The following is a 144179-nucleotide window of genomic DNA, read 5'->3' as shown; positions in this document are numbered from 1 at the left end:
AGGTCCTCAAGTTGTATTTCATTATGTCTCTTTAATCTAGGAAGGTCCTCTCATCTGTTTTCCCACATGATATTGATATTTTAACGAGACCAGATCAATTGTCTTATAAATGTTCCACATCCTGGATTTGTTTAATTGCTTCCCCAGGGTGTAATTTAATTTGATCCTCCATCCCCTATATTTTCTGTAAAACTGGAATTTAGGTCTAAAGGAATAAATAGCTTTAGATTAAATATTTTTGGTAAGAGTACTTCATAGGTGATGCTGGTATTTAGTATTGTACAGCACATCAAGACACACACACACATTGGTTTGTGTTTTATTAACGAAGCTATGTTTGATCATTTGATGAAGTGACCTTTCCTTTATAAAGGTACGTTTTTCCTTTGCAGTTACGACTTGTTTTGTAATTTTTACTTATGCCCCTGATGCATCTTCAGTGTGGAAAGACCAGGAGTATCTACTCCATAGAGACCCCACATCTTTTATCCTTGGAGAGACAAAAGAAAAACATGGATTACTTGAGAGCAGTGATTGTCCTTCTAGGTTCACCCTTCTGATGCTTTTCTGTCCTGTAAGCATCAAAATAAGAGCAACCACCTTCTACCAAGAGCACAGTGAGGGCCAGAAGAGGGGTAGCAGCTGTCTCCAAATCTTGCACTTTTAATCACTGTGCTTTATTTCCCTAATATTGAGTCCTGAGGGACTTTGCATATGGTCACACAGGTTCAGGTTGTACACTGTTCAACTCCAAGGAACATCATTCACACTGTAGTCCAAGTAACTGGCATGTCCTAGAGTTGTGCTATGGAGAACTTGCATGACCATATGCAGCTGTCTTGTGTGTCTCTTCTCTTTGATAAAAAAAATGAGGGAATATATTTGGCCCTTGGATATATGAGATCTGACTGAGGATGTGCTCAAATTACTCTTGCCTTATGAATCTTGATTTCCTCATATAAAAAGCAATGGGCTCAACTAAATGCTTCCCAACGTGTGGCATGGGTTCTAGAGGTGACATTGGATATGATTATAGTGGCTACCATGATCATTTTTTTACAAGTTAGAAATTTATTTTATGCTTATCTTTTGATGATGGAATATTGCTGCTTCTCCACTTAAAAAAGTGCTATAGTTTCCTTTTAAAATGAATTTCTGCAAGTAAAAAAATAGTTGATTTAAATAAAATATTTTGTATACAGTTGCATACCTAGTAGTTTTTAAATTATACTTTAAGTTCTTGGGTGCATGTGCAGAATGTACAGTTTTGTTACATAGGTATACATGTGCCATGGTGGTTTGCTTCACCCATCAACCTATCATCTACATTAGGTATTTCTCCTAATTTTATCCCTCCCCTAGCCCCCACCCCCTGACAGGCCCCAGTGTGTGATGTTCCCCTCCCTGTGTCCATGTGTTCTCATTGTTCAGTTCCCACTTATGAGTGAGAACGGTGTTTGGTTTTCTGTTGTTGTGTTAGTTTGCTGAGAATGATGTTTTCCAGCTTCATCCATGTCCCTGCAAAGGACATGAAATCATCTTTTTTATGGCTGCATAGTAGTCCATGGTGTATATGTGCCACATTTTCTTCATCCAGTCTATCATTGATGGACATTTGGGTTGATTCCAAGTCTTTGCTATTGTGAATAGTGTTGAAAAAAAAAAAACCTTCTGCATGCGTCTTTATAGTAGAATGATTTATAATCCTTTGGGTATATACCCAGTAATGGGATTGCTGGGTCAACTGGTATTTCTGGTTCTAGATCCTTAAGGAATCGCCACACTGTTTTCCACAACGGTTGAACTAACTTACACTCCCACCAACAGCGTAAAAGCGTTACTATTTCTCTACATCCTCTCCAGCATCTGTTGTTTCCTGACTTTTTAATGATCACCATTCTAACTGGTGTGAGATGGTATCTCATTGTGGTTTTGATTTGCATTCTCTAATGACCAGAGATGATGAGCTTTTTTTCATATGTTTGTTGACCACATAAATGTCTTCTTTTGAGAAGCGTCTGTTCATATCCTTTACTCACTTTTTGATGGGGTTGTTTTTCTCTTGTAAATTAGTTTGTTATTTGTAGATTTTGGATATCAGCCCTTTGTTAGATGGACAGATTGCAAAAATTTTCTCCCATTCTGTAGGTTGCCTGTTCACCCTCATGATAGTTTCTTTTGCTATGAAGACAGTCTTTAGTTTAATTAGATTCCATTTGTCAATTTTGGCTTTTGTTGCCATTGCTTTTGGTGTTTTACTCATGAAGTCTTTGCCCATGCCTATGTCTTGAATGGTATTGCCTGGGTTTTCTTCTAGGGTTTTTATGGTTTTAGGTCTTATGTTTAAGTCTTTAATCCATCTTGAGCTAATTTTTGTATAAGGTGTAAGGAAGGGATCCAGTTTCAGTTTTCTGCATATGGCTAGCCAGTTTTCCCAACACCATATATTAAATAGGGAATCCTTTTCCCATTGCTTGTTTTTGTCAGGTTTGTCAAAGATCAGATGATTGTAGATGTGTGGTATTATTTCTGTGGCGTCTGTTCTGTTCCATTGGTCTATATCTCTGTTTTGGTACCAGTACCATGCTGTTTTGGTTATTGTAGCCTTGTAGTATAGTTTGAAGTCAGGTAGCGTGATGCCTCCAGCTTTGCTCTTTTTGCTTAGGATTTTCTTGGATATGCAGGCTCTTTTTTGTTTCCATATGAAATTTAAAGTTCTTTTTTCTAATTCTGTGATGAAAGTCAATGGTAGCTTGATGGGGATAGCATTGACTCTATAAATTACTTTGGGCAGTATGTCCATTTACACGATATTGATTCCTCCTATCCATGAGCATGGAATGTTTTTCCATTTATTTGTGTCCTCTCTTATTTCCTTGAGCAGTGGTTTGTAGTTCTCCTTAAAGAGGTCCTTCACATCCCTTGTAAGTTGGATTCCTAGGTATTTTGTTCTCTTTTAAGCAATTTTTAATGGGAGTTCACTCAAGATTTTGTTCTCTATTATTAGTGTATAGGAACGCTTGTGATTTTTGCACATTGATTTTGTATCTTGAGACTTTGCTGAAGTTGCTTATCAGCTTAAGGAGATTTTGGGCTGAGACCATGGGGTTTTCTAAATATACAATCTTGTCATCTGCAAACAGAGACAATTTGACTTTTTCTATTCCTATTTGAATACCCTTTATTTCTTTCTCTTGTCTGATTTCCCTGGCCAGAACTTCCAATACAATGTTGAATAAGAGTGGTGAGAGAGGGCATCTTTGTCTTGTGTCAGTTTTCAAAGGGAATGCTTCCAGTTTTTTCCTATTCAGTATGATATTGGCTGTGGGTTTGTCATAAATAGCTCTTGTTATTTTGAGATACGTTCCCTTGATACCTAGTTTATTGAGAGTTTTTAGCATGAAGAGCTGTTGAATTTTATTGAAGACCTTTCTGCATCTATTGAGATAATCATGTGGTTTTTGTTGTTGGTTCTGTTGATGTGATGGATTACGTTTATTGTTTTGTTATGTTGAACCAAGCTTGCGTCCCAGGGTTGAAGCCTACTTGATCGTGGTGGATAAGCTTTTTGATGTGCTGCTGGATTTGGTTTGCCAGTATTTTATTGAGGATTTTATCAGGAATATTGGTCTGAAATTTTCTTTTTTTGTGTGTGTCTCTGCCAGGTTTTGTTATCAGGATGATGTTGCCTCATAAAATGAGTTAGGAAGGAATCCCTCTTTTTCTATTGTTTGGAATAGTTTCAGAAAAAAAATGGCACCAGCTCCTCTTTGTACCTTTGTTAGAATTTGGCTGTGAATCCGTCTGGTCCTGGACTTTTTTTGCTTGGTAGGCTATTAATTACTGCCTCAATTTTAGAACTTGTTATTGGTTTATTCGGGGATTTGACTTCTTCCTGGTTTAGGCTTGGCAGGGTGTATGTATCCAGGAATTTATCCATTTTTTTCTAGATTTTCTAGTTTATTTGCATAGAAAAATTTTATAGTATTCTCTGATGGTAGTTTGTATTTCTGTGGGATCTGTGGTTATATCTTTTTTTATCTTTTTTTATTGCATCTATTTGATTCCTCTCTCTTTTCTTCTTTATTATTCTGGCTAGCAGTCTATCTATTTGTTAATCTTTTCAAAAAACCAGCTCCTGGATTCATGGATTTTTTGAAGGGTTTTTTTGCGTCTCTATCTCCTTCATTTCTTCTCTGATCTTAGTTATTTCTTGTCTTCTGCTAGCTTTTGAATGTGTTTGCTCTTGCTTCTCTAGTTCTTTTAATTTTAATGTTAGCTTGTTGATTTTAGATCTTTCCTGCTTTCTCTTGTGGGCATTTAGTGCTGTAAATTCTTCTCTAAACACTGCATTAAATGTGTTCCAGAGATTCTGGTATGTTGTGTCTTTGTTCTCATTGGTTTCAAAGAACATCTTTATTTCTGCCTTAATTTCATTATTTACCCATTAGTCATTCAGGAGCAGGTTGTTCAGTTTGCAAGTAGTTGTGTGGTTTTGAGTAAGTTTCTTAATCCTGAGTTCTAATTTGATTGCACTGTTGTCTGAGAGACTGTTATGGTTTTTGTTCTTTTGCATTTGCTGAGAAGTTTTTTACCTCCAATTATGTGGTCAATTTTAGCATAAGTGCAATGAGGTTCTGAGAAGTAGGTATATTCTGTTGATTTGGGGTGGAGAGTTTTGTATTTTCCTATTAGGTTCACTTGGTCTAGAGCTGAGTTCAAGACCTGAATATCCTTGTTAATTTTATGTCTCATTGATCTGTCTAATACTGACAGTGGGGTGCTAAATTCTCCCACTGTTCTTGTGTGGGAGTCTAAGTCTCTTTGTAGGTCTCTAAGAAATTGCTTTATGAATCTGGGTGCTCCTGTATTGGGTGAATATATATTTAGGATACTTAACTCTTCTTGTTGCATTGATCTCTTTACCGTTATATAATGATCTTCTTTGTCTCTATTGATCTTTGTTGGTTTAAAGACAGTTTTATCAGAGACTATGATTGCAACCCCTGCTTTTTTTTTTTTGGCTTTCCATTTGCTTGGTAAATATTCTTCCATCCCTTTATTTTGAGCATATGTGTGACTTTAAATGTAAGATGGGTCTCTTGAATACAGCACACCAATGGGTCTTGACTCTTTATCCAACTTGCCAACCTGTGTCTTTTGATTGTGGCATTTAGCCCATTTACATTTAAGTTTAATATTGCTTTTGTATAAAATTAATCCTGTCATTGTGATGCTAGCTGGTTATTTTGTCCATTAGTTGATGCAGTTTCTTCATAGTGTTGATGGTCTTTACAATTTCATATGTTTTTGCAGTGGCTGGTACCAGTTGTTCCTTTTTATGTTTAGTGCTTCTTTCAGGAGCTCTTGTAAGGCAATCCTGGTTTTGAGAAAATCTCTCAGTATTTGTGTCTGTAAAGGATTTTATTTCTCCTTTGCTTATGAAACTTAGTTTGGCTGGATATGAAATTCTGGGTTGAAAATTCTTTTCTTTAAGAATGTTGAATATTGGCCCCCACTCTCTTCTGGCTTGTAGAGTTTCTGCAGAGAGATCTGCTGTTAGTCTGATGGGCTTCCCTTTGTGGGTAACCCGACCTTTCTCTCTGGCTGCCCTTAACATTTTTTCCTTCATTTCTACCTTGGTGAATCTGATGATTATGTGTTTTGGGGTTGCTCTTCTTGAGGAGAATCTTTGTTGTGTTCTCTCTATTTCCTGAATTTGAATGTTAGCCTGTCTTTCTAGGTTGGAAAAGTTCTCCTGGATAATATCCTGAAGAGTGTTTTCCAACTTGGTTCCATTCTCCTCATCACTTTTAGGTACACCAATCAAATGTAGGCTTGGTCTTTTCACATAGACCCACATTGTTTGGAGGCTTTGTTCATTCCTTTTCATTCTTTATTCTCTAATCTTGTCTTCTCTCTATTTCATTAAGTGAATCTTCAATCTCTGATATCCTTTCTTCTTCTTGATTTATTCAGCTATTGATACTTGTGTATACTTCACGAAGTTCTTGTGCTGTGTTTTTCACTTCCATCAGGTCTTTTAAGTTCTTCTCTAAACTGGTTATTCTAGTAAGCAATTAGTCTAACCATTTTTCAAGGTTTTTAGCTTCTTTCCATTGGATTAGAACATGCTCCTTTAGCTCAGAGAAGTTTGTTATTACCCACCTTCTGAAGCCTACTTCTGTCTATTCATCAAACTCATTCTCCATCCAGTTTTGTTCCCTTGCAGGCAAGGTGTTGTGATCCTTTGCAGGAAAAGAATCATTCTGGTTTTTGGAATTTTCAGCCTTTTTGTGCTGGTTTCTCCACAACTTCATGGATTTTTCTACCTTTGGTCTTTGATGTTGGTGACTTTTGGATGGGGTCTCTGAGTGGATGTCCTTTTTGTTGATGTTGATGCTATCCCATTCTGTTGGTTAGTTTTCCTTCTAAGAGTCAGGCCCCTCTGCTGCAGGTCTGCTGGTGTTTGCTGCAGGTGCAATCCAGACCCTGGTTCATTCCTTCCTCTGGAAGATTCATCCCAGAGGGGCACCCACCAGATGCCAGACAGAGCTCTCTGTATGAGGTGACTGTCAGCCCCCACTGGGAGTGTTCTCCAAGTTAGGATACACGGGGGTCAGGGATCCATTTGTCTGTCCCTTAGCAGAGCTTGAATGCTGTGCTGGGAGATCCACTCCTCTCGTCAAAGCCATCAGGTAGGGACGTTTAAGTCTGCTGAAGCTGCACCCACAGTTGCCCCTTCCCCCAGGTGCTCTGTCCCAGTGAGATGGGCATTTTATCTATAAGCCCCTAACTGAGGCTGCTGTCTTTTTTTCAGAGATTCCTTGCCCAGAGAGGAGGAATCTAGAGAGGCCTTGCTGAGCTGTGGCAGGCTGTGCCCAGTTTGAACTTCCCAGCAGCTTTGTTTACACTGTGAGGGTAAAACCGTGTACTCAAGCCTCAGCAAAGGCAGACACCCCTCCCATCACCAAGTTTGAGTGTCCCAGGCGGACCTCATACTGCTGTGCTGGCAGCAAGAATTTCAAGCCAGTGGATCTTAGCTTGCTGGGCTCTGTGGGGGTGGGACCCACCAAACCAGACCACTTTGCTCCCTGGCTTCAGCCCCCTTTTCAGGGGAGTGAAGAGTTCTGTCTTGCTGGAATTCCAGGCACCATTGGGATATGGAAAAATAAACTCCTGCAGCTAGCACGGTGTCTGCCCAAATGGCCACCCTGTTTTGTGCTTGATACCCAGGGCTCTGGTGGCATAGGCACTGGAGGGAATCTCCTGGTCTGAGGTATGTGAAGACCATGGGAAAAGCATAGTATCTGGGCCAGAGTGCACCATTCCTCATGGCCTCCCTTGGGTAGGGGAGAGAATTCCTCAACCCCTTGCACTTCCTGGGTGAGGCAAAGCCCCATCCTGCTTCAACTCACCCTCTGTGGGCTGCACCCACTGTCCAACCAGTCCCAAAGAGATGAACTGGGTACCTCAGCTGGAATGCAGAAAACACCTGCCTTCTGTGTTGAAATCTCTAGGAGCTGCAGACCAGAGCTGTTCCTATTCAGCCATCTTTCCAGCTTCCCCATAGCTATTACTTTGAATGTTTATTTTTTTATTCATTCTTATCAACCAGAATATAAACTTGAGAGCAGGACTTTTGTCTATCTTACTCACTGCTGTATTTCTTGTTCCTACATCAATGCTTGACATGTAGTATCTGCTCAATGAATCCTGAATTAATTTTTAAAAGAATAAATGGACTTCCAGGTTCAGGTCTTCCATGTAAGAAGCTCAGATGTTGTCACTTCCATCTTCAGTAAGAAAAAAAACTGAGCAAATCAAAAGTCAATATCTCTTCTTAGATCCATACAATAATTCAGATCATAGAGCAAAATGCTGGCCACAAAATTGAAGAGATAGATTTGCAAATACAGAGAATCATAGCTAACCAGAACAGAAGCCCAGGAGCAAAAATCTCCATTGGTGAAGATGGCCGAATACAAACAGATCCAGTATACAGCTCCCAGCATGAGCGATGCAGAAGACAGGTGATTTCTGCATTTCCAACTGAGGTACCAGGTTCATCTCACTAGGGAGTGTCAGAAACTGGGTTCAGAACAGTGGGTGCAGTGCACTGAGCATGAGACGAAGCAGGGCAAGGCATTGCCTCACCCGGGAAGTGCAAGGGGTCAGGGAATTCCTTTCCCAGTCAAAGAAAGGGGTGACAGATGGCATCTGGAAAATCAGGTCACTCCCACCCTAATACTGTGCTTTTCCAATGGTCTTAGCAAACGGCACACCAGGAGATTGTATCCCGTGCCTGGCTCAGAGGGTTCTATGGCCATGGAGCCTTGCTCAGTGCTAGCACAGCAGTCTGAGATCAAACTACAAGGTGGCAGCCAGGCTGGGGGAGGGGAGCCCACCATTGCCGAGGCTTGAGTAGGTAAACAAAGCAGCCAGGAAGCGCGAACTGGGTGAAGCCCACCACAGCTCAAGGAGGCCTGCCTGCCTCTGTAGACTCCACCTCTGGGGGCAGGGAACAGCCAAACAAAAGGCAGCAGAATCCTCTGCAGACTTAAATGTCCCTGTCTGACAGCTTTGAAGAGACTAGTGGTTCTCTCAGCACGCAACTGGAGATCCGAGAATGGACAGACTGCCTCCTCAAGTGGGTACCTGACCCCAGAGTAGCCTAACTGGGAGGCACCTCCCAGTAGCGGCAGAAGGACACCTCACACAGCTGGGTACTCCTCTGAGACAAAACTTACAGAGGAACGATCAGGCAGCAACATTTGCTGCTCACCAATATCCGCTGTTCTGCAGCCTCCACTGCTGATACCCAGGCAAACAGGGTCTGGAGTGGACCTCCAGCAAACTCCAACAGACTTGCAGCTGAGGGTCCTGACTGTTAGAAGGAAAACTAACAAACAGAAAGGATATCCACATCAAAACCCCATCTGTACGTCACCATCATCAAAGACCAAAGGGAGATAAAACCACAAAGATGGAGAAAAAACAGAGCAGAAAAAATGGAAACTCTAAAAATCAGAGTGCCTCTCCTCCACCAAAGGAATGCAGCTCCTCACCACCAATGGAACAAAGCTGGATGGAGAATGACTTTGATGAGTTGAGAGAAGAAGGCTTCAGATGATCAAACTACTACGAGCTAAAGGAGGAAGTTCAAATCCATGTCAAAGAAGTTAAAAACCTTGAAAAAAATTAGATGAATGGCTAATTCGAATAACCAATGCAGAGAAGTCCTTAAAGGACCTGATGGAGCAGAAAACCAAGGCACGAGAACTATGTGACAAATGCACAAGCCTCTGTAGCCGATTCAATCAACTGGAAGAAAGGGTATCAGTGATGGAAGATGAAATGAATGAAATGAAGTGAGAAGAGAAGTTTAGAGAAAAAAGAATAAAAAGAAATGAACAAAGCCTCCAAGAAATCTGGGACTATGTGAAAAGACCAAATCTACATCTGATTGGTGTACCTGAAAGTGATGGGGAGAATGGCACCAAGCTGGAAAACACTCTGCAGGATATTATCCAGGAGAACTTCCCCAATTTAGCAAGGCAGGCCAACATTCAAATTCAGGAAATACAGAGAATGCTACAAAGATACTCCTCGAGAAGAGCAACTCCAAGACACATAATTATCAGATTCACCAAAGTTGAAATAAAGGAAAAAATTTTAAGGGCAGCCAGAGAGAAAGGTCGGGTTACCCTCAAAAGGAAGCCCATCAGACTAACAGCCAATCTCTCGGCAGAAACTCTACAAGCCAGAAGAGAGTGGGGGCCAATATTCAACATTCGTAATGAAAAGAAATTTCAACCCAGAATTTCATATCCAGCCAAACTAAGCTTCATAAGTGAAGGAGAAATAAAATCCTTTACAGACAAGCAAATGCTGAGAGATTTTGTCACCACCAGGCCTGCCCTAAAAGAGCTCCGGAAGGAAGCACTAAACATGGAAAGGAACAACCGTTACCAGCCACTGTGAAAACATGCCAAAGTGTAAATACCATCAAGGCTAGGAAGAAACTGCATCAACTAACGAAAAAAATAACCAGCTAACATCATAACAACAGGACCAAATTCACACATAACAGTATTAACCTTAAATGTAAATGGGCTAAATGCTCCATATAAAAGACACAGAATGACAAATTGGATAAAGAGTCAAGACCCATCAGTGTGCTGTATTGAGGAAACCCATCTCACATGCAGAGACACACATAGGCTCAAAATAAAGGGATGGAGGAAGATCTACCAAGCAAATGGAAAACAAAAAAAGGCAGGGGTTGCAATCCTAGTCTCTGATAAAACAGACTTTAAATCAACAAAGATCAAAAGAGACAAGGCCATTACATAATGGTAAAGGGATCAATTCAACAAGAAGAGCTAACTATCCTAAATATACATGCACGCAATACAGGAGCACCCAGATCCATAAAGTAAGTCCTTAGAGACCTACAAAGAGACTTAGACCCCCACACAATAATAATGGGAGATTTTAATACCTCACTGTCAACATGAGACAGATCAACGAGACGGAAAGTTAACAAGGATATCCAGGAATTGAACTCGGCTCTGCATGAAGCAGACCAAATAGACATCTAAAGAACTCTCCACCCAAAATCAACAGAATATACATTCTTCTCAGCACCACACTGCACTTATTCCAAAATTGACCACATAGTTGGAAGTAAAGCTCTCCTCAGCAAATGTAAAACAACAGAAATTATAACAAATTTTGTCTCTCAGACCACAGTGCAATCAAACTAGAACTCAGGATAAAGAAACTCACTCAAAACCACTCAACTATATGGAAACTGAACAACCTGACTGTGAATGATTACTGGGTACATAACAAAATGAAGGCAGAAATAAAGATGTTGTTTGAAACCAACGAGAACAAATACACAACATACCAGAATCTCTGGGACACATTCAAAGCAGTGTAGAGGGAAATTTATAGCACTGAATGCCGACAAGAGAAAGCAGGAAAGATCTAAAACTGACACCCTAACATCACAATTAAAAGAACTAGAGAAGCAAGAGCAAACACACTCAAAAGCTAGCAGAGGCAAGAAATAACTAAGATCAGAGCAGAACTGAAGGAAATAGCGACACAAAACACCCTTCAAAAAATCAATGAATCCAGGAGCTGGTTTTGAGAAAAGATCAACAAAATTGATAGACTACTAGCAAGACTAATAAAAAAGAAAAGAGAGAAGAATCAAATGCATGCAATAAAAAATGATAAAGGGGATATCACCACTGATCCCACAGAAATACAAACTACCATCAAAGAATACTATAAACACCTCTACGCAAATAAACTAGAAAATCTAGCAGGAATGGATAAATTCCTCGACACATACACCCTCCCAAGACTGAACCAGGAAGAAGTTGAATCCCTGAATAGACCAATAACAGGCTCTGAAATTGAGGCAATAATTAATAGCTTACCAACTAAAAAAGGGTCAAGGACCAGATGGATTCACAGCCGATTTCTACCAGAAGTACAAGGAGGAACTGGTGCCATTCCTTCTGAAACTATTCCAATCAATAGAAAAAGAGGGAACCCTCCCTAACTCATTTTATGAGGTCAGCATCATCCTGATACCAAAGCCTGGCAGAGACACAACAAAAAAAGAGTATTTTAGACCAATATCCTTGATGAACATTGATGCAAAAATCCTCAATAAAATACTGGGCAACTGAATCCAGCAGCACATCAAAAAGCTTATCCACCATGATCAAGTGGGCTTCATCCCTGGGATGCAAGGCTGGTTCAGCATATGCAATTGAATAAACATAATCCAGCATATAAACAGAACCAACAACAAAAACCACATGATTATCTCAATAGATGCAGAAAAGGCCTTTGAAAAAATTCAACAACCCTTCATGCTAAAAACTCTCAATAAATTAGGTATTGATGGGATGTATCTCAAAATAATAAGAGCTATCTATGACAAACCCACAGCCAATATCTTACTGAATGGGCAAAAACTGGAAGCATTCCCTTTGAAAACTGGCACAAAATAGGGATGCCCTCTCTCACCACTCTTATTCAACATAGTGTTGGAAGTTCTGGCCAGGGAAATCAGGCAGGAGAAGGAAATATAGGGTATTCAATTTGGGAAAGAGGAAGTCAAATTGTCCCTGTTTGCAGATGACATGATTGTATACCTAGAAAACCCCATTGTCTCAGCCGAAAATCTCCTTAAGCAGATAGGCAACTTCAGCAAAGTCTCAGGATACAAAATCAATGTACAAAAATCACAAGCATTCTTATACACCAATAACAGACAAACAGAGAGCCAAATCATGAGTGAACTCCCATTCACAATTGCTTCAAAGAGAATAAAATACCTAGGAATCCAACTTACAAGGGACGTGAAGGACCTCTTCAAGAGAACTATAAACCACTGCTCAATGACATAAAAGAGGACACAAAGAAATGAAAAAACATTCCATGCTCATGGGTAGGAAGAATCAATATCGTGAGAATGGCCATACTGTCCAAGGTAATTTATACATTCAATGCCGTTCCCATCAAGCTACCAATGACTTTCTTCACAGAATTGGAAAAACCTACTTTAAAGTTCATATGGAACCAAAAAAGAGCCTGCGTCGCCAAGTCAATCCTAAGCCAAAAGAACAAAGCTGGAGGCATCACGCTACCTGACTTCAAACTATACTACAAGGCTACAGTAACCATAACAGCATGGTACTGCTACCAAAACAGAGATATAGACCAATGGAACAGAACAGAGCCCTCAGAAATAATGCCACATACCTACAACCATCTGATCTTTGACAAACCTGAGAAAAACAAGCAATGGGGAAAGGATTCCCTATTTAATAAATGGTGCTGGGAAAACTGGCTAGCCATATGGAGAAAGCTGAAACTGGATCCCTTCCTTACACCTTATACAAAAATTAATTCAAGATGGATTAAAGACTTAAACATTTGACCTAAAACCATAAAAACCCTAGAAGAAAACCTAGGCAATACCATTCAGGACTTGGGCATGGGCAAGGACTTCATGTCTAAAACACCAAAAGCAATGGCAACAAAAGACTAAATTGACAAATGGGATCTAATTTAACTAAAGAGCTTCTGCACAGCAAAAGAAACTACCATCAGAGTGAACAGGCAACCTACAGAATGGGAGAAAATTTTTGCAATCTACTCATCTGACAAAGGGCTAATATGCAGAATCTACAGTGAACTCAAACAAATTTACAAGAAAAACACAAAAAACCCCATCAAAAAGTGGGTGAAGGATATGAACAGACACTTCTCAAAAGAGGACATTTATGCAGCCAACAGACCCATGAAAAAATGCTCATCATCACTGGCCATCAGAGAATTGCAAATCAAAACCACAAGGAGATACCATCTCACACCAGTTAGAATGGTAATCATTAAAAAGTCAGGAAACAACAGGCACTGGAGAGGATGTGGAGGAATAGGAACACTTTTACACTGTTGGTGGGACTGTAAACTAGTTCAACCCTTGTGGAAGTCAGTGTGGCGATTCCTCAGGGATCTAGAACTAGAAATACCATTTGACCCATCCATCCCATTACTGGGTATATACCCAAAGGATTATAAATCATGCTGCTATAAAGACACATGCACACGTATGTTTATTGTGGCACTATTCACAATAGCAAAGACTTGAAACCAAGCCAAATGTCCAACAATGATAGACTGGATTAAGAAAATGTGGCACATATACGGCATGGAATACTATGCAGCCGTAAAAAATGATGAGTTCATGTCCTTCGTAGGGACGTGAATGAAGCTGGAAGCCATCATTCTCAGCAAACTACCCCAAGGACAAGAAACCAGACACTGCATGTTGTCATTCATAGGTGGGATTTGAACAATGAGAATATATGGACACCAGAAGGGGAACATCGCACACTGGGGCCTGTTGTGCGGTGGGGGGAGGGTGGAGGGATAGCACTTGGAGATATACCTAATGTTAAATGACGAGTTACTGGGTGCAGCACACCAACATGGCACATGTATACACATGTAACTAACCTGCACGTTGTTTATATGTACCCTAAAACCTAAAGTATAATAAAAAAAAGAAAAAAAAATCTCCATTGGTAACAGTATAGGAGTAGAAAAAAGTTAACTCAAGAGTTATGAATTGCTGAAGGCTCTGCGTAGAAAAGCTGGGGACATACACATTTGTGTGAGTTTTACCCCTCTGAGTCCAGAGGTTCTCACAGAGAAAATCTGAGAATAATCTCCTACTAATTCCAGCTGGTGAGTGGGAAATATGCCCAGAGTTCTGCAATAGGCCCAGAGTTTTCTGTTTTTCTAAACAATACCTGCCTTCAAGTGAAACTGTTTCATCAGATCTTAATTGACTTAATTTTTCTAAAGCTTAACTAACCTGGGCTAAGAGAAATAACCAACTCCATCCCTCTCTGTCCCTTCTGTCTCACAACAGATGGGGACAAAAACTGAGAAGCACTTGTAGAAGTTATAGCCCAAGGTCACAGGCTCACTAACAGAGTGAGACCTAATTATAAGAATATAGAATGCTTCTCCTCCCTCAACACCTTCGTACCACATAAACCGGTGTCCTGGACAATGACAGGGAAATACAATGAAAGAATTACATGTCTCCAAACATAATGAGGAAGAAATATCTAAAAAAATCCAGAGACAACGATGAAGACAATAATGAGGACATTAGAAGAAATTTTAGCCTCTGACCTCTACAGCTACAGCAAACAATAAACACAGACTAACTCCTAGCCAGTAGGAAAGAGGGAAATTTATAGCACTAAATGTCCACAGCAAAAAGTTACAAAGTTAACAACTTAACATAATAACTAAATGAACTAGAGAAACAACAGAAAACAAATCCAAAGCTAGCAGAAGACAAGATATAACCAAAATCAGAGCTGAAATGAAGGGGATTCACACACACACACACACACACACCAACACACACACACACACAAACACACACACACAAATTCAAAAGGTCAATGAATTCAGGAGCTGATTTTTTGAAAAAAAGATATAAAATAGTTAGACTGCTAGCTAAACTAAAAAAAAAAACAAGAAAAGAGAGAAGATTCAAATAAACAAAATCAGAAATGACAAAGGGGATATTACCATTAACCCTACGAAAATAAAAACAAACATCAGAGAATATTATAAACACCTTTATGCACATAAACTAGAAAATGTAGAAGAAATGATAAATTCCTAGACACATACACCTTCCCAAGACTGAACCAGGAAGAAATTGAATTCCTGAACAAACCAATAACAAGATCTGAAATTGAGGCAGTAATAACCTGCAAAACAACAACAACAAAAACCCAGGAACCGACAGGTTCATGGCTGAATTCTACCTGATGTACAAAGAAGAGTTGGTACCATTTCTACTAAAACTATTCCAAAAAAAAAAATGGAAAAAGAGGGACTTCTCTTTAACTCATTCTGTGGGGCTAGCATCACCCTGATACCAAAACCTGGCAAAGACACAACAGCAACAACAAAAAACAAAACATCAGGCCAATATCCTTAATGACCATCTATGCAAAAATCCTCAACAAAATACTGGCAAACGGAATCCAGCAGAACATCAAAAAACTTATCAGACATGACCAAGTAAGCTTTATTCCTGGGATGCAAGGTTGGTTCAACATATGCAAATAAATAAATGTGATTCATCACATAAACAGAACTAAAGAAAAAAGCCACATCATTATCTCAGTAGGTGCAGAAAAGGGTTTTGATAAAATTCAACATACCTTCAAGTTGAAAACTCTCAATAAACAAATATTGAAGAAACATACTTCAAAACAATAAGAACCATACATGACAAACTTGCAGCAAACATTATACTGAATGGGCAAAAGCTGGAAGCATTCCCATTGAAAACTGGCACTAGACAAGGATGCCCTCTCTTATCACTCCTATTCAACATAGTATTGGAAGTTCTGGCCAGGGCAATCAGGCAAGAAAAAGAAATAAAGCGCTTTCAAATAGAAAGAGAGGAAGTCAAACTATCCCTGTTTGCAGATGACATGATCCTATATCTAGAAAAACCCATATTCTCAGCCAAAAAGCATCATAAGTTGATAAGCAACTTCAGCGAAGTCTCAGGATACAAAATCAAAGTGCAAAAATTTTTAGTATTCCTATATACCAACAACAGTCAAGATGAGTGCCAAATCAGAAAGGTAATTCCATTCACAACTGCCACAAAAAAAGCAAATACCTAAGAATGTAGCTAACTAGGGAGGTGAAAGATCTCTACAAGGAGAACTAAAAACCACTGCTCAAAGAAATCAGAGATGACACAAACCAATAAAAATGCATTCCAGGGTCATGGACCAGAAGAATCAATATCATTAAAATGGCCATACTGCCCAAAACAATTTATAGATTCAATACTATTCCCATTAGACTACCATTGGGATTCTTCACAGAACTAGAAAAAAATATTTACAAATCCATATGGAACAACAACACCAAAAATCCCAGATAGCCAAGGCAATCCTAAGCAAAAAGAACAAAGCTGGAGGCATCACACTACCCAACTTCAAACCATGCTACAAGGATACAGTAACCAAAACAGCATGATACTGGTACAAGAACAGGCACATGGATAAATGGAACAGAAGAGAGAACCCAGAAATAAGACTGCACACCTACAAGTATCTCATCTTCTACCTGACTAAAACGAGCACTGGGGAAAGAATTCCCTATTCAATAAATGATGCTGAGATAACTGGCTAGCCAAAATCAGAAGATTGAAACTGGACCCCCTTCCTTACACCATATACAAAAATTAACTCATGATGGATTAAAGACTTAAATGTAAAATCCAAAATGATGAAAACTCTGGAAGATAACCTAAGCAAAATCATTTAGGACATAGACACAGGCAAAGATTTCATGACAAAGTCACCAAAAACAGTTAAAGTTGCAAAAAAGCAAATTTGACAAATTGATCTAATCAGACTAAGGAACTTCTGCACAGCAAGAGTATCAACAGAGTAAACAGACAACCTACATAATGGGAGAAAATTTGTGCAAACTGGATCTGACAAAGGTCTAATATCCAGCTCCTATAAGGAACTTAAACAAATTTACAAGAAACAAACAACCCCATTAAAAAGGGGGCAAAGGACAGGAACAGATGCTTCTCAAAAAAAAAAAAAATACATGTGGCCAATAATCACATAAAAAAAAAGCTCAACATCACTGATTGTTGGGAGCAAGCCCCCCAAAATCTGGCCATAATCTGGCCCCAAAACTGGTCATAAACAAAATCTCTGCAGCACTGTGACATGTTCATCATGGCACTAACACCCAAGCTGGAAGGTTGTGGGTTTACAGGAATGAGGGCAAGGAAAACCTGGCCCACCCAGGGCAGAAAACCGCTTAAAGGCATTCTTAAGCCACAAACAATAGCATGAGCGATCTGTGTCTTAACAGCATGTTCCTGCTGCAGTTAACTAGCCCAACCTATCCCTCTAATTTGGCCCATCCCTTCATTTCCCATAAGGGATACTTTTAGTTAATTTAATATCTATAGAAACAATGCTTAATGACTGGTTTGCTGTTAATAAATATGTGGGTAAATCTCTGTTCGGGGCTCTCAGTTCTGAAGGCTGTGAGACCCCTGATTTCCCACTTCACACCTCTATATTTCTGTTGGTGTGTCTTTAATTCCTCTAGCGCCACTGTGTTAGGGTCTCCCCGACCGAGCTGGTCTTGGCAACTGATCACTGGAGAAATGCAAATCAAAACCACAATGAGATACCATCTCACATGAGCCAGAATGGCTATTATTAAAAAGGCAAAAAATAACAGATCCTGGTGAGGTTGTGGAGAAAAAGAAACATTTATGCACTGTTGATGGGATAGTAAATTAGTTTAACCATTGTGGAGGGCAGTGTGGCAATTTCTCAAAGACCTAAAGACAGAAACACCATTTGACCCAGAAATCCCATAATTGGGTATATATCCAAAGGAATACAAATCATTCTATTACAAAGCCACATGCACACACATGTTTATTGCAGCAGTATTCACAATAGCAAAGACATGCAGTCAACCTAAATGCCCATTAATGATAGACTAGATAAAGAAAATGTGGTACATATACACTATGGAATACTATGCAACCACATAAAAGAATGAGATCGTGTCTTCTGCAGGGACATGGATGGAGCTGGAGGCCATTATCCTTAGAAAACTGACACGGGAATAAAAAACCAAATACTACATTTTCTCACTTATAAGTGGGAGATAAATGAGGATAACACTTGGGCACGTAGAGAGGAGCAACACACACTGGGGTCTATCAAAGGGTGGAAGGTGGGAGGAGAGAGGATTTTTCAGCTCTATCAGGTTGGTTACATATTTTCCTATCCTGGCTATTTTGTCTGTCAGCTCCTGCAATGTTTTATCATAAGTTTTAGCTTTATTGAATTGGATTACAACATGCTCTTTTAGCAAGTTCATTTTTATCCATATTTCAAATTCTATCTCTGTCATTTCAGCCATTTCAGCCATTTCAACCTCAGCCCAGTTTTGAACGCCTGCTGAAGAAGTGATGTGGTCATTTGGAGAAACGAGGGCACTCTGACTTTTTTGAGTTTTCAGTGTTTTTGTGCTTTATCTTTCTCATCTTTGTGGGCTTATCTACCTCCAGTCTTTGAAGTTGATGACCGTTGGATGGAGTTTTCTGTTTTTTATTGTGTTCTTTTCTTTTAACAGACTTGCCACCTTTCCTTAGGCCTGCTGCTGTTTTCTGGGAGCCCACTCCAGTCCCTAGTCACTTCAGATTTTCCAGTACCTGGGGGTATCACCAGTGATGGCTGCAAAACAGCAAAGATAGCAGCCTGCCCCTTCCTCTGGGAGCTTTGTCTCAGGGAAGCACAAACATGTTGCCAACCAAAATACACCTGTAGGAGGTGACTGGAGACCCCAGTTGGAAGGTCTCACCCAGTCAGGAGGAACAAGATTGGGGACCCACTTAAAGAAGCTGTTTGGCCATGCTTTCATAAAGCAGCTGTGCTGTGCTGGGGTACTTCTTCTGCCCTCAGCCAGCTGGGACTTTCCAAAGCCTGGAGGATGGAATGGTTAAATTGCCCAAACAGCAAAGGTGGTGACCTGCCTCTCCCTCTGGTAACTCTTTCCCAGGAAGTTTTCAAATGTCTGTCAGCCAGTGAACACCAGCAGGAGTGGCTGGAGGCCCTGGTCAGGAGGTCCTGCCCAAACAAAGGAGGAGGAACAAATGGGGGACCCACTCGAAACAGCCTGGCCACGTTTTGGTAGAGGAGTTGTGCTGTCCTGGGGGTTCCCTTCTGTTCTCAGACGATTTGGACTTTCCAAAGCCCTCAGGCTGGAAGGGCTGAGTCACCCAAAGAGCACAGGTGGCAGCTCGCTTGTTCTCCTGGGAACTCCATCCCAGGGAGAATCTAATAATTTAGAAAAATAATTATACACTGGGGCCAAGAGGGATTTCTTCAAGTATGTAAGACTGATTCAACATTTGAAAATTAATTAATGTAGTTTATCTATCAACAGGCTAAAAAAAAGTATATGATTCTAATCAATAGATGTAGGAAAAGCATTTGACAAAATCCAACCCCATATTCAGGATAAAAACTCCCAGCAAACTATGAATAAAGGGGAACTTCGTCAATTTGATAAAGGATATCTGTCAAAAAAAAAACAAAACAAAACAAACCCTACAACTAATATCATACTTAATATTGAGAAACAGAATGATTTCTCCTTAAGAGCAGGGATAAGGGAACAATGACCACTCTCTCTACTCTTATTCAACATCATAGTGGATGTCCTAGCTGATGGAGTAAGACAAGTAAAGAAAATGTATACACATTTGGAAGTAAGAAATAAAACTGTCTTTATTCACAGATAACATGATTATATTATATTAGAAAATACCAAAGATCAACAAGGAATTCCTGAAACTAATAAGTAAGTATAATAAGTTTGCAGGATGCAAAGTAAAGCTATAAAATTCAATTGCCTTTTTATATACCAGCAATAAACAATTAGAATTTGGAATTAAAAACACAACACCAGGTGGAGCCAAGATGTCTGAATAGGAACAGCTCCAGTCTACAGCTCCCAGCGTGAGTGATGCAGAAGACAGGTGATTTCTGCATTTCCAACTGAGCAAATGGCACAACAGGAGATTATATCCCACGAATGACTCTGGAGGGACCTACGCCCATGGAGCCTCGCTGATTGCTAGCACAGCAGTCTGAGATCAACCTGCAAGGCCGCAGTGAGGCTGGGGGAGGGGCGCCCACCATTGCCAAGGCTTGAGTAGGTAAACAAAGCAGCCAGGAAGCTCGAACTGGGTGGAGCCCACCACAGCTCAAGGAGGCCTGCCTGCCTCTGTAGAATCCACTTCTGGGGGCAGGGCATTGCCAAACAAAAGGCAGCAGAATCCTCTGCAGACTTAAATGTCCCTGTCTGACAGCTTTGAAGAGACTAGTGGTTCTCACAGCACGCAGCTGGAGATCTGAGAACTGACAGACTGCCTCCTCAAGTGGGTCCCTGACCCCAGAGTAGCCTAACTGGGAGGCACCCCCCAGTAGGGGCAGACTGACACCTCACATGGCCAGGTACTCCTCTGAGACAAAACTTACAGAGGAAAGATCAGGCAGCAACATTTGCTGCTCACCAATATCCGCTGTTCTGCAGCCTCCGTTGCTGATACCCAGGCAAACAGCGTCTGGAGTGGACCTCCAGCAAACTCCAACAGACCTGCAGTTGAGGGTCCTGTCTGTTAGAAGGAAAACTAACAAACAGTAAAGACATACACACCAAAACCCCACCTGTACGTCACCATCATCAAAGACCAAAGGGAGATAAAATCACAAAGATGGGGAAAAAACAGAGCAGAAAAAATGGAAACTCTAAAAATCAGAGTGCCTCTCCTCCTTCAAAGGAACGCAGCTCCTCACCAGCAATGGAACAAAGCTGGATGGAGAATGACTTTGATGAGTCGAGAGAAGGCTTCAGATGATCAAACTACTACAAGCTAAAGGAGGAAGTTCGAACCCATGGCAAAGAAGTTAAAAACCTTGAAAAAAATTAGACAAATGGCTAACTAGAATAACCAATGCAGAGAAGTCCTTAAAGGACCTGATGGAGCTGAAAACCAAGGCATGAGAACTATGTGACAAATGCACAAGCCTCAGTAGCCGATTCAATCAACTGGAAGAAAGGGTATCAGTGATGGAAGATGAAATGAATGAAATAAAGCGAGAAGAGAAGTTTAGAGAAAAAAGAATAAAAAGAAATGAACAAAGCCTCCAAGAACTCTGGGACTATGTGAAAAGACCAAATCTACATCTGATTGGTGTACGTGAAAGTGATGGGGAGAATGGCACCAAGTTGGAAAACACTCTGCAAGATATAATCCAGGAGAACTTCCCCAATCTAGCAAAGTAGGCCAATATTCAAATTCAGGAAATACAGAGAACGCCACAAAGATATTCCTCGAGAAGAGCAACTCCAAGGCACATAATTGTCAGTTTTACCAAAGTTGAAATGAAGGAAAAAATGTTAAGGGCAGCCAGAGAGAAAGGTCGGGTTACCAACAAAGGGAAGCCCATCAGACTAACAGCTGATTTCTTGGCAGAAACTCTACAAACCAGAAGAGAGTGGGGGCCAATATTCAACAATCTTAAAGAAAAGAATTTTCAACCCAGAATTTCATATGCAGCCAAACTAAGCTTCATAAGTGAAGGAGAAATAAAGTCCTTAACAGACAAGCAAATGCTGAGATATTTTTTCACCACCAGGCCTGCCCTAAAAGAGCTCCTGAAGGAAGCACTAAACATGGACAGGAACAACTGGTACCAGCCACTGCGAAAACATGCCAAATTGTAAAGACCATCAAGGCTAGGAAGAAACTGCATCAACTAACGAGCAAAATAACCAGCTAACATCATAATGACAGGATCAAATTCACACATAATAGTATTAACCTTAAATGTAAATGGGCTAAATGCTCCAATTAAAAGACACAGGCTGGCAAATTGGATAAAGAGTCAAGAGCCATCAGTGTGCTATATTCAGGAAACCCATCTCATGTGCAGAGACACACATAGGCTCAAAATAAAGGGATGGAGGAAGATCTACCAAGCAAATGGAAAACAAAAAAAGGCAGTGGTTGCAATCCTAGTCTCTGATAAAACAGACTTTAAACCAACAAAGATCAAAAGAGACAATGAAGGCCATTACATAATGGTAAAGGGATCAATTCAACAAGAAGAGCTAACTATCCTAAATGTATATGCACCTAATACAGGAGCACCCAGATTCATACAGCAAGTCCTTAGAGACCTACAAAGAGACTTAGACTCCCACACAATAATAATGGGAGACTTTGACACCCCACTGTTAACATTAGACAGACCAACAAGACAGAAAGTTAACAAGGATATCCAGGAACTGAACTCAGCTCTGCACCAAGCAGACCTAATAGACATCTACAGAACCCTCCACCCCAAATCAACTGAATATACATTCTCAGCACCACACCGCACTTATTCCAAAATTGACCACATAGTTGGAAGTAAAGCACTCCTCAGCAAATGTAAAACAACAGAAATTATAACAAACTATCTCTAAGACCACAGTGCAATCAAACTAGAACTCAGGATTAAGAAACTCACTCAAAACCACTCAACTATATGGAAACTGAACAACCTGCTCCTGAATGACTACTGGGTACATAACGAAATGAAGGCAAAAATAAAGACGTTCTTTGAAACCAACAGGAACAAAGACACAACATACCAGAATCTCTGGAACACATTCAAAGCAGTGTGTAGAGGGAAATTTTTAGCACTAAATGCCCACAAGAGAAAACAGGAAAGATCCAAAACTGACACCCTAACATCACAATTAAAAGAACGAGAGAAGCAAGAGCAAACACACTCAAAAGCTAGCAGAAGGCAAGAAATAACTAAGATCAGAGCAGAACTGAAGGAAATAGCGACACAAAAGACCCTTCAAAAAATCAATGAAACCAGGAGCTGGTTTTGAGAAAAGATCAACAAAATTGACAGACTGCTAGCAAGAAGAAGGAAAGAGAGAGGAATCAAATAGATGCAATAAAAAATGATAAATGGGATATCACCACCGATCCCACAGAAATACAAACTACCATCAGAGAATACTATAAACACCTCTAAGCAAATAAACTAGAAAATCTAGAAGAAATTGATAAATTCCTCCACACATACACCCTCCCCAGACTAAACCAGGAAGAAGTTGAATCTCTGAATAGGCCAAAAACAGGCTCTGAAGTTCAGACAATAATTGATAGCTTACCAACCAAAAAAAGTCCAGGACCAGATGGATTCACAGCCGAATTCTACCAGAGGTACAAGGAGGAGCTGGTACCATTCCTTCTGAAACTATTCCAAACACAGAAACAGAGGGAATCCTCCCTAACTCATTTTATGAGGCCAGCATCATCCTGATACCAAAGCCTGGCAGAGAGACAACAAAAAAAGATAATTTAAGACCAATATCCCTGATGAACATCGATGCAAAAATCCTCAATAAAATACTGGCAAACGGAATCCAGCAGCACATCAAAAAGCTTATCCACCATGATCAAGTGGGCTTCATCCCTGGGATGCGAGGCTGGTTCAACATACGAAAATCAATAAACATAATCCAGCATATACAGAACCAACAACAAAAACCATATGATTATCTCAATAGATGCAGAAAAAGTCTTTGACAAAATTCCACAATGCTTCATGCTAATAACTCTCAATAAATTAGCTATTGATGGGATATATGTCAAAATAATAAGAGCTATCTATGGCAAACCCAGAGCCAATATCATACTGAATGGGCAAAAACTGGAAGCATTCCCCTTGAAATCTGGCACAAGACAGGAATGCCCTCTCTCACCACTCCTATTCAACATACTGTTGGAAGTTCTGGCCAGGGCAATCAGGCAGGAGAAGGAAATAAAGGGTATTCAATTAGGGAAAGTGGAAGTCAAATTGTCCCTGTTTGCAGATGACATGATTGTATATCTAGAAAACCCCATTGTATCAGCACAAAATCTCCTTAAGCTGATAGGCAACTTCAGCAAAGTCTCAGGATACAAAATCAATGTTCAAAAATCACAAGCATTCTTATACACCAATAACAGACAAACAGAGAGCCAAATCATGAGTGAACTCCCATTCACAATTGCTTCAAAGAGAATAAAATACCTAGGAATCCAACTTACAAGGGACGTGAAGGACCTCTTCAAGGAGAGCTACAAATCACTGCTCAATGAAATAAAAGAGGATACAAAGAAATGGAAGAACATTCCATGCTCATGGGTAGGAAGAATCAATATAGTGAAAATGGCCATACTGCCCAAGGTAATTTATAGATTCAATGCCATCCCCATCAAGCCACCAATGACTTTCTTCACAGAATTGGAAAAAACTACTTTAAAGTTCATATGGAACCACAAATAGAGCCCGCATCACCAAGTCAATCCTAAGCCAAAAGAACAAAGCTGGAGGTATCACGCTACCTGACTTCAAACTATACTACAAGGCCACCCTAACCAAAACAGCATGGTACTGCTACCAAAACAGAGATATAGATCAATGGAACAGAACAGAGCCCTCAGAAATAATGCCACATATCTACAACCATCTGATCTTTGACAAATCTGACAAAAACAAGCAATGGGGAAAGGATTTCCTATTTAATAAATGATGCCGGGAAAACTGGCTAGCCATATGTAGAAAGCTGAAACTGGATCCCTTCCTTACACCTTATACAAAAATTAATTCAAGATGTATTAAAGACTTAAGTGGTAGACCTAAAACCATAAAAACCCTAGAAGAAAACCTAGGCAATACCATTCAGGACATAGGCATGGGCAAGGACTTCATGTCTAAAACACCAAAAGCAATGGCAACAAACGCTGAAATTGACAAATGGGATCTAATTAAACTAAAGAGCTTCTGCACAGCAAAAGAAACTACCATCAGAGTGAACAGGCAACCTACAGAATGGGAAAAAATTTTTGCAATCTACTCATCTGACAAAAGGCTAATATCCAGAATCTACAATGAACTCAAACAAATTTACAAGAAAAAAACAACCCCATCAACAAGTGGGTGAAGGATATGAACAGACACTTCTCAAAAGAAGACATTTATGCAGCCAAAAGACACATGAAAAAATGCTCATCATCACTGGCCATCAGGGAAATGGAAATCAAAACCACAGTGAGATACCATCTCACACCAGTTAGAATGGCGATCATTAAAAAGTCAGGAAACAACAGGTGCTGGAGAGGATGTGGAGAAATAGGAACACGTTTACACTGTTGGTGGGACTGTAAACTAGTTCAACCATTGTGGAAGTCTGTGTGACAATTCCTCAGGGATCTAGAACTAGAAATACCATTTGACCCAGCAATCCCATTACTGGGTATATACCCAAAGGATTATAAATCATGCTGCTATACAGACACATGCAGACATATGTTTATTGTGGCACTATTCACAATAGCAAAGACTTGAAACCAAGCCAAATGTCCAACAATGATAGACTGGATTAAGAAAATGTGGCACACATACACCATGCAATACTATGCAGCCATAAAAAAGGATGAGTTCATATCCTTTTTAGGGACATGAATGAAGCTGGAAACCATCCTTCTCAGCAAACTATCGCAAGGATAAAAAAACCAAACTCCGTATGTTCTCACTCATAGGTGGGAATTGAACAATGAGAACACATGGACCCTGGAAGGGAACATCACACACCAGGGCCCGTTTTGGGGTGGGGGGAAGGGGGAGGGATAGCATTAGGAGATATACCTAATGTTAAATGACTAGTGAATGGGTGCAGCACACCAACATGACACATGTATACATATGTAACTAACCTGCATGTTGTGCACATGTACCCTAAAACTTAAAGTATAATTAAAAATAAATAAAGAGTGGATATATGCTCTGTGGAGCCTGAAAGATATACAATTGTGGGGCTCTAAAATTAAGTAATAAATTCAATATCTATTTAGGGTAAATAAACTTATGTAATAAAGAATTAAATGATGTCATAAAGTCAATATTTAAAATGAGAAAAAAGGAAATAAATATTTTTGAGTGAATGAATATATTAAAAAGAATTTAGCAATACAAAAATAACAAAACAAACAAAACACAACACCATTTACATGAGCACCAAAAAATATATGATATAAATCTAATGAATATGCACAAAAAGTGAGGAAAACTATTCAATTCTGATTAAAAAAATCAAAAATTTAAATAAGTGAGTAAATATTTCAAGCGCATGGATTGGGATACTCAATATTATCAAGATGCCAGTTCTTCCCTATTTGATCTAGAGAACCAATACAATCCCAATTAAAATGCCTTCAAGTTTTTCGTGGATATTGATAAACTGCTTCTAATGTTTATGTGAAAAGGCAAAAGACCCAGAATAGCCAACACAGTACAGAAGGAGAAGAACGAAGTTGGAGGAGTGAAACTACATGACCTGAAGACTTACTATAAAGCAGCAATAATCAAGATAGTGTGGTATCTTATAAAGCTCCTGGAAGATAGCATAAGAGGAAATCTAGGTAATCTTGGGTTTGGCAAAAATTTTTAGATAAATACTAAAAGCATGATCCATGACACGAAAAATGGGTAAGTTGGATTTTATTAAAATTAAATATTTATGCTGTTAAAGACATTGTTAAGAGAATATAAAGGCAAGCCACACACCAGAGGAAAATCTTTGCAAAACACATCTGATATTACTGGTATCCAAAATATACAAAGAACACTCAAAACTCAATAAGAAAAACAAAAACTCAATTTAAAGAATGATAAATAGATCTGAACATATATCTTACCAAATAAAATATAGATAGTATATGAAAAGATGCTCAACATTATATATCATCAGGGAATTGCAAATTGCAACAACAGTGAAATATCACTATACGCCTGTTAGAATGGCTAAAATCTCAAACCCTGATAACACAAAATGCTGATGAGAATGTGTAGCAACAGGAACTCATTCATTGCTGGTGAAAATAAAAAATGTTACAGCCGCTTTGAAGACAGTTTGGCAGTTTCTTATGAAACCAAACATAATCTTACCATACAATCCAGTAATTGCACTTCTTGGTATTTACCCCAAAAAGTCACAAATGTATATGTACACAAATACCTGGATATGAATGTGTGTAACAATTTTATGCATAAGCAAACAAGATATCCTTCAAGAGGTGAAGAGATCAACAAACTTTGCTACATCTATACAATGAAATATTATTCAGCAATAAAATGATATCAGCTATCAAGCCACAAAGACATGGAGGAACCTTACCTACACGCTACTGAATGAAAGAAGCTAATCTGAAAATATGGTATACTGTAAAATTCCAGCTGTATGACATCTTGGAAAAGGCAAAACTACGGATAGAGTAAAAAGATCAGTGGTTTCTAGAGGTTCTTCCAGCGAAGTGAGGGAGGGATGAATAGGTGGATCACAAGGTATATTTAGGGCAGTGAAATTATTATTTATGATATTGTAATTGAAAGCTCTGTTCACCCATTAACTTATTGGGAAAGCCTATACCAGCACTTTCTCCATTATAGCACCAACTACATTATAATGGAGTTAGTTGCTTGCCTTTAGAATCCTCCACTGAGCTGGAAGATCCTCATGGTCTAGACACAACTCTTCTTTATGTCCCCAGCACCTAGAGAATTCACACTGTGTAATATGGGGTGCAAAAGTGCTTGCTGAATAGACAGATGAATTTAAAAATGAGTGAATGAGCTGGGATAGTGAGAATATAATCAAGTGACTGTGGTTTTAAGAACTTAAGGGGTCCTAAAAAATATAAGGCAGCTTATGTAGTAGAAGGAGACCTTTGAAGGCAGGAAGACCTGGCTTTAAATCCTAGCTTTGTTAATATTTGTGTAACCTTGGCCAAATCACTTCACAGCTTTGTGCCCCAGTTTCTGTATCAGTAGCATGGGCTAATAATGACTTCTAGGAGTATTGTGAGTAGTAAGGGAAACAGCACTCACAAAAGCAGCCTAGTGTATCATCATATGAATGAAGATAGCCCACATAAACTTCCATCCTCTCCCTACTGTGTTGACTTGTCGTCCTGGTGTGTTTCCAAGCACTTTCTCCCCTCACCTCCATAAACTCTCCTTTTCTCCTGTGCTCTGTCAACTCTCGAGATGTCTCAGTCCCTTTCCTCCCAGCTTCTGAGAAAGCTTGGGTCCTCTCCACAGGACAGAATTCTGACTTGGGGTTTCTGTTTCACCCTATGCAGAAGTGCTGTTATCCTGGGTCATCAGACTGACCCAGGGCCCTTTTCTTGTTAGTGCTTGACTATTCTGGAGCCAATGGCTGTTGCTTTTTAATTGTTTTTCCTGGATTTAAAATCCCACAGAGGATTTGTGCTCTCTGCCACACCTCTGCCCCCAACCTCCAATCTGCCAGTGGGGCTGTCATGCCCTCTCCTCTAAGGGAAGGAGAAATTGGTACTGACTTAGACAGCCTTGTCTCTCTCCTCTCCTGAGAGACTTGCTGTTCTAGGCTCCTGGGAGCCAAGCAATGGAAACAACCCAGAGATTATAGCCTTGCAGACTCCTGCCAGCCTGCATTCCTTTGGACGCTTAGGCCTTATTTTTGTGTGTTTATTTTATATCTATTTTTGGGTCAAGAATACATTGGTGTTGTGGGGAGGGACTGGAAATAGGCAAGTTTCCCATGCCCCGGGGAAATGAAAGGATCAGTACCTTTTACCTTTTACCTTTTTTAAAAATTTGTGAGACAGAGTCTTGCTGTATCACCCAGACTTTAGTGCATTGGTGGGATCTCGGCTCACTGCAACTTCTGCCTCCCAGGCTCAGGTGATCCACCTTCCTCAACCCCTCAAGTAACTGGGACTACAGGCACATGACACCATGCCCAGCTGATTTTTGTATTTTTAGTAGAGATGGGGTTTTATCATGTTGGCCAGGCTGATCTTGAACTCCTGACCTCAAGTGATCCTCCTGCCTCGGCCTCCCAAAGTGCTGGGATTATGGGAGTGAGCCACTGTGCCCAGTCCCTTTTACCTCTTTCATAAGTATCTCTCCACCCTCGAGCCCTACTGGAGTCCTACAGCCTTCACATAGGGACAGCCAGTCTCAGAACTGAAAGGGATCTTCACCATCTTCTTGGCCCATTCTCTCATCTTGCAGGTGGGAAATAAAAATCCAAAGAGGCAAATGAGATTTGCCCAAGGTTACCCAGTGAGTTATCTCTTCTGTGAGTCTTTAGACTGCCCTAGAGAATCAGGTGGCTCAGCTTTTCTGAGTAGCTATACCACTCCCTGGGATCCCTAAATTTGTCACAGCTCAGACACTCTACTCCAGGTAACTGAGATAAAAAGAGGTATCCTAAACAAGATTTTTTCCATCCCCAGGCAAACCAACCTAGGTATGTCTCAGAGCACCTCATTGAAGTTTCCAAAATCTTTGTTGCCATGCTGGGTTTCATTCCAAGTTTAACCATTAGCCAATAATCCTGGAAAGTAGGAATAATTCCAAAGGCAGGAGATAGAAAAATGCCTCATTTCTCCAAAAAAAAAAAAAAAAGGAAGGTAACAGATATTGAAAACCAGAGACCAAACAGCTTAACTTTGTTTTTAGGCAAGATTCTGGAACAGATCATGGGAAGAATAATGTGTGGGAATGTAGAAAAGGAAGCAGTAGTCAGTACAGCTATCATAGGCTTACCTTGAAAACAAATTACTTGTCAGATGAATCAGCTGCATTGCCTTTATTGTAACTAGCCTAATAAATTGGGGGAAATGAAATATGTGATTATCTGGCCTATGGTAGGCAAATTACCACATCTTTTTTGAATGTCTCTTGGTCAAAACGGACAAATAGAGATTGGCTAAATGATCATACCCAATATATGGGTACTGCTGCTGCTACTACTATTGCCACTCTTTTTGCTGTTGCTACTGCTATAATTTTGTTTTCATTTTATTGTTTAAATAAATTTTATTGTACATATTTAAAGTGTACAACATGATGTTTGGAATAAATAATACAGATGGCAAAAAAGTTACTATAGTGAAGCAGACTAATATATCTACCATCTCACATAGTTACCCATTTTTTTGTTATTGTGGCTAGAGCAACTAAAATCTACTCATTTAGCATGAATCCCATATATGGTACAATTTTATTTCTTATAATCCTCAAGTTGTACATTAGATCTCTGGATTTGTTCATCCTACATATTTTCTACTTTGTATCATGTAACATATTTTTTTTGCTCTCTATTTCTATATTCGAATTTTTAAATATTCCACATATAAATGAGATCATGCAGTATTTTTTTCTTTCTGTATTTGGCTTACTTCACTTAGCATAACATCCTTCAGACTCATCCATGTTCTGGCAAATGGAAAATCTTGTTCTTTTTTTAATGGATGAACAATATTCCATTGTGTATATGTACCAGACACTGTTTCTTTATTCATTTTTCCATCAATTAACACTTATTTGCTTCCTTACCTTGACTACCATGAATAATACTACAATGAACAAGGAGGTGCAGATAACTTTATGAGGTGGTTATTTCACTTCCTTTGGGTATATGTGCCTAGAAGAGGGATTGGTGGGTCACATGGTACAACTATTTTTAAGATTTCTTTGGAAACCTTCATATTGTTTTCCGTAATGGCTGTATCAGTCTACATTCCTACCAACAGTGTATAAGAGTTCTCTTTTCTCCAACTCCTCGTTAACATTTATCTTTTGACTTCCTGATAATAGTCATCCTAATGGGTGTGAGGTGTTATCTCACAGTGATTTTGATTTCCATTTCCCTGATGAATAATTATATTGAGCACCTTTTCATACACCTGTTAGCCAATTTTGTATTTTCTTTAGAGAAATATCAATCATGTCTTTGGCCATTTTTAAATTGGGTTATTTGTTTTCCCACTACTGAGTTGTATAAGTTCTTTATAATTTTTTGTTGTTAACTCCTTATCAAATATATGGCTTGCAAATAATTTTGTTTCCATCTATAGGCTGCCATTTCATTTTGTTGATTGTTTCCTTGATGTGAAGAAGGTTTTTTGTGTGTGATTTAGTCCCACGTATTTTTGCTTTTGTGGTCTGAACTTTTGCAGTGATATTTTAAAAAAATATTGTCAAAGCCAAAGTCCAGGAGATTTTCCTCTATTTTCCCTTCTAGGAGTTTTATAGGTTCTTGTCCTATATGGGTCTTTTATCCTGTTTGAGTTGAGTTTGTGTATGATGTAAGACAGAGGTAAAATTTTTATTATTTTGCATGTGGAAATCCAGTTTTCCAAGCACCATTTATTGAAGAGAGTATTTTTTCTTCATTGTGTACTCTTGATGCCCTTGTCAAAAATTAAGTTACCATAAATTTTTGTATTTATGTCTTCTGTATTATGTTCCACTATGTACCTGGTTTTAATGCCAGTACCATACTGTTTTGGTTACTATAGCTTTGTAATACAATTTTAAATCAGGAAGTTTGATGTCTCCAACTTTATTCTTCTTTCACAGAATTCTTTTGGCTATTTGGGTCTTTTATGGTTTCACACAAATTTTAGGCTTTTAAAAAATTTCTTGAAGAATGCCACTGGGATTTTGATACAAATTCCATTGAATCTGTACATTGCTTTGGGTAGTACGAAAATTTATTCTTCCAACCCATGAGCATTTGTTTATGTCTTCCATATCTTTCCATTTGTTTATGTCTTCTTCAATTTCTTTCATCTGTGTTTTACAGTTTTTAGTATACAGATATTTCACTTCCTTGGTTAAATTTATTCCTAGGTGTTTTCAAAATCCTATGTGTAATAAGATTGTTTTCTTTTTTAAGATTATTTAAGTATAAACATTCTACTAAATTTTTTATGTTGATTTTATATTCTGCAACTTTACTAAATTTATTAGTTTTAACAATTTTTTTTGTAAAATCTTTGGAGATTTTACATGTAGGATCATCTCATCTGCAATAGAGATTATTTTACTTCCTTTTGGATTTAGAGGCCATTTATTTCTTTTTCTTGTCTGACGGTTCTTGCTAGTACTTCCAGTACTACATTGAATAGAACTGTGATAGTGGGCTTCCTTGCCTTGTACTCAATCTTACTGGAAAAGGTTTTAGTTTTTCTCCATTGATTATAATGTTAGCTGTGAGTTTTTCATAAATGGCTTTTATTATGTTGAGGAACTTCCTTCTATACCTAAACTGTTAAGAGATTTTAACAAGAAAGTATTTAGGAATTTGTCAACTGCTTTTGTGCCTCGATTGGGATGATGATATGGTTTTTATCTTTCACTCTTTTAATGTGGTGTATCACATTGATTGATTTGCATATGTTGAACAGACCCACATGCCACAGGTAAATCCCACTTGGTCATGATGTACAATCTTTTTGACATATTATTGTATCTGGATTACTAATATCTAATTGAGAATTTTTGCATCAATATTTATCAGGTTGTAAGTTTTTTTCTTGTGATGTCTTTTTCTGCCATAGGTATCAAGGTGATGCTGGCCTCATAAAATGTATTTGTAAGTATTCACTCTAGCTTTATTTTTTGGAAGAGTTAAAGAAGTGTTGGTATTAATTCTTCTTTGAATGTTTGATAGAATTCAGCTCTGAAGCCATCTGATCCTGGGCTTTTCTTTGTTGGGAGATTTTTTGTTACTTCCTTAATAACTTTATTTGTTATTGATCGAATCAAGCTTTATATTTCTGAGTCAATATTGCTAGGTTGTATTCTTCTAGGAATTTATACATTTCCTCTAGGTTACTCAACTTATTGGTATAAAATTATTCTTACGACTACCTTATGATCCTTTTTGTTTCTGAGGCATTTGTTATAATTTCTACTTTCATTTTAAATTTTGAATCTTCCAACTATTTTTATTATACTATCTGTTTATCAATTTTGTTAATTAATTTATTTATTTTGGATAGATTTTCCTTTTTATCCCTTCAACCTTTATTTTAAGCTTCATGGTACATGTGCAGGATGTTCAGGTTTGTCATATAGGCAAACGTGTGCCATGGTGGTTTGCTGCACAGATAAACTCATCACCTGGGTATTAAGCCCAACATCCATTAGCTATTCTTCCTGATGTTCTCCCTCCACCCAATCCCCCTAGCAGATCCCAGTGTGGGTTGTTCCTTCCCATGTGTCCATATGTTCTAATTGTTCAGCTCCTACTTATAAGCGAGAACATGTGGGATTTGGTTTCCATTTCCTGCATTAGTTTGTTGAGGATAATGGCTTCCAGTCTCATCCATGTCCCTGCAAAGGACATGATCGTGTTCCTTTTTATGGCTGCATAGTATTCCATGATGTATATGTACCACATTTCCTGCATCTACTCTACCATTGATGGGCATTTGGGTTGATTCCATGTCTTGCTATTGTGAATAGTGCTGCAATAAACATAGTCATGCATGTATATTTATAATAGAATAATTTATATTCCTTTGAGTATATACCTAGTAATGGGATTAATGGGTCAAATGGTATTTCTGGTTCTAGGTCTTTGAAGAATTGCCACACTGTCTTCCACAATAGTTGAACTAATTTACATTCCCACAAAAAGTGTAGAAACGTTCTCATTTTTCCAACGACCCACCAGCATCTGTTGTTTCTTGACTTTTTGATGATAGCCATTCTGGCTGGTGTGAGATGGTTCTTATTCTGGTTTCAATTTGTATTTCTCTAATGATCAGTCACATTGAGCTTTTTTTCATAAATGTATAATGTCTTCTTTTGAGATGTGTCTGTTCATGTCCTTTGCCCACTATTTAATGGGGTTGTTTGTTTGTTATAAATTTGTTTAAGTTCCTTGTAGATTCTGGATATTAGACCTTTGACAGATTGATAGATTGCAAAAATTTTCTCCCATTCTGTATGTCCTTCACTCTGAAGATATTTTCTTTTATTGTGCAGAAACTCTTTAGTTTAATTAGATCCAAATTTGTCAATTTTTGGTTTTGTTGCTATTGCTTTTGATGTTTTTGTCATGAAATCTTTGCCCATACATAAGTCCTGAATGGTATTGCCTAGATTTTCTTCTATGGTTTCTAGAGTTTTGGGTTTTTGAGTCTTTAATGTATGTTGAATTAATTTTAGTATAAGGTGTAAGGAAGGGATCCAGTTTCAATTTTCTGCATATGGCTAGCCAGATCTTCCAGTACCATTTATTAAATAGGGAATCTTTTCCCCATTGCTTGTTTTGTCAGGTTTGGCAAAGACCAGATGGTTGTAGATGTGTAGTCTTATTTCTGAGTTTTGTGTTCTGTTCCATTGTTCTTTGTGTCTGTTTTTGTACCTGTACCATGCTGTGTTGGTTACTGTAGCCTTATAGTAAAGTTTGAAGTCGGGTAGTGTGATGCCTCCAGCTTTGTTCTTTTTGCCTTGGATTGTCTTGGCTATACAAGCTCTTTTTGGTTTGAGGTTAGAACATACTCCTTTAGCTCAATGAATTTTTTTATTACCCACCTTCTGAAGCCTACTTCTGTCAGTTCATCCATCTCAGCCTCAGCCAACTTCTGTGCCCTTCCTGGAGAGGTGTTGCAATCATTTAGAGGAAAAGAGGCACTCTGGCTTTTTGAGTTTTCAGTATTTTTGTGTTGATTCTTTCTTATCCTCATGATCTTATTATCTACCTTCAATTTTTGAAGTTGCTGACCTGTGAATGGGGTCTTGTGGGTTTTTTTTTTTTGATGTTATTGTTGTTGATTTTTGTTTGTTTGTTTGTTTGTCTTTTAACAGTCAGGTCACTCTTATGTAAAGCTGCTGTGGTTTGCTGGGGGATTGCTCCAGACCCTAGTTGCCTCAGATTTTTCTTTACCTGGAGGTATCACCAGTGCTTGCTGTGTAAAAGCACAGATGGCAGCCTGCTTCCTCCTCTGGAAGCTCCATCCCATGTGGGTACTGACCCGATGCTAGCCTGGAGACTCCTGTAGGAGGTGTCTGGAGACCTCTGTTTGAGAGTTCTCATCCAGTCAGGAGGAAAAGAATCAAGGACCTGCTTTAAAAAGAAGCTTGGCTACTTTTTGATTGAGAAGGTGTGCTGCATTGGGGGGACCCTTCCTTATCCAGAGTACCTAGGCTCTCCAGAGTCAGCAGGCTAGAATGGCTGAGTTAACTAAACTACAGAGACATTGGCCACCCCTTCCCTCTGGTCTTCATCCAAGGGAGAGATCAGAGTTCTTTCCATATAACCCTGGCTGGAGTTGCTGAAATTCCCACTGGGAACCCCTGCCCAATGAGGAGGGATGGATCGGGGTTCCACTTAAAGAAGAAGTCTGACCACAACCTAACACAGCAGGTACGCTGTGTTGTGGGGGCTCCTCCTTCTCCAGGCCACCTAGAATTTCCAGAGCCAGCAGGCTAAAATGGCTGAGTGGATTAAACTGCAGAGACTGTGGCCACCCCTTCCCCTGGGGGCTCTGCCTGAAGGAAAGATCAGAAATCTGTCTGTATAACCCTGGCTGGAGTTGCTGAAATTCCCATTGGGAGGCCCCACCCAGTGAGGAGGGATGGATCGGGGTCCCACTTAAGCAATCTGGCCATGATCTGGTACAGCAGCTGTGCTATGTTGTGGGGTGCTCCTTCTCATCAGGAACACCTGGATCTCCCAGAGCCAGCAGGCTAGAATGTCTGAGTCAACCTAACTGCAGAAATGGTGGCTGCCCCTCCCCACAGGAACTCATTCATCTCAGGCAGTCTCCAGCTGGTTGTGCTAGATGGCTGGAATTCCAAGGCAGTGGGTTTTAACTTGTGAGGTGCCATGGAAGTGGGACCTACAGAATGATGCTGCTTAGCTCTCTGGTTTCAGTCCTCTTTCTAGAGGAATGTACAGATGGATCTCCCACCTTGCCAGGATTCCTGGGGCCAGAGTCTGTAAAACTCCTGGATCTTTGTGTGAGCCTAAGCAACCGCTCTGCTGAGACTCCAAACAGCTATGTGTATCAAACCCAAGGCCCTGGTGGTGTGGGCTTATGAGGGGATCTCCTGATCCATGGGTTGCAAAGATCCATGGGAGAAGCATGGTTTCTTAGGTGGGGTCATGCAATCACTCACTGCTTCCCTTAGCAAGGGGTGGGGGTTCTTTTGGCTTCATGTCACTTCTGGGTTGTGTATTCTGTTCCTTTGGTCTATGTGTCTGTTCTTATGCCAGTATCATGTGGTTTTGATTACTATAGCTCTGTAGTATAATTTGAAGTCACATAATGAGATTCCTCCAGTTTGGTTCCTTTTGCTCAGGGTCGGTTGTTGCCCCACCCTTCTTTCCCTCATTCTCCGTGGGTCCAATTGTCTGCCTAATCAGTCCCAGTGTGAGAACATGAATATTTCAATTGAAGGCGCTGAATTCACTCTCTATTTCCATTCCTCTTAATGAGAGCTGAAGAACACAGCTGCTTCTAATTGGCCATCTTGGCCCCTACCCCATTTTTATCTTTTTTTTTTTTTAATATATATACTGATATAGAATGTCAGTATTTAATGATAAAGATGTCAATTCATTAAGAAGATTTATATACATATATCTTGCAATAGTTTATGACTTGAAGCCTATTTTACTAGTCACAAGTATAGCCACCTTTGCAATCTTTTGGTTATGATTTGCATGGAATATCTTCTTTTATCTTTCATATTCAGCCTATGTGTGTCCTTAAAGCATAAATACATCTCTTGTAGGCAACATATAGTTAGTTCTTATATTTTTAATTTTTGTTGGTATATAGTAGGTGTGTATATTTAGGGGATACATAAGATACTTTGATACAGGCATGCAATGCAAGATAATCGCATTAGGATAAATGGGATATCCATGCCTTGAAGCATTTATCCTTTATGCTACAAATAATCCAATTATACTCTTTTAGTTATTTTAAAATATACAATTAAATTATTTTTACTGTAGCCATCCTGTTCTGCTAACAAATAATAGATCTTATTCATTCTTTCTAGCTATTTTTTTGTATCCATTACCAAGCCTCACTACCTGCCTCAAATACACCCACTATGATTCCCAGCCCCTGGGAACCATTGTTCCATTCTCTCTCTCCATTTCAATTGTTTTAATTTTTAGCTCCCACAAATAAGTGAGAGCATGAGAAGTGTCTTTCTGTTCCTGGCTTATTTCACTTAATATAATGGCCTCCACTTCCATCCATGTTATTAAAAATGACAAAATCTCATTCTTTTTTGTGGCTGAATAGTACTCCATTGTGTATATGTAGCACATTTAAAAAATCATTTCATCTGTCGATGGACAGTTTGTCTGCTTCCAAATCTTGGCCATTGTGAACCGCTCTGGAACAAACATGGTTGTGCAGATATCCCTTTGATATGTTGATTTATCTTCTTTCGGGTATATACCCAGCAGTGGGATATCTGGACGTATGGTGGGTCTAGTTACAGTTTTTCGAGAAACCTTCAAAGTGTTCTCCATAGTGACTGTATTAATTTACATGTCCACAAAAAGTGTATAAAGATTCCCTTTTCTCCAAATCCTCATCAGAATTTGTTATTGCCTGGCTTCTGGATAAAAGCCATTTTAACTGGAGTGAGATATCTCATTGGAGTTTTGATTTGCATTTCTCTGATGATCAATAATATTGAGCATCTTTTCATATGCCTGTTTGCCGTTTGCATTTCTTCTTTTGAGAAATGCTTATTTCTCATTTTGTCAAGATAGCATGTTATCTTTCGAGAAACGTTTTGCCTATTTTTTAATACAAAAGGATTTATTAAAACACCAGTAAGACACTACTACATCATGACACTGTCACACTAGCACACTAGGCTTTTAACACAAGACTTGCTCTACAATACTGGGAGGAAGGGCATAAAACACAAATTGATTCTGAAACATAGCAATTAAGAAATAAAACAAAGAAAACAAATTTCTTTTAATGGGAACTCAGAATTAAACTTCAGAGGGACCCAAAATCATACTTCCATTCAGGGACTTGATACAAAAATTTAGTTTGAACTGCTATTAGCAGGTGGCAGGAGCCACCTTCAAGTGAATTTTCAAATTGGAAAATACTGCTTCACCACTTGTTGGGGATAAGCTGCAAATGGAATAATTTAGTATGTTTTTTAGCTATTTTGATGATCATCTCCCCTGGATACCTTCCCATAACCACTCTGCTGCTATAATCACAATATCCATAGTAGTTGTTGTAACTAGTGTAGACATATCCTCCATAACCACCATAACCTTGGGTGTTATATCCATAGTTGCCATAGCCTTGATTCCAATAGTTACTATATCGCTGGTTCTAGTTTTGACTGGGGCCACCACCTCTTCCACGAGCTCTTCCTGCAAATCCTCCTCTAGATCCCCACTATTGCTGTTGCTGATATTATTCCTTTGACATGGCTACTTTTAATTCACATTTACCAAGACCAACATTGTAGTATTTCCTTTTCATTATCTTCTTCACTTGTTCTTCTTCCTTAAAGATAATAAAGCTGAATCCAAGCCTCTTATTGGTCTTGTTGTCCATGGGGAGCTCTATGGATTCCACCTCACTGAAACCATCATAGTACTCCCTTATTTTCTCTTCAGGTGTATCTGGAGAAAGGTCTCCAACAAAAATTTTTTTAGATGGCTCTTTTGTTTTCATGACTTTGGCCCTTTTAGGATCAATCACATTCCCATTCAATTTATGTTCTTTTTGATCCATGACCTTATCTGCACTCTCTGATTCTTTAAAAAGCACAAAGCCAAAACTCCTTGATCGCCCTGTGATTGGGTGCACTCTACAGCTTTATCAAAATGGAAAAGTAGTCCTTCAGATCTTTCCTTGTAGTGTCCTATAAACATCTTCCCTTCTTCCCGCCGTGCCGTCGTTGCTTCAGAGTGTCATGGGTAGGAGTTTGAATGGCCTTCATCCTCCTAGTTCTTACTGGCGCCTATCTTCGCCCCCTCCGACTCGGCGCTGTCCCTTTTGGTGCCTCCAGACTCGGTTCAGCCCCCGATCGCGGCTCCGCTTCCCGCCACTGCTGCTGCCTCCTGTGCCGCCGCCACCATAGTTCCCTCCGGCTCGCCCACCAAGCCGCCTACCGCCGCGGTTGCTGCCGCCGCCGCCCTGTCCCAGCTGAACTCCTCCTCCGACATAGTGCTACCGTCTCCGTCACCACCGAGACTACACCCGCGGCATGCTGCAAACCGAAACTAGCAGCAAAGTAATCCCCACCGCTGCTGTGAGCCCGCTCTACCTGGCGAAGCACACAAGACAAGGAAGGCGCGCACATGGCCGCAAAGGCTCCTGTGCCTCTCCCTGGCCTTCCCCCTTCGCCTCCCACTCTCGAGCGGCTCACACTCCGCCTCTCTCCGGCTGCACTGAAAAAGAGTAAGCAGGCTGGGCGCGGTGGCTCACGCCTGTAATCCCAACACTTTGGGAGGCCAAGGCGGGCGGATCATAAGGTCGGGAGATCGAGACCATGCTGGCCAACATGGTGAAACTCTGTCTCTACCCAAAATACAAAAATTAGCTGGGCGTGGTGACGCGTGCCTGTAATCCCAGCTACTCTGGAGGCTAAGGCAGGAGAATCGCTTGAACCAGGGAGTCAGAGGTTGCAGTGAGCTGAGATCACGCCACAGCACTCCAGCCTGGTGACAGAGCGAGACTCCGTCTCAAAATAAAAAATAAAAATAAAAAAATAAGCAGCAGTGGCAACAGTTCTTGCCTCCTCCTCACTTTGATGGCGCCCCCACAGGCCACCTAAAATGCAGTTTTGCCCATTTTTTATTTTATTTTATTTTATTTCTGTTTGGGACAGAGTCTTGCTCTGTGGTCCCGGCAGTGGCGTGATCTTGGCTCACTGCAACCTCTGCCTCCCGGGTTCAAGCCATTTTCCTGCCTCAGCCTCCCGAGTAGCTGGGATTACAGGTGCCCACCACTACGCCTAGCTATTTTTTTGTATTTTTAGTAGAGATGGAGTTTTACCATGTTGGCCAGGCTGGTCTCGAACTCCTGACCTCGTGATTCGCCCACCTCAGCCTCCCATAGTACTGGGATTACAGGCGTGAGCCTCCACGCCTGGCTGTTTAGCCTATTTTTAAATCAGATTGTTCAATTTATTCTTAAGGAGTTGTTTGAGCTCTTTTTGATTTTTCCAAATGTAAGATTATATCATCTGCAAGTAAGAATAATAAGAAGTCTTTCTTTTCGATTTAGATGCCCTTTATTTCTTTCTGATTGCTTTAGTGAGGGCTTCTAGTACTGTGTTGAATAACAGTGGTGAAAGTGGGCATCCTTGTCATGTTTCAGATTTTAGAGGAAAGACTTTCAGTTCTTCTCCATTCAGTATAATACTAGCTGTGGGTCTGTCATACATGGCTCTTATTATGTTTAGGTATGTTTCTTTTATACCCAGTTTTTTAATAGTGGTTAACATGAAGAAGTGTTGAACTTTATCAAATGCTTTTTCAAAATAAATTGAGATGATCATATGGATTTTGCATTTCCTTTTGTTGATATGATGTATTACAATGATTGATTTGTGTATATTGACAAATCCTTGCATCCCTGGGATAAATCTGACTTGGTCATGTTAAATGATTTTTTAATGTATTATTGAATTGGTTTTGCTAGTATTTTCTTGAGCATATTTGCATCAATATTCATTAGGGATATTGGCCCGTAGGTTTTTGTTCGTTTGTTTGTTTATTTGTTTGTTTGTTTGATATGGAGTTTTGCTCTTGTCCCAGGCTGGAGTGCAATGTCATGATCTCAGCTCATTGCACCTTCCGCCTCCTGGGTTCAAGCAATTCTTCTGCCTCAGCCTCCCGAGTAGATGGGATTACAGGCACCCGCCACCACGCATGGCTAATTTTTATATTTTTAGTAGAGACAGGGTCTCACCATGTTGGCCAAGCTGGTCTTGAACTCCTAACCTCACGTGATCTGCTCACCTCGGCCTCCCAAAGCGCTGGGATTACAGGCACGCGCCACTGCCCCTGGCCTTCTTTTTGATATGTCTTTGTCTGGTTTTGGTATCAGAATAAAACTACCCTCATAAAAGGAGTTGGAAAGTATTTCTTCCTCCTCTATTTTTCAGATTAGTTTTGTTAGTATTTGTATTAGTTCTTTATGTTTTGTAGAATTTGGCAGTGAAGCCATCAAGTCCTGGGTTTTGCTTTATTGGGAGACTTTTTACTGTGGCTTCCATTTTATTACTTGTCATTTTTCTGTTCTGGTTTTGGATTTATTCATGGCTCAATCTTGGTAGGTTGTATGTGTCTAGAAATTTATCCATTTCTTCTGGATTTTCCAATTTATTGGCATATAGTTGTTTATAGTAGCCACCATCAATTCTTTGAATTTTTAAATCTCTGCTTATATTTATTTTGATTTCCTCTTTTTTTCTTAGTTAGCCTGGCTAACAGTTTGTCCATTTGATTTATCTTTTAAAAAGACTAACTTTTCATATTATTTATTTTTGTATCATTTTTCTTTTCAATTTTATTTCTTTCTTCTCTGATCTTTATTATTTATGTGTTTCTACTAATTTCGGGTTTTGTTTGCTGTTGCTTTTCTAGTTCTTTAAGATGTATTATTAAGTTACTTATTTGAAGTTTTGCTTCATTTTAATATAGGCACTTATAGCTATATTTTCCTCTAAGTAATGCTTTCACTGTGTTCCATAGTATTTGGTATGTTGTGTTTTCTTTATCATTTGTTTCAAGAAATTTTTAAATTTTCTTCTTAATTTGTTCATTGACACACAGGTCATTCATGAGAATCTTGTTTAATTGCAATGTATTTGTATAATTTGCAAAATTCTTCTTGTTATTTATTTCTAGTTTTATTTCATTGTGGTCAGAGAAGATTCTTGATATTTCACTTTTTTGAATGTTTTAAGACTTGTTTTGTGACCTAATGTATGGTCTATCCTTGAGAATAATTTATGTGCTGAGGAGAAGAATGTGGGTTGTGCAGGCCTTCAATGAAATGTTCTATAAATATCTTTTAGGTCTATTTGTTCCACAGTGCAGATTAAGTTAGATATTTCTTTGTTGATTTTTTTTTGTCTAGAGGATCTGTCCAATGCTGCAAATGCGATGTTGAACTCTCCAGCTATTATTGTATTGAAATCTATCTCTCTCTGTTTAATAATATTTGCTTTATATATCTGGTATTCCAGAGTTTGGTGCATATATATTTACAATTGTTGTATCCTGTCTATGAATTGATTCCTTTATCATATAATGACCTTTGTTTCTTATAGGTTTTTATGGAAATTTTTTCTGTCTGATATAAGTATAGCTTCTTCTGCTCTGCTTAAGTTTCCATTGTCATGGAATATCTTTTTACATATCCTTATTTTTAGTCTATATGTATCTTAATAGGTGGTGTATTTCTTGTAGGCAATGGATCATTGGGTCTTGTATTTTTTTTTAATCCTTTCAGCCACTGTATGTATTTTAATTAGAGTTTAGTTTATTTACATTCAGTGTTATTATTGATAAGTGGGAAATTACTCCTGCCCATTTCTTATTTGTTTTTTGGTTGTTTTGTGGTCTTCTCTTCCTTTTCTTCTTTCCTATCTTTTTTACAGTGAAGGAGATTTTCTCTAGTTATATGATTGAATTTCTTGCATCTTAGTTTTTGGTGTATCTGTTGTATGTTTTTTATTTGAAGTTACCATGAGGCTTTCTAATGCTGTCTTATAACCCATTATTGTAAATGATGACAACTTAACACTGATTGCATAAACAAACACACACAAGGAAAACAAATAAAAACTCCACACTTTCATTGCATCTTACTTTTTTTATCTTTTTATTGTTTCTCTTTATGTCTTCTTGTACTTTCTATGTATTGAAATGTTGTAGTTATTATTTTTGATTTAGTCTTTCTACTTATAAGTGTAGTTTACTCACCACAAATACAGTGTTATATTAGCCTGTGTTTTTCTGGGTGCTTTCTATTACCAGTGACTTTTGCATCTTAAGATGATTTCTTGTTGCTCATTAAAATGCTTTACTTCCAGACTGAATGACTCCCTTTAACATTTATTGTAAGATAGGTCTCATGTTAATGAAATTCCTCAGCTTTTGTTTGGGAAAGTCTTTATTTCTCCTTCACACATGGAGGATATTTTAACTGAATATATTATTCTAAGGTAAAAGTATTTTTTTTTTCCTTTAGCACTTTCAACATGTCATGCCACTCTAGCCTGGCCTGTAAAGCTTTTACTGAAACATCTGCTGCCAGATGCATTGGAGCTCCATTGTATGTTATCTATTTTTTTTTCTTTTTTTCTCGTGTTGCTTTTAGGATCCTTTATTTATCCTTGTTATTTGGGATTGATTATTAAATGCCTTGAGGTAATCTTCTTTGGATTAAATCTGCTTGGTGTTTTATAACCTTCTTATACTTGAATGTTGATATATTTCTCTAGGTTTGGGAAATTCTCTGATATACCCCTTTGAATAAACTTTCTACCCCTATGCCTTTGTCTACCTACTCTTTAAAGGCAGCACCCCTTAGATTTGACCTTTTGAGATTATTTTGTAGATCTTATTGGTGTTGCTTTATTGCTTGTAGTCTTTTTATTGTTTCCTCAGTGTATTATCACATAACCTGTCTTCAGTCTCATTCTTTATTCTGCTTGATCTAGTCTGCTAATAAGTGACTCTGATGCATTCTTCAGTATGAGGCTTGCAGTTTTTAACTCTAGAATTTATACTTGTCTTTTAAATTATTTCAATCTCTTCATTAAATTTATCTGACAGAATTTTAAATTCTTTCTCTGTGTTATCTTCAGTTTATTTGAAGTTCCTCAAAGCAGCTATTATGAATTCTTTCTGAAAGATCCCATATCTCTGTTCCTTCAGGATTGGTCCCTGGTGACTTATTTAGTTCATTTGGTGAGGTCATGTTTTCTGGAATGGTCTTGAAGCTTGGGGATGTTCACTGGTGTTTGGGCATTGAAGAGTTACGTATTTATTGCAGTCTTCACAGTCTGGACTTGCTTGTGCCCATCTTTCTTGAAAAGATTTTCTAGATATTCAAAGTGACTTGTGCCTCAAGCCCAGTGACGCTGTGGTTCTTGCAGTCTCTTAGAGGTACCACTTTGGTAGTCTTGGATAAGATCTGAAAGAATTCTCTGGATTTCCAAGAAGAGACTCTTGTTCTCTTCCTTTACTTTCTCCCAAACAAACTGAGCCACTCTCTCTATGTTGACTCACCTGGAGCTGTGGATGGAGTGATGCAGGCACCACTTTGGCCACCACCAATGGGACTGCAATGGGTCAGAACTTAAGCAGTATAACACTTGGTCTCACACAAGGCCTGCTGTAACCACTACCTGGCTACCACCTATGTTCATTCAAGTCCCTCGCTCTGTACAATCAGCAGATGGTGAAGCCAACCATGTTTGTGTTCTTCCCTTCAGAGCACCAAGTTCCGCCAGGCCTCTGGTGGATCTAGAGATCTTGTCTGAGAGCCAGGGATTGGAATCACAAACCTTAGAAATCTACTTCCTGGTCTATTCTACTGAAGCTAAGCTTGAAGCTCAAATTACAAGTCAACGTCCTTATTGTTTTTCTTTCCCTTTTCTAAAGGCTGAGAAGTATCTCCCAGTGGCCACTACCATCATTGCTTCCTGGGGAATTCTGCCTGACCACCTCCAATGTCCACTTAAAGCCCAAGGACTCTTCAGTCAGTTTGTGGTGAATGCTGCCAGGCCTGAGACTCACCTTCAGGGCACTGGGCTCCCCTCTGACCCAGGACAGGTCCAGAAATGCTGTCCAAAAGCCTAGGCCTGAAGCTGGGGACCCCAAGAGCTTGCTTGGTGCTCTACCTCACTGTGGCTGAGCTGATACCGAAGGTGCCAAAGTCCCCTTTACTTTTACCTCTGCTTTTCTCAAGCAGAAGGAGTCTCTCACTGTAGCCACCACTGCTGGGAATGTTCTGGGTCTCACCTGAAGCCAACACATCTCAGAGTCTCACCCATGGCCCATGACATGTGACCTGGGTATTGCTGTTATCTATTCAGGGCCCAGAGACCCATTAATCAGCAGGTGATAAATTCTATCAGGACTGGCATCATCCCTTAAAAGGAACTATGTTCTCTTCTGGCCCAGGATGTGTCAAGAAATGTTGTTCAGGAGCTAGGCTGTCACAGTTCTGCCTGGGGCCCTATCTTATTATGGCTGAGCTAGTATCCAAGATGCAGCAAGAAGTCCTCTTACTTTTCCCACTTCTCTCCTCAAGTAGAAGGAAGGTGTTACTTTTGTTGCTGTGAGCTACGCTGCCTGGGATTGAGGGAGAGGTGGTAAAAACACTTTCTTAGCTGCTCTGCCTGTGTCTCCCTAAGTTATGTGCTGCTTTAGTCCTTTGTTTCTAAGCCCAGTCCAGCAATAGGACTTGCTTTGGAATTGCAGTTCTTTTCTCCTAGACTGCCTTTCACGTTTACCTAGTATCCCAGAGCATCTCGATGCCAACTGCTGGGATGGATGATTTCTCTCTGTCATGGGCTGGTTCAAATGCTACCCCCATGAGTGGGCACCTGCTGAGCCCAGCACTGCTTTCTCTCTACTTTACAGGGCAGCACAGAGTTCAATTCCAAGTTCCTCTGTTGCTGTGCTCTCCTTCCCCCGCATGGAGAGATTCTCTCTGGGCCACATGGCTGCTCCTGGGGGGTGGCAGATGGTGACATTAGTGATTCAAGACTATCTCTTCTACCCTCTTCAGTGCCTCTTTCAGTCATGTAAACTTAAAACCAGGTACTGCAATTGGTCACCTGATTTTTGGTACTTATGGCGGTGCTTTTTTGTGTGTAGCTAGTTGTAAAGATTGGTTTTCCTGCTGCAGGGGACAATTAGTGGAGGCTTCTATTTGGCCATCTTGCTCTGCCCTTAGATCCTATTTATTTTTAACCCATTCAGCCAGTCTGTCTTTTGCTTGGACAATCTAATCTATTTACATTCAAAGTCATCATCAATAGTTAAGAACTTATTACTGCAGTTTTTGGTTTTCTGGCTGTTTTATGCCTCCTTTTTTTCTTCCTTTCTTGTTGTCTGCTGTTGTGATTTAATCATTTTCTGTATTTCTAAGCTTTGATCCCTTTCTCTTCATTATTTGTATATCTGCTGTATTTTTTGTTTTATGGTTACCATGGGGTTTACATAAAACATCATATAATTTATTTTAATCTAATAACTTCTGTCACATACAAAAACTCTAGACGTTTACCATCCTTCCCCAAATTTACATTATTGATGTACAATTTTCATCTTTTTCTATTGTTTATCCCTTAACAACTTATTATGGCCTTATTTATTTTGACCATTTTGACTTTTAACATTCATACTAGAGATATATATGATTTACATACCACCATTACAGTATTTGTGTATTCTGGGTTTGACTACATATTTACCTCCACCAGTGAGTCTTATATGTTCATATTTATTTATGATAGTAATTATTGAGCTTTTGTTTCTACTTGAAGAATTCTCTTAAACATTTTTTTGCAAGGCAGGTCTGGTGGTAACAAATTATCTCAGCTTCTGCTTGTCTATGAAAGACTTTATTTTTCCTTCATTTCGGAAGGACAGCTTTGCTGGAAAAAGTATCCTTCGATGCACTTTTAATCTTTCATCACATTATATATATCATCCCATTCTCTCCTTGTCTACAAGGTTTCTGTGAAGAATATCCCAATGGTCTAATGGACATTTCCTTATATGTGATTTGATACTTTTCTCTTGCTACTTTTTAAGATTTTCTTTCTTTTTTTTTTTTTTTTTTTGACATAGTATTACTGTGTCACCCAGGCTGTAGTGCAGTGGCACAATCATGGCTCACTGCAGCCTCAACATCCTAGGCTCAAGTGATCCTCCTACCTCAGCCTTCTGAATAGCTGGGACTACACAAGTGTTCTGCCATGCCCAACTTTTTTTTTTTTTTTTGTATTTTTTTGTAAAGATGGGATTTCACCATGTTTCCAAGGCTAGTCCTGAACTCCTGGACTCAAGCGATTTTCCAGTCTCAGCCTCTCAAAGTACTGGAATTATAGGCACAAGCTACTATGCCTAGCCTTGTCTTTGAGTTTAAAAAAAAAACTTATTTTAGGTTCAGGGGTACATGTACTGGTTTGTCATATAGGTAAATCGCATGTCATGGGTGTTTGGTGTATAGATTATTTCATCACCCAGGTAATGGTGATGGTAAGTATAGTACCCAATAGGCAGTTTTTCAATCCTTTCCCTCCTCCCACCGTCCAGCCTCTGATAGGCCTCAGTGTGTGTTGTTCCCTTCTTTGTGCCCATGTGTACTCAATATTTTAGCTCCTACTTATAAGTAAACACATGCAGTATTTGGTTTTCTGTTCTTGCATTAGTTCACTTAGGATAATGGCCTCCAACTCCATCTGTGTTATTGCAAAGGACATAATCTCACTCTTTTTGATGGTTGCATAGTATTCCATGGTATGTATGTACCACATTTTCTTTATCCAGCCTGCCACTGATAAGCATTTAGGTTGATTTTATGTCTTTGCTATTGTGAATAGTGCTGCAATAAAGTATGTGTGTGTGTGTCTTTATGGTAGAATGATTTCTATTCCTTTGGGTATATACCCAATAATTGGATTGTGGGGCTGAATGGTAATTGTGTTTTAAGTTCTTTGAGAAATCGCCATACTGCTTTCTACAATGACTGAACTAATTTACATTCCCACCATCAGTGTATAAGCATTTCCTTTTCTTCACAGCCTCACCAGCATCTGTTATGTTCTTAATTTTTAATAATAGCCATTCTGACTGGTGTGAGATGGTATCTCACTGTGATTTTGATTTGTATTTCTCTAATGATTAGTGATGTCTTTGAATTTTGATAATTTGATTATAATGTGACTTGGAGAGAACCTCATTGAGGTGAATCTATTGTGGGAGTTTTGAGCTTCCTGATTCTGGACGTCCATATCTCTCCCAAGACTTAGGACGTTTTCAGGAATTATTTTATTGAACGAGCTGTTTGTCCCTTTCTCTGTCTTCTTTCCTTATGGAAATACCATAATGCAAATATTTGTTCACTTAATAGTGTGTCATAAGTCCTATAGCCTGTCTTTAATATTTTTTTCTTTCTTTTTTCCTTCTGAGTCATTTAAAAAGACCTATATTAAAATTTCACCAATTCTTTCTTCTTGACCTAGTCTATGTTGAAGCTTTCAATAATTTTTTTTATTTAGTTGATTGAATTTTTAGCTCCAAGATTTCTGTTTGGTTCTTTTTTATGATATTTTCTTTGTTAAATTTATTATTCAGATTATGAGTTATTTTCTTGAATTCATTGAATTGTCTATTTGTATTTTCTTTTATCTTGCTTTCTTAAGATTATTAATTTGAATTCTTTTTCAGGCAATTTATAATTTTTGGTTTATTAGGGATCATTTACTGAATAATTATTGTATTCTTTTGGTGATATTACGTTTCCTTGCTTTTTCATATTTTTTGTGTCCCTGTGTTGATGTCTGTGTTTCTGATGATGCAGTTACATCTTTCAAACTTTAGAGTGGCATTCATAGGAGAAGGCTTTTAACTGTAGATGGGCCTGAAGGTGCCAGTTGAGCGAGGTGTGCTGGCTCTGGTTTCATGTGAGCAGTGGTGTGGTGTCCATGTAGCTTCTTCAGTTTTAGTCATCAGCAATGACTGTGGGTGCCTCAGTGGTCTAGGCTTCAGGAGTTTGGAGCTCTGATGGTGGCTGTTTAAGTTATTAAGTAAGGGCTCTAGGGTCCTTCTGTTCTTGTCTTCCTCACAGTGCAGAGTTTTAGCTGTGGGAATCTCTCTTGGGGTTGAGTTTGGCATGGCTTACAAGCAGCCACAACAGAACAGAGATTCAGGACTCAAGTGCTTGGAATGGCTGGGGAGCCAGGTCCCTGGGCTCAGAGTCATGCAAAACTACTATACCACCTGGGATTTGAGATGCAGGTTTATTCATTAAGGCATATCCAGTTGTGGTTCTCTCACTAACTTGTGGTCTATTGTTGAGGCACATCCCAGCAGCTCAGTCCCAGAGGACTGGATATAGTTGTGTTTCTGGCCCTGGTATTGATCTCTAGAAGAAGGAGTACTCCAGCAGGACACAGCTGCAATTTGGGACCTAGAACCAACAGGGCACAGTGGTAGCTCAGGCTCCTGGGTGACTCTAAATTCTAGGATGGTGGAACATGAAAGTAGGCTAGAATCTGTGAGGCCAGGTACAGCAGCAAGAAGGATCCAGGAATGGCAAGATGCCACTGTGGCTTGGGCCTCAGTGGGAGGGGGAACAGTGCAGTGATGACTCTACTTCTTGGAGAGAAAGGGTAACAGAGGCTCAGACCACGGGGTGCTGCTTGAATTCCAGGTGGGTGAAATGCTCTGGATGTATGGCCTGGAGGGCAGGGTGGCTCAACTCAGCCAAGGTTCTGATTTAATGGGATTTAAGCCGCTTTGTCTGCTCAGCCTCAGAAAGTGGCTACATAGGTCAATGTAGCCTTCGGATCACTAAGGGTGGGGCATTGTATCAGCTGTCGTGCTGAGAGGTACAACTGCTCCAGTGTGCTGGAGGCCTGATGTCCTTGGGTGGAGAGCATGGGACTCCTTCAGCTGTAGGGTCAAAGAATGTGACTGCTCAGTGTGCATGAGGTGTGAGGTCCTCTGGGAGCAGTGCACTGTCTCAGTTGTGGTTCTAGAGGGAGTAATTACTCTGGTGTACAGGAAGCCTGAGGTCTCTGGTGGGGTGCTGCATCTGCTCTGGGGCTAGGGGCACCACTGCTTTGGTGCACAGAAGGCCTGAGGTCCCTTGGAGGCAGGGTGATATCTCAGGTGTAGTGCCAAGGGAGCATGACTGTTCCAGTGTGCAGGCAGCCTGAGGGACCTGAGGCATAGGGTGCTACATCAGCTGTGGCATTTAGAGGGCATGATTTCTATGGTCCATCTAGATTTTGGGTCCTGGGGCATAGGGAGCCACTTCAGCTCAGCCCTAAGAGAAGGTTTACCAGCAACTGGGATGAGGGGGATGGAACAGCTTTCCAGTAGCTTGGCTCTAGTGGGTAGGGCATAGCAGCAGCTCCGCTCAATGACAGCACACTACTGGGTGGGCTGGGTGGGCATGGTGCAGAAGTGGCTGAGCTTCAGGAATAAAGAGAAGCAATAGCTGTTCGCTCCATGGAGTCACTCTAGTAGTGGCTCCAGCTCCAAGATAGTGCAGAGTAGTAGCAGCATGGGCCATGGGGTGGGAGTTGAGGCATAGCATCGGCTTTTCCTCTGGGATTAGCTCAGTATGTAGACTTTGGGGAGCTTCCTCAGATGTGATCAAGCCTGTGATGACTGCAGGAGGCTTCAGTAACAAAGACTGCATGTTCTGCTCTGGTGATAGGGGCTCCTGGGGTCCTCTTGCTTACCTCTTCCATGCAGTCTCTCCTGGTTCTGAGATAATCCCAACTGGAGGAATAGAGTGGTGGAGGCAAGGCACTTTCTTCCATTCTCCATTCAGCCATACTGGGTTTCTGTGCTCTATAGAATTTCTTTGCTTTTATGCTGTTCTGTCATGCTGTTTTTTGGTTATTTTATCCAAAAAGTACTTGTTTATTCATTGCTTTTGTTTACATTTTTTAAATTTTTGTTTTGTTGTTTATTGTTAGGAGCTTCCAGTCACCCATCTTGCTCTCACCATTTGCTGCTATATTATTAAAATTAATAGTATAAACTGCATCAGGTTAAATACAAAAATATTTTGACTAGTAACAATAAATAGAGCAGTAATCTGTAGTCCATTGATTTGTGATAAGGATGACAAGAACATTCCATGAGGAAAGAATAGTCTTTCTAATAAATGTCTGGAAAAACTAGATTCACATGACAAATAATAAGTTTGGGCCCCCACCGCACACCATATACTAAAAATAACTCAAAATGGATCAAAGACCTAAATGTAAGTACTTCAATGACAAACATAGTTACACATTTTCATGTCTTTGAATTAGGCAATAGTTTTTAAAGGTATGGCACCAAAAGCTTAACCACCACAAGAAAAAACAGATAAACTTTATCAAAATTAAAAAGTTGACACTTCAAAGAATATAATCAAGAAAGTTATAAGACAACCCACTGAATGGGAGAAAATATTTGTAAATCGTTTCTCTCAGTGTCTGGTATATAGAACATCTAAATAACTCTTAAAAGTCAACAATATAAGACAAGTAATACAATTTAAAAATGCATAAGGATACAAGTAGACATTTCTCCAAAGAAGATATACAAATGTCTGATAAACACATTAAAAGTTGCTCAACATCATTAATCATTAGGAAAATGGAAATTAAAATCACAATGAAATGCCACTTCATATCTCTTTTGATGTCTATAATAAAAAATAAAAATTAACAACAGTTGGTGAGGATATGGAGAAACTGGAACCTTTATAAATTACTGGTGGAAATGCAGAATGGTATAACCCCTGTGGAAAACAGTCTGTCATTCTTGAAAGAGTTAAACATACAGTAATTACATGACCTTGCATTCCCACTCCTAGATATATAATCCAGAGAAATGAAAACTTATGTCCACACAAAAACTTGTAAACAATTTTTATGGCAGTACAATTTATAATAGCCAAAGAAGTGAAAACAATCCAAATCTCCATCAATTAAAGAATGAATAGGCAAAATATGGTTTATCTGTACAGTGGAATATTATTCAACATCATTAAAAGCAAAGAAATACACATGACATCAGGAAAGATGCAAGAATGCAGATTAAGAAGCATCAGAAATCTGTCTCTCCACCTAGACAAGAACTATAGGATCAAAACTTATGAAGTGTCTATTTTGGAACTCTGGATTCTATCCAAACAATTTCAGCATCAAGGGAAAAGCTGGATGATAAATTGTAATCAGTTTCAATCAATTTCAGCCGTTAATGCAGTATCAGCAGTATCAACTACCCATTCCCCAACTCAGCCTCATGATAGGCAGCCATGTCCTTATTATGGAAAGGGTTTTGCAGACAGACAGAGTCAGCAATATGGGCTTTATCCTGCAAATATCAGGAATCTGTGCTCTAATAGATGGTTGCTGCTTCTGATCACATTGGTGCAGACACAGAGGCAGGCTGCTATTGTTTAATCCCCCACATGTATTGGTTCATCCCTCTTGAGCTGAAGAAGCTTCCAAAAGACTTAAATTGACAGCTCCTTTTTTGTTGCTTTTGTTTGGTGATTATTTTTTGGTTTTGTTGTTTGTGTCTTCTACTTTTCCAATTTTCACCTTTTTTGGGAGAAAGACATTTAAGGACTAGAATATTCAAAGCAACTTAATATACAGGAGGGATTTACAAAACCGCTGCATATGCCCAGGGAAAGACACAGATTCAGAAAATACCTCAGAAGACTTTATTTTTTCACCTCAGGCTGATCCCTGGCAAAGAAAAATTCTACAATAAATAATAATAAACAGCAAACTCTCAAAAAAGGGGGAATCTAGTTTCCAGATTTACCACATTATAACGATGCAAATGTCCAATTTTTAACAAAAAAAGTCACTGGGCATATGAAGAAACAGGAAACTATGTATGACTCAATTAAAGAAACAAAATAAGTGAGCAGAAACCTCTCCTGAAGAAAAGTAGCTGGGAGATTACCAGACTAAGACCTTAAAACAACTGTCTTAAAGATGCCTAAAGAGCTAAAGGAAGACATGGACAAATACAGGAAAATAATGTATGAACCAAACGAGACTATCAATAAAGAGAAAATATAAAAAGGAACTAAAAGGAAATTCTGGAGCTAAGAACTGTAATAACTGAAATGAAAAAGAAACTAGATGCTTCAGAAAAGATTTAATCTGGCAGACAAAGAATTATCAAATATGAAATAGGACAATTGAAATACTCAAGTCTGGGGAAGAGGAAGAAAAAAGATAGAAGAAAAGTAAACAGAGTCTAGGGAACATGTGGGACACCATGAAACTGACCAACATATTTATTGTGTCAATCCCAGAAGAAGAAGGGAGAGGGGAATAAAACAGTAAGAATATTTGAAGAAATAATGGCTGAACACTTTCCAAATCTAATGAAAGACATGACTGTAAATGTCCAAGAGGCTCAATGAAATCCAAATAAAATGAACTGAAAGAGACCCACACTGAGACACATTATAATCACACTGTTGAAAGTCAAGACAGAACCTTGGAATCAGAAAGAGAAAAGCATCTTGTTACAAATAAGGAATCCTCAATAAGATTATCAGCAGATTTATCGCCAGAAATGTTAGAAACCAGAAGGCACTGAGTTGATACATTACAAAAGCTGAAAGAAAAAAATCCTGTCAATTGAGAGTTCTATACTCAACAAATTGTCTTTCAAAAATGAGGGAGAAACTATGACATTCTCAGATAAATAAAAGATAAGGGAGCATATTACCATTAAACTTACCCTGCAAGAAATGCTGAAGGATGATCTTCAGGTTGCCATGAAAGGATACTAGATAGTAAATCAAAGCCATATGAAAAAATAAAGGTTCTCAATAAAGGTAAATGCATGGACAGCTATAAAAGCTAGAATTATTATAATTTTGGTTTTTAACTCCACTTTTTATTTTCTGTGTGATTTAAAAGACATGCATAAAAGCAATTATTAACCTATGTTATTGGGCATACAGTGTACAGATGTAATTTGTGATACAAGTAATTCAAAAAGGTGTTTGAAGCTGATTAGGAGTAAAATTTTTATATGCTGTTGAAGTTAAGTTGGTATACATTTAAATTAAATTACTATTACCTTAGCATGTTAATTGTAATCCCAATGGTAGCCATAACAAAAAATATCTATAGAATATACACAAAAGAAAATGAGAGGGGAATCAAAACACTTCACTACAAAAATTTGACAAACCACACAAGAAAGCACTAATGAAGAAAATGAGGAACAATGTTATATGAGACATACAGAAAACAACTAGCAAAATGGCAGAACTAAGTCCTTTCTCATCAGTAATTGCTTTAAATGTGAATGGATTAAGTAGTTTATTCAAAAGGCAAAGATAAGCAAAATGGATTTTTTAAATGACCCAATTATATGCTGTCTATAAGAGATTCACTTTAGATCTAAAGACACAAATAGATTGAAAATGAAGAGATGGAAAAAGATATTCCATACAAATAATAACCAAAAGATAGCTAGTGGCTATAATACTATCAGACAAAACAGACTTTACATCTAACAAGCCTATGAGAGAAAAAAAAGAACCTTATATTTTAATTACAAGTTTGATATACGAAGAATACATAAATATTATAAAAATTTACAAGCCTAATATCCAACCTTCAAAATATATGAAGCAAACATTGTCATAATCGAAGGGAGTGATGGACAACTCTACAATGAGGTGGACATTTCAATACCCCCACTTTCAATAATGGATAGAACAATCAGACAAAAGCTAAGTAAGGAACTAGAGGGCTCGAACAACACAATAAACTAACTATACTTAACATATAGATACAGAACACTAATCCAATAACAGCAGAACACCCAGTATTCTCAAGTGCACATGGGGCATTCTCCAGGATAGATCGCACATCTCACCAGAAATTAAACAACATTCTTTTGAACATCCAATGAATCAAAGAATAAATTACGAAAGAAATTAGAAAACACTTAAAGACAAATGAAAATAAATGCACAACATACCAAAACTCATGGGATGCAGTAAAAGTGGTGCTCAGAAGGAAAATTTATAGCTGCAAATACCTTCATTAAAAAAGGGAAGATTTCAAATAAATTATCTAACTTTAAACCTTAAGGAAAAGGAAGAGCAAAATGAACCCAAAACTTGCAGAAGAAAAAATATTTGCAGAGATGACCTATGTAGAGAATGTAGATAATAGGATAGGACAATGTAGAAAATAGAAAAATAACAGAAAATTAATAATACCAAAAATTGGTTCTTTAAAAAGATTAACAAAATTGACAAACCTTTAGCTAGACTGAAGAAGATACAGATAACTAAAATCAGAAATGAAAGTGAGGACATTACTACCAACCTTACAGAGACACAAAAGGATTATAGATTATAAGATAATACTATGAGCAATTATATGCAAACAAATTAGATAACACGAAATGAACAAATTTACTTATTAATTTATTTATTATTATTTTTTAGTTAGGGTCTATTTTTTTTAATAGAGGGTCTTGCTCTATTGCCTAGGCTGGAGTTCAGTGGCACAATAATAGCTCACTGCAACCTTGAAGTCCTGGACTCAAGCAACCCTGCTGCCTCAGCTGCCCAAGCATCTAGGAATACAGGCATGCACCACACCTGGCTTAAAAAAATATAGAGAAATGAGGTCTCACTATGTTGCCCAACCTGGTCCTGAAAAACAGATTTTTCAAAACACACAACCTAAACTAACTCAAGAAGAAACAGTAAATATCAATAGACTTATAACAAGTTAAAAAGTTGATCAAACACCTTCTCAAAACTAAAAGTTCTGGCTTGACTATTCGAGTCTACCAAACATTTACAGAATTAGTAATACCAGTTCTTCTAAAATGCTTCCAAAAACATTGAAAAGGAGAAAATACTTTCTAACTCATTTTATAAGGCCAGTGTTACCCTGATACCAAGGCCAAGTAAAGACATCACAAGTAAAGAAAATTACAGAACAATATCCCTTATGAGTATGATGCAAAAATCTTCAACAAAATATTAGCAAATAGAATCTAACAGCACATTGAAAGAATTATTCACCATGGCTAAGCAGAATTTTTCTTAAAAATCCAAGGGTAGTACGACATTAGAAAAATCAATGTAATGGCCGGGCGAGGTGGCTCATGCCTGTAATCCCAGCACTTTGGGAGCCCGAGGTGGGCTGATCCTGAGGTCAGGAAGCCGAGACCAGCCTGGCCAACATGGTGAAACACCGTCTCTACTAAAAATACAAAAATTTCCCGGCATGGTGGTGCATGCCTGTAATCCCAGCTACCTGGGAGGCTGAGGCAGGAGAATCACTTGAACCCGGGAGGTGGAGGTTGCAGTGAGCCAAAATGATGCCATTGCACTCCAGCCTGGACGACAGAGCAAGACTCCGTCTCAAAAACAAAAACAGCAGCAACAACAACAACAAAAAAAGAAAATCAATGTAATACATTCACAATAATAAAATAAAGAAAAAAACCCAAATGATTATCTCAATTAACACAGAAAGGGCAATTGAATAAAAATCAACTATCTTTCATGATAAAAGCACTCAGACAGCAAATGATAGAAAGTTCCTCAACATGAAAAATGGTATTTATAAAAAATCCACAACTTACTTCATATTCAATGGTGAATAAAGAAAAGCTTTCACCTAAGAACAAGACAAGGATGCCCACTTTCACCCCTGCTATTCAACACTGCATTGGAAGTTCTAGCCAGAGCTATTAGAAAAGAAAAAGAAATAAAAGCTATCCAAATTGAAAAGGAAGAAGTAAAACTATCCCTATTCACAGAGAACATGATTCTATATATACAAAAATCCCAAAGCCTCCACAAGAAAGCTACTAGAGCTAAAAAACAAATTGAGCAGTTATAGGCTACAAGATCAACACACAAAAATCCATTGTGTTACTATATACCAAGAATGAACAACCCAAACAGGAATTTAAGAAACTAACTCTATTACCAGAGTATCTAAATAATTAAATACTTAGAAATAAATGTAACTAAGGATAATGATTTGTATGCTAAAAACTACAAAACAATGTGAAAAGAAATTAAAGATATAAATAAATGAATGACATGAATAGGAATAGGAAGCCTTAGCATTGTTTAGACTTTAGTACTACCCAAAGTAATCTATAGATTCATCAGCATTCCTAAAAAAATGTCAACAGGTTTTTTTCACAGAACTGGAAAAGCCATTCCTCCAATTCTTGTGCAGTTGTAAGGGGCACGAAGTGGCCAAAATAATCTTGAAAAAGAAAACTAAAGTTGGAAGACCCAGACTTCCTTACTTCAAAACTTACTGCAAAGGTACAGCAATTGAACAATATGTTTTTTGGAATAAGGACATATATGTAGACCTACTGAATAAAATAGAGGAGTCCAGAAAAAAAAAAAAACACATGTATGGTCAATTGATTTTTGATAAGGTTATCAAGACCATTAAATAAAGAAAGGACAGTCTTTTTAACAAATCATGCTGGGAGAATTGGATAACCACATGCAAAAGTATGAAATTGAATTATTACCTACCACCTTATAAAAATTAACCAAAAAATGGATAAACTAGCTAATGGTCTATCAATTTTATCTTTTCAAAGAACCAAACTTTCATTTCATTAATTTTTTGTACTGTTTTCTTTTTGTTTGTTTCAATTTCATTTCGTTCTGCTCTGATCTTTATTTTTTATTTTCTTCTGCTAGCTTTGGGTTTGGTTTGTTCTTGTTTCTCTAGTTCCTTGAGGTGACATTAGGTTGTCAATTTGTGATCTTTCAGGCTTTTCAATATAGGCATTTCATGCTATAAGCTGTCCTCTTTGGCACTGCTTTTGCTGTATCTCAGAGGTTTTGATAACTTGTGTCATTGCTATCATTTACTTGGAAGAATTTTTAAATTTCCATCTTGATTTTATTGTTAACCCCAAATTCATTTAGGAGTGGATTGTTTAATTTTGAAGTATTTATATAATTTTGAGGGTTCCTTCTGGAATGGATTTCTAGTTTTATTCCACTGTGGTCTGAGAAGGTACTTAATATGATTTTGATTCTTAAAAAATGTATTGAGACTTGTTTTGCGGCTTGTCATATGGTCTATTTTGGAGAACATTCCATGTGCTAATGAGAATATATATCCTGCAGAATATATAAGAATTTAGTATAAGAGCTAAAACTATAAAACTTTTAGGAAAAAATGTAGGGAAAATCTTTATAGCATTGGACTTTGCCAAAAGTACAGAAAACAAACAAAACAAAAAATAGGTATATTGGAGTTCATCAATATTAAGAACTTTAGTGCATCAAAGAACAATATCAAGGTGAAAAGGCAATCCACAAAACAGAAGAAAACGTTTACAAAATATATATCTGGCAGGCTATTAACATCCATAATATATAAAGAAATTCTACAAATCCACAACAAAATGACACACAACCCAATTGAAAATTAACAAAATATTTGAATGAACATTTCTCCAAAAAAGATATACAAATGGCCACAAAACACATGAAAAGGTGCTCAACATCATTAGACATTAGGGAAATGCAAATCAAAATCACAATGCCATACTCCACATCCACTAGGATGGCTAGAAACAAAATGAAATAAAACACAACAGAAAATAACAAGTGTTGCTGAAGATGTGGAGAAATTGAAACTCTCATGCATTGCTGGTTGGAATACAAAATGGTATGGCTGCTTTGAAAAACAATTTGGTGGTTCCTCAAAAAGTTAGAAATAGACCCAGCAATTCCACTTCTAGGTATACACCCAAAAGTATTGAAATCAGGGACTAAAACAGATACTTGTACACCAATGTTTATAGCAGCAATATTCACAATAGCTAAAAGGTGGAAACAACCACCTGTGTCAACAGATGAATGGATCAACAAATATGGTATAACCAAAAAATATTATTCAACCTTAAAAGGGAATGAAATTCTGCTACATGCAACAATGTTATGATAATTACCACAAGCCAAGCACAACATGATACATATCATATGATTCTACTTATATGAGGTACCTCAAATAGGCAAATTCATAGAGACAGAAAATAGAATAGAAGTAACTGGGGGCTGAGGGAAGATGGGTAGGAAGGTAAAGGATTGTTTAATGGGTACGTAGTTTACGTCGGGAATGATGAAAAGGTTTTGGGCACAGATACTAGTGATGGTTATAAAACATTGTGGTTGTAATTAATGTCACTGAATTGTACACTTACAAATGATTAAGATGATAAATACTGTATACATTTTCCCACAATAAAAATTTTAAAGCAATGAGATAATGATATATTCTATAACATGTGTGAAACTTGAGAACATGTTAAGTGAAATAAGCAAGACACAGATGGCTACCTACTGTATGATTTCACCCATATTAAATGTCCATAATGAGAAAATTCATAGACAGAGAAGGTACATTAGTGGCTTCTAGAAGGTGATAGGAAGGGAAAATGTGGTGCAGGTCCTAAAAGTGTTTCTTTATGGGGTGATGAAAATGTTCTGGAATTAGATAGTGGTAATGGTTGTACAACTTGGTGAATATACTAAAAATGCTGAATTGTAACAATAATTTAAAATATCTACTAAGTCAAGGTCAGGCTGAGAAAAGTGTGGTTTAGCATTGGCAGATTCAGGGATAGTAGTTAATAGTTATATTCATAGTGAGTCAACAGTGTGGCTTGGCTTTTAAAAAAGCTAATGTGATCTGAGGCTACACATATAGAAGTATGTGCTCTATAAGAAGGAAAGCAGTCATCTTGTTCTTTCCTGGCTGCCCAGGCCATAACTGAAGGACTGCATTTAGTTCTGGCCCTACCCTTTAAGAAAGCATTTAATTATCTGAAACATGGCTAAAGGAGAGTGCTCAGGGTATACATAGACTTGAAGTCGATTCAAGAAAAGGATTGGCCTAGAGGATTTAAAGATCCTCTAGGAGGCAACATAGTTGAGAAAAAGCTTAGTTACATAAATTTCAGTTCCAGTTTCTTTGCTTATTAGGTTGATAAAGATGAACATGTCGTTTACTCTATTAGTCCATTATTTTCATTGCAAGTGACAGAGATTACAACTAAAATTGGATTAAGCAGAAAAACGAATGTATGAGCCCATATAACTGAAAAGTTCAGGGGTAGATGGAGCTTGATCCAGGGGCTCCAAGTCTGTCACTTGTATCTAGCCTCTGTCTCTGTCTTTGTCTCTCTATCTCTTTCTCTCTCTCTTGGTCCTGTTTCATTGGTTGGCTACACACATAGGAAGGTTCTCCTTTCAGGATGGCAAGATATCTGCCAGCAGTTCCATGCTACATAATTCCAAGTGTGTGTGTGTGGGGCGGGGGGGGGGGGTGCACACCCCTGCATGCACGTGTGCACACGTGCATGTCTGTGTGTGTTGGAGAAGGGATGCTTCCTGGAAATTCCCATGCAAGTATAGAATTCACTCTAATCTGACCACTTCAGATCATATGCAGTTCTCTGTGGCTGCATGTATAGTTCATGGTGGCTGGGAATCAGTGTGATGATTGGCTATGGCTGGGCCACATGCTCGACTCTTGGAACTGTGCCTGAAGCACATGTACTGAGAACAGAGGGGAGCTTGTGTCCTTAAAATACAACCAGAGGTATTTTATCGAGAGGAGGGGAAATGCATATTTGGCAGCCAAAATACATATCACCCTCTCTGTGCCTCATTTTGCTTATCGGTAGGACTGAAATAATCATGCCCACTACATAGAATTGTTATGAGGATTGATGAGATAACATGTAGGGTGTCTAGCACAGTGTGTCCTATGGCAGATGTTGTGTAAATGTTAGTTTTCTTTTCCTAAAATATACCAAAATCCCTGTCTCCTTGTTTCCGGTCTTCAGGCCACTGTGACTGGGCTTTATGCATATATCATTCCACTATGGTTCAGTTTTCTTTATTTCCAGAACCTTGGTCGCTGGAGTTCAGGATGGAAGCATATAAAACTCTAGATGCCTCCAGCCTTTCCTATCTAGTACATTAAATAATATGTATCTGGTCATCTCATCTCCTCTAGAGTTTAGATGACAAAATTCTGTATATTGTTATTTCTACCTTATTACAGGAGAAATTTCAAAGACTCTCTTTCTTCAAAAATTTTCTTACTTAAAGAGCTAAATCATTTTTTCCTTCTGGATATTTTGAGCATGCTTTGAAGATGACAATAGCAACTTTTAAACAGTCTTTCCTAAGAGATTAAGGTGACTCTTGGTGGAAAGAACACTTCTGACTCTTGCAGGAGGATGAAGATGGTCTCTGGAGGATCATGTTTAGAAGACTATGGAAAAGCAAGCAAAGGGCATTTTCAGTTACCCTTCAGAATGAGTCTGGAGCATTTCTCAGTCTTCTTCTAAGCTTCACCTGGACAGAGCCATCCCTAAGCTCCAGGAAAGAGATCAGGTGCTAAAAACTGGGATGAAAGCTAGACCTGAGACTTTTTTATACAGTTAGTGTCAAGACACAGACATTCCAGTATACTTTTATTCCATCTCTGGATGGGCTAAAGTTACCCATTTGTCTTGCTTTCCCAAACACCTCTGATGAGAAACACAGCTGATACTGGGCCTCATGCAATATATATATGTGTGTATGTGTGTGTGTGTGTGTAGTGTGTGTGTGTGTGTGTGTGTTTATGTGTCCTCCTCTGCCAATGACGCTAATGGCGGATGGTTGTCTTTACCTGGGGCTTCTATTCTGGATATAAAGACAGATGACAGAAAGATGCCAAGAGAACCATAGGGACAGGCCAGTCAGGTGTCAGTGGAGAAAGGAACATTCTTTAATGCATGTGGTTTCATGAATGATGGCTTAGTCTGTTCAGGCTACTATAAGAAATTACCATTAACCGTGGTGGCACATAAACAACAGAAATAGTTCTGGAGATTGGTAAGTCCAAGATCAAGACACCAGCGGATTTGGTGTCTGGTGGGGGCTCACTATCTAGTTCATTAACAGTACCTTCTCACTGTGTTCTCACATGATGAAAAGTGCAAGAGGTCTCTCTGGGGCCTCTTTTATGAGTACTAATCCATTCATGAGTGTTCTGCCCTCACAATCTAATCACTTCCCAAAGACCACAGCTCTGAACACCAACAAACTGATGACTTGATTTCAACATGTGAACTTTGGAGGAATACAAACATTCAGACCTGAAAGGGCTTCCCATTTCTGTTAATGAGTTTCTAGAGGAGTGGGTTATGATCCTTTTTCTGTTTTTCAGAAGAAAAAACTTAAATGTGAGTTCTCAGGAGGATTGCAACCCCACTTCAAAGTCTTTTTCCAGATATGAAAGAGGCTCCTCCAGCACAGAAAGGGACCACAACCCACTATGGGTGTGTATTAAGACCTACAACAGTCAAAGAAGCTACAGTCCCAGGACACGGGGTATATATTACTCAAGGTTCTCCAGAGAAACAGACATGTGATATATATGAATTGGCTTACAGGATTATAAAGGCTGAGAAGTTCCAAGATCTGCCATTTGCAAGCTGGAGATTCAGGAAAGTCAGTGGTGTAATTTAGTTTGTGTCTAAAAGCCTGAGAGCCAGGGAAGCCAACTGTGTAAATCCCAGTCCAAGGGGGAGATGACATGAGATGAGATGAGATGAGATGTTGATGAGATGAGATGATGAGATGAGATGAGATGAGATGAGGTGAGATATTCGAGCTCAATCATTGAAGCAGGAAGAATCCCAACAAATTCCTCCTTCCTCTGCCTTTTGTTTTACTTGAGCTCTCAACAGATTGGTGATGCCTCCTTACAACGGGAAAGAAAATCTACTTTCCTGAGTCCACCAATTCAAATGCTAATCTCATCTGGATACACTCTCACAGACATGCCCAGAAATGGTGTTTAATTTGGACACCCCTGGACCCAATGAAGGTGACACATAAAATTAACAATCACAGGGTATGAAAGCAGGCCAAGATCCCTGAAATAAAAACTAGCAAACATCAACTCTTACTAGATGAGGCTAGCTGACTACAAAAGTGACCCAGCCAAAAACTGAGGAGGGCATGTGCAAATGGCTGGTGACAGGATCCCTGTGTTTCTCAATTCAGTCAGGTAGATAAGTTGATCCTCAAAAAAGTATCTTACTTTGGAGAGAGAAGTTCTCATGGAGATTGAGAACCCTAGAGTTTGGATACTAGCTTTGCTCTTAATTTACCACATGATGTTCAGAAAATCCTGCTTTTTCAGTGGAGATCGGTTTCCTTATTTCTAAAATGAAGAGATAAGACCAGGGGATATCTAAGTACCTCCTAGCTAAAATACTTGATGACTCCACTCAAATGTATTGTAACTTGTCTGAGGTCGTTGTTGTGTTGTCTTAACAGAGTGTGTGTGTCAGGGGATATGTAGAGGCTGGAAAAGGGGGAGTAGTGTAGTTTTACAATTTCTAAGAAGGAGTCAGTTTGGCTCTGATACTCAGAGGAAAATTTGAACCACAGTCTCCTTAAATCAAGAGAAACATCCTTGAGGAATGTTAAACCTCCTTTGTCCTAATTCTCTTATGACCAAGAAGCTTCCTGTGGATACATTCAGCTTCTCAAGCCAAATGACCTACCAGGAAAAAAGGCTACTGAGTGAATTGTGGTTGTGGGTAACTTGATAAGCTCTGTCCCCAGGGGAAATTAGCAAGATGACAGAAGATATTTCTTATATCAAGCTCTGAAAACTTCAGTTAAGGGGATTTGTTTTCCTCAGCTGGCGTATCTCAACATAGGGCAGTAAAATTCTACTTCTGGCCCTACAAAACTGAGGCCCAATCCCCACTTCCATGGCAAGCCCTCCAAGGCCCTGACCCTCTACTGAGTCCAGTTCCCCTACCTGCCAGTAGCCAGAACTTCCTTCTTTTTGCTATCTCTGGAGCAGCACCAAACTCTTTTTCTCAGCCAGACTACAGGGTGAAAGAACGTGACCCAATGTGTGCTGCATGTGTCTCCCTTCACATAGTGTGACCTGACAAGTCTTTAGTCACTGTAGTAAGATGCATGGATTCCTAGCTTACCTAAGCACAACCATGAAATGGCAGATGGTTATAGGTCATGCAAACCCAGGCAGAGGAGAAAGCATTAACCTAGGGACTGAAGGCCTGCGTACTTGAACTTTCACTGCCCTAGATTCTTTTTATTTTTTTTAACCTCTGGGGTACATGTGCAGGGTGTGCAGGTTTGTTACATAGGTAAGCGTGTGCCATGGTGGTTTGCTGCACCTATCAACCCATAATCTAGGTATTAAGCCCAACATGCATTAGCTATTTTTTCTGATACTCTCCCTCCCCCACCCTCCCCAACAGGCCACCATGTGTATTGTTCCCCTCCCTGTCTCCATGTTTTCATTGCATGTGGTGTTTGGTTTTCTGTTCCTGCATTAGTTTGCTGAGGATAATGGATTCCGGCTCTATCCATTTCCCTGCAAAGGACATGAACTCATTTATTTTTATGGCTGCATAATATTCCAGAGTGCGTATGTACCACATTTTCTTTATACAGCCTATCATTGATGGACATTTAGGTCGATTGCATGTCTTTGCTAGTGTGGATAGTGCTGCAATGAATATATGCATGCATGCATCTTTATAATAGAATTATTTTATACCTTTGGTTATATAACCTATAATGAGATTGCTGGGTCATATAGTATTTCTGGTTCTAGGTCTTTGAGGAATTGCCACACTGTCTTCCACAATGGTTGAACTAATTTACATTCCCACCTACAGTGTAAAAGCATTCCTATCTCTCCACAGCTTTGCCAGCATCTGTTGTCTCTTGACTTTAGTAATCGCCGTTCTCACTGGAGTGAGATGGTATCTCATCGTGGTTTCAATTTGCATTTCTCTAATGATCAGTGATGTTAAGCTTTTTTTCATATGTTTGTTGGCTGCATAAATGTTTTCTTTTGAGAAGTGTCTGTTCATATCATTTGCCTACTTTTTAATGGGGTTGTTTGCTTTTTTCTTGTAAATTTGTTTAAATTCCTTCTAGACTCTAGATATTAGACCTTTGTCTTATGGATAGGTTGCAAAACTTTTCTCCCATTCTGTAGGTTGTCTGTTCACTACGGCGATAGTTTCTTTTGCTCTGCAGAAGCTCTTTAGTTTAATAGGATCCCATTTTTCAACTTTCACCTTTGTTGCTATTGCCCATGCCTATGTCCTGAATGGTATTGCCTAAGTTTTTTTCTAGGTTGTTTATAGGTTTGGGTTTCACATTTAAGTCTTTAATCCATCTTGAGTCAGTTTTTGTATAAGGTATAATGAAGGGATTCACTTTCAATTTTCTGCATATGGTTAGCCAGTTCTCCCAGCACCATTTATTAACTAGGGGATCTTTTCCCCATTGCTGGTTTTTGTCAAGTTTGTCAAATCAGATGGTTGTAAATGGTATTATTTCTGAGTGGTATTATTTCTGAGTTCTCTATTCTGTTTCATTGGTCTATGTGTCTGTTTTTGTACCAGTACCATGCTGTTTTGGTTACTGTAGCCTTGTAGTATAGTTTGAAGTCAGGTAGCATGATGCCTCCAGCTTTGTTTTTTTTGCTGAGGATTATCTTGGCTACCTGGGCTTTTTTTTTTTTGTTTCATATGAATTATAAAATTGTTTTATCTAATTCTGTGAAGAATATCAAGACTATCAATGGTAGCTTGATGGGAATAATATTGAATCTATAAATTACTTTGGGCAGTATGGCCATTTTCACGATATTTATTCTTCCCGTCCATGAGCAGGGAATGTTTTTTACATTTGTTTGTGTCCTCTTTGATTTCTTTGAGCAGTGGTTTGTAGTTCTCCTTGAAGATTTCCTTCATTACCCTTGTTAGCTGTATTCCTAAGTATTGTATTCTTTTTGTAGCAATTGTGAATGGAAGTTCAGTCATGATTTGGCTCTCAGCTTGTCTGTTGTTGGTGTATAGGAATGCTTATGATTTTTGCACATCGATTTTGTATCCTGAGACTTTGAAGTTTCTTATCAGCTTAGGAAGCTTTTGCGCTGAGACAATGGGGCTTTCTAGAAATAGGATCATGTCATCTGCAAACAAAGACAGTTTGACTCCTTGTCTTTTTTTCGATTACCCTTTATTTCTTCCTCTTGCTAGATTGCCCTGGCCAGAACTTCCAACACTATGTTGAATAGGAGTGGTGAGAGAGGTCTAGATTTTTTTCTGTGACCTTCGACATGTCCTTTTCTCTCCCTATCCTTCCATTTTCTCATTTGGGAAAAGATGGCATTCAGATTAGTCCAAGGGTGCATACACAAATGAGCCCCAAATCATTAACATGGGTAAATAAATGGAGGATGTTTAATGCAATACAACAAAGAGTAGTGAGAATTTTGGCACACTGAAGACTACACACTCTGACTAAAGAGAGCAACTGGACCTCAGCTCCAACTGATTAGGATCATGGGCAAATATGTAAGAAAGAGTTGAAATCTGAATTTTTAAATGTGAAATCTCCTTATTTGTAACTATTGGATGCTAATTTAACTTTTTAAAATACTGTGCAGCCCCCCTCCCTTATGTCTGCAGATTGCCATGTGTATTAAAAGGTTAATAATGAGCCTTGAATTTAGGGCAGCAGCATAATGGACAGAAAAGAACAGTGAGGTAGGGTTGAGGGATCCAGCTACAATCCCACCTTGAACTTAAGGGATGCAAAGTCCTGCTCCAGGGCCCAGTTCACTCACTTGTAACCTGGAAATAGTAATCTTTGCCTTGCCTACCTGACTTATTGTTATTTTGTCTTGAGAAGCCAGAGATAAGTACCTGATGGTTGTGTTGTGAAGCCAAAGAGATCAGTGCTTTAAGAATAATAAATGTAATTTGAAAATACTTTGAGAATGATATCACTTATAGAAATGGTCATTCCAATATTTATTACCTGTTGTGTGCCAGATATGTAATAGGAGGACATAAAAAGGCAAATTAAACAAAGTTGTGGCTTTTTAAAAGTTCCTATTTAGTTGAAAAGATAAACATAAGTGCTATACACTTATAAAGATAGATGTGGTGCTTAATGCTGTAGGAAAAACTACTCAACAGAGAAGTTGGTATCTGAGTTGGTAATTGAAGGATGAAAAAGATTTTTCTGAATGAAAAATAATTGTGATGAGAATGAGGATACAATTCCCAAAAAATGGAACAGCTCCATTATATTTGAAGTTCCATGAGGCAGGGATGACGTTTGTCTTGTTTGTTCTTTTTATCCAGTGTTAAGCACACAGTAAGTTCAAGTCATGATAGACCATATTAATAATAATCACTAATCACTAATCAATAAATAATAGACTGCATGTACAATGGTGGTTCCTGTAAAATAACCCCACAGGTTCTTCAGGGGGTTTTCCTGAGGAAGGCATTGTTATTACAGTATGTGAAAGCTCCATGCATGCTATTGCTCCCAAAGACCTCCTAGTGTGATAAGATGTGGAGGTGGAAAACAGTGATACTGTTGATCCTGACTCTGTGTAGGCTTAGAATAATATGTATGTTTGTGTCTTTGTTTTAACAGAAAAGTTTAAAAAGTAAAAAATAAAAATAAAAAATAAAAAAATGGGAAAAAGCTTATAAAATAAGGATGTAAAGAAAGAAAATATTTTTGTAAAACTGTACAACGTGTTTGCGTTTTAAGCTAAGTGTTAGTACAAAACTGTCCAAAAGTTAAAAAAATAAAAAGTTTATGAAGTAAAAAGTTACAGTAAGCTAAAGTCAATTTATTATTGAAGAAAGACAAAGGTTTTTATATCAATTTAGCATAGCCTAAGTGTATAGTGCTTATATAATCTGCAGTAGTGTACAGTAATGTCTTAAGCCTTCACATTCGGTCACTACTTACTCACTGAGTCACCTGCAGCAACTTTCAGTCCTTCAAGCTCCATTCAGAATAAGTAGCCTATATAGTGTGTACCATTTAAAAAATCTTTTATACCATTTTTACTGTACCTTTTCTATGTTTATATATGTTTAGATACACAAATATTTGCCATTGTGTTACAAGTGACTACAGTATTCAGTATAGTAACATGTAGTGCAGATTTGTAGCTTAAGAAAAATAGGCTATAACATGTAGCTTAATTTAAGTGTGTAGTAGGCTATGCAGTCTAGGTTTGTGTAAGTACTCTGATATTCATACAATAAGGAAATCACCTAACAACATATTTCTCTGAAAATATCCCTGTCATTAAGCAATGTATGACTATACCTAATGGATATATGTTGGTTGAGTAAATGAATATGTAAAGTATGCATAAAGAGACTAGTGGTAAAGGATACGTTTTATACATTGAGAAGATAGTGAGTAGTCTGATATGGCTGGAAGTAGACTCACTTGAAGGTTCGGAGGTAGGGATCTCATATGTTTTTCATAGTCAAAAATATCAAGGACTTCCTTATTTAAATTTATTCCTAAATAATTTATTTTTCTAGCTATTGTAAATGGGATTGCTCTTTCGATTTCTTTTTCAGATAGTTCATTGATGGTGTATAGAAACTACTGATTTTTGTGTGTTTATTTGTTTATTTTTTAATTTTTTTATTTTTTTATTTTTTTAGTACAAAATTTAATTTTTATATATTTAACTCAGTGTTACTAATTACGTCTTCCAGATTATTTTTCTTTTTTTTTTTTTTTTTTTTTTTAATTATACTTTAAGTTTTAGGGTACATGTGCCCTGAAAACTATAAATGTTAATGAAAGATCTGAAGAAAGTACAATTAAGTAGAAAGATTATCTTGTGTTCTTGGGTTAGAAAAAGTAATATTTTAAAATTTCTGTACTACATAAAGCTAACTACAGATTCAATGTAATTTCTATCAAAATATCGAAGTTAATTTTTTGACAAATAGAAAAAACAATTCCAAATTTCATATGGAACCACATAGACCTCAAATAGCCAATGCAATTATGAGCAAAAATAACAAAGCTGGAGGCATCACACTGCATGATTTCAAATTATACTACAAAGCAGTAGTAATTAAAAGACCATGGCACTAGCATGAAAACAGACTCATCAACCAATGGAACAGAATAGAAGTGAAAAGATTATGGTCAAAGAGTACAAAATCTCAGACAGGAAGAATAATTTTTTCTTCAATATTGTACAGTGTAGTGAATATAGTAAAGAATAATGTATTGTTCATTTCAAAATTGGTAGGAGAATAAATTTTATATGTTCTAACCATAAAATTAATAAATATTGGAGATGATGAATATATTATCTTGGTTCAACTTTTTCATGTTGTATTCATAAATAGTAACATTACCTTGCATTCTACAGGTATGTACAACCATAATTTGTCAACTTACAATTAAAAATAAAATTAAAAAATAAACCTAAAAAAAAAAAAAAAATATCAAGGACAGAAAGCCCACATCACTAGGCCATTTCTTTATCCAAGTCTCAAAGCTAAACCATGGGGCAAAATCTCTTTAGAGTTTTACCTCTGTGGTATAAAGGTATAAGAGCATGGAAAAGGAGATCCAGAGGTCTTAACATCTTATTCCCCATGCAAAATTGGCAGAAGAAAAGTGGACTTATTATAGGCTAGCTGCCCCACTAGGTTATGTGATGTCTAAAAGGTTTGAGAGAACCACTTTGGTGAGAAATATAATATGAAGTTGCAGTTATCCCTTCTTCTAAGTAAACCAACTTTACGTAACTAATAATTTAACAAATGTTCCTGAAGCCCACCATTGAATTAGAGATTGCTGAGCTGGAGGTCCTTTAAGAAAAAGCTAGCCAGGCCTGTGGTTTTCAGCCCATGATGTCTAGAACTTTAAGAATTCACCAAAGGTGCCTTGATGGTACACTGGCTGGGGACTATACTTGGAATTTGAGTGGGTGGCTCTGAGCTCCAGTCTGAACTTCAACTAGAGCATCCCCACTGAGCATCTGCATTGTGTTTCATTAGAAGAAAGGGTTCCATGGCAAAAACAAAATAAAGACTTGGAAAACAATTGCTTACATTAAACCCTGCCATTTTACAGGACCTGAAATGGAAGCTGAGGACACACAGCCAGCCAATGATAGAGTCAGGACTCAGGGATGTCCTACCACGCAACTCTGGAGGGTACAATTCCCATGTTATCTATCCATAGTAATGCAGCATGGCAGCCTTACACTAGAATTTTTCAGTCCTGATACAGAGCTGTGCTATTTTTCACACTGTTGTGTATACATAAGATTAATAAAGGAGGTGCTCAAAATAAATGAAATGCAACCTTTGGAAAAAATTATTTATGCTCTTCACTTGAGTAGGAAAACTCATGAATTTCAAAAATCAATTGTTGCATTAGAATGTACACATTTATATCTAAATATATTGATTGAGCACCTACAATGTGTCACATATTGCAGTTGGTGTTGAGAAAGCATATAAGAACAAGGGATAGTTTTATCACCAAGTGGCTTATAGTCTAGTGGAGGAGATCCAATACCCTTGGACATAAAATACCAGCCTTACCTTTCAGCTGCTCCTCAAATCTTTTGAGAATTGAAACAGGCTCTGTTAAGTGATGTCTTGGTAAATGTTTAACAATCGACTCTCAGCCAGGTGCAGTGGCTCACGCCTATAATCCCAGCACTCTGGGAAGCTGAGGTGGGTGAATCATGAGGCCAGAAGTTCAAGACCAGCCTGGCCAAGATGGTGAAACCCCGTCTCTACTAAAAATACAAAAAAGTTAGCTGAGCATGGTGTTGGGCACCTGTAATGCCAGCTACTCAGGAGACTAAGGCAGAGAATTGCTTGAACCCTGGAGGTAGAGGTTACAGTGAGCCGAGATCGCGCCACTGCACTCCAGCCTTGGCAACAGAGTGAGACTCCATCTCAAAAAAAAACAAAATCGACTCTCCAGAAAAAACAGCGACAACAACGTGATTTTTATTCATTGGCAATTTCCATAGCGTAAATACTCAAACCATAGACAATTCCAAGCTACTGACATGATGTTACTTAATGTGTAGGTGGAAAGAAGGCACAATAGCTTTTCTCACCAGCTTGTGCAGGTCAGCTCCAGCACACTAATGGAAGAAACCCTTTCCATTAAACTCCCTCCCAATCTTTTTATGCCTAGCTGTGGTCTGTATGCATGGAGAATTTTGCATCCCACTTTTTAATTATCCTTATTTTGTAAACACATACATCAACAGGGACTTCACACTTATCATTTTTGATTGAGTTTTTATTTTCCTCTGCCACAGCTTGCCTTCTCTGAAGAGCACCTGCAAGACAATTGGTAATCAGAATTTTAGTGCCCTAGCCCCTCTTTTTTTAAACTAATTTCCCCTTCCTACAGCCAGTCAATCTATTCTTCTCCATTCTTTGCATTTACAACCAGACAGTTCTGTGAGAGCAGCATGACAGGTCTCTCAATCAGAAGATGGATGTATAGCAGGGCTAGGAAAGCTGGCATTTAGGGAAGTATAAAACTGGTAGAGGGAAACTTGACACAACCTAGAAAGAGCTGTGCCTTTTTGCTAAGGCCTATCATGTTCCCTGCCTCATTGCTGACACCCGCTTTTTTGATGTCACAACTCTTTCACCACCCAGATGAAGGGGTCTATGATATGAAGGATCCCTCAAGATACCCATTGGAAAGGTTCATTGGCTGTCCTGCTCTCCCCCTCAGGAGCTCTAAGTCAAGATGCACATCTATGCATAGGCCACATTCCCAAGGTCAGTGATGTGTGGGCTAGGGCTTGTTTTAGAGACTGTGACACCTGGAATTACTCAAGATGGCCTGATGCCAGGGTGCTATGGTTTGGCTGTGTTCCCACCCAAATCTCATCTGGAATTTTATTTCCCATAATCCACGCATGTGGTGGGAGGGACCCAGTGGGAGGCAATTTAATCATGGTGGGTGGCTTCACTCATCCTGTTCATGTGACAGTGAGTTAGTTCTCACAAAATCCGATGTTTTTATAAGGGGCTTCCCCCTTAGGTGGGCTTTTATTCTTCTCCTTCCTGCCACCATGTGGAAAAGGACGTATTTACTTTCCTCTCCACCATGATTGTAAGTTTCCTGAGGCCTCCTCAGTCTTGTGGAACTGAGTCAATTAAACCTCTTTCATTTATAAATTACCCAGTCTCGAGTATGTCCTTATAGCAACTGAAAATGGACTAATATAATAAATAGGTACAACAGAGAGTGGGGGAGAGTGGGGTGCTGCTGTAAAGATAACCAAAAATCTGGAAGTGACTTTGGAAATGGGTTATAGGCAGACGTTGGGACAGTTTGGAGGGCTCAGAAAAAGGGCAACAAAATGTGAGAAAGTTTGGAACTTCCTAGAGACTTGTTGAATGGCTTTGACCATTTGACACGGACAATGAAGTCCAGGCTAAGGTGGTCTCAGATGGAGATAAGGAACCTGATAGGAATTGGAATAAAGGTGACTCTTGCTGTGTTTTAGCAAAGAGACTGGCAGCATTTTGCCCCTGCCTTAGAGATCTATGGAACTTTGAACATGAGAGAGATGATTTAGGGTGCCTGGCAGAAGAAATTTCTAAGCAGCAAAGCATTCAAGAGGTGACTTGGGTGCTGTTAAAAGCATTCAATTTTATATGTTCATGAAGATATTGTTTGGAATTGCAACTTATGTTTAAAAGTGAAGCAGAGCATAGAAGTTTAGAAAATTTGCAGCCTGATGATGTTATAGAAAAGAAAAACCCATTTTCTGAGAAGAAATTGAAACTGACTGCAGAAATTTGCATAAGTAATGAGGAGCCAAATGTTAATCACAAAGACAATGGGGAAAATGTCTCCAGGGCATGTCAGAAGTCTTCATGGAAACCCCTCCCATCACAGGCCCAGAGGCCTAGGAGGAAAATTGATTTTGTGGGCCAGGCCCGGGGCCTTGCTGCTTAGTGCAGTCTCGGGACTTGGTGCTTTGCATCCCAGCCATGGCTAAAAGGGGCAAATGTAGAGCACAGGGCATTGCTTCAGAGGATGCAAGCCCCAAGCTTTGGTGGCTTCCATGTGGTGCTGAGCCTGTGGGTGCACAGAAGTTGAGAACTGAGGTTTGGGAATCACCACCTAGGTTTCAGAGGATGTATGTAAATGCCTGGATGCCCAGACAGAAGTTTTGCTGCAGGGGCAGAACCCTCATAGAGAACTTATGCTAGGTCAGTGTAATAGGGAAATGTGGGGTTGAAGCCCCTACACAGAATCCACACTGGGACACTGCCTAGAGGATCTGTGAGAAGAGGGTCACTATCCTCCGGACCCCAGAATTGTAGCTCCACCAACAGCTTGCACTGTGCACCTGGAAAAGCTGCAGACACTCAATGCCAGCCCATGAAAGCAGCTGAGAGGGGAGTTGTACCCTGCAAAGCCACAGGGATAGAGCTGTCCAAGGTGATAGGAACCTACCTCTTGCATCAGTGTGCCCTGGATGTGAGACATGGAGTCAAAAGAGACCATTTTGAAACTTGAAGGTTTAATGACTGCCCTATTTGATTTTGGACTTGCATGGGGCCTGTAGCCTCTTTCTTTTGGCCAATTTCTCCCATTTGGAATAGGTGTATTTACCCAATGCCTGTAGCCCCATTGTATCTAGGAAGTAACTAACTTGCTTTTGATTTTACAGGTTCCTAGGTGGAAGGTACTTGCTTTGTCTCAGATAAGACTTTGGACTTGGACTTTTGTGTTAATGCTGGAATGATTTAAGATTTTAGGGGACTGTTGGAAGGGCACAATTGTGTTGTGAAATGTGAGGACATGGGATTTGGGAGAGGCCAGTGATGAAATGATACGGTTTGGTTGTGGACCCACCTAAAAGTCATTTTGAATTTTAGTTCCTATAATCCCCCACATGCTGTGGGAAGGACCATGTGGGAAGCAATATAATCATGGGGGTGGTTTCCCCCATCCTGTTCTTGTAATAGTGAGTTAGTTCTGACAAGATATGATGGTTTTATAAGGGTCTTCCCACTTCACTGGGCTTTTGTTCTTCTCTTCCCTGCTGCCATGTGAAGAAGGACATGACTGCTTCCCCTTCTGCCATAATTGTAAGTTTCCTGAGGCCTCTCCAACTCTGCAGAACTGTGAGTCAATTAAACCCATTTTCCTTATAAATTATCCAGTCTCAGGTATGTCTTTATAGTAGCATGAGAACAGGCTAATACAGAGGATTTCCTGTTAGTGTAACCACAAGAAGCAGGTACAGTTTGAACTCAATGTTTTGTGTGACCTATAGGTTACTTTCAAGTCAATGAGACTCCATTACAGACTTCATTACCTTTTTTATTCCTTAATTGTACCCATGATCATATACACAAAACTTGAAGCAAGCAGCTTTTGTCCTGTGGAACTCAATTGATCTTTCTGATTTAGAAAAATCCTCTTTTTTGGCTCCAGATTACAGGTACATTTCTCTCCTGGTGTTGGGGGAAAGGGGGAAACTTCTTTTTTTTTCTAATTTTTATTTTAGATTCAGGGGTACATGTCCAATTTGTTACTTGGGTATATTTTGTGATGCTGAGGTTTGTGGTATGAACGATCCTGTTACTGAGATACTATGCATAGTAACCAATCGTTAGTTTTTTAACCCTTGTCCCCTTCCCTTTCTCCCCTTTCTGGTAGTCCCCAGTGTCTATTGTTGCCATCTTTATGTCCATGAGTACCCAATGTTTAGCTCCCACTTACAAGTGAAAGCATGTGGTATTTTATTTTTGGAAACCATTCTTAAATATATAAAATTAATTAAATCATTGCCCTGTTTAATTGATTCAAATAGTAAAGTTTTAGAACTCTTTATACAGGGAATAAAAATAATTTATGGAATTCTATTGCTTTTTTTTTTTTTTTTTTTTTTGAGATGCAGTCTCGCTCTGTCACCGAGGCTGGAGTGGAGTGGCGCGATCTCAGCTCATTGCAAGCTTTGCCTCCCAGGTTCACGCCATTCTCCCACCTCAGCCTTCTGAGTAGCTGGGACTACAGTGCCCACCACCACACCTGGTGAGTTTTGTTTTTGTTTTTTTTTAGAGACGGGGTTTCACCATGTTAGCCAGGATGGTCTCAATCTCCTGACCTCGTCATCCACCTGCCTCAGCCTCCCAAAGTGCTGGGATTACAGGCGTGAGCCACCGCGCCCAGCCCTGGAAGTCTATTGCTTTTAAGATCTCTGGTAGATTACTATAAATATTTAAATAATAAGCTTCGGATAAGTCTCTAAGTTCCAGTTATGACATTACCTTTATGGGAACATCAGATTCGGCTTACATTTGATTTGCCTAGATGTGCTTTTTCTAGAAAAGTATTTTTTCCAAAGTCTGAGGGCTGCTTGCATTTTGAATGTGAGGTGAGGATCCCTAAAGTGGGAAATGATGGCCACCCTATCTAAATTTTCATGAGAATGAAACACTCTCCAGTCATTTGAGGGTCATGTTTTCTGTAGGTGATGGGCAGAAGGTACAAGGGTCAACAGGGATACTTCCCTGAGTGGGCCAGATGCCAGACCACAGAGAGGGGGTAGTCCTAGGGGTCTAGTCACTTTTAGTCCCTCTCTGGGAAAAGTCACACCAAACATCACTCCTTTTTAGGCTGCAGCATACATAGATGCCCTTTCCTCTTTGGACCCTTTCATTTTGCAAGCAACTGTTAAGAATGAGCATGTTTACTGGTCTGAAAGGGAGGGTTCTATTTTCATATCTTGATAGCTTTTCTATTGAATATCCTGGTATATGTTCCCCTTTCTGACCTATGGGAGGGAAGAAACAAGTGTTGGACAAAGGAGGTTCGTTTTGAGGATAGTGTGCATGGGGGGCATCTGACTTCCAGGATTGTGAGGCCAAAGCCACTTTCTTTTAGGGGGTTGAAAGGAGGGTGCTTGGTTACCAAAGTAGTCATTTATTTGCTCCTTCCCTAGTTCTCCTTCAACCTCTCTGACTACTCTGTGGACCTAGAGGCAGTACACCCTGGGTTAGGATCCTGGCACTGTTACTCATGAGTTCTATAGCTTTACATAAGTGGCTTTACATTTTTTTCTACTTTAAACCCTCCAGTGGCTTTCCAATCCACACAGAATAAAATCAAAAGTCCTGATAATGGCCCACAGAATCCCTACATGACCTTATTCTCTCTGGCCTCATCTTGTACTCTGCTCGTCTTGCTCACTCCACTCCAACTACACTGACTTTCTTGTTTCTTTAAACACACAGGTGCCTTCCTGCCTTGGGGCCTTTGAACCTACTTTCCCCCATTGCTTGCCTTGGACTGCTCTGCTCTCAGATATTGAGTGGCTTACTCCATCACTTCTTTCAGGGTATTACTCAAATGTCACTTTGTCAGAGAGGCCCTCCCTGACCACCTGTTGGAGTCCTGCCAAGCTGGTAGGAGAAATATTAGAGATAGTTATAGAAATAGACACAAATCTTGGAAGGCCGAGAAGCTTGTATAACTTTGGTAATAGATCTGGCCAAAGGCAGCCTGATCCCTTTACCTTTAGTTAAACAAATTAAAATAGTAATAAGAAAGGACTCATATAATCTTAAGAGTAACCTTTGATGTACCGCAATTGCTTAAGTGCTTTTTACTCAAGAAGTCCACAATGTCAGTTACCCTCTAATGGTGTTGACTCAAGCTTTTGTTCATTAATCTTACTGAATAAGTGCGAGTATGACTAGCTGATCAGGGTGGAGTTGCAACTGTTTGCAGAACTCAGCAGGAAGTCTGTAAGCGGTTCGGACAACCTCAGCTGGACTGGCAGAGCAGAATATCTGTGTGTCAGTGTAATTTATTCATCCATCACTGGGTCAGGGGTCTGCAAGGAACAGACTCCCCATAGCTGGTGCCCACTCGAAAGGAGCACTGCTGCAACCACCCATTTTAAACAGCACCCCTTGTTTCTCTCAATCTCCTAACCCTGGTTTATTTTATTTCATATTATTTATCCTTGCCTGACTAATCTTTTCTCATTTGTTTATTATCTAATTTCCCTTTTAGAGAATATTGTTTACAGAATAGGTGTTCAAATATGTATTGAATGAACATATGAATGAATTAATGAATGGAATCTGCAAGAGCTATTATGAGAATTCCATGGGGTAATATATATGTCAGTGATTTGCAGACAGTAATGTATGGACTGCTGCATTGTGTTTTGGCTTCCTGCATTGGATCTTCGTTATCTATATGTCCCTTTATCCATGCAGATACTCCAGTCTTTATCCTGTGAACTAATTCAGAAAATTCATTGCCTTGTGTAATTTCATATCTCTACTCAATCTGCATCTTAAATTCCTGTCTCATTACCTGGAGGATATGTGTACTTGTACACTCTTCCATCATCTCAAATACAGCTTATCTGAAATAAAGTACGATTACAGGAAAGCGGTCCAAATCCAGACCCCAAGAGAGGGTTCTTGGATCTCGTGCAAGAAAGAATTCAGGGCGCATTCACAGTACAAAGCAAAGCAAGTTTATTAAGAAAGTAAAGTGGTGAAAAGACAGCTGCTCCACAGAGTAGGATGTTCCCGAAAGTAAGAGGAGGAATGCATCCATCCTAGGTACAATGCTTGTATACATGGAAAGATGTATTCTGCTACAAGGGTTTGTGATAAAGGATTAATTTTCTTAATTACTATATTTTGCAAGAATCGATGTTATTATCTTTAAAGCAAAATTAGGAATGCCTTTTTTCTCCAGTTATTGGGCTATCTGGACACTCCCAAGTTAGGGTCTGTTTAGTAAACATTATTAATTTGTTCCCTTAACTGTAAATATCTAGAGGTTAGGAACACCTAACTTTCTGAGAATGCAGCCCAGCAAGTCCCAGCTTCATTTTCCTAGCCCTCACTGAAAATTGAGTCACTCTGGTTCAAATGCCTCTGACAGTACTTTTACTTTTCCCTGTCACCTTCCACAGCAATCGCACCACTATGCCTTTGTCAAGGATATCCTTGTATATTCCCACCCCATCCTGGATACAAACCTTGCAATTTCTCTTTCATCTTGTCTTGTAGCATCAATCAATATGACCTATCAAGTGTTTGCTTTGTCAGTTTCCTTCTCTTCCTTTCTGTTTCCATGGTCAAGGCTTTTCTACTCTCTAGCTTGGGTTACTGAAACAATATTCCATCAAGTTCCCCTGTCTCCAGTCCTTCCAGCCCATGCTGTGAGATTTAATCTTCCTAATAGCCTGTATTTCAGATGTCCAGAACCCCTGGCTTCTTTCTTGTGAGGAGCAGTCTGTCATCAAAAGCGCAGGAGTTTGACAAGTAGGTGGTCTGGGTTTTATTTCTGACTCTCAGAAGTGGGCACCATGACCAAAAGACAAAGTACTTTAGACTGGATCATTACACTAAGGCCCAACAATTCAAGAAATGCCAATTCCCTGCTGTGGCCCAAGCATCAGGCCTTAGCTTTTCCATCTGTAAAATGAAAGAATTGGGCCAGGCGTTGTGGCTGATGCCTGTAATCCTAGCACTTCGGGAGGCCAAGGAGAGAGGATGGCTTGAGCCCAGGAGTTCAAGACCACCCTGGGCAACATGGCAAAACCCCGACTCTACAAAAAAAAAATAAATATTTGCCAGGTGTGGTGGTGCAAGACTGTGGTCCTAGCTAGTTGGGAGTTGAGGTGGGAGAATCGTTTGAGCCTGAGAGGTTGAGGCTGCAGTGAGCTGCAATCACACAACTCCAGGTTGGGCAACAAAGTGAGACCCTGTAAAAAAAAAAAAAAGAAAGAAAGAAAGAAAGAAAGAGAAAAGAAAAGAAATTGAACCAGGTTGGTGGTTTGTGTTGATTTTTTTTAATTGCAGTGGTATCCTATGTTCAAAGAAAATCTGACCAAACATACAAAATAAGTTTTAAAATAATCTTTTGATATCTCTTTCTTTAGTAAGTTTTCTCTGATCTGTTCTGCCCCAGGATTGATCTCCCCCATTTCCGAATTCCTGTAACACTTAGTCTGTAGAATACAAATTTGGATTTGATTATTTCCTACCTTGGTTTATTATTCAGTTTCACTTATATCTTTCACATCCTCTACTGAATTGTAAACTTTTCAAGGGTAGGTAGTTTATAGTGCTCAAAAGACTGGGCACCTCATAATAATATGATGTTTTATAGTCTAAAAATCACTTCATTCTCTATCATTTTAGTTGAACCTCAAGAAAATCCTGTGAATGTGACATGACAAATGTCTTATCCATTTAACAAAAGAGAATATTTAGGTTTAGAGAGGAGAAGAGACTTGGTCAAGGTCGCAGGACAGAGAAGAAATTCAAATCCATTTCTCCTAACACTCAGTTTGCTGTAGTTTTTACTCACCCATACTGAACATAGAAGGGCCCCAATCGTGGTGGGATTTTTTAAGGAATCAGAGACACCAATGGGGTTCAGGAGGATATTTATTTTTTAGGTGCACTGGCCCAGTCCGATTAACATCCAAAGGACTGAGCCCTGAACAAAGAGTTAAGTTACCTCTTAAGCGTTTTTTGGGGCGTGGGGAGATCTGTGCAGGGGGAAGCATATTACAGAAGTGAGAAACAAAGACAGTTATTCAATTAATTGAGACATACATTACATCATTTCTTACTTTTCAAGGAAAAACATGTTTTACGACGTGAGTTTATCTGTCTAGTGACCTTACAGCTGCACAGCTAGAGAAACAGGGTCTTCACAATGCCTGAGAAAGGAGGAGAGATAAGGCTCACTAGCCACAGAAAAACAGGCAGTTAATTTTTAAAGGACTCCAGCTCTTTCTCTTTCTCAGGGGGAATTGGGTTTTCTTACATACAACTGAGTTTCTGCTTACACATTCTTTAATTTATTTTAATTCCTGTTCCACAACGAATGCCTGGTGACATGATTGAAAATAAGAAAAGTTAGCAGGAAGCAACAGCTTACTTAGCCTTAATGGCAGCCTGATCCCAAGACTGTCTAAGGCATAGGGCACACACTTGATCCTGTTAAATATATTTTCATTCATTTACGTCCATAGGAAATAGGCAAATTTCTATCATAGAAATCTCTGCACATCAATTTTACCTGACACCTGAAGCATTAAAATCCCCACTTATCAATTTTATTTGAAACCTAAATCATTGAAATCTTGCCCATCAATTTCATCTAAAATCTAAATCATAAAAATCCCCACTCATCAATTTCACCTACAAGTGGGATCATTGAAATCTGCACACATCAATCTTTCCAAACACCTGGATAATTGAAATCCTGGGGTCTTTACCAACACTAGCACAGTGCAGAATGTCCCCAATTACAGTGCCAAAGAGCAGCAGGGGCAGCAGGTCGCTCTAAAAATGGAATCCAATTTCTTCATTTTAGAAATAAAGAATCCAAGGCAGAGAGAAGAGAAGGGATTTGTTCAAGGTCACACAGCAAAATTCTGTATTCTTTTCCTAATAACAATAATCTGACTTTTATGTATATTACATCATTATCCTGTGTTGTCAGTTTCACATACAGATGCTCCTCAACTTAAAATGGGGTTACATCTGGATAAACTTTGCATAAATTGAAAATACTTACAATATTTTTATCATATAATTATATTGATAATTATTTGCCTATTGCTTTCACACCATTGTAAAATAAAAAAATATATATAAGTTGAACCAAAACAAGTAGGGGATCATCTGTATATATATGATTTCTCCAACTAGAGTATTTTTTTTTATCTTTATCATTATTTTTCTTTTTTCTACCCCAGCTCAGTGTCTCTTTTACCACTATTTCTCAGTGGAATCAAACCTCAAGGTTCCCAATTGTCCTAATTGTAAGGAAATGTGTCCTTAGTCGACATAAAAACAAGTCTTTTTCTATGGTGGGAAAATCAAAAGAAGAAATCAGAGTTTCACTAATAAGACGCTTTGTGGAATTATCATTGGGTTATTTATTCCTTTGAGATGTGTGTGTGTGTGTGTGTGCGTGTGTGTGCACTTTGACATAAAAGTCTATGGTGTTGGCTGGGCGTGGTGGCTCACGCTGGTAATCGCAAGCACCTTGGGAGGCCGAGGTAGGTGGATCACATAGGGCCAGGAGTTCGAGACCAGCATGGCCAACATAGTGAAACCCTGTTTCTACTAAAAACACAAAGATTAGCTGGGAATGCTGGGGCATGCCTGTAATCCAAGGTACTCAGGAGGCTAAGGAAAGAAAATTGTTTGAACCCGGGAAGCAGAGGTTGCAGTAAGCCATCATGCCACTGCATTCCAGCCTAGGTGACACAGTGAGACTCAGACTCAAAAAAAAAAAAACTCCATGTTGCTTATCTTTAATGTTAGGAGGCCTAAATTTCTCTAATAGCATTAGTTTTCTATAAAGCTATGTCATCAGTTATAGGGCTGGATCACCAGAATGACAATTTCCTCACCATTTCAGTGCACTTGTCTACAGTCTGACTTATTCTGGTTATTGTTTTAGTCTGGTTATTGCCTTGATTGTGTTTGCCAACCTTAGATATTTTGATCTGACTGTTGGCATTTACACTTTTTTTTCCTTTGGGGGTTTGGTTTATTATCTAGGTGCTTGTATTAGTCCATTTCACACTGCTGATAAGACATACCTGAGACTAGGCAATTTACAAAAGAAAGAGGTTTAATTGACTTACAGTTCCACATGGCTGGGGAGGCCTCACAATAATGGAAGAAGGTAAAAGGCACGTCTCACATGGTGGCAGACAAGAAAAGAGAGAGAGCCTGTGCAGGGAACCTCCAGTTTTTAAATCTATCATATCTCATGAGACTCATTCACTATAATGAGAACAGCAAAGGAAGGATCCACCCCCATAATTCAGTCACCTTCCACTGGGTTCCTCCCGTGACACATGGGAATTGTGGGAGTTACAATTCAAGATGAGTTTTGGGTGGGGACACAGCCAAACCATATCATTCCACCCCTGGCCCTTCCCAATCTCATGTCCTCACATTTCAAAACCAGTCATGCCTTCTCAACAGTCCCCCAAAATCTTAACTCATTTCAGCATTAACTCAAAAGTCCACAGTCCAATGTCTCATCTGAGACAAGGCAAGTCCCTTCCACCTATGAGCCTGTAAAATCAAAAGCAAGTTAGTTACTTCCTAGATACAATGGGGGTACAGAAATTGGGTAAGTACAGCTGTTCCAAATGGGAGAATTTGACCAAAACAAAGGGGCTACAGGGTCCATGCAAGTCCAAAATCCAATGGGGCAGTCAAATCTTAAAGCTCCAAAATGATCTCCTTTGATTCCATGCCTCACATCCAAGGCACACTGATGCAAGAGGTGGATCTCATGGTCTTGGGCAGCTCCGCCCCTGTGGCTTTGCAGGGTATAACCCTTTTCCAAGCTGCTTTCATGGGCTGGCATTGAGTGTCTGAGGCTTTTCCAGATGCACAGTGCAAGCTGTTGGTGAGTCTTTCATTCTGGGGTCTGGAAAACAGTGGCCTTCTTTTCACAGCTCCACAAGGCAGTGTCCCAGTGGGGACTCTGTGTGGGGGCTCTGACCCCATATTTCCCTTCCACACTGCCCTAGCAGAGGTTCTACATGAGGGCCCTGCCCCTGTAGCAAACTTCTGCCTGGGCATCCAGGCATTTCCATACATCCTCTGAAGCCTAGGCGGTAGTTCCCAAACCTCAACTCTTGACTTCTGTGCACCACAGGCTCAACTCCAAGTGGAGGTTGCCAAGGCTTGGGGCTTCCACCCTCTGAAGTAACAGCCTGAGGTACACCTTGGCTCCTTTTAGTCATCACGGGAGCAGCTGGGCAGCAGGGCACCAAGTCCCTAGACAGCAGAGGGACCCTGGGCCCAGCCCAGGAAACCTTTTATTCCTTCTAAACCTCCAGGCCTGTGGTGGGAGGGGCTGCTGCAAAGGTCTCTGATATCCTCTGGGGACATTTTCCCCATCGCCTTGGTGATTAACACTTGGCTTCTAATTAATTATGCAAATTTCTGCAGTAGGCTTGAGTTTCTCCTCAGCAAATGAGATTTTCTTTTCTATCTCATTGTCAGGCTGAAAACTTTCTGAACTTTTATGCCCTGTTTCCCTTTTAAAATGGAATGCCTTTAACAGTGCCAAAGTCACCTTTTGAATGTTTTGCTGCTTAGAAGTTTCTTCCACCAGATACCCTAAATCATCTCTCTCAAGTTCAGCATTCTACAAATCTCTAGGGCAGGGGCAAAATGCCACCAGTTTCTTTGCTAAAACATAACATGAGTCACCTTTGCTCTAGTTCCCAGCAAGTTCCTCATCTCCATCTGAGACCACCTCAGCCTGGATTTTACTGTCCATATCATTATCAGCATTTTGGCCAAAGCCATTCAACAAGTCTCTAGGAAGTTCCAAACATTTCCACATTTTCCTGTCTTCTTCTGAGCCTTCCAAACGTTCTAAACTCTGCCTGTTATCCAGTTTCAGTGTTCCTTCCACATTTTCGGGTATCTACAGCAGTGTCCCACTCCCAATACCAATTTACTGTATTAGTCCATTTTCACGCGGTTGATAAAGACATACCAAGACTGAGCAATTTACAAAAGAATGAGGTTTAATGGACTTACGGTTCCACGTGGCTGGGGAGGTCTCACAATAATGGTGGAAGGTGAAAGACATGTCTCACCTGGTAGCAGACAAGAAAAGAGAGAGCTTGTGCAGGGGAACTCCTCTTTTTAAAACCATCAGATCTCATGAGACTCATTCAATATCACAAGGACAGCACAGGAAAGACCCATCCCCATAATTCCATCGCCTTCAGCAGATTCCTCCCAGGACACCTGGGAATTGTGGGAGTTACAATTCAGATTTGGGTGGTGACACAGCCAAACCGTATCAGTGCTTTTCTTCTCTGAGAACTTTGCAAGCCCTAAAACTAGCCAGGCCTCCCAAGGGTCCTATGTGCATCTCTTGCCTCCAGTCAGGACTGTACTCAATACAGCTAGGAAAAGAAAAGCTTCCATTTTTTTCCCTTAACTCTCTGAAAAAGACTATTATGTAACATTTATTGACCACATCTTCTCATGCATCAGCGTAAGGAAGTTTTTAATGTTGTCTAGCATGAAGCCAAACTATTGTTCTTGGCATTACATAATAATATTATAATATATAATAGCATATAATAACATAACATAATATTGTCTTGCCTGGCTGTTGGGAAACCTGTAATCAGCAGCTCATGATAAATCTTATTTTCTCCCCTGCCTCTCAATTGTCATTAAGGGTCCCCTAAGAAAGCTAAGGCTGATGTATAAAGCTACACAGACTGTGCACTGGTCAACTTCAGGGGTTGCCAGTCATCTAACTTGCAATGTCAATGGTACCTCCTGAAGTTGTGCAGCATAGTGGCCCTCTGAGAGCCCTATGAACCAAAAAGGCCAAAAGTTAGCTGATATGGTTTGGCTGTGTCTGCACCCAAATCTCATCTTAAACTGTAGTTCCCATAATCCCTACCTTTGTGGGAGGGATCACTGGGGTCTTTCTTTCTTACTCTGAGGCACAAGGAGGTGTGGTCAAGAAATGTTACATAATAGTCTTTTTTGGGTGAGTTAAGGAAAAAAAAAAAGAAAGTTTTTTTTTCCCAGCTGATTTGAGTATACTCCTGACGGGAGGCAAGATATGCACATAGGACCCCTGAAAGGCCTGGCTAGTTTTAGGGCTTGCAAAGTTCTTAGAGGAGAAAATAATAGATAATAAACAAAACTCACAAAAGGAAAACAAAGTCTAAATGTCAGCAATCAGATCAGAATACCTAAGTGGGAGGTAACTGAGTCATGGGGTGGTTACCCCCATGCTCTTCTCATTATAGTAAGTGAGTTCTCACGAGATCTAATGGTTTTATAGGGGGCATTTCCCCACTTTGCTCAGCATTTCTCCTTCCTGCTACTTTGTGAAGAAGGTGTCTTGCTTCCCCTTCACTTCTGCCAAGATTGTAAGTTTCCTGAGGCCTCCCTAATCATGCTGAACTATGAGTCAATTAAACCTATTTCCTTTATAAAGTACCCAGTCTCAGGTAGTTCTTTATAGCAGTATGTAAGCGGACTAATACATGAGCCCAGCTGGTTTGTATAGCAAGTGAAGCCTCTGCATTCCTCTAATGCACGTCCACTATCTTGAGAGCAGATGGGGAGGAAGTGAGACAACCCCCACATCCCTTTTGTCCAGGAACAACAGTAGTAATGAGTATACCTCAACTTCCCTTTTCCTCCTGCTTCCTCAATCTTCACTAGCAGTCCCTACACAAGACTAAGGAGAGCTCAAGAGAGGAAAGATTTCTTTCTTCTTTGATTTTATCTCCATTGGGTCTATACTATTACGTTCCTTGATCGAGGTGACTGCTGAACATCTTTAGAATTTCTCTGCACAAGACACAGCTGTTCCTGAAGGAAAAGATATAATGTTTTTCTGACTGACATTTTGGTTATGGATAAAACCAAAGTGTTCCATAATGTAACATCCTAGTTCTACACATTAACATTTTTTTAGACAGTCTTGCTCTGTCACCCAGGCTGGAGTGTAGTGGCACAATCTTGGCTCACTGCAACCTCCGCCTCCCACAAGGTTTAAGCGATTCTTGTGCCTTAGCCTCCCAAGTAGCTGAGATTACAGGCATGGACCACCATGCCCGGCTAATTTTTAATATTTTTTGCAGAGATAGGGTTTTGCCATATTGGCTAGGCTGATCTTGAACTCTTGTCCTCAAGTGATCTGCCTGCCTAGGCCTCCCAAAATGCTGGGATTCCAGGCATGAACCACTGTGCCTGCCTCCATTAACATTTTAATTCCTTGAAGGTCTCCCTTTTACCATTTCATGGTTAATAGTAGTCTTTCCTTTCCACACCTCCAATAGGCTTGCCCACCCAAATGGTCAGCTGTTCTACTGATTTGAGATATACTCCTTCTGGAATTGAAGGACATAATGCGGAATGCAACAAGGAATTTTAGCTAATCAGAGCAGGCGCTGCTTCTAGAGGACTCCTTTGCGTTCTCCTTAGCAAATCAGATTTCTGGAACGGAGAAGAGGAGGGAGCTGTGGACAAATTTTTCAATATGGGTAATCAAATGTTTACTCGCCAATTGGCTATACCAGGCCTGTTGAAGACAGCCTCTATGCCAGCTTCAGAAGAGATTGATCACTATGAAACAAATCCCACAGGTGAGAGCCTACATACTGGGGTCCAAAGTACTGGAATACAGGCTTATTTTATGTGAGGAAATGTTTGTTTGTTTTGGTATATAACTCACCCCTGAAGCAGTGAGGAAAGGAACAGCCTCAGCAATGGTGTGGGCACAACTGAGAGTCACAGAGCCTGGGCCTCATGCCAATACTTAGTGTTCAGCTACTGTTGGGCACATCAGAATAATCTAAGATGAGAAAGACCTATGAAGTCATTTTTTTTGGCCAAGGAGCCACTAAAAGACTGCCCACTTCTTTTCTTCCTTTCCTCCATCTTCCTAATGGGTGATTTCAAAAGCAATATTTTATTTATCTTTTCACCTATTTTAGATTTAGTGGTTGCCCAACTGGGGTACTGGGCAAGGCAGTCTGCCTCTGTTTTAGCACTGTGCTTCATTCCAATAGATGAACTTGTCAAGATACTAGTTAAGAGTTCTGTATGCAGCAAAACCAGAGGCAGCAAAATATAGCAGCCCTTTCGTGTCCACCTGCCTCCACACAATACACAAGCACCTGCAGGTTCACATAGATGTTGGGAGCAAATACAGTTCAGCACAGGAATTTAGACATGAATGTCTTAGTCTTTTTTCTGCTGATAAAACAGAATACCACCAATTGGGTAATTTATAAAGAAAAAAAATGCATTTCTCATGGTTTTGGAGGCTAGGAAGCCCAAGAACATGGCATAGGCATCTGATTATGGTCATCCCATAGCAGAAGGCAGAAGTGAGCATGTGAGATAGAAAAAAAGCATGAGGGATCGAACTTGCTTTAGAACAACCCAGTCTTGCAATTACTAACCCACTCCCATGATAACCACAGTAAATGATTTATGAGGACTCCACTTTATGATCCAGTCACCTCTTATTAGGCTCCACCTGCCAACACTATTGCACTGGAGATTAACTTTCCAGCACATGATCTTTTGGGAGACACATTCAGACCATATCATTGGGGAACTGGGCTTAACTAGAGTCCATATCATCATTCAGTACCTTGCTGGACTGACTGAAGACACACACTTACAGATGGCTAGATCTTCTTTACAGATTAACCTTGGGTTGATTCAAATTGGTTTGTCTCCAAGCAGTCTTGAAAGGGGGAGGGGTGGAGTTGAAAAGTTGAAAAAGCAAAGTACCAAATATTATATATGATATTCTGTTTGTGTAAAAAGGGTGGGAATTAAATTATATATTGGTGTTTGTTTTTAATATGCATTTACAAAATCCTCTGGAAAGCTACTCAAAAAACTAATAGTGGTTACCTGTGGTAGGGAGAGGCAGATAGACTTTACCACACATCTTTTAATAGTTTTCAGTTTTGTGCTATGTTAATGAAGTTTATTTACATAAAATTATATTAACTAGCTAAAAATAAGGAAAAAATTAAAAAGACACCTAGAGTTGCCAGTCTATGAGGTTAATGTTTGTCCTTTGCTTCATTCATTTATTCATTCATCTACCAAATAGTTTTTGAGTACTAGAAAGTAGAGAGAATAGTATGTGGGACCCCATGTACCCATCAGTTTCTCAAAAAGGCATCTCTTGGATATATACGTTGTAGATTTAACAATTGCTAACAACTGCCCTACTTACTTTGTCAAGTTTTTGCTGATATATTTTAAGGTAAATTACAGACATCATGGCATTTTACTCTAAATACTTCAGCATGCATCTCAAAAAATTTAAAATATTTTCTCCTATAACCACAATACCACTATCTTACCTATACAAATTGACACTTTATTTTTATATAATTCACACATTATAAAATTCACCCTTTTCAAGTGTACAATTCAGTGGTATTAAGTCTGTTTATAAGGTTGTGCAACTATGATAGTTGGTTCCAGAGCTTTTTTATAACCACCAATATAAACCTCATACCCATTAGTAGTCACTCCCCATTCCCCTCTCACCCCAGTGCCTGGCAACAACTAATCCACTTTCTGTGTCTAAGATTCACCTATTCTGTACATTTCATATAAGTAGAATTATGCAATATGGGGTTTTCTGTGATTGGTTTCTTTCACTTAGCATAACATTTTCCAAAAGTTGATCCATGTTGTAGCATATGTCCATACTTCATTCATTCCTATAGCTGAATATTGTTTTATTGGAAGGATATACCACATTTTATTTGTCCATTCATCAATTCATGAACATTTGGTTTGTTTCCAGTTTGGGGTCATTATGAATAATGCTGCTGTGAACATTTGTATATAAATTTTTGAATAGGAATACATTTTCATTTCTCGTGGCTATATACCTGCATGTGAAATAGCTGAGTTATATGGTATTTCCGTATTTAACTTTTTGAGGGATTGCCAGCCTGTTTATCACAGTGGCTACACCTTTCCACATCCTGCCAGCAAAGTCTGCAGGGTCCAATCTCCGCATTCTTGTGAACATTTGTTATTTTCTCACTTTTTTAAATTACATAGGCATTTTAGAGAGTGTGAAGTGATATTTCATTGTATTTTGTTTGCACTTCTGTGATGACTAATGATGTTAAGCATCATTACATGTGTTTATGGGCCATTTGTATATCTTTTTGGAGACAAATATCTATTCAAATCCTTTGTCTATTTTTGAATTGATTTCTTTTTAAAAATTATTTTAAATTTTTGGTTGGTACAGAGTAGGTGTACATATTTATAGGGTACATGAGATGTTTTGATACAGGAATGCAATGTGAAATAAGCACATCTTGGAGAATGGGGTATTCATCCCCTCAAGCATTCATCCATTTAGTTACAAACAATCCAATTACATTTTTAATGTTATTTTAAAATATACAATTAAGTTATTATTGACTATAGTCACCCTATTATGCTATCAGAGAGTAGGTTTTATTAATTTTTTCTATGTTTTTTGTACTTATTAACTATCCCCACCCTTCTATTCCCCCGCTACCCTTCCTAGCCTTTGGTAACCATCCTTCTACTCTCTATGTCCATGAACTCAATTGTTTTGAATTTTCAATCCCACAAATAAGTGAGAACATGTGTTGTTTGTCTTTCTATGACAGGCTTATTTTACTTAACATAATGACCTCCAATTCCACCTATGCTGTTGTAAATGAGAGGATCTCATTTTTTATGGCTGAATATTCCATATACATTATACATATCCATTTTGTATACATAGCAAGTGTTCTTTATCCATTCATCAGTTAATGGACACATAGGTTGCTTCTAAATCTTTGCTGTTGTGAACAGTGCTGCAACAAACATAAGAGTGCAGATATCTATTTGATATACCAATTTCCTTATTTTAGGGTATATACCCAGCAGTGGGATTGCTGGATCATATGGTAGCTCAATGTTTGGTTTTTGAGGAACCTCCAAACTGTTCTCCATAGTAGTGGTACTAATTTACATTCCCACCCAGAGTCTACAAGGTTCCTCTTTTCTCCACATCCTTGCCAGCATTTTTTATTGCCTGTCTTTTGGATAAAAGCCATTTCAAGGCCAGGCGCGGTGGCTCACACCTGTAATGCCAGCATTTTGGGAGGCCAAGGAGGGTGGATCACTTGAGGTCAGGAGTTCGAGACCACCCTGGCCAACGTGGCGAAACCTTATCTCTACAAAAAAATACAAAAATTAGCTGGTCATGGTGGCATTTGCCTGTAGTTCCAGCTACTCGGGAGGCTGAGGCAGGAGAAACACCTGAACCTGGGAGGTGGAGTGTGCAGTGAGCCAAGATCGCACCACTGCACTCCACACTCCAACCTGGATGACAGAGCAAGACTCTGTCTAAAACAAACAAACAAACAAACAAACAAAAACCATTTTAGCTGGGGTGAGATGATATCTTCTTATAGTTTCGATTTGTATTTCTCTTTTACATTTTATTTCTATAGAGTTGTTTGAGCTCCTCATATATTCTGGTTATTAATCTCTTGTCAGATGGGTAGTTTGCAGATATTTTCTACCATTCTGTAAGTTGTCTCTTCCCTTTGTTGATTGTTTCTGTTTCTGTGCAGAAGGCTTTTAAATTAATGTGACCCTATTTGTCCATTTTTATTTTTTGCCTGTGCTTATGGATTATTGCTCAAAAATTTTTGCCCAGATCAATGTCCTGGAGATTTTTCCTCAATGTTTTCTTGTAGTAGTTTCATAGCTTGAGATCTTAGATTTAAGTCTTTAATTCATTTCTATTTGATTTTTGTATATGGTAAGAGATAGAGGTCTGGTTTCATTCTTCTGCATATAGACATTCAGTTTCCCCAGCAGGATTTATTGAGGAGCCTGACTTTTCCCCAATTGTATGTTCTTGGCACCTGTTTTGAAAATAAGTTCACTGTAGGTGTGTGGATCTGTTTCTGGAATCTTTATTTTATGTCCTTGTTCTCTGTGTCTGTTTTTAGGCAGGTACCATGCTGTTTTGGTTAGAAGTGTCTGTTCGTGTTTGTTACCCACTTTTTAATGAGTTTGTTTGATTTTTTTTCTTGTAAATTTAAGTTCCTTATAGAAGCTGGATATTAGACCTTTGTCAGATGCATGGTTTGGAAAAATTTTCTTCTACTCTGTAGGTTGTCCGTTTATTGTGTTGATAGTTTCTTTTTGCTGTACAGAAGCTCTTTAATTTAATTAGATTCCATTTGTCAATTTTTGCTTTTGTTGCAATTGCTTTGGTTTCTTCATCATGACATCTTTTCCTGTTCCTATGTCCAGAATGGTACTGCCTAGGTTGTCTTCCAGAGTTTTTATAGTTTTTAGGTTTTACATTTAAGTCTTTAATCCATCTTGAGTTAATTTTTGTTTATGGTGTAAGGAAGGGGTTCAGTTTCAATCTTCTGCATATGGCTAGACATTTTCCCAGTACCCTTTATTGAATAGGGATTCCTTTCCCCATTGCTTGTTTTTGTAGATTTTGTCAAAGATCAGATAATTGTAGGTGTGTGGCCTTATTTCTGGGTGCTGTTTTGTTCCATTGGTCTGTGTGTCTGTTTTTGTATCTGTAACATGCTTTTTTTGGTTACTGTAGCCCTGTAATATAGTTTGAAGTCAGGTAGCATAATGCCTTCAGTTTTGTTCTGTTTTGTTTTGTTTTGTTTTTTTGCCTACAATTGCCTTGGCTATTTCGGCTGAGTTTTTTTGTGCCATATTAATTTTAAAATAGATTTACCTAGTCGTGTGAAGTCATTGGTAGTTTGATAGGAAAATAATTGAGTCTGTAGTTGCTTTGGGCAGTATATCTATTTTAATGATATTGATGGTTGCTATCCACAAGCGTGGAATGTTTTTCCATTTGTTTGAGTCATCTCTGATTTCTTTAAGTGTTTTGTAGTTCTTCTTGTACAGCTCTTTCACCTCCCTGGTCAGCTGTATTCCTAAGTATTTTATTCTTTCTGTGGCAATTTTAAATGGGATTGCTTTCCTGATTGGGCTGTTGGCTTTACTGTTGTTGATGTACAGGAATGCTAGTGATCTTTGTACATTGATTTTGCACTCTGAACCTTTGCTGAAGTTGCTTGTCAACTTAAGGAGCTTTGGTATCAAGACTATGGGGTTTTCTAGATACAGGATTTTGTCTTCTGCAAACAGAAATAATTAGACTTCCTCTTTTCCTACTTGGATGCTTTTTTTTTTTTTCTCTTGCTTGATTGTTCTGGCCAGGACTTCCAATAGTATATTGACTAGAAGTGGTGAGAGAGGACATCCTTGTCTTGTGCCGGTTTTCAAGGGGAATTTTTCCAGCTTTTGCCCATTCATTATGATGTTTGCTGAGGGTTTGTCATAGCTGGCTCTTACCGTTTTGAGGTATGTTTCTTCAATATCTAATTTTTGAGAGTTTTAAACATGAAGGGATGTTGAATTTTATCAAAAGCCTTTTCTGCATCTATTGAGATGATCATGTGGTTTTTGTCTTTAGTTCCATTTATGTGGTGAATCACATTTATTGATTTGCATGTGTTGAAGCAACCTTGCATATCAGCAATAAAGACTACTTGATCGTGGTGGATTTGTTCCTGTCTTCATGATGTTGGCTAGTTGTTATACAGACTTGTTTATGTGGTTGCTTTATGGTGTCACTGGTTTGTGTACTGAAGTGTATTTTTTAGTGGGTGGTAAGGGTCTTTCCCTTTTGTATCTATTCCTTCCTTCAGGAACTCTTATAAGGGACATCTAGTGGTAACACATTTTTTCAGCATTTGCTTGTCTGAAAAGAATCTTATTTCTCCTTTGCTTATAAAGTTTTGTTTGGCTGGACGTGAAATTCCGGGTTGAAATGTCTTTCCTTTAAGAATATTGAATATTGGCCCCTACATCTCTTCTGGTTTGTAGGGTTTCTTCTGAGAGGTCTTCTTTTAGTCTTATGGGCTTTCCTTTGCAGGTGACCTGCCCTTTCTCTCTTTCTAGCTGCCTTTAACTTTTTTTTTCATATCCGCCTTGGAGAATCTGATGATTATGTGTCTTGTGAAAGATCTTCTTGTGGAGTATCTTACTGGTGTACTCTGCATTTCCTGAATTTTAATGTTGGCCTCCGTAGCTCAGTTGGCCTCAATTTCTCAAGAATGGTATCCCGAAATATGTTTTCCAAGTTCCTTACACTCTGTGCATCCTTTCCAGGGACGTCAGTGAGTCGTATATTTTGTCTCTTTATGTAATCCCATGTTTCTCAGAAGTTTTGCTTATTCCTTCACATTCTTTTTTCTCTGACTGGCTTGTTTCGGAAAGCCAGGCTTCAAGGTCTTAAATTCTTTCCTCAGCTTGGTCTATTCTGCTATTAAGGTTTGTGATTGCATTATGAAATTCTTATAGTGTGTTTTTCAGTCCTAACATGTTGGTTATGTTCTTTCCTACATTGGCTATTTTGTCTGTCATCTCCTGTATCATTTTATTTTGGTTCTTAGCTAACTTGGATTGGGATTCAACATAAACCTGCATCTCGATGATCTTCATTCCTATTCATATTCTGGATACTATTGCTGTCATTTCAGTTATCTGAACCTGGTTCAGAACCCTTTCTGGAGAGGTAGTGTGGTCGTTTGGTAGAAAGAAAGAAGACACTCTGGCTTTTTGAGTTGCAGAGTTCTTGCATTGGTATATGTATATATAAATTATATAAAATAATATATGTAATATAAATATATATAAATTATATATATAGGTATATATAGGTATACATGTGCCATGCTGGTTTGCTGCACCTATCAACTCATCATTTACAATAGGTATTTATCCTAATACTATCCCTCCCCCAGTCCCCCACCCCTCGATGGGCCCAGGTGTGTGATGTTCCCTGCCCTGTGTCCAAGTGTTCTCATTGTTCAACTCCCAACTATGAGTGAGAACATGCAGTGTTTGGCTTTCTGTCCTTGTGATAGTTTGCTTAGAATGATGGTTTCCAGCTTCATCCATGTCCCTGCAAATGACATGAACTCATCCTTTTATATAGCTGCATAGTATTCCATGCAGTATATGTGCCACATTCTCTTAATCCAGTCTATCATTGTTGGACATTTGGATTGGTTCCAAGTCTTTGCTATTGTTAATAGATCCACAATAAACATACATGTGTATGTGTCTTTATGGTAGCATGATTTATAATCCTTTGGGTATATACCCAGTAATGGGATTGCTGGGTCAAATGGTATTTCTAGTTCTAGATCCTTGAGGAATTGCCACATTGTCTTCCTCAATGGTTGAATTAGTTTACAGTCCCACCAACAGTGTAAAAGCATTCCTATTTCTCCACATCCTCTCCAGCATCTGTTTTTTCCTGACTTTTTAATGATCGCCATTCTGACTGGTGTGAGATGGTATTTCATTGTGATTTTGATTTGCAATTCTCTGATGACCAGTGATGATGAGCATTTTTTCATAAGTCTGTTGGCTGCATACATGTCTTCTTTTGAGAAGTGTCTGTTCATATCCTTTGCCCACTTTGTAGATTCTGGATATTAGCCCTTTGTCAGATGGGTAGATTGCGAACATTTTCTCCCATTCTGTAGGTTGCCTGTTCACTCTGATGATAGTTTCTTTTGCTGTGCAGAAGCTCTTTAGTTCAATTAGATTCCATTAGTCAATTTTGGCTTTAGTTGCCATTGCTCTTGGTGTATAAGTCATGAAGTATTTGCCCATGCCTGTGTCCTGAGTGGTATTGCCTAGGTTTTCTTCTAGGGTTTTTATGGTTTTAGGATTTATGTTTAAGTCTTTAACCCATCTTGAATTAATTTTTATATAAGGTGTAAGGAAGGGATCCAGTTTCAGCTTTCTGCATATGGCTAGCCAGTTTTCCCAGCACCATTTATTAAATAGGGAATCCTTTCCCCATTGCTTGTTTTTGTCAGCTTTGTCAAAGATCAGATGGTTATAGATGTGTGGTGTTATTTCTGAGGCCTCTGTTCTGTTCCATTGGTCTATATATCTGTTTTGGTACCAGTACCATGTTGCTTTGTTTACTGCAGCCTTATAGTACAGTTTGAAGTCAGGTAGCATGTTGCCTCCAGCTTTGTTCCTTTGGCTTAGGATTGTCTTGGCTATGCAGGCCATTTTTTTGGTTCCATATAAACTTTAAAGTAATTTTTTCCAATTCTGTGAAGAAAGTCATTGGTAGCTTGATGGGGATAGCATTGAATCTATAAATTACCTTGGGAAATATGGGCCATTTTCATGATATTGATTCTTCCTACCCATGAGCATGGAATCTTCTTCCATTAGTTTGTGTCCTCTTTTATTTCATTGAGCAGTGGTTTGTAGTTCTCCTTGAAGAGGTCCTTCACAGCCCTTTAAGTTGGATTCCTAGGTATTTTATTCTCTTTGTAGTAATTGTGAATGAGAGTTCACTCATTATTTGGCTCTCTGTTTGTCTATTATAGGAATGCTTGTGATTTTTGCACATTGATTCTGTATCCTGAGACTTTGCTGAATTTGCTTACCAGCTTAAGGAGATTTTGGGCTGAGATGATGGGGTTTTCTAAATATACAATCATGTCATCTGCAAACAGAGACAATTTGACTTTCTCTTTCCCTAAATGAATACCCTTTATTTCTTTCTCTTGCCTGATTGCCCTAGCCAGAACTTCCAACACTATGTTGAGTAGGAGTGCTGAGAGACGGCATCTTGTCTTGTGCCAGTTTGCAAAGAGAATGCTTCCAGTTTTTGCCCATTCAGTATGATATTAGCTGTGGGTTTGTCATAAATAGCTCTTACTATTTTGAGATACGTTCCATCCACACCTAGTTTATTGATAGTTTTTAGCACGAAGGGCTGTTGAATTTTGTCAAAGGCCTTTTCTGCATCTATTGAGATAGTCATGTGGTTTTTGTCATTGGTCCTGTTTATGTGATGGATTACGTTTATTGATTTGCATATGTTGAAGCAGCCTTACATCTCAGGGATGAAGCCGACTCGATCGTGATGGATAACCTTTTTGATGTGCTGCTGGATTTGGCTTGCCAGTATTTTATTGAGGATTTTCACATCGATGTTCATCAGGGATATTAGCCTAAAGTTCTCTCTTTTTGTTGTGTCTCTGCCAGGCTTTGGTATCAGGATGATGCTGGCCTCATAAAATGAGTTAGGGAGAAGTCCCTCTTTTTCTATTGATTGGAATAGTTTCAGAAGGAATGGTACCAATTCCTCCTTGTACCTCTGGTAGAATTCAGCTGTGAATCCATCTGGTCCTGGACTTTTTTTGGTTGGTAGGCTATTGATTATTGCCTTAATTTCAGAGCCTGTTATTGGTCTATTCAGAGATTCAACTTCTTCCTGGTTTAGTCTTGGGAGGGTATATGTGCGCAGGAATTTGTCAATTTCTTCTAGATTTTCTAGTTTGTTTGCATAGAGGTGCTTAAAGTATTCTCTGATGGTAGTTTGTATTTCTGTGGGATCAGTGGTGATATCCCCTTTATCATTTTTTATTGCGTCTGTTTGATTCTTCTCTCTTTTCTTCTTTATTAGTCTCGCTAGCGGTCTATCTATTTTGTTGATCTTTTAAAAAAACCATCTCATGGATTCGTTGATTTTTTTGAAGGGTTTTTTTGTTTCTCTATCTCCTTCAGTTCTGCTCTGATCTTAGTTATTTCTTGCCTTCTGCTAACTTTTGGATTTGTTTGCTCTTGCTTCTCTAGTTGTTTTAGTTGTGATGTTAGGGTGTCGATTTTAGATCTTTCCTGCTTTCTTTTGTGGGCATTTAGTGCTATAAATTTCCCTCTACACACTGCTTTAAATGATAATGGGAGACTTTTACACCCCACTGTCAATATTAGACAGATGAATGAGACAGAAGGTTAACAAGTATATCCAGGACTTGAACTCAGCTCTGGAGAAAGTGGACCTAATAGACATCTACAGAACTCTGTACCCCAAATGAACAGAATATACATTCTTCTCAGCACTACATCATACTTATTCTAAAACTGACCACATAATTGGAAGTAAAACACTCCTCAGCAAATGTAAAATAACAGAAATCACAACAAACTGTCTCTCAGACCACAGTGCAATCAAATTAGAACTCAGGATTAATAAACTCACTCAAAACTCCACAACTACATGGAAACTGAACAACCTGCTCCTGAATGACTACTGGGTAAATAACGAAATTGAGACAGAAATAAAGATGTTCTTTGAAACCAATGAGAACAAAGACACAACATACCAGAATCTCTGGGACACATTTAAAGCGTTGGTTCTTTATTTATCTTTGTGGGCTGATGTTTCTTCAATCTTTGAAGTTGCTGACCTTTGGATGTGTTTTTCCCCCCTTTTATCCTATTTGATTGCGTTGAGGGTTTGATTGTGGTATAATGTGGATTCAGCCAACTGGCTTGGTTTCTGTAAGATTTTAGTGGACCATTGCTCAGCTCCCAACTCCTGGACTGCGTATTCTAACTCAGGGGGACTTGTGTTGGTACCCACCTTTGTTCTCTGGCTTCTTAAGGTTATGAATCCACTGAAGTTGGGGGGATGAGGTACTTCCAGACCGCTGGTCAGTACACAGCACATGGGTGGTGTCAGCCAAAGCGGCAGCGGGATCTGTCTTCATTTGCATGTGCTAGTAGCAGCAGCAGTGGCAGTGTGGTGGGGTGCACACTTATCGGCTGTGGCAGAGTGCTAGCAGATTCCAGGGTTCCTGCCTTCATGTGGCATTCAACCCAGTGGCAGAGGAAGCACAGCTCGGTGGGGCATGGGGGTCCTTACTGGTGACTGTGCACATTCACGCTAGTGGTCATGTTAGCATGGGGGAGGGCACTGATGGGTACTGGTCTTTGTGCATTCTCTGTGCATCTCTGCAGGCAGGGATTGTTGGGGGGTGAGTGAGGCGTGCAGGGAGGAAGGTTTCACTGTTCTCTGTGCCTAGTTTCACTCTGGTGGCAGTGTTGGTGCAAGGGCAGGGTGCTGGCAGGGGCGAGGCTGGTTGGTTCTTTGGCCATCAAGGCTCTGAGTGCACTGGTGGTCCAGCAATGGGGGTGGAGGGTGGAGTACACTCTTGCTGTAGCATTGTCAAGGAAGGGTGCACGCACACTGGCATTCTGGTGGGACAAGGAAGGCAAAACCCTTCCACACACACATGTGCTGGCAAACTGATGTGAGGGTTTGCTGTGGGCCTGGGGGAAACTGCAGTATCATGAGGGAGTGGGTGAGTTGGTGCGTTGCCATAGCTTCTGCTCCACTGGAGTTCTGCACTGGTCAGGCATGGTCCACCAGTGCAGAAGCTACCGTGCAGTCCCCAGGGTACCTAAGGATGCCCTCCAAGCAGCTGTAACTAGCCTGGGGCCCCAGGAGAGTTCAGGAGACCAAGAGGTGTTCAGGGTTGCCCCATTTGATGGGCAAGACCACCCTGCAGAGTTTAGGTCCAACAGTTCCCCTACAGCTAAAGTCTCCGAGGAGAGCATGTTGAGCCTAGGTAGATGAGCTCCCTGGCCATTCTCTGCTACACATGCTCCCGCACCAAACTGTCTAGGCTTCATTTCAGCTGACATGCTGCCTGTACCACTTCTCTAAGCAGCTCTATCTGCCAACCTAAGTATTTCATGGTGGTTGACAGATATCCTCCTGCCAGGATTACAGAGGCCTGTGGCAACATATGTTGCTCCTTGCCAGTCCAACTCATCCATTCCCCTGGAGTCTTCGGGGGCCAGGAATGAGACCCAGTGTGCAGTAGCCCCATGCAGTGTTCATAAAATATCTTTTGATTTTTTTGGTGTTCTCTTCTATTTCTTGCCTTAGTGTTTTATAATTTCCATTATAGAGAACTTTCACTTCTTTGGTTAATTCCTAGGTATTTAATTTTATTTGTGGCTTTTGTAAATGGGATTACTTGCTTAAATTTCTTTTGTTAACTATTGACATGGAGAAATGCTACTGATTTTTGTATACTGATTTTGTATCCTGCAACTTTATTTAATTTATAAGTTCTAAGAATTTTTTGTGTAGTCTATATTTTTCCAAATGTAAGATGATATTACATGCAAGCAAGGATAATTTAACTTTTTCCTTTCCAATTTGGGTGCCCTCTATTTCTTTCTCTTGCATGATTGGTCTTCCTAGGACTTCCAGTACTGTGTTGAATAACAGGGGAAATGTGGGCATTTTTGTCATTTTCTACATCTCAGAGGAAAGGCTTTCAGTTTTTCTCCATTCATTATGACACTAGCTGTGTGTCTGTCATATGTTGCTTTTATTATGTTGAAGTATGTTCTTACTATACCCAGTTTTCTGAGGGTTTTTTTTTAACATGAAGGGATAATGAATTATATCACATGCTATTTCAGCATCATTTGAAATGATCATATGGTTTTTGTCCTTCATTCTGTTGATATGATGTACCACATTGATTAGTTTGCATATGTTGAACTATTTTTGCATCCCACGGATAAATTCCAATTGGTCATGATGAATGATCTTTCTGATGTATTGTTGAATTCTATTTACTAGTATTTTTTGAGGATTTTTGCATCAATAATCATCAAAGATATTGGCCTGTAGTTTTCTTATTTTGTTATGTCTTTGTTTTTGATTTAGTATCAGGGCAATACTGGCCTTGTAGAATGAGTTTGAAAGTATGTCCTACCCCTCTATATTTTGGGATAGTTTTAATATGATTGATATTAGTTTTTCTTCAAATGTTTGCTAGAATTCAGTGTGAAGCCATCAGATCCTGGGCTTTTCTTTACCGACAGACTTGTTATTACAGCTTTGATCTTGTTACTTTTTATTGGTCTGGTGTGGTTTTGATCTGTGTTCCACCCAAATGTCATGTCAAGTTGTAGTCCCCAATGTTGGAGGAGGAGCCTGGTGGGAATTTACTGTATCATAGAGGCGATTTCTCATGAATAGTTTAATACTATCCCTCTTGTTCTTATGATAGTGAGTTCTCATGAGATCTAGCTGTTTAAAAGTGTGAAGCACCTTCCACCTTGCTCTCTTGCTCCTGCTCCCACTGTGTAAGATGCCTCACTTTCCCTTTGCCTTCTGCCATGATTTTAAATTTCCTGAGAATTCCTTAGAAGCTGAGTGGATGCCAGAATCATGCTTCCTGTACAGCCTGCAGAACCATGAGCCAATTAATCTTTTTTTTCTTAATAAATTACCCAGTCTCAGGTATTTCTTTGTAGCAATTCAAGAATGGACAAATACGTGGTCTATTCAAGTTTTGGATATTTTCCTGGTTCAATCTTGGTAGGCTGTATGTGTTTGGAAATTAAACAATTTCTTCTAGATTTTCCAATTTTTCAGCATACTCTTGCTCATAGTAGCCACTAATCATCCTTTGAATTTCTGCAGTATTAGTTGTAATGTCTCCTTCTTCATTTCTGATTTATTTTGAGCTTATCTCTGTTTTTTTCTGAGCTAGTCTGGCTAAATCTTTGTAGATTTTGTTTAATTTAAAAAAAACTTTTTGTTTCATGAGCTTTTGTATTGTTTTCTTCATTTTTTAATTTCATTTATTTCTGCTCTGATGTTTATTATTGCTTTTCTTCTACTAATTTTGAATTTGGTTTGTTCTTGCTTTTCTAGTTCTTTCAGATGGATTGTTAGATTGTTTATTTGAAGTTCTTTTTTTATGTAGGCACTTATAGCTATAAACTTCCCTCTTATCACTGATTTACAGTGTCTCCTTGGTTTTGGTATTTTGTGTTTTCATTATCATTTGTTTCAAGAAATTTTTCAATTTTTAAAAAATTTCTTCATTGACCCACTGGTCAATCAGAATCACATTGTTTAATTTCCATGTGTTTGTAAACTTTCCAAAATTCTTCTTGTTATTGATTTCTTGTTTTATTCCAATGTGTTCAGAGAAGATGGTTGATATTATTTCAATTTTTTTGAATGTTTTAAGTCTTGTTTCTGACCTAATATATGGTTTATCCTCAAGGGTGATACATGTGCTGAAAAGAAGAATGTGTTTTTATAGTCATTTGATGAGATGTTCTGTAAATGTTTATTAGATACTTTTGGTCTATAGTGTAGATTAAGTCTGATGTTTCTTTTTTTTCCTTTGAGACAGAGTCTCACTCTGTTGCCCAGGCTGGAGTGCAGTGGTATGATCTTGGCTCACTGCAATCTCTGTCTCCTGGGTTCAAGCGATTCTCCTGCATCAGCCTTCTGAGTAGCTGGGATTACAGGCAAGCACCATCACACCAGGCTAATTTTTTTGTATGTTTATTAGAGATGGGGTTTCACCATTTTGGCCAGACTGGTCTCAAACTCCTGACCTCAGGTGATCCACCCACCTCAGCCTCCCAAAGTGCTGGGATTACAGACGTGAGCCACCGCACCTGGCCATGATGTTTCTTCATTGATTTTCTTTCTGGAAGATCTGTCCAATGCTGACAGTGGGGTGTTGAAGTCTACAACTGTTATTATATTGAGGTCTATCTTTTTTGTTAGCTCTAATAATATTTGCTTTATATATGTGGGTGATCCAATGTTGGGTGCATATATATTTAAACTTGTTATATCCTCTTGCTGAATTGACCCCTTTTATCATTATATAGTGACCTTCTTTGTCTCATAGTTTTTGTCTTGAAATCTATTTTTTTTTATATAAGTATAGTTACTCCTGTTCTTTTTTGTTTTCCATTGGCATGGAATATCTTTTTTCATCCCTTTCTTTTCAGTCTATATGTGTCTTTAAGGGTGACTTGCGTTTCTTATGGGCAACAGATTCTTGGGTCTTGTTTTTTTCCATACATTCAGCCACTCTATGTTTCTTGACTGGAGTGTTTAGTCCATTTAAATTCAATGTTGTTTCTGGTAAGAAATAACTTACTCCAGTTATTTTATTACTTGTTTTCTGATTGTTTTGTGGGTTTTCCCTTCTTCTTTTTTTTTTTTTTTTTTTTTTTTTTTTTTTTTTTTTTTTGAGATGGAGTCTCGTTCTGTCACCCAGGCTGGAGTACAGTGGTGTGATCTCGGCTCACTGCAAGCTCTGCCTCCTGGGTTCACACCATTCTCCTGCCTCAGCCTCCCCAGTAGCTGGGACTACAGGCACCCGCCACCACGCCTGGCTTTTGTATTTTTAGTACAGACGGGGTTTCACCATGTTAGCCAGGATGGTCTCGATCTCCCGACCTCGTGATCCACCTGCCTTGGCCTCCCAAAGTGCTAGGATTACAGGCATGAGCCACCGTGCTCTTTTATTTCTGTCTTCCTTTAGTGATGGTGAATTTTGGTGGTAATATGATTTAGTTTCTTACTTTTAATTTTTTTGTAACCATTGTATGTTTTTTTTGGTTTGGGCTTACCATCAGGATTGCAGATTCTATCTTATAACCCATTATTCTATCCTGACAAAAACTAAACATTGTGCATAAAGAAACAAGCAAAAAGAAAACTAATAAAAACTCAACACTTTAACTTCATCATTCCAGTTTTTAACTTTTTGTTGTTTCTATTTATATCTTATTGTACTGTCTATTACTTGAAAAGTTTTTATAATATTATTTTTGACTGGTTCATTATTTAGACTTTCTGTTTAGGATAAGAGAAGTTTAAATACACTGTTAGAATATTCTGGGTTTTGGTATATTTACCTTTCCTAGTGAATTTTGTACCTTCAGGTGATTACTTATTGCTCATTAATGTCCTTTTTTTGTGATTGAAGTTCTCCCTTTAGCATTTCTTTTAGGATAGGTATGGTGTTGATGAAATGCCTCATTTTTTGTTTGTCTTTGAAAAGTCTGTATTTCTTCCTCACGTTTGAAGGATATTTTCACTAGATGTCCTATTCTAGGGTAAAAGATTTTTTTCTTAAGCACTTTAAAGATGCCACGCCACTCTCTCCTGGTCTGTAAGGTTTCCACGGAAAAGTCTGCTGACATATTTACTGAGGTTCCTTTGCATGTTATTTGTTTCTTTTTTCTTGCTTCTTTTAGGTTTCTTGATTATTAAATGCCTTGTGATGGTCTTCTTTGGGTTCAGTCTGCTTGGTGATCTATATAACCTTCTTGTACTTGGATATTGATATATTTCTCTAAATTTGAAAGTCCTTGGAAGAAATTTTCTACCCTATATTTTTCTCTACCTTCTCTTTAAGGCCAATAACTCTTAGATTTACTCTTTTGAGACTATTTTCTAGATCCTGTTGGTTTGCTTCATTGTTTTCTTTTTCTTTCTTGTTTTGTTACCTCTGACTGTATTTTCAAATAGCCTGTCTTCCAGCTCACTAATTTTCTGCTTGATCAATTCTGCAATTAAAAGACTCTGATGCATTCTTCACTATGCCACTTGCATTTCTCATCTCTAGAATTTCTGCTTGAGTCTTTCTAATTATTTCAATTTATTTGTTAAATTTATCTGATAGAATTCTGAATTCCTTCTTTGTGTTTTTCTAAATTTCTTTGTGTTTCCTCATGGGAGCTATTTTGAATTCTTTGTCTGAAAGGTCACATAACTCTGTTTCTTCAAGTTTGCTTCCTGGTGGCTTATTTAATTCATTTGGTGAGGTCATGTTTTCCTTGATGGTATTGATGCTAGCAGATGTTGTTTGGTGTCTGGGCATTGAAGGGCTAGGTATTTGTTGTAGTCTTCACTGAGTGGGCTTGTTTGTAACTTTCCTTCTTGAGAAGGTTTTCCAGATATTCAAAAGGACTTGGGTGTTTTGATCTAAGCTTTATCTGCTTTCAGAGGCACCCCAAACCCAGTAACACTATGATTCTTACTGACTCATAGGGATATTGCCTTAGAGGTCTTAGACAAGATCCAGAAGCATTCTCTGGATTACCAGGTAGAGACTCTCATTCTCTTCCCTTACATTCTCCCAGAGTCTGATATGGTTTGTCTCTGTGTCCCTTTTAAATATAAGATTCAATTCCAAATCCTATCTTTGTGAATGAGTTAACTGAATGCTTTTAAGAGCACCCAGGTTATATGTTGAATGCTTTGCTGCTTAGCACTGGCCCAGAGGGCTAGGAGGCCTAAATGGGAACAATGGTTTTCTGGGCCAAGCCTTGAGCCCTGTTGCTCTGTGTTGCCTCAGGACATGGCACCCTGCATCCCAGCTACTCCAGCTCCAGCGTGGCTAAAAGGAGCCAAGGTACACATCATGCCATTGCTTCACAGGAGCAAGCCGCAAGCCTTGGTGGCTTCCACTTTGTGTTGGGATTGAAGGTGCCCAGAGGACAGGAGTTGAGCTTTGGGAGCCTCTGCCTAGATTTCAGAGGATGTATGGAAATGCCTGGATATCCAGGCAGAAGTCTGCTTCAGGGGTATAGCCCTGATGGAGAACCTCTACTAGGACAGTGCATTAGTCCATTTTTATGCTGCTGATAAAGATATACCCAAGACTAGGTAATTTAGAAAGAAAAAGAGGTTTAGTGGACTCACAATTCCACGTGGCTGGGGAGGCCTCTCATTCATGGTAGAAGGTGAAAGGTGCATTTTACATGGTGGCAGGCAAGAAAGAGAATGAGAACCAAGTGAAAAGGGAAACACCTTATAAAATCATCAGATCTCATGAGACTTATTCACTACCACAAGAACAGTATGAGGGAGACTGCCCCCATGCTTCAATTATCTCCCACCAGGTCCCTCCCATAACACATGGGAATTATGGGAGCTACAATTCAAGGTGAGATTTGGGTGGGGGCCCAGCCAAACCATATCAGGCAGTGCAGAGGGGAAACATGGGGTTGGAGCTCCCTGCTAGAGTCCCCATTGGGGCACTGCCAAGTGGAGCTGTGAGAAGAGGGACACTGTCCTCCAGATCTCAGAATGGTAGATCCACCAACAGCTTATTCCATGCACCTGGAAAAGCCACAAGCACTCAATGTCAGCCCTTGAAAGAAGCCAGTGAGGGTGTTCCACCCTGCAAAGCCACGGGGCAGAGCTGCCCAAGGCCTTGAGAGCCAACCCTTTGCATCAGCCTGTGCTGGAGGTGAGACATGGAGTCAAAGGAGATTATTTTGGAGCTTTAAGATTTAATGACTGCCCTGCTGGGTTTCAGACTTGCATGGGGCCTGAAGCCCCTTTGTTTTGGCAATGTTTTCCATTTATAATGGGAGCATTTACCCAATGTGTATATCCCCATTGTATCTTGGGAGTAACTAACTTGTTTTTTGTTTTACAGGGTCATAGGTGGAAGGAACTAACCTTGTTTCAGATGAGACTTTGGACTTGGACTTTTGAGTTAATGCTGGAATGAGCTAAGACTTTAAGGGACTGTTGGGAAGGCATGATTGGTTTTGAAATGTGAGGAGAAGGACATGAGATTTGAGAGGAGCCAGGGGAAGAATGATGTGCTTTGGCTCTGTGCTCCCACCCAAATCTCATCTTGAATTGTAACCCTTCACCTTTTGGTGGAGGGACCTAGTGGGAGGTGATTGAATCATGGGGGTGGATAGCCCCCTTTCTGTTCTTATGATAGTGAGTGAGTTATTAGGAGATCTGGTTGTTTAAAAGTGTGTGGCACTTCCTCCTTCACTTGATCTCTCCTGCTTCACTATGGTAAGACATGCTTGCTTTCCGTTTCCCTTCTGCCATAATTGTAGACTTCCTGAAGCCTCCTAGTCATGCTTCCTCTTAAGCCTGCAGAACTGTGAGTCAAATAAACCTCTTTTCTTCATAAATTACACAGTCACAGGTAGTTCTTTATAGTAGTGTGAGACTGGACTAATACAGAGTTTCTCTCTGTGTTCTGAGCCACCTAAAGCTGGGGGTGGAGTGGCACAAATACTCCTGTGGCCACCACCACTATGACTGTGCTGGATCAGACCTGAAGTGAGCACAGCAGTAGTTCTTGCCCAAGGCCTGCTGTAACCACTTCCTAGCTACACTGCCTATGTTCACTCAAGGCCCTGGGGCCATACAATTATTATGTGGCAAGGCCATCTTTGACTGTGTCTTTTCATTCAAGGTGGGAAGCTCCCCCAGGCTTCAGGTTGGGCCAGAGGTGCTACACAGGAGCCAGGAACTAGGGTTAAAAATCTTAGAGGTCTACCTGTTGTTCTATTGTACTGTAGCTGAGCTGGTACTTAAACCACAAGACACAGTTCTTCCCACTCTTCTTTCCCCTTTCCAAAGACAGAGGAGTCTCACTCTGTAGCCACCACCACCACAGGTCAAGGGGAGTACTGCCAGACTACTGCCAATGTTTTCTTAAGTTCAAAGGGCTCTTAAGTCAGTTTGTGGTAAATACTGCCTGGTCTATGACTCACCCTTCAGGGCACTGGGCTCCCTGCTGGCCTAGGGCAGGTCCAGATATGCTGTCCATGTATCAAGTCCATGGAATCAGGGACCCCAAGAGTCTGCTTGGTGCTGTATCCATCTTTGGCTGTGCTGGTACCTATGGTATAAGACAAAGTCCCCTTTACTTTTCCCTCTACTTTTCTCAAGCAGAAGGAGTTTTGCCCTGTAGCCACCAGAGCTGGTAATTTGCCAAGTCTCACCTGAAGTCAGCAGCTCTTAGAGGCTTACCAATGCCCTCAATGTAGTACCTGGGTATTGCTTCTGGTTATTCAGGCCTCGAGGGTTCTTTAGTTAACAGGTGATGAATGCTTCCAGGATTGGGTCATTCTCTTCAAAGTAGCAGGTTCCCTTCTTGGCCAGGGTGTGTCTAGAATTGTCATCTAGAAAGACAAAGTCCTCCCCACTTTTCCCTCTCCTTAAGTGGAAGCCAGGGGTCTTTTTTGGAGCTGGGAGCTTTCCAGCCTGGGGTTAAGGGAGGGGTGATGCCAGTACTCCCTTAGCAGCCCCAGCTGGTGTCTTAGTAAGTCACGTGTCTACCCAGTCCACTGTATCTTGGCCCAGTTCAGCACTGTAACTCTCCTATGAGTTGCAGTCTTTATGGCCTAGGCTGCCTTTCAAGTTTATTTAAAGCACAAAGCACTTTAGCCTGCAGTGGCAAGGTTTGCAGGAACTTGTTCTTGCGGGGGTGGGAGGGGCAATTGGTGGGGCCTTCTGTTCTGCCATCTTGCTTCACTCTTCCTAATCTTATTGGGAAGGCATCTAGATTCTCACCATTAAGTATGATACTGGATGCTGGCTATAGGTTTTTTGCACATGTTCTATTCCAAGCGAGGAAGCTCCCCCATTTTTATTTTGCTGAGTTTTTTTTATTACAGATGGGGATTGGAGTTTGTCAAAAACATTTTCTACATCTGTTGATATGATCATGTGCTTTTTTAATTTTTAGCCTGTTAATATACTAGACTATATTAATTGATTTTTGAATGTTGAACCTGTTTGCCTACTTGGAATTAATTTCACTTGGTTGTGGCATATAATTCTTTTTATAAATTGTTTGAATCAATTTGCAAATTTTTTGAGGGTTTTTGCATCATGTTTATGAGAGATATTGGACTCTTGTTTTTCTGTCTTGTAATGTATTTTTCTGGTTTTAGCGGTAGGCTAATGCTGGCCTTATAGAGTGAGTTAGGAAGTGTTCCCTCTGCTTCTATTTTTTGGAAGAAATTGTAGAGAACTGGTATAATTTCTTCATTGAATATTTGGTCAAATTTACCAGTGAATTGATGGGCGAGGCAACACATGCCTGTAGTTTTACATACTCGGGAGGCTGAGGCAGGAGCTCAGGAATTCAATGCCAAACTGGGCAACATAATAAGACCCTGTCCCAACACTTCCCCCCAAAATTACCAGTGAACCCATCTGGACCTGGTGTTTTCTTTTTGTTTCTGAAAGTAATTAATTATTGATTTAATTTGTTAGTAGATACAGTCTTACTGAAAATATCTCTTTCTCCTGTATGAGTTTTGATGAATGGTGCATTGCAAGGAATTGGTTCATTTTATATAAGTTTTCAAATTTGTGGGCATAGAGTTGTTCTTTTTTTTTAGCTATCCCTTTAATGTCTATGGAAATTGTAGTTATATCTCCTCTATCATTTTCTGATATTAGTAATTTGTGTCTTTTCTAGCCTGGTTAGAGACGTACCAATTTTATTGATATTTTTTAAAGAACAGCTTTGGATTTTATTTATTTTCTCTATTAATTTCCTATTGCAATTTTGCTGATTTTTATCTGTAATTTTAATTTATTTTTTCTTACACTTACTTTGGACATATTTAGCTCTTCTTTCTCTAAGTTCTTCTTTTTGCTAAGGCAGGAAACTTAGATAATTGATTTTGCATCTTTCTTCTTTTCTAGTATATACATTCATTGCTGTAAATTTCCTTCTAAACATTGCTTTAACTTCACCTTGCAAATGTTGACTAGTTGTATGTTCATTTTCATTTAGGTTGAATTATTTTTAATTTTTCTCAGACTTCTTCAGCCCATGTCCATGTATTATTTAGAAGTTTGTTGTTTAATATCCTTGTATTTTGAGATTTTCCTAGCTATGTTTCTGTTATTAATTTATAGTTTAATTCAGTTATGGTCTAAGAGCATACTTTGTATGATTTCTGTTTCAACTATTTTCATTTGTATAAATTTATGGGGTACTAGTGTAATTTTGTTACATGCACAGATTGCACATTTATGAAGTCAGGGCTTTTAGAGTAAACATCATCTGAATAATGTACATTGTACCCATTAAATAATTTTTCATCATCCACCCCTCCCACTCCTTCACCCTTTTGCATCTTCATTGTCAATCATCCCATATAAGTTAATATGCATACATTATTTAGCTCCCATTTATAAGTGAGAACATGTGGTGTTTGTTTTTCTGCATCTGACTTGTTTCACTGAAGATAATGGCCTCCAGCTTCATATTTCTGCAAAAGACATGATTTCATTCTTTTTTGTGGCTGAATATTATTCCATTTTGTATATATGTCACAATTTTTTTAACCAGTCATCTTTTGATGGACACTTAGGTTGATTCCATATTTTTGCTGCTGTGAATAGTGCTGTGATAAACATATGGAGGAAGATATTTTATATACATATATTTCCTTTTGGTTGTTACCCAGTAATGAGATTACTGGATCCTGGTAGTTCTTTTTCTTTGCAACATTTCCATACTGTTTTCAATAGAGGTTGTACTAATTTACATTCCTAAGAACAATGTATAAGCCTTCCCTTTTCTCTGCATCCTCACCAACATCTGATTTTTTTTGTCTTTTTATTAATAGCCATTCTAACTGGTATAACATTGTATCTCCTTGTGGTTTTAATTTGCATTTATCTGATGATTAGTGATGTTGAGCTTTTATTTATGTATGCCTGTTGGCTATTTGCCTGTATTCTTTAAAATAATTTTATTTTCTGTGAGTACTTAGTAAGTTTATATACTTATGGGGTATATGAGATACTTTGATGAAGGCATAAAATGTGTAATAATCACATCAGGATAAGTGGGGTATCCATCACATCATGCATTCATCCTTTGTGTGACAAACCATCCAATTATACTTTTAGTTATCTTAAACTGTACAATTAAATTATTAACTATGGTCACTCTGTTATACTATCAAATACTAGATTTTATTTATTCTTTCTAATGAATTTTTTGTGCCCATTAACCATCCTCATTCTGCAACCCCCACCACCCGCTATCCTTCCCAGATTCTGGTAATCACCATTGTAATCTCTAACTCCATGAGTTCAGTTGTTTTAACTTTTAGCTCCCACAAATGAATGAGAACATCCAAATTTTTTCTTTCTATACCTGGCTTATTTCACTTAACATAATGATCTCCAATTCTATCCATGTTGTTACAAATGACAGGATCTCATTCTTTTTTATGACTGAATAATAATCCATTGGGTATATCGCACCAGGTTTTATTTATCCATTCATCTGTCAATGGACACCTAGGTTGTTTGCATGTCTTCTTTTGAGAAATGTTTATTCATGTCTTTTACCCACTTTTTAATGGGATTATTTGTTTATTTTTCATTGAGCTTTTTAAGTTCCTTGTAAATTTTGTATATTAGTTCTCTGTCAGATGCATAGCTTGCCAATATTTTCTCCCATTTAAAATGTTGTTTCTTCACTGTGTTATTTCTTTTGATGTGCAGGAGGTTTTTAGCTTAAGTCGTATTTGTCAATTTTTGTTTTGTTGCCTCTGCTTTTGAAATCTTAGTCATGAACTCTTTGCCTAGACCAATGTCCAGAAGAATTTTCTCTAGGTTTTACATTTAAGTCTTTGATCCATCTTGAGTTGATTTTTGTATATGGTGGGAGATAGGGGTCAAGTTTCATTCTTCTGCATATGGCAATTCAAATTTCCCAGAACCATTTACTGAAAAGGGTGTCGTTTCCCCATGTATATTTTTTATTTTGTCAGCGATCATTTGGCTGTAAACAAGTGACTTTATTTCTGGGTCATCTATTCTATGAATGTCTTCCTTTTTTTGGTTACTATAGTTTTGTAGTATAATTTGAAGTCAGGTAATATGATGCCTTCAGCTTTTTTTTTTTCTTTCTGAGGATTGCTTTGGGTATTTGGGCTCTATTTGATTCCATATTAATTTTAGAATTATTTTCCTAACTGTAAAAGATGACATTGATATTTTGATAGGAATTACATTTAATTCATAGATTGTTTTGTGCAGTATAATCATTTTAATCATATTAATTCTTCTGATGCATGTGCATGGGATTTTTGTATTTGTTTATGTCATCTTATGTCAGCTGATGATTTCTTTCATCAGCGTTTTGTAGTTTTCCTTGTAGAGATTTTTTTTCACCTCCTTGGTTTTATGTATATACTATATATTGATATATATTATATATATAAACTGATATACATTTATATATAATATATAAACTGATATATTTATAATAGATAAATATATATTTTTCAAGATGTTGTATCTTTTTGTAGCTATTATAAATGGAATTGTCTTCTTGACTTTGTTCTTAGCTAGATCACTATTGTTGTATAGAAATGTTACTGATTTATGTACATTAATTTTGTGCCCTGAAACTTTACTGAATTTATTGATCAAACTTGAGTGGTATTCTTTTTGCTTCTGTCTAATTTTTAATGTGCATTTTATCCTAGAATGTGGTCTGCCTTGGTGAATGTTTACTGTGAGTTTGAAAAGAATGTGTATGCTGCTGTTGCTGGTTGAATACTCTATCAATGTCACTAAGATCCAGTTGATTGATGATATTCTTCAGTTCAACTGTGTCCTTACAGATTTCCTCTATACTGGATCTGGATCTGTCAATTACTGAGAGAAGGGTGTCGAAATCTCCAATGATAACATCGGATCCATCTATTTCTCCTTGCAGTTCTATCAGTATTTGCCTTATATATTTTGATGCTCTCTTGCTAAGGATAATTGTTTGTCTTCTTGGAAAAGTAACCTCTTTATCATTATATAATGCTCCTCTTATCCTTGACAATTTTCTTTACTATGAAGTCTCCTTATTCTTTTCTTTTGTTTTTTATTTTATTATTATTATACTTTAAGTTTTATGGTACAAGTGCACAACGTGCAGATTAGTTACATATGTACACATGTGCCATGCTGGTGTGCTTCACCCATTAACTCGTCATTTAGCATTAGGTATATCTCCTAATGCTACCCTTCCCCCCTCCCCCCACCCCACAACAGTCCCCAGAGTGTGATATTCCCCTTCCTGTGTCCATGTGTTCTCATTGTTCAATTCCCACCTATGAGTGAGAACATGTGGTGTTTGGTTTTTTGTTCTTGCAATAGTTTACTGAGAATGATGATTTCCAATTTCATCCATGTCCCTACAAAGGACATGAACTCATCTTTTTTATGGCTGCATAGTATTCCATGGTGTATATGTGCCACATTTTCTTAATCCAGTCTATCATTGTTGGACATTTGGCTTGGTTCCAAGTCTTTGCTATTGTGAATAGTGCCACAATAAACATATGTGTGCATGTGTCTTTATAGCAGCATGATTTATAGTCCTTTGGGTATATACCCAGTAATGGGATGGCTGGGTCAAATGGTATTTCTAGTTCTAGATCCCTGAGGAATTGTCACACAGACTTCCACAATGGTTGAACTAGTTTACAGTCCCACCAACAGTGTAAAAGTGTTCCTATTTCTCCACATCCTCTCCAGCATCTGTTGTTTCCTGACTTTTTAATGATTGCCATTCTAACTGGTGTGAGATGGTATCTCATTGTGGTTTTGATTTGCATTTCTCTGATGGCCAGTGATGGTGAGCAATTTTCCATGTGTTTTTTGGCTGCATAAATGTCTTCTTTTGAGAAGTGTCTGTTCATATCCTTCACCCACTTTTTGATGGTTTTTTTTTCTTGTGAATTTGTTTGAGTTCATTATAGATTCTGGATATTAGCCCTTTGTCAGATGAGTAGGTTGCGAAAATTTTCTCCCATTTTGTAGGTTGCCTGTTCACTCTGATGGTAGTTTCTTTTACTGTGCAGAAGCTCTGTAGTTTAATTACATCCCATTTGTCCATTTTGGCTTTTGTTGCCATTGCTTTTGGTGTTTTAGTCATGAAGTACTTGCCCATGCCTATGTCCTGAATGGTAATGCCTAGGTTTTCTTCTAGGGTTTTTATGGTTTTAGGTCTATCATTTAAGTCTTTAATCCATCTTGAATTAATTTTTGTATAAGGTGTAAGGAAGGGATCCAGTTTCAGCTTTCTACATATGGCTAGCCAGTTTTCCCAGCACCATTTATTAAATAGAGAATCCTTTCCCCATTCCTTGTTTTTGTCAGGTTTGTCAAAGATCAGATAGTTGTAGATATGTGGCATTATTTCTGAGGGCTCTGTTCTGTTCCATTGATCTATATCTCTGTTTTGGTACTAGTACCATGCTGTTTTGGTTACTGTAGGCTTAATTGATAGACCGCTAGCAAGACTAATAAAGAAGAAAAGAGAGAAGAATCAAATAGACGCAATAAAAAATGATAAAGGGGATATCACCACCGATCCCACAGAAATATAAACTACCATCAGAGAATACTACAAACACCTCTATGCAAAAAAACTAGAAAATCTAGAAGAAATGGATAAATTCCTCGACACATGCACCCTCCCAAGACTAAATCAAGAAGAAGTTGAATCTCTGAATAGACCAATAACAGGCTCTGAAACTGTGGCAATAATCAATAACTTACCAACCAAAAAGAGTCCAGGACCAGATGGATTCACAGCCGAATTCTACCAGAGGTACAAGGAGGAACTGGTACGATTCCTTCTGAAACTATTCCAATCAATAGAAAAAGAGGGAATCCTCCCTAACTCATTTCATGACGCCAGAATCATCCTGATACCAAAGCTGGGCAGAGACACAACCGAAAAAGAGAATTTTAGACCAATATCCTTGATGAACATTGATGCAAAAATCCTCAATAAAATACTGGCAAACCGAATCCAGAAGCACATCAAAAAGCTTATCCACCATGATCAAGTGGGCTTCATCCCTGGGATGCAAGGCTGGTTCAATGTACACAAATCAATAAATGTAATCCAGCATATAAACAGAACCAAAGACAAAAACCACATGATTATCTTAATAGATGCAGAAAAGGCCTTTGACAAAATTCAACAACTCTTCATGCTAAAAACTCTCAATAAATTAGGTATTGATGGGATATATCTCAAAATAATAAGAGCTATCCATGACAAACCCGCAGCCAATATCATACTGAATGGGCGAAAACTGGAAGCATTCCCTTTGAAAACTGGCACAAGACAGGGATGCCCTCTCTCACCACTCCTATTCAACATAGTGTTGGAAGTTCTGGCCAGGTCAATTAGGCAGGAGAAAGAAGTAAAGGGTATTCAATTAGGAAAAGAGGAAGTCAAATTGTCCCTGTTTGCAGATGACATGATTGTATATCTAGAAAACCCCATCGTATCAGCCCAAAATCTCCTTAAGCTGACAAGCAACTTCAGCAAAGTCTCAGGATACAAAATCAATGTACAAAAATCACAAGCATTCTTATACATCAATAACAGAGAAAGAGAGAGCCAAATCATGAGTGAACTCCCATTCACAATTGCTTCAAAGAGAATAAAATACCTAGAAATCCAACTTACAAGGGACGTGAAGGACCTCTTCAAGGAGAATCACAAACCACTGCTCAATGAAATAAAAGAGGATACAAAGAAATGGAAGAACATTGCATGCTCATGGGTAGGAAGAATCAATATCGTGAAAATGGCCATACTGCCCAAGGTAATTTATAGATTCAATGCCATCCCCATCAAGCTACCAATGACTTTCTTCACAGAATTGGAAAAACCTACTTTAAAGTTCATATGGAACCAAAAAAGAGCCCGCATCGCCAAGTCAATCCTAAACCAAAAGAACAAAGCTGGAGGCATCACGCTATCTGAAGTCTCCTTTTTCTGAAATTAATATAGCTACTTCAACTTCCTTTTATGACTGTTAGCATGGTACATCTTTCTTCGTACCTTTCCTTTTAATCTCTTCATGGCTTCGACAGCATATATTCGAGTCTTATGTTTTAAATCCACTCTGATAGTCTCTGTCTTATAATTGGTGTATTTAGAACATTGACATTTTAAGTGATTATTAACATAGGTGGATTTATACTTATCATTTTCACTACTGTTTTCTCTTTATTGATCTTGTTCTTTGTGTTATTGTCTTCTACTCTGGTTTTAATTGCACATTTTGTATGATTCCATTTTGTCTGCTCTTTAGGCATGCAAATTATACTTCTTCTTAAACTTTTTAAAAGTGGTTGCCTTTGAGTCTGCAATATACATTTAGAAGTAGTCCAAGTCCTCTTTCGAATAATATGTATCACTTCCCATGTAGTGAAAATATAACAGATTATTTCCAATTCCTCCCTCCAGTCCCTTGTAACATTGATGTCATTCATTTTATTTATCTATAAGCTTTAATTCCTAAATACATACCTGCTATTATTATTTTGAACAAACTGTCATCTGTTAGATTAATTAAGAGTCATTGAGGGAAGTGGGGGTGGATGTAAGTAACTTACATTATTTAATCCCTGTGTGCGAGGCTAGGCTCAATACTCTATGGCATGAGTGTGTCACCCTGAGAAATAGATATTATTCTCATTTTTCTGTGGATGAGGCATAGAGAAGTAAAAGTATTACCATAATGTGCCCACTTCTTACCACCTCTGTCACCAATCTGTTTATTACAAACTCCTGCCATCTCTCAAATATACCAAGCTTACTTCTACCTGAAGCCCTTTGCCCTGGTGATTTCTTCAGCCTAAAACACTCTTGCCCTTAGCCTGATGGCTCAGTCTCATTTCACTCACTTCTCTGCTCCAGTAACACATGGCAGAGGTGTTTTCCCTGATATCTCAAATAACAACCCCCATCATTCTGGCCTCTTACTCCACTTCATTTTTAGAGTACTTGCCAGCACCCAGCATGCTGCATATTTGTTTTTGTCTGTCTTTTTTCACTAGAGTGTGAACTCTTTGAGGGATTCTTGAAGAAAGGGTCCTTGTCTGACTTGTTTTTCCTTGTACCTTAGTTCCCGAAGAGGCCTTGTACCCAGTCAGTCACTAGCCTAAGGTGACACAGCTAGCGACTAGGAAAGTCAGCTTTCTAACCTGTCTGTGGAGCTCAAACTGGCATTCTTTCTCCTGCTCCTCCAAATACCTGCTCATTTCTTCAATGAGTCGAGCTGATTTCAAACTAGACTTGGAAGAGATTTGGCTTTGGGAGGGGAGATCAGGGAGCAGGGCCCAGTAGAGAAGAGGCAAAGTAATATCTTGGAGATTATGTGTAGCAGAGAAAGGTGTTTCCTTCTCTCAAGAGAGGAGAAGAGGCAGTGGGCAGAAGATGAGGAAGAGGTAGGCAAGTGTAGTGGAAGGAAAGTCAGTGGCTGTCTCTGTGATGTCATTTTACAGGTGCCAGGAAAGTTCCCTGCCCCTAAATTTCTTTCCCAGATGCCTGAAATTCTACTTGCAGTGATTCATTTCTTTTCAGGAAGTTACCAATGGATTTTCACAGAAGATAAGACTGGGTGTAAGCCCCGTGGAATGAAAGAGATTTCTCTGAATCTTGAGGCAACTCTTTGTGAGAATCTGAGGAATAATTTGAGAAGAGTATCCCAGACACATGGGGCCTTGGGAGGGCTACAGAGGATGTCAATTCAAGAAAGGGGTGAGATACTTCTGTTTTTGCTGAGAGGTGTTCTAGCCTCTTGCTACTCAAAATTTGGTCCGCAGATCAGCAACATTAGCATCATCTGGTAACTGATTGGAAATGAAGAACCTGAGGTCCCACTCCAGGCCAGAATCAGAATCTGTATTTCAGAAAGATCTACATATTATTCATGTATACATTCAAGTGTGAGAAGCTAGAGTTATTTGTAGTTACAGTTCTTTTATTTCCATTGTTATATAGTAGTCCATTGTCTGAGTATACCACAATTTATATATCCAGAAGCTAGAAACTTCTAGAGTAGTAAATAAGCCTATGGCAGGCAATATGCATAATACAGACTTTCAAAATATACTTTTTTCATATAGCAACAGTAATTTTTTTTCACATCTGAGGGATCACCAACACAATAACCCACTGGTAGAATACGAATTTCAGGTGTCTGATCATACAAATGTAGTAAGCACAGCAAAAGAAAGGTTTTCCTGAGTCTTATTTGCTTTCTCTCAAGCTAACTAACCCTTCTCTTGCTCAGGTGGACTGGCATTGCTCTTCAGTCATTTGCTTGGGTTTTCTCCCTCTCAGGTCCTTCCCAGCAACATAGGGCAGGTACTATCTTATCTCTTGATCCATGGCAGTGTCTTGCCATGAGCAAGAGCAGACATCAGAGGCCTCTACTTCACTTTTTAAACTTCTCGAATGACTCAAGGTCCTTTTCTCTCAATCCTAGTTCAGATTTAGACTTTCAGATGGAAAAAAGGACAGTTGTTGAACCCCAAGAAGACTGGACAATTTAGAGGTTTAAAGAATAGAAGCTTTGGACAGTGCTTGGCACACAGCCTATTGATTTCCTATTTCTCTCCCTATGAGAGGCTCAAGTTCCTAGGATTCCCCCACCTTTGATGCTTTCTGGGGTGATTCATAGCGGAGAAAGTCCCCCCCTTTCTTCCTCCCAATCCCTCTATGGTGATGTGGTCTGATGGTGCCTGCCTTGTAGATTGACAAGATAACAATATCTAAAGCATACAAGTCACATAACTCAAAGAATGATAGGTACACCTGTATCTAACTTGCTTGCACACCAAGGGGAGCCATTGTCTGTGTTTTGTGCGTTAAAACATTGTGAGGCAGCTGCTGCACTGAATGCTTTACTCAGGAGAGTGACAGCAGAAAATAATTGTAAGAAGAGTTGAAGTGTGGAATTAAGCCTATGAAGGAAAGGAAGAAGATGGAGAAGTGGGCAGAAAAACAATCCAGATAATCTGAAGAGGCAAGACAGGAACATTTAGGTTGACACTTATGCTTTTGTGCTGTGGTTTTGAAATTTCATTTTGAGAAAGGAAGATCTCTGATTGAAGTAGGAACGCATTCTGATTGATAATGCAGAGAAGTAATAGCAGCTCCCAGGTCTGGTTATATGTTTGAAATAGTGGCTAGACCTAGGTCTGGATATTTGGATAACATTCCCTAGAAATTTTTCTCTCTAAGTAAAAAATCTTAAACTGCTGCAGGGTTATTGGGGCTGTCTGGGCTTAGGCCAGGGAGGTATGTCAGGCTGTCCAAGGTGTTGATTAATGAGGCTTGGAGAAGGAGCCTCAGTTTGTAATTAGAAACAAATGTTCACAGAATGAAAAACAACGTTGGTGAAATGCTATCTCATTCTTAGGCCCTACTTCTAAAACTCCAGTGTGCCTCAGAATCACTCAGCATGCTTGTTAAATATGTAGATGCCTTGGTTCCAACTCCCAGAGATTCAGTTTCTTGTGGTTCTGACTGAGGTGGTCCAGACAAAACTTTGAGAAACATTGTTTATCAGGAAATATACTGGCCATATGAAAACTTTTTAATAAGCAATGATTTTTCTCCTCTCCAGGCCTTAGTGTGCCTATCAGTATTTACCATTTTAGATTGGCCACACCAGATGTTTCCCATGGTCTTTAGATGTGTATGTGCAAATTAGTCGGTGAGTATCCTATGAAGGAGAAGGTAGGAGCATGAAAGCTAAGAAAAATGTCTGGGCCCCACATGTGAAAGGGGCCCTAAACAAACCAGGAGTATGGTCAGATAAGTAGGCTGGAGAGGGATTGAAGGAACTGAGATTGTATAGCCTCAAGAGTGAAAACTCAGAGAGATGTGGCTTTTGGCTTAAGGAAAGCTGATATGGGGAAGAAGGAACACCCTGTTGGGTCTGTGTACCTCCAATGTGTTAAAGGGAAAGTGAGAGGAAACTAGTATTTATTGAATATATACTAATCTGAAAGCTACAGGATGGCAGTTTTAAGCCCCACAAAAAGACATTTCTAATGATGGATGGGCTGCCACAAGGGTAACGAGACACACATCACTGGAATTGTGCAAACCAATGATATCTTTTCTATATGTGGATGCCGCAGGGAAGAATTAATCATTAAGTAGTGATGCTAGCAATGGTGCTTGAGGAGTGAGGGAAGGAGAGGGCTGGACCAGATGGTTTTTAAGGCCCTTTGGCAAAACACTAAGAGTAAATAAAGTTAGGCTTTGGCACGCCTGCTTCCCTATTCTGTGACCTCTGAACCACAGACTCCTTATGATGCCTGCCTAGCCTGTCAAAAGATAGACTGAGGCTTCTGGGACCTGAGCAACCCTTTCACTCCCCAGAGACATTGGCATTTTAAAAGCAGAGCTGCATAAGAAGTAATGCAGAACCTAATGGTAGCATTTTGGGTATCAGACATTTGGAGATGTCCTGAACCCTCAATGCAGAGGCTGTCGTTCACATTATTTCTACATATAAGGTTGTTCCTAGGCATAAAGTGCCCCTGTATAGAGCCTGGGAACATGTAGGTTTATCCACCTGTTGGTATTATCTTGCCCTAGGCTTTGAGCACCTGTGATGTCAGAAAAATCTGAAACTTTTCAAAGAGTTAGTTACCAGCATCTGGTCTGAGGATTCCCAGCTATAGGTTTTCTGTCATGTAAAAGGATGCACAATTTTAGAACATAATTGTTTTGTGTCTATTGGGTGGGGGGAAGAACATGAATAACGAGAAAATAACATAGATGTTAAAGCTGTAAAACTGGCTTGAAATTTAAGCAAAGGGGCTGAAGAACTAAAGCACCTCCATCTGAGGACTGTCTGACCCCTTGATTCTGTGTAAATAGCTGAAGGAAGGAGGTGTGAGAGAAGGCAGCCTTGTGGAGTATTGGAAAGCATACTGGGCTGGGAGCAGCCCTGCTACCAAGAACCTCAAGCAAACTGATTTCTTTCTCTGGTCCTTAGTGATACTCTCTGTAAGGTGAAGGGCTTGGGTTATGAGACAGGAAGAGGAGTTGGGCCAGAGCCTGATCCCCATTGGTCAGGTAAGATGTAACACTCTCATTAATCTTACCTCCAATCCTTGAATGCCCACATGGCAGAGCTTGAAGGGCCGTGAGAGGCCATTGGAAAGGCAGTAGAGGGTGATGTTTAAGAGCACAGCTAGTCCTCAGTATCAATATTGAGTCTTTTACCTAGGAGTTATGTGGCTTTGGGAAAGTCACTTAAGTTCTCATTGTTTCCATTTATACAAGGAGCACCTAATAGCACTTGCCTCACAGGATTGTTGGGAATATGGAGTGAGACAGTGGTTGCCAGTACTCAGCACAGTTTGTGCCAGAGTAAGGGCTGAATAAATGCGGTAGTTGTTATTATGATAATCATTCCACTGCTTCTGGTGTCCTTGACTTTTATCCACATCACACCATGGACAGGAGTTTTGTTGCTTAAGTAGGGAAAAGTTTGCAAATCATGATTGTCACAGCAAGAAGAGGCTATTTGCTTCCTCTCTGGAGGGTGAGACAGGTGGAGTGGTATCTTCTTCCTCCATTGGCTTTGGGCTAGGGCTTGTGGTTACTTCTGGGCTGAGCACATCCACAAACCTCGGTTTTTCGCTACTCATGCCTTTAGCAGGGAAGTGCTCCTGCTGGCTTGGAGGATGTGAGCCAGGGAGTAGTGAACTGTTTTCCTCCAGCTGGGAATTTGGCCAGGGAGCAGAGGAAATACAGACTGGGATGGGGCCAGGCTTTGTAGCTGGTAAGCATGAACAATAGGAGGAGAGGGCCCCAGCTGGAATACCTGAGCAGGGAAGAAAGAGAGAAAAGATAGACAGATGAGAGCTCCAGTAGCCTCAGGGCCCTACCTGCCCAGTTTAGTTCACATTCTAGTGTTAGCCAAGTGGGTTCTGCACTGATTTCTCCCATCAAGTCTCCCATATGTGCTTGAAAATAGTGCTTCTTGGTGAGTCAGTGAACTGTGATAATGGAGAATATGCATTCATGCATTCATTACATACTGAGAGGCAGTGTAATGGAATGGTTAAGAGCAGGACTGAAGCTAGACTGCTTGGGTTTGAATCCTTTCTCAAAAACTTACCAGCTGTGTTCATTTAGTTCTCTGAGCCTCAGTTTCCACATCTTTAAAATGCAGATAATAATACATACCTTGTAGACTTGTTGTCAGTATTAAGTAAGTTTATAGATGAAAACAGTGCCTGTAATACAGTGACCATTCTATGAGTGATTATTATTGCCTTTAAACCAATAAGCAGTTAAATCAACAATTAAGTCACCAATGTTGACTCTGTGCCATGCTGGATACAGAACATAAAAATGATGTATAAGATGTAGTACCTGCTCTGAAGGACTTCATATGTGGTGGTGTCATGCAAATAACCTAGAATGATGAGGCTGAAGATCTCAGTTTAATACCTTGCTCTACTACTCAAAACTGTACAATAGTAGGTTGAAGTGGAGGTCATCTGGTCCAACATTTCTCTCTTGCGATCTGATGATACATAAACTCCCTACTGCCTGCCATAAAAGGATAGTCAGATTCTGTTTGCATGCCTTCAGAACAAGGAGCTCACTCCCTGTCCAGGTAAGCCATGATACATTATTTAATTACTCTAGGCCTCAGTTTTGTCATCCGTTAAAATGATGGAAAATAATATGGACATCAGAGGATCTCTGTGAACGTCAAAATAATAATGGCTGGGAATCTGTTAAGCACCCTCAGACTTCAACACCCTGCTCAATAGGGTCAGGAAAAGTCACTTCAGGTACATGTGGGACTGATAGCCTTTCAAAATGAACAGGAGAAGATTCTGCTTCCATTTCTTGTGATACTTACATACAGGGGAGTTTGTTTCTATGAACCAATGACCAGGAGCTGAGAAGAAGTAGAGTTTTCATTCCACTGGGGGAAGGAAATTCTCTCAAGCATGATTGGCTGGGGGCAGAGTGGAGAGAGGTGAGGCTGTGCTGCCACCTTCCACTTCTCACAAAGATAAACCTTTGCTAACTGCTAGGCTGTGGCAACGGGAGATATGGCAACTGAAACTGCTCTATAGGACACTGATAATAGGCTCATGTACCAGATCTCACACACTGCCAACTTCTTGACTGACACATGAATTCCTGCCTAGGCCAAGAAGCATGCTGCCACACTGAGCAAATAAATGTCTGTGGCAGCAATTGTAGGAGCAGCAAGACTAGACCAGGCTTTCCCCTTTGGCTGAGATATGTGTGAGCATGCACTGTTGGTTAGGAGACTTCTCAAATTCTAGAATGCCAAGACTGAGAGGACTTCTTCAAGGTTATTTAGTCCATTCCCCTGCCTCCATGCAGGACTACACGTAACCCCTCTCAGACAGATCTGTCCTGTGTTTAAAGCTCTGCAGAGAGAAATATTATGCAGCCTCCTCTACATGCCTGTTGCACTGCTTAATGACTCATAGATGAGAAGTTCTTCCTCTTGTTTTATCCTACCTTACATTACAATCTTTGTTTTTTTGTTTGTTTGTTTGTTTTTGCTTGTTTTTTTTTTGAGACGGAGTCTCGCTCTGTCGCCCAGGCTGGAGTGCAGTGGTGCGATCTCGGCTCACTGCAAGCTCTGCCTTCCGGGTTCATGCCATTCTCCTTCCTCAGTCTCCCAAGTAGCTGGGACTACAGGCGTCTGCCACCACACCTGGCTAATTTTTTGTATTTTTAGTGGAGACGGGGTTTCCCTGTGTTAGCCAGTATGGTCTTGATCTCCTGACCTCGTGATCTGCCCACCTTGACCTCCCATATTACAATCTTTGTATCATGTTCTTCTCTTAGTGCCACAGCATGTAATGCACTTTTTCAGGAATGGGGCTGTGTGCTTATTTTCCTTTGTACAGAGTCTGTTCAATTTTCTGCAAGAACAGATCCAGGGTTACAAAGTTATAGGGAGGTCAATGATGATTCAACAGAATAAGGAACTCGTGAAAGGATTAGCAGTGACCAGAAAAGGAAGCCCTAAGAGACAGGAGTTCCTTGTTTGTAAAAGAAATAAAGCAGAACAAGTGTAGGATACTACAGTAGTGATACTTATGTGGTAGGGTTTATTAGAGGACCCTTAAATCCTTTTTGCCCTTGGTTTTCTGCAAAATTTGTTCCATTTTCTCCCTCTCTCCCTAACTCTGTGAGCTCTGTGCCTCCAACTCCCAGAGGTCACCTCAGCCCCCTGTCAGGGCAGAAGGGGAGCAGTTACCTGTGATAAACAGAATGAAGCCAGTCCTGGGAAAAGAGCTTGAGCCTGACAGTCTCCAAAGCCTGTGCTTTTTCCACGTGCTCAGAATAGCAAGGGTCAAAATGCCCACAATTGTGAACTTCTTGCAAGTTTGCGAATTGTTCTTTGAAGAGCATTATGTGTTTTTATTATTATTGTTACTTGATCCACACAAATGAAGCTTGGAGGTGCTTAGGGAAGGCATCATTTTGAGAATTTTTCAGATAAGGTAAATGAAGTTCAACAGGATTGGATATTACCCTAGAGCTAGCATTTCCAACAAGAGATTTTGATCCCAAATCTAGTGCTCTTTTTCTAATACATCTCACCCATTTCTCCTACTATAAACAAAAGAGTTGACCAACTTTGTGCTATTCCAAAGAACTGTATCAGGACCAGAGGACAGAAATTATGGAAGACAGATGTCAAGTTACAAACAAAACAAAAATTTTAGCCTTGGCGATAGAGGGCTGCTTTGAGAATGAGTGAGATCCTCAGTGCCAGGAAGTAGAAACTGGAAGATTTCTTGCTGGGAATGTTAAAGAGAGAATCCAAACCTAGAAGGGAGCTGAGGAATAGATTGCTTCTGAGGCTGCCATTGACAAGCCTTCCCAGTCACCCAGCTCTTTCTAAGCAGTATTTTTAGAGCAGGGCTGACCCTGAAATACCTGCTCAGCATCCCACCCCAGTCCCCCAGAGACAGAGGCTAAATCCCTCTTTGTTTTTCTGACAGTCCAGCTAGTTAACTTCTCTACAAATGAATGGCTGGTTTTCTGTGCCTTTTCTCTAGACTGAAACATCTGTTTCCTCTCAGTCTCACTTCTAAGAGCAATACCCTGGGCTATGCAAGCCACTTGTCTGACTTATTTTTGTTTCTTTTCCTCCTGCCTGTCCTCCTTGAGACTTGGCCTGTGGAATGGGGCTGGTATAAATTGCTCTTCCCATCTCTTCCTGCTGCTTTCTCTTTTCTCCCTTTACCATGGTGCTTCCTCTCAACTTCCAGCCCCAGCCTCCTCTACCCCGTCCCCAAGCTAGCCTGGAGCTCCACAACATGGCCTCAAGGTTGACCAAATAGTAATTTACTCTTCAGCAAATTCCTGTCTTTCTCCCACCTCTCTAAGCTGACTTTCAGTCTCCCTCATACTCAAATTTTAATTAGGGAAACTGAGGCCCCAAGGGTGTAGGATGAGCCAGTTCTTCTAGGACAGGGGTTAGCAAGCTTTTTTTTTTTTCTGTAAAAGGACAGATTGTAAATATTTTAAGCTTTGTGCGTCACTTGCAGTCTCTATTACACATTCTTCTTTAAAACAATTCTTTAAAAAGTAAAAATCAGTTTTCACCTATAGACCTTTCAGAAACAGGCCCCTGGCTGGACTCGGCTCAAATTTAGCAATTTGCCAATACCTGCTCAACAAGATTCTCTCAATTCATTGTTTAACAACTTCACTGTCAAGAAATTCTCCAGGCCGGGTGCAGTGGCTCATAACTGTAGTCTCAGTACTTTGGGAGGCCTAGGTAGCAGGATTGCTGGAACCCAGGAGTTTGAAGCTTCAGTGAACTGTGATTACACCACTGTACTTCACCCTGGGCAACAGAGTGTGACCCTATCTCTAAAAAACAAAAATAAAAATAAAAGTAAAAAATAGAGAAAGTGAGAATAAAATTCTCCTCAGCATCTAACTTTTGTCCTCGTGGTGCTGTTTTTCTGTTTGTTTGTTTTTTTGTTGTTGTTGTTTTTCTGTTTTTTTGTTTTTGTTTTGTTTGTTTTTTGAGATGGAGTCTCGCTCTGTCGCCCAGGCTGGAGTGCAGTGGCACGATCTTGGCTCACTGCAAGCTCCGCCTCCTGGGTTCACACCTTTCTCCTGCCTCAGCCTCCTGAGTAACAGGCACCCGCCACCACGCCCGGCTAATTTTTTGTATTTTTAGTGGAGATGGGGTTTCACTGTGTTAGCCAGGATGGTCTGGATCTCCTGACCTCATGATCCCCCAGCCTCAGCCTCCCAACCTCATGGTGCTGTTTAAGGCCATTAACCCTTGGTAAAAATTTTCTGTAAAAGTTTTGTTGTTGTTGTTTCTTAAAGTGCTCATCCCCTGCGGCTCTTGTCCATTTCCTAGAATTCCTTACTGGCTTCCTTTCCCCCTCTCCCTAACAGCAGTACACCTTGATTTCTGTCTCCCTTTTGCCTCTCCCCTCCACCCCTGTGTTAGTCTGTTTTCTGTTGCTTATAACAGAATACCTGAGACTGAAATTTATTTCTCACAGTTCTGGAGGTTGTGAAGTCCAAGGTCAAGGGAGCATATCTGGCAGAGTCCTCATGACTCAATCACTGTTAAAGGCCCCACCTCTCAATACTGCCACATTGCGGATTATGTTTCCACGTGAGTTTTGGAAGAGACATTTAATCCATAGCAACACCTGAAACTATTTCCAAGGAAAACAAACCATAAGGGATTAGAAGGTGAAATTGGATAGTGAATCTTTGGAGCCCCACATTCTTTTTTCAAACTATTTCCCTAGTTTTATTTGGCTTGAATCTGTGGGTGTTAGTGAGCTTTTTCTATAGACTTCAGGTCCCCTTGCTGTTAGTTCTCCCAGGACATTTCCATGCCTTTCTTGTCCTTCAGGTTCCAGGAATTTGGCTCCTATTCCACCTTCTCTCTTTTCCCAGTTAATTTCTTGGCACCAAGACTGTCAGAAAAGAATGACATTATTTTCTTCTGCATAGCCTACCCTTTGTCTTTTGAAATAAGAATATACACCCTACTTATGTTTTGTGGGGAGGCTGTTCAAAAGTAAGAAAACTCAGATTTATCGAATGCCTGCTATGTGCTAAGCATGGTGCTGGATGCCACTCTACTTATCAACGTATAGAATAATCAACAAAAATATGCATTAATTATTTTTATTTTCTACATGGTGAAATTGAGGCTTAGAGTAGTAGAATGACTTATGTAGAGCCACACAGCCGGCAAATGATAAAGCTGGGGATTTCCCCCTACTATTAGGTTGAACCATATGAAATTGCTGTTTTTATGGGTCAATGATGATCAAATATTGGCATTTTTATATGCTTCAACCTAACAGAATGGCCATGAGGCCAGGAATGTTTTTCTGTTTTCTTTACTCTTATGACTCCATATCCCTGACCAGTGCTTGATCTATAGTAGGGTCTCAATACATGTTTGTTGAATGAAAGAATGAAAATATATGCCTGTGTTCAAAGTCCACAACCTTTCCCCTATGGTACTATTTCCCAAACTTCAACCATTTTGGGACATTTTCAAAATTTTGCCATATCTACATATCTAGGTACTTTAGAAAATCGTCTGCCAGGTGTTGATAATACCTCAGTGAAATGTGTGCTACCCTTTGGATACTTCTGTCCTTAAGACTCTCCTGGCAATAGGGAGGAATGAATTAATAAATGTAGCAAAACAAAGGTACCAGAGTTATTTAAAAGTCTAGGATGAAAACAATCCTAGAAGCAAACAGCAGATGAAGACACATCTATTTTAAAAATATGAAAATTCACTAAGAAAGGTGAATGGGTCAGACTTTGGTATGGTATGTGGACCAAGACCACTCTCTCCCTTCTCTCACTCAGTTCAGAGAAGCAGAGACTCCATTCTATACTCCTACAGCCAAAAACAGCAGGTTCCCTCTCCCTCTAGCTTCCAGAGGACTTACTTCTGAATAGGAGTAGTATGTCAACATTTCTTATCATGGCTCCAGCTACCTGTTGCTGAGGCTAAGTCCAAAGGCAAGTGCAGTTGAGGGGGTTCTCCCTTTTGCCACCCAGCCTACATTTGTGGAATGAAGGCTGTACCTTGGACACAGCACGTTGAGAAGACTGGGGTCTTGGTCACCTTGCCCCAGTTCTTACGGATGTAGTTCCACACCAGGACAGGCAAATGGAGAAAACCTCATGCTGCCCTCTCCCACCAAGTACTAATCTCTTAGAGTGGAGGAGTCACTCAGACAGAAGCTCACCACTGTCCCCAAACCCAGCCCCAGAGCCCTGTTTCAGAGATTGTGCCAGGCCATAAACAGAGAACTAATCTTTTCCCAGAGAAACTGATGTCATTAGCAAGGAAGCATGGAGAAGTTCAAAACTGAGGACACTTTTAAAAACAGTTTAAGTTGTGGCAAAAATCATATGGAGGAGATTCAAGATACATACTCAACTGTAAGCCAGCTAGGTTATGGATGAGAACTGAAGAGTAAGACAGCTGGGAGGAGCCCTATTGTGTCAGAACAAATATCAAACCATGATATTAGAAGTATTTCTTTAAAAGATCCACAATTTTAGTAGATTGCTTGTAGAGTAACTTATGCCTCAGGTCATTGCTGGAAACAACTTACTAATCAGCTGGCTGTTAAGCATATGAGAAATGTTTCAGATATAATGAGGCAATTAAGCAACACAACTAAGTAAAGAATGGTCCAAAGAAGAAATTAAAGGGGAAATTAGAAAATATTTCAAGATGAATAAAAATGAAGACAGAGGAAATCAATGAAACCAAAAGCTGTTTTTTTCTTTTATTATTCTTATTTTTTATTTCCATAGGTTATTGGGGAACAGGTGGTGTTTGGTTACATGAGTAAGTTCTTTGGTGGTGATTTGTGAGATTTTAGTGCCCCCATCACCCAAGCAGTATACACAACATCCAGTTTGTGGTCTTTTATCCGTCAACCCTTCCCACCCTTTCTCCCTGAGTCCTCAAAGTCCATTATGTCTTTCTTATGCCTTTGCATCCTCATAGCTTAGCTTCCACATATGAGTGAGAACATATGATGTTTGCTTTTTCATTCGTGAGTTACTTCACTTAGAATAATAGTCTCCAGTCTCATCCAGGTCATTGCAAATGCCATTAATTCATTCCATTATTTCACATAGTACTCCATCATACAGATATATATATATATACACACACACACACACACATACACAGTATATGTATATACTTGGTGTATATATATATATACACACACACACACACACACACACACATATATACCAGCTTCTTTATCCACTTGTTGATTTATGGGCATTTGGGTTGGTTCTACATTTTTGCAATTGCAAATTTTGCTCCTATAAACCTGCGTGTGTGAGTATCTTTTTCATATAAGGACTTCTTTTTCTCTGTGTGGATACCCAATAGTGGGATTGCTGGATCAAACAGTGGTTTTACTTTCAGTTCTTTGAGGAATCTCCACACTGTTTTGCATAGTGGTTGTACTAGTTTACATTCCTACCAGCAGTGTAGCAGTGTTCCCTGTTCACTGCATCCATGCCAACATCTACTATTTTTTGATTATTTGATTATGGCCATTCTTGAAGGAGTAAGGTGGTGTCGCATTGTGGTTTTGATTTGCATTTCCCTGATCATTAGTGATGTTGAGCATTTTTTCATATGTTTGTTGGCTATTTGCGTATCATCTTTTGAGAATTGTCTATTCATATCCTTAGCCCACTTTTTGATGGGATTGTTTGTCTTTTTTCTTGCTAATTTGTTTGAGTTCTTTTTAGATTCTGGAAATTAGTCCTTTGTCAGATGTATAGACTGTGAATATTTTCTCCCACTCTGTGGGTTTTCTTTTTACTCTGCTGACTGTTCCCTTTGCCATGCAGAAGCTTTTTAGTGTAATTAAGTTCCAGCTATTTATCTTTGTTTTTATTGCCTTTGCTTTTGGGTTCTTGATCATGAAATCCTTGCCTAAGCCAATGTCAAGAAGGGTTTTTCCCATCTTCTCATCTAGAATTTTTATAGTTTCAGGCCTTACATTTAAATTCTTGATCCATCTTGAGTTGATTTTTGAATAAGGTGTGAGATGAGGATCCACTTTAATTCTCCTACATGTGGCTTGCCAATTACCTCAGCACCATTTGTTGAACAGGGTGTCCTTTCCTCACTTTATGTTTTTGTTTGCTTTGTCAAAGATCAATTGGCTGTAAGTATTAGGGTTTATTTCTGGGCTCTCTATTCTGTTCCATTGGTCTACATGCCTATTTTTATGCCAGTATTATGGTGTTTTGGTGACTATGGCCTTATAGTATAGATTGAAATCAGGTAATGTGATGCCTCCAGATTTGTTATTTTTGCTTAGTCTTGCTTTGGCTTTGTGGGCTCTTTTTTGGTTCCATATAAATTTGAGAATTGTTTTTTCTAGTTCTGTGAAAAATGATGATGGTATTCTGATGGGAATTGCATTACATTTGTAGATTGCTTTTGGCAGTATGGTAATTTTCACCATATTGATTTTACCTATCCATGAGCATGGAATGTGTTTCCATTTGTTTGTGTCGTCTATGATTTCTTTCAGCAGTGTTTTGTAGTTTTCCTTGTAGAGGTCGTTCACCTCCTTGGTTAGCTATATTCCTAAGTATTTTTTTGTTTTGCAGCTATTGTGAAAGATATTGAGTTCTTGATCTGATGCTCAGCTAGTTGCAGTTGGTGTATAGAAGAGCTACTGATTTGTATAGATTCATTTTGTATCTGGAAACTTTGATGAATTCTTTTTATCAGTTCGAGGAGGTTTCTGGAGGAGTCTTTAGGGTTTTCTAGGTAAACAATCATATTACCATCAAACAGCAACAGTTCGACTTCTGCTTTTCCAATTTGGATGCCCCTTATTTCTTTCTCTTGTCTGATTGCTCTGGCTAGGACTTCCTGTACTATGTTGAAGGGGGTGGTGAGAGTGGGCATCCTTGTCTTGCTCCAGATCTCAGAGGGACTGCTTTCAACTTTTCCTCATTCACTATTATGTTTGTTGTAGGTTTGTCATAGATGGCTTTTATTACATCAAGGTATGTCCCTTGTATGTTGATTTGGCTGAGAGTTTTAATTATAAATGGATGCTGGATTTTGTTGAATGCTTTTTTCTGCATCTATTGAGATGATCATGTGATTTTTGTTTTTGATTCTGTTTATGTGGTGTATCACATTTGTTGACTTGCATATGTTAAACTATCCCTGCATCCCTGGTATGAAACTCACTTGATCATGGTGGATTATCTTTTTGATATGTTGTTTGGTTCAGTTAGATAGTATTTTGTTAAGGATCTTAGGATCTGTATTAATCAGGGATATTAATCTGTAGTTTTCTTTTTTTGTTATGTCCTTTCCTGGTTTTGGTAATACTGGCTTCATAGAATGATTTAGGGAGGGTGCCCCCTTTCTCAATCTTATGGAACATCTAGTGTCAATAGGATTCATACCAATTATTCTTTGAATGTCTGGTAGAATTTTGCTGTGGATCATTCTGGTCTTGGAGTTTTTCTTGTTCATTTGTTTGTTTTTGTTTTTGTAATTTTTAAATTACCATTTCAATCTCACTGCTTGTTATTGGTTTATTCAGAGTATCTACTTCTTCCTGATTTAAGCTGGGAAGGTTGTATCTTTCCAGGAATCTATCCATCTCCTCTAGGTTTTCTAGTTTATGTGCATAAAGGTGTTCATAGTAGCCTCGAATGATATTTTGTATTTCTGTGGTGTCAGTTGTAATATCTCCCGTTTCATTTCTAATTGAGCTTATTTGGATTTTCTTTCTTGTTTTCTTGGTTAATCTTGCTAATGGTCTATCAATTTCATTCATCTTTTCAAAGAACCAACTTTTTATTTCATTTATATTTTGTATTTTTTCTTTTGCTTCAAGTTCATTTAGTTCTGCTCCTGCTGCGAGATGGCACTTTCAAGACAGCATCAGCTATGGTAGTATGGGGAGGAATAGGTGGTGCCCATGGCCCTAGAACTCCCAAGAGTATATGCCCATTGTCTTCAGTTACCAGGGTGGGTAAAGAAGGACCATTAGGTGGGGACAAGGCTAGGTGTGTCTGAGCTCAGACTCTACTTGGGCAGCTCTTATTGCGGCTGCTGTGGGCAATGCAGTTGAGGTTTCTAGGTCAATGGATTTACGTTTCTAGAAGGATTATGGCTTCCTTTGCTGCCATGCAGGTTGTCAGGGAAGTGGGGAAAAGTCGGCAGTTACAGGCTTCACCCACCTCCCATGCAACCCAAAGGGCCATCTCACTCCCACCGTGTCCCCTCCCCCCAACAGCACCAAGTTTGTTTCTAGGCAGTGGGTGAGCAGGGCTGAGAACTTGCTCCAGGCTACCCACCTCCCAGCTGCAAAAATAAGTAGGGCTTTGCTTCTTCCACTGCCTATGGAGTCTTCACACCAGATTCACGCCTTTCCCTGAGTTCTGGCCGGGAGACTTCTCAACCAGTTCAAATTGTTACAAAGTTCAGCTGGAGGTTTCATTCTCCCTGTGGCCTTTTCCTAGTACCTCTGGCAGCCCTCGTCAAGAACCCCTGTGAGGCAAGGCAGAAATGGCTTGGTAGGGGACACAGTGAGCCCACAGGGATTTACCCACTGCTTCCTCTAGCCCTGTATTTCACTCGGCTCTCTAAATTGACTCAACTCCAGGTAAGGTCAGAATCTTCTCCCATAATTTAGACCTCAGGTTCCCCAGTTGGGGTGTGTGTTCAGGGATGGATGATTTCCCTTTCCCATTTCCACAGTTTTGACATTTGCAGTATTTGTGGTGTCTCCCAGGCCCTGCAGGAGCAATCCATTGCCTTCAGAGGATCTGCGGGTTCTTTTTGCTTTCTTAATGTATTCCCACAGTCATTCTGGAGCAAAAGTTCATGATGCGAGCCTATACACGCTGTTCTGTCCATCTGAGTGAGAGCTGCAGTCTAGTCTTGCCTCCCATCCACCATGATCTCCCAAAAGCTGGTTTTTTGAAAAGATCAACAAAATTGACAAATCTTTAAGTAGGTTTACCAAGGTAAAAAGAGAAGACTCAAATAACTGGAATGAGAAGTAAAACAGGGACATTACTATTGGCCTTGTGGAAATAAAATAATTATAAAGGAATATAATGAACAATTATAAGCCAACAAATTAGATAACTTAGATGAAACTGACAAATTCCAAGAGGGACTCAAACTACTGGTACTGACTCATGGACAACTAGCTAATATGAGTAGATTTATCATAAGGGAGGAGATTGAATGAAGAAGACAACACTATCCACAAACAAAAGCCAAAAATCCAGATGGCTTCAATACTAAGTTATATCAAACTGTTAAAGAAGGATTAATATCAATCCTTCACAAACTCTTTCCAAAAAAAATTAAGAGGAGGTAACACTTCCCGACTTATTTTATGAGGCCAGTATTACCTTGATACCAAAACCAGAAAAGGACATCATAAGATAATAAAACTGCAGACTAATATTTATGAACATGGATGTAGTCGTCCTCAACAAAGTACTACCAAACTAAATCCAGCAACATAATAAAATAATTATACCTCACAACCAAGTGGAAGTTGTCTCAGGAATGCAAGGTTAGTTTAATATCAGAAAATCAATTAATGTAATACATTGTGTCAATAGAACAAAAAAAGAATTCACATGATCATCTCAATAGATGCAGAAAGAGCATTTTACAAAATCCAGAACACTTTCATGATAAAAAACACTTGACGAACTAGGAATGGAAAGGAACTTCCTCAACCCTAGTTCATATTCCTCAAGGACTATTTCATAGACAGGGCATGAAAAACTCACAACTAACATCATACTTAATGGAGAAAGACTGGAAGCTTTTCCCTTAACATCAGAAAGAAGGCACCACTTCTATTGAACATTGCAGTTCTGGAAGTTCCAGTCAGGGAAATTCAGCAAGAGAATAAAATGAAAGTCATCACATTGGAAAAGAAGAAGTAAACCTATCTCTATTCACAGATGACATGATTTTTATTATAGAAAACCTTAAGGAATCCACTACAGAACTAATAAAGCTAATAAACAATTTCAACAAGTTTTCATATACTAATACAATGTATTAGTCAGGGTTCTTCAGAGACACAGAACCAATAAGACACATGAGAGGGGATTTATTAGGAGAATTGAATTGTATTATTACAGAGGTGATGTCCTACAACAGGCCATCTGCAAATGAGCTGGCAACATGGCTCAGTCCAGAAGCCACAGAACAAGGGAAGCTGGTGGTGCCACCTCCAGTCCAAGCTACAAATCCCAAGAGAATCTGGGAGGCAGCTGGTACAAGTTTCAGAGTCCAAAACCTGAAGAACCTAGTCTGATGTCAAAGGGCAGGAAGAGAAAAAGTATATGGCTGGGCGTGGTGGCTCACTCCTGTAATCCCAGTACTTTGGGAGGTCGAGGTGGGCAGATCACATGAGGTTAGGAGTTCAAGACCAGCCTAGCCAACACAGTGAAACCCCGACTGTACTAAAAGTACACAAAAATTAGCTGGGTTGTGGTGGTGTGCACCTGTAATCTCAGCTGAAGATTACAGGTGCTGAGATTATGGGAGGCTGAAGCAGGACAATTGCTTGAACCCAGGAGGCAGAGATTGCAGTGAGCCAAGATCACACCACTGCACTCCATCCTGGGCAACAGAGCAAGAATCTGTCTCAAAAAAAAAAGAAGAAGAAGAAAGAAGAAGAAGAAGAAGAAGAAGAAGAAGAAGAAGAAGAAGAAGAAGAAGAAGAAGAAGAAGAGAAAAAGAAAAAGAAAAAGATGGAAAACAAAAAGTGTATTGCTCTGGAAGGTTGAGAGAGAGAGTAGGAAAAGAGAATTCTCTTTTTTCTGCCTGTTTTTCCCAACCAGGCCCCAGCTTATTGAATGGTGCCTGCCCACTGGGTCTTCCTCTCTTAGTCCACTGATTCTTGAGTCAGTCTCCTCTGGAAGCTCCATTACAGACCCACCCAGAAACAATGCTTCACCAGCCATCTAGACATCTCTCAATCCAGTCGAGTTGACACTTTAAATTAACCATCATAATCCATTTGCAAAATTCATTGTATTTCAATACACTTGCAGTGAAAAATCTGGAAATAAAATTTAAAAACATTCTCTTCACCATAGCATCAAAAAGATTAAAATACATAACATTATATTTTTAAGAAGTACAAAACTTATGCTCTGAAAACTACAAAACACTGCTGAAAGAAAAATGATCCAAATAATTAGAAGAATATCCTATCTTAATGGACAGGAACTCTTAACCTTGTTAAGATGGCAATACTCCCCAACTGAATCTACAGATTCAGTGAAATATATATCATAAGTCTAGCTATTTTTCTGTTAGAACTAGACAAGCTAATTCTAAAATTCATATGGAATTTCAAGAGACATAGAATGGCCAAACCATTCCTTAAAACTAAAAACAAAAAAGTAGGAGGACCCAAAATTCCTGATTCTAAATTTACTACAAAGCAACAGTAATCAGAGACAGTGTGGCACTGGCACAAGGACAGATACATAGATGAATGGAATAGAATTGAGACTCCATAAATGCATCTATGATCTACTGATTTTCAACAAGTGTGCCAAACCAGCCAATGGGGGATTAGTCTTTTCAACAAATTGTGCTGGGACAACTTGATAGCCACATGCAAAAGAATGAAGTTGGACCCTTATCTCACACCATTTACAAAAATTAACTAAAAATGTATTAAAGACCTCAATGTAAGAGCTGGAAGTCTAAAACTCTTAGAAGAAAACATAGGGGTAAGCCTTCATAACTTTAGGTTTGGCAAAGGTTTCTGAGGTTTGGCACTAAAAACATAAGCAACAAAAGATAAATTGGACTTCATTAAAATTAAAAACTTTTGTTCTTCAATGGGCAGTATCAAGAAAGTGAAAAAACAACTCACAGAATGAGAGAGAGTATTTGCAAAGCATATATCTGATAAGGGACTTGTATACAGAATATATAAAGAACCCTGGCAACCCAAAAATAAAAAGACAAAGAACATAGTTTTAAATGTAGGCAAAGGATCTGAAGATATTTCTCCAAGGAAGGTATACAAATGGCCAAAAAGCATATGAAAACGTGTTTTATGTCATTAGTCATCAGTGACATGCAAATTAAAACCACAATAATATACCACTTCACACTCAACAGGTTGGCTAGAATTAACAAGTATTGCCATAGATATGAAGAAATCAGAACTTTCATGCACTGCTGGCAGGAATGTAAAATGATGCAGCTGTCTTAGGAAATAATCTGGCAGGTCTTCAAGCATTGAAGCATAGAGTTTACCATATGACCCAAGAATTCCATTTCTATGCATATAGGCAAGATAAATGAAAACATATGTCCACACAAATAGCCATACATGAATGTTTACAGCAGCATTATTTACAATAGTCAATACTCTGGTTTATCTTCAGATTGTATAAATGTTTCACCTTTTACAATAGCCAAAGGATGGAAACAACCCAAATATCCATAAACTGATGAATAAACAAAATGTGTTACACCCATAAAAATGAATATTATTTATCCATGAAAAGTAATAAAGTACCAGATACGTGCTATAACATGGACAAATCTTGAAAATATTGTGTGAAATGAAAATAATCACAAAAAGCCATGTAGTATATTATTCCATTTATAAGAAATATCCAGAACAGGGGAAATGTATAGAGATATAAAGTAAAAAATTGGTTGCTTAACAACATTGCGGAGATCTGGGGTGGTGGGCAAAGGGGTGATAGATACAAGGTATGAGGTATCTTTTTAAGGTGATGAAAATATTCTGTGGTAATGGTTGCACATGTCTGTGACTATACTAATAACCATTGAATTACACACTTTATTTTTAAATTCCTTTCAGATAACTTTAATTTTTTAAAAAAATTTAATTGTTAAATAAACATTGAAAATATTCAGGATGTGCAATAGGCTGATTTAGTATGCATATACATTGTGTGATGATTACCACAATCAAATTAACATGTCCATCACCACTCATGCTATATGTTAGAACTCCAGAGCTTGTTCATCCTATAACTGAAAATTTGTACCCTTTGATCAACATATCCCCATCTCTACCACCACAGTCCCTGGCAACCACCATTCAATTCTATGTTTCCATGACTTTGACTTTTTCAGATTGCACATGTAAGTGAGATGTTACAGTATTTGTCTTTCTGTTTCGGGTTTATTTCACTTAGCATAATGCCCTCCAGGTTAATACATGTTGCAAAAAGCAGAATTATTTTCTTCAATGACTGAATAATATTCCTTTCTATATATGTACCATGATTTCTTTATCCATTCATCCACTGATGGATACTTTGATTATTTCTATACATTGGCTATTGCAAATAATGCTACAGTGAACATTGGAGTGCAGATATATCTTCAAGATCCTCATTCTATTTCTATTGGATATATACCCCTAAGTGGCTGTGGAATTTCTTTTGCCATGAAAGACTTTCCTTATCATATAGCCTGTCAAAGAGCCACCCAAATAAAGCTCATTGTCTCCTACTGCCACCTGATTTTCATATATATTTCCATGATCATCCCACAAATCCCTTGAACCCCATATACCATTGAGCTTCACATGCCAGTAGAATCACATTAGCAATGTTCTCTGGGCCCAGATGTTGACCTACCTGGCTCCTTCATATCATGTAGCTGTCAGCTCAGATGTCACTTCCTCAGAAAATCCTTTCATGGCCCTCTAGAACTGCCTCCTCACTCCCAGCAGTTTATTGATTGCTTGCAGAGGCACTTTACCTCTAGCTGAAATTGTCGTGTTACTTATTTATCTGTTATCATCTATCTCTCCCCACTGGGATGGGATGTCAGATTCATAAGAGTAAGGACCTTTTCTTATTCACTAATCTATCTCCAGCACCTATCATAGTGCCTGGAACATAGGAAATGTCTAAGATATTTTTATTGAATTAAAGAATAGGTAGAATATAACATTTTGTGGTATACAGTTAAAGCACTTTTATCGGGGAAATTTATAGTACTAAATCCCTTTATTATAAAAGAAGAAAGGTCATGTTAATGACCTTAGACTTCACTGTAGGAGACCAGAAAAAGAAGAGCAAAGTAAACCCTAAGTAAGCTGAAGAAAAAAATAGGAAATATCAGAGTGGAAGTAAATGAAATACAAAACAGAAAAACAGCGGAGGAAAATTAATAAAACCAAAAGCTGACTCTTTGAGAAAATCAATAACATTAGCCTCTAGCCAGAACAGCCAAGAACAAAAGAGGGAAGACACAAATTACCAATATCAGAAACAAGAGCAATAACATCACTACAGATGCTATACATATTTAAAAAAATAAAATGTTAGGAACAACTTTATGCCAATAGATTTGACAACTTTGATGAAAATGGTATTCTCTTTGAAAGTACAAACTACCAAAGTTTACTCAAGAAGAAATTGGTAGCTTGAATGGTCCCTGAATGGCTAGATATGGTAGGAGTTCTTTCTGGAATTTACTTCCTTGTCTCTTTTCACCCTCGAACAGGGACCTGAAAAGTGTAAGAGAAGGGAATTTGATCTGGGACTTAACAGATGTGTATTTTAGGCAAAGCTTTACCATTGGCTTGTTTTTCTGAGACCTGAGGCAAGTCACAACCTCTCACCCTCAGTTTCCTCCTCTGCTAAGTGGGTATTGTTGTGGAAATTAAATAAAATGGTATAGAGGCAAGGTATCCAGTATAAGCAGAAGCTGCTGCTTTGCCTTGATGCTATGTGGTGAAGGGTAGAAGTAACTTGTCAATTGCCTTAGTAGTAACATCAGAGCTCTAGTGACAGATATTTGAAAATATCCACTGAAATAGTGATTCAAGTGTAGTAGTTACAATTATAATCACTTAAATTTCTAGAACACCTTTACATTGAAGGGGAAAATGTCCTTTGAAGGATCCTTTCTGTTAGCTATACACCATCCCCCTGAAGTAAGGTAAAATGACATTAGTTATTACCAAGCTCTAGATGGGAAAACAGAGACTCCAAGAGGTGAGAGTAAGCCTCTCCCTTTGGAGGAGATCCTCCTATTTCAGTGCCTCAGATCATCTCATTACTTCTCCAAGTCTTCTTTGTGACCACCCTCAATAATACCCAATGCAGTTTAAGAACATTTATCCTTGTTTAAAATTTACTATAAAAGTTGTTTTTGTTCCATTAAGTACTGAGTCCTCCTTTTTTTTGTCATCTCCCGGAATTCCGCACCTCCCTTCACCTCTTGTTTCTCCCTTTGGGGCCCTATCTGTCAGCATCTGCTAATAGTGGACACACCCAGAATGTTCTCCTCCTCACCACATTTCCATGAAAACCAGACAAAGGACTAAAAAGGTGACATGAGGACTATGGTTGCTTTAGTCTCACTGCCCAAATTCTGACAGGGCTATATTGGGCACTTAGATTCTGGGTGCTGAGGTCTAGATTTGATTGAAATCTAGTGGATTTCACTCACAATTTTAATAACTAAGCCAAGCAGCTTTACTTAATATTTTCCCCTGAAAAGATCGCCTATTTGTTTCTTGACATTCACATAATATTCACATTATTCACAGCCCATCCTGAGATATTGGTTTCAGTTGTTGATGGTGCACCCAAGACATCTAGAAGCAGTGATTAATTTTGAAACTAATTCAGGAAATCAGAGGATTTATCAGTTATTTTATTGCCAAAGTGACTTAAAGCAGGTACTTGTCAAGATACAAGGGCTGAACCAGATTCAGCCCTGAATTTGGGGCAATTACTTAACATATCAGTTTTATAAGGTAACTGGATGTTTAATAGTACAAATATTTGGGGTTAAATCTTTTTATATGTGAAAAACCTATATAAAGCTATGTCTCATTTCTTCAAAAATTTAGTGGAATGAGGCATTCCATAGAGATGAGTTGTCCAGGTAGCTAACGTAGACCAAATTTAGTGCTGAAGATTTCAGAACATTTAACTCTTGCTTATATGGAAACCTATCTAAATATGCATTACACAATTCCCTGCCTTCTTAAACAAGCTACATTTAATTCAAATTAGCCTTTTCCTGATGACTTCTGTGCTTCCAATTCTCTAGATGAATGTGGTTAAGGAACTTAATCTCTTGGGTCCTCAATTTTCCCATATTAAATGAGGGATTAGACCAGATGAGTTCTAACTCTTGACATTCTATTATTGTTTTCCAAAACACTATTAGATTTCAGATACGAAATGACTAAATGTGCAACTACTTGTGCCCGGGGTAGCAGGATAGCTAGGAGAAAGTCCAGCATTTGGCAAGACTTCAAGACAGGCAAAACAATTAGAAAGGACAAACCAGCCACCTGCACCTGCAGCCTTTCAGTCTTGCTTTCTTTCTGGTGAAGGGTCTGGTGGAGACCTTTGGCCACATCTTCAGTGGAGCCCCCATTTGGTTTATGTTTTTAACCATACTTCCGGCTGAGGTCAAGTTCTATGTGTTCTCAGGGCTTTTGACTTTGTTCTGGCCATTACCAGAACCATTCAAGAGAATGGTTCTCACTGACTCCAAAACCCATTCTCTTTCCCTTATACACTCGGTCTGCAGTTGGTGAGGTAGAGTTGGAGGGCACATGGACAGCTAGGTGGCTTTCTAGACTCCAGGCCTGCATCCAGTGCAAAAGATGCTGAGACACTCATCCATTCCCCATGCCCAGAGTACAAAACACACCGTTAGTACCAAGCATCTATCTACTAGCTGTGTGACTTTTGGCAATTTTCTTAGTCTCTCTGCACCTCAGCTTCCTCAGTTGCAAAATGGAGATAATAATAGTACAAACGTCAGTGTGTGGTGGTGAAGGTTAACTGATTAACACTTAAGAAAGTACACAGCACAATGCCTGCTATGTAGCAAGCATTCAATAATTGGTAGAAATTGATAAAGAAAATTAAAAAACAATCATAGGAATTGCTGATTGAGTAGTATGATGTGCCAGAAACTGTGTTATCCTTACAGGGGCAGTAGTTAAAGAACACAGGCTCTGACATTAAAAAGACCTTGTTCAAATCTTAGCACTAAGTGTAGCCTTGGGCAAGCCACCTCTACCTTCTTTGCCACATTTAAAATGGGGATCATAATACTTTCTAGCTGCGTGATGAGGATTAATAAGATTATACATATAAAGAAAGTGCTATACATATAAAGAAAGTGCTTAGCCCAATGCTTGGTTCAAAGTAAGTGCTAAGAAATATTAGTCATCACTACTTTTATTGTGTTAGGCATTATATCATTTAACAACCATATGCCGCAGAAAGCTGATTGCAAGACTGCTTGATATTTAGGAGAAGTGTGTTCAGATTCCAGTGAGCCTGGGAATGAGTGTCTGCTGACCCAAACAATTATTGTATCGTGCAGTAGTACCTAGGTAGGAATTAGCAATGAAACACATGTCTTTTATTAGTCCACCTAAAGCTCCTAAGGAAGGAGTCAGGTGCAGGACAGTGGGCATTGGACTTGGCACCAGATACCCAGTGTTCTTGTCCTACCTCTGTCACTCACTGCCTGTGGGAGCAGGAGCGTTTGACTGGGTTCATGAAAAATGTTTCCATTGTAATATCTTACCCATGTGCAAAATACTTCTGAGTCATAAAAACCAGTTCACCTTCTGAATCCCATTGTGCCCATATGTAAAATGGAGCCTTCTAAAATGGATACCCATTCTAGAGGGATGTAAAAGTGTATGGTATAATGTAGAGGACTATATATGCAAAATGTTACTTACAACAGGGGTCAGCAAACTTTTTAAATAAAAGGCCAGATAGTGCATGTTTTAGGCTTTGGAGATCCATGCAGTTTCTATCACGACTACTCATTCTGCTTTTGTAGCACAAAAGCAGCCATAGAAAATACAGAAACAAATGAATGTGGTTGTGTTCCAATAAAATTTTATTTATGAAATTTTAGTGAACCATGATCACACCACTGCATTCCATCTTTGTTAACAGAGTGAGGCCCAATCTCAAAAAAGACCCCAAAAAAACAAAAATAAATTTTTGTATCCTTTGGTCAAGATCTCCCTAGTCTCACCACCCTTTTCCCCACCTCCAGTCCCTAGTAACTACCATTCTATTCTCTGCTTCTATGAGTTTGACTTTTTAAGATTTCACATGTAAGTGAAATCATGCAATATTTGTCTTTTCTGAAGGCTTATTTCACTTAACATAATGTCCTCTGAGTTCATTCATGCTATTGGAAATGGCAGGATTGTACTGCTAAAGCTGGATAGTATTCCATTGCATATCTATTCCACAATTTATCCATTGATCTGTTGATGGACACAGGTTGATTCCATATCTTGGCTATTGATGTGGAATGCTGCAATGAACATGGAGGTGCAGATACTATTTGACATACAGATTTGATTTCCTTTGGATATATACCAGGAGTGGAATTGCTAGATTATTTGAAATTGTTTGAGGAACATCTATACTGTTTTCCATAATGGCTGTAATAATTTACATTCTCACTAACAGTCTGCAAGAGTTCCCTTTTCTCCAATCCTCACCAACATTTGTTATCTTTCATCTTGTTGATAACAGCCATCTTACGAGATGTGAGGTGGTACTTCATTGTGGTTTTAATTTCATTTCTGTTATGATTAGTGATATTAAGCATTTTTTCATTTTATCTGTTGGTTATATTGTATTTCCTCTTTAGAAATGTCTTTTTTGGTCTTTTGCCCATTTTAAAAACTGGATTATTTGTTTTCTTACTTTTAAGTCATTTGAATTCCTTCCAAGTATGTTTTGGATACTAACCTCTTATCAGAAGTCTATTTCCCAAACATTTTCTCCTATTTCTGTAGGTTATCTCATCACACTGTTGATTGTTTCCTTTGCTGTACAGAAGATTTTTTAGTTTGATATAGTCCAATGTGTCTGTTTTCAATTTTGTTGCCTGTGCTTTTGGGTTCAGATTCAAAAAATCTTTGCCAAGATGAAAGTCATGAACCTTTTCCCGTATGCTTTTTTCTAGTAGTTGCAAGTCTTATGTTTAAGTCTTTAATCAATTTTGAGTTAAGTTTTGTATATGGGGTGAGATAAGGGTCCAATTTCATTTTTGGCATGTGGATATCCAGTTCTCTTAAGATCATTTATTGAAGAAACAGTCCTTTCCCCATTGTGTGTTATTGCCACATTTCTTGAAAAATTACTTGGGCATAAGTGTGTGGACTTATTTCTGGGCTTTATATTCTGTTCCATTGGTTTGTATGTTTGTTTTTGTGTCAGTACCATGCTGTCTTGATCACTATAGCTTTGTAGTAGATTTTGAGATCAAGTAGGGTAAGGTTTCCAGTGTTGTTCTTTTCACTCAAGATTGTTTGGGCTATTTGGGGTCTTTCGTGGTTTCATATGAATCTTAGGTTTGTTTCCTCTATTTCAGTGAAAGATGTCATTGGAGTTTTGATAGGGATTGCACTGAATCTGTAGATTGCTTTAAGCAGCATGGATATTTTAGCAATGTTAGTTCATCTAGTAAATGAACATGGGATATCTTTCCATTTATTTGTGTCTTCTTCAATTTATTTCATCAATATTTTATACTGTTGAGTGTACAGTTCTTTTTTATTTTTATTTATTTTATTATTATTATACTTCAAGTTTTAGGGTACATGTGCACAATGTGCAGGTTAGTTACATACATATACATGTGCCATGCTGGTGTGATGCACCCATTAACTCGTCATTTAGCATTAGGTATATCTCCTAATGCTATCCCTCCCCCCTCCCCCCACCCCACAACAGTCCCCAGAGTGTGATATTCCCCTTCCTGTGTCCATGTGTTCTCACTGTTCAATTCCCACCTATGAGTGAGAATATGCGGTGTTTGGTTTTTTGTTCTTGTGATAGTTTACTGAGAATAATGATTTCCAATTTCATCCATGCCCCTACAAAGGACATGAACTCATCATTTTTTATGGCTGCATAGTATTCCATGGTGTGTCTGTGCCACATTTTCTTAATCCAGTCTATCATTGTTGGACATTTGGCCTGGTTCCAAGTCTTTGCTATTGCGAATAGTGCTGCGATAAACATATGTGTGCATATGTCTTTATAGCAGCATGATTTATAGTCCTTTGGGTATATACCCAGTAATGGGATGGCTGGGTCAAATGGTATTTCTAGTTCTAGATCCCTGAGGAATCACCACACTGACTTCCACAATGGTTGAACTAGTTTACAGTCCCACCAACAGTGTAAAAGTGTTCCTATTTCTCCACATCCTCTCCAGCATCTGTTGTTTCCTGACTTTTTAATGATTGCCATTCTAACTGGTGTGAGATGGTATCTCATTGTGGTTTTGATTTGCATTTCTCTGATGGCCAGTGAGGGTGAGCATTTTTTCTTGTGTTTTTTGGCTGCATAAATGTCTTCTTTTGAGAAGTGTCTGTTCATGTCCTTTGCCCACTTTTTGATGAGGTTGTTTTTTTCTTGTAAATTTGTTTGAGTTCATTATAGATTCTGGATATTAGCCCTTTGTCAGATGAGTAGGTTGTGAAAATTTTCTCCCATTTTGTAGGTTGCCTGTTCACTCTGATGGTAGTTTCTTTTGCTGTGCAGAAGCTCTTTAGTTTAATTAGATCCCATTTGTCCATTTTGGCTTTTGTTGCCATTGCTTTTGGTGTTTCAGACATGAAGTCCTTGCCCATTCCTATGTCCTGAACGGTAATGCCATGGTTTTCTTCTAGGGTTTTTATGGTTTTAGGTCTAACGTTTAAGTATTTAATTCATCATGAATTAATTTTTGTATAAGGTGTAAGGAAGGGATCCAGTTTCAGCTTTCTACATATGGCTAGCCAGTTTTCCCAGCACCATTTATTAAATAGGGAATCCTTTCCCCATTGCTTGTTTTTGTCAGGTTTGTCAAAGATCAGATAGTTGTAGATATGCAGTGTTATTTCTGAGGGCTCTGTTCTGTTCCATTGATCTACATCTCTGTTTTGGTACCAGTACCATGCTGTTTTGGTTACTGTAGCCTTGTAGTATAGTTTGAAGTCAGGTACCGTGATACCTCCAGCTTTGTTCTTTTGGCTTAGGATTGACTTGGCGATGCAGGCTCTTTTTTGGTTCCATATGAATTTAAAGTAGTTTTTTCCAATTCTGTGAAGAAAGTCATTGGTAGCTTGATAGGGATGGCATTGAATCTAAAAATTACCTTGGGCAGTATGGCCATTTTCATGATATTGATTCTTCCTACCCATGAGCATGGAATGTTCTTCCATTTCTTTGTATCCTCTTTGATTTCACTGAGCAGTGGTTTGTGGTTCTCCTTTAAGAGTTCCTTCACATCCCTTGTAAGTTGGATTCCTAGCTATTTTATTCTCTTTGAAGCAATTGTGAATGGGAGTTCTCTCATGATTTGGCTCTCTCTTTCTCTGTTATTGGTGTATAAGAATGCTTGTGATTTTTGTACATTGATTTTGTATCGTGAGACTTTGCTGAAGTTGCTTATCAGCTTACAGAGATTTTGGGCTGAGACAATGGGGTTTTCTAGATATACAATCATGTCATCTGCAAACAGGGACAATTTGACTTCCTCTTTTCCTAATTGAATACCCTTTATTTCCTTCTCCTGCCTAATTGCCCTGACCAGAACTTCCAACACTATGTTGAATAGGAGTGGTGAGAGAGGGCATCCATGTCTTGTGCCAGTTTTCAAAGGGAATGCTTTCAGTTTTTGCCCATTCAGTATGATATTGGCTGTGGGTCTGTCATAGATAGCTCTTATTATTTTGAGAGACGTCCCATCAATACCTAATTTATTGAGAGTTATTAGCATGAAGCATTGTTGAATTTTGTCAAAGGCCTTTTCTGCATCTATTGAAATAATCATGTGGTTTTTGTCTTTGGTTCTGTTTATATGCTGGATTACATTTATTGATTTGCGTATGTTGAACCAGACTTGCATCCCATGGATGAAGCCCACTTGATCATGGTGGATAATCTTTTTGATGTGCTGCTGGATTCAGTTTGCCAGTATTTTATTGAGGATTTTTGCATCAATGTTCATCAAGGATATTGGTCTAAAATTCTCTTTTTCGGTTGTGTCTCTGCCCGGCTTTGGTATCAGGATGATGCTGGCCTCATAAAATGAGTTAGGGAGGATTCCCTCTTTTTCTATTGATTGGAATAGTTTCAGAAGGAATGGTACCAGTTCCTCCTTGTACCTCTGGTAGAATTCGGCTGTGAATCCATCTGATCCTGGACTCTTTTTGGTTGGTAAGCTATTGATTATTGCCACAATTTCAGAGCCTCTTATTGGTCTATTCAGAGATTCAACTTCTTCCTAGTTTAGTCTTGGAAGGGTGTATGTGTCAAGGAATTTATCCATTTCTTCTAGATTTTCTAGTTTATTTGTGTAGAGGTGTTTGT

At 39.0% G+C, this 144179-nt stretch overlaps 1 pseudogene; it reads right to left on the bottom strand.

Moving 5' to 3' along the window:
• Window positions 1-37947: 37947 nt before the first annotated feature.
• LOC100986005 (heterogeneous nuclear ribonucleoprotein D0-like) lies at window positions 37948-39273 on the bottom strand (annotated as a pseudogene).
• Between the last annotated feature and the right edge of the window lie 104906 nt (window positions 39274-144179).

Source organism: Pan paniscus, chromosome X (assembly GCF_029289425.2).
Source record: "Pan paniscus chromosome X, NHGRI_mPanPan1-v2.0_pri, whole genome shotgun sequence".
Lineage (NCBI taxonomy): Eukaryota > Metazoa > Chordata > Mammalia > Primates > Hominidae > Pan > Pan paniscus.
The sequence above is the reverse complement of the archived record's forward strand: the minus strand, read 5'-3'. Positions and strand labels throughout refer to the sequence as shown.